The sequence below is a fragment of the Anomaloglossus baeobatrachus genome, chromosome 9 (genome assembly GCF_048569485.1).
Source record: "Anomaloglossus baeobatrachus isolate aAnoBae1 chromosome 9, aAnoBae1.hap1, whole genome shotgun sequence".
In the NCBI taxonomy this organism is placed as follows: Eukaryota; Metazoa; Chordata; class Amphibia; order Anura; family Aromobatidae; genus Anomaloglossus; species Anomaloglossus baeobatrachus.
The window spans coordinates 113,564,628-113,694,693 of NC_134361.1; the positions used below are offsets into that span (position 1 = coordinate 113,564,628).

A 130,066-nucleotide genomic window follows, 5' to 3' on the forward strand; every position below is an offset into this window, starting at 1 on the left:
ATCTGGATAAGATGTCAGAATGGGCAGATACTTGGCAAATGAGATTTAATGTTGATAAATGTAAAGTAATGCACCTAGGACGGAGTAATCCTATAGCTGCGTATACATTAAATGGAAGTAAACTCGGGACTACAGAACAGGAGAAGGACTTGGGTATTCTCATTACAAATAAGCTGAGCAGCAGCACTCAATGTCAGGCAGCAGCTGCTAAAGCAAACAAGATTTTAGGGTGTATAAAAAGAGAGATTAGATCCCGTGATCCCAACGTATTGTTACCCCTCTATAAATCACTTGTAAGGCCACATCTGGAATACGGGATCCAGTTTTGGGCTCCACATTTTAAAAAGGACATTCAGAAGTTAGAGTCAGTTCAAAGGCGGGCAACTAGACTATTACAAGGAATGGAAGGCCTCCCATATGATGACAGGTTGAAAAAGTTAGATATGTTTAGCTTAGAAAAAAGACGTCTCAGAGGAGATCTCATTTATATGTATAAATACATGTGTGGTCAATATAAAGGACTGGCACATGACTTATTTCTTCCAAAGACAGTACTAAGGACCAGGGGGCACTCACTGCGAGTGGAAGAAAAGCGATTCCGACACCTAAATAGGAAAGGGTTCTTTACAGTTAGAGCGGTCAGACTGTGGAATACACTACCACAAGAGGTAGTAATGGCAGATACTATAACAGCTTTTAAAAAAGGGCTGGATGATTTCCTCAGTACACAAAACATTGTTGGTTATAAATGACTTAGTGACTAAATGTAGAACTGGTGGAGGAAGGTTGAACTAGATGGACCTAGGTCTTTTTTCAACCTAAGTAACTATGTAACTATGTGGGGCGATATACAGAGGGGCAGTGTGTGGGTTATTTTTATATAGAATATATATAATGAGGGGCAGCTTGTGTGGGTGGATAGTATACAAAGGGTCTGCATACTTGAGGGATATTATACAGAGGGGCAGTGTGTGGGGGGATATTATACAGAAGGGCAGAGTGTGGGGGGATATTATACAGAGGGGCAGTGTGTATGTGTATGTGTGTGTGTGTGTGTGTGTGCGATATACAGATGAGCAGTGTGTGTGTCAGGATATTATACAGTCGAGCAGTGTGTGTGGAGGATATTATACAGAGGAGCAGTGTGTGGGAGGGATATTATACAGAGAAGCAGTGTGTGTGAGGTGATAATATACAGAGGAGCAGTGTGTGGTGGTGATATACAGAGGAGCAGTGTGTGTGTGTGTGTGAGGATATTATACAGAGGAGCAGTGTGTGAGGATATTATACAGAGGAGCAGTGTGTGTGTGTGTGTGTGTGTGTGTGTGTGTGTGTGAGGATATTATACAGAGGAGCAATGTGAATGGGGGGATATACATAGAGCAGTGTGTGGGAGAAATAATAAACACAGGAGCAGTGTGTGGGGTGGAGCCTCAAGGGGCCCAAAAATGTTCCAGTATGGTGCCCTGAAATTCCTAGAGGCAGCCCTGCCTGCTGCTCTTGCTCAGAAGCCAGCAGATATCTGTAGATGTGATGTCACTGGTCACCTAACACATGGGAGACTTGTGAAGGATTATCCCATTAAAATTTCAGCTCTCTTTGTACATTTTAATGCTTTAAATAAAGTTTCTCCTACACAAAGCATTATTTGGGCGAGGGGTGCCATTTTCTTATTAGTCACAGACACCTTTCAAAGTCTACTTTTCATTTCAGTTAAAACCAGAGTAAAAACATGATATTGCTGCTCTCCTCACAAAAAAAATAAAACTGCTTCTGGTCCACATAACAATCTAATATGTCCAGGAACTGTTCCCATTTCATGCCCTATAATTTATTCATCTTTAGCAGAATTCTGTCAGCACTATAGGTGCTGGATCTTCCGTTTCCTCACTTCTAAGCATGTATTATGCCTGCTATTGTTCAGTGGCTTGCCTGCCCCACACTGAAAGGATAACATGCGTGGACAACAAGTTAGCCAGAAGATAATCTTCAAAGCCAGAGATGTAATCAAAACATCATATTTTACTGTTTGTGTAAATTCCCTGAAAATATTCCAGATTGTGTCTAAATGGCTTTAAAGGGGTATTCCCATCTCCAAGATATCCCAATATGTAGTATATACAATAATAATAATAATTAATATTAGCAAATACCTGCAATTAGAAATGTAGTATAGTCCTCCTCATATATTCATGTCTCTTACCTCATGTGCAGGGCATTGTAGGACCTTAGGGATCCATGGATATAACCACGAGCAACTAATTAACTGTCACTATATGCATGGTCATAACTATGGATACCTAAGGTCCTGTAATGCCCTGCACATGAGGTAAGAGACATGGATATATCAGAACCATACTTCATTTCTAATTGGAGATATTTGCTATTATTCTGATTATTATTACACCTACTGCATATTGGGATAGGATCTTGGAGATTGCAGTGTGGTTTAAAGCTAATATAGATAATGAATATTTAATCTCTTCAGAATAGATAAGACATATTGAATATTGGCTGATTTAATATGTGATCTTCTAACCTGCCGTCAATATTTCAGGATTTCTTGTATTATTATTATTATTATTAATAATTATTATAGCGCCATTTATTCCATGAGGGTATACACGCTTATGTACCATAAGCTTTGATGCTTCAGAATAAGAAACTTTGCACATTTCTATGGTCTTGCCAGATGATGAAACACTGGATGTGCTCAGCTTCAATACAAATCTCCAGTGTCCATGCATGCAAACGGAGAAGACGTCATCTACTCAGGCATGTCAGACAGTCGTTAGCTCGCAGCCATGTCTGTATCCGGGAGACTCTCTCACATTCACAGTTCGAGTAGGTCATCAGAGGAGACAACCTTGACATTTATCCGGCCTGGCATCTCCTGCGCTGCTTGCCCATCCTTGTTGTGCAGCTGGAGACTCTGCTCTTCTACGGAGTCATTCGGCGATGCAGCCAGAAGCACTTGACCCAGGAACTGGTCACACATGAGCTTGTTCCCCCAGACCTAAGGGTCAAAGTAGAAGAATATAGCTTTATGTTGAATTAATTCAGCAAATACTGTCTTAATACATTAAACTGAGTTATTGCCTTTGGGATTCACATGTCATGCAGTGATACAGTAAACAATTCAAGGGCGCTGCAAACGATGTACACAGCAAATATAAAAAGTATACTAAAAAAAATAGCGGAAGGACGATCAGAATGATTTATCATTGGTGATGAGCAACAGTGCATGAGGAATGCAAAAAGCTGAATGGGTGCTTGCTACAGGAGATTAATGATTCATTGATAGTGGCCCAACCTCTGCTGTTCTGCATGACTTTTTCGGCTATTTGTTGTAGCATATCTCGGCTATGTAGTTGTTTATATATGCTTGGCTTTTGCATTAAGCACTCTTGTTTTATTGTGGATGTTCCTCTGAATATAGGTGATAAATTGGAGCAAGTCAAGAGAAGAGCAACCAAGATGGTAGAAGGTCTGCAAACCATGTCATAAAGAACAGCTAAAAGAACTAGGGATGTTTAGTTTGCAATAGATAAGGCTGAGAGGAGACTTAAAAGTGGTCTACAAATATCTGAAAGGAAGTCACAGAGCAGAGGGAACTATCCTATTCTCATTAGCACAAGGAAGTAAAAGAAGCAATGGGATGAAACTTAAAGGAAGGAGATTCAGATTAGACATTAGCAAAAACTTTCTGACAGTGAGGGCAGTCAGAGAGTGGAAAAAGCGACCACGGAAGGTATTATGCTCTCCATCAATGGAAATCTTCAAGCGGAAGCTGGATAAACATAGTTAGATTGATTTAGGAAAACCTGCACCCGATGGTTCTTGAGGTCCCTTCCAATTCTACCGTTCTATGATCTTGCCAGTTCAGGCCTGGGATATTTTATTGGGCTCCTACTCTTATGGCGACCTCCTTGTGGAGCGCTGATGGGGTGACAGAGGGCGCCTCCTCATCTTGTCTAACAATCTACATTTTTCTTCAATGGCGTGTAAATGTACAATACGGTTGGGGCGGCATCTATGTGCCATCCACAGAAGTATAATGCCTTTTTCCATCAGTGCACCACTTATAGGGCATGATGAAGGAGGGAAATAAGTAAAACAAACAAAATTCGAGCTTTCTTACTATTTCCTGCAGTTTTATAACAAAATGTGTGTTATTATATAATGCATTACCTGAATAGCGATTGGATCATTCATTCTCCTCCGGTAAAAAATCACTTTCATGTCAACAATTGCGCTCGTCGTATTCTTGTGAACTTCAGAGTGAACACTTTCATTTTCACATTTGATTAAAATGTATAAATCACCCCCTGAAATTGTGAGAGATTTAGCACATGTTACAATAGTTCACCAATAACAAAAAAGTGAACCTATCAGGTGCATAAACACTATTAACCTGCAGATATGGGATTATTCCGCAGGTTAATAGCATTTGAAACCTGCACATTGAACCTTGCAGCTGGAATGAAATGAAATTTAATCCTCCAGCAGTTTCGGGACTGTCACTGGGGCGGCGCCAGCGCACGTTTAGTCTCCAGTCTGCCGCTTAGCATAAGAGGAAGCTGTCAGTCAGTGCAGGGGGTGCGGTTACAGCCGCCACTCTTCATAACTAGAGTGGTGACTAAACCCGCGCCGGCGCTTGATGGAAACCTGAACTCTGTCGGAGGAATAAAGTTCATTTCTTCCCAGCAGCAAGATTTAACGTGCAGGCACTGGGCAGGTTGCAAATGCTATTAACCTGCTGATCAACCTCATATCTGTAAGTTAATAGAGTTTTTACACGTGACAGGTTCCAGTTAACAAAATGAATTTTACCTGAAGATTACATTTTTATTATAAAGAAAAGTATTGTCTCATGATTAATGAATGCTAATGCTAATGGAATATCCACAGGATGGGTCATAAATATTTAATAGATGAGGGTCCCATCTATGGGGCTGTCGCCTTTCTCCAGGACAGAGGTCTCCGATCCCCCATTCAAAATGGTGATCAGAGAGATGGCTGCGCATGCGCGGCTGTGGGTGTTCTGGACAAGGCCAGAAGACTTGGGATCTGTATCATTTACACATATCTACAGTATATGCCATAAATGCCTGCCTGTCATAAGTAGAGTTGAGTGCGGTTCGCGGATCGAGGTTCTCCAGTTCTAGGCTCGAGTGATTTTGGGGCCTGTTCTAGATCGAACTAGAACTCGAGCTTTTTGCAAAAGCTCGATAGTTCTAGAAACGTTCGAGAACGGTTCTAGCAGCAAAAAAACAGCTAATTCCTAGCTGGCTTTCCGCTGTAATAGTGTAAGTCACTCTGTAACTCACACTATTATGAAATGTCAGTGTATAGTGTGCGGGAACAGCGCCTTCAGATCACTGCTGTTTGTATAATGGCGATCGCCATTTTTTTTTTTTCCCCTTGTCTTCCTTCCCTAAGCGCGCGCGTCTAGTGGGGAGGGCCATTATGGCAGCCAATCCCAGACACACACACACACAGCTAAGTGGACTTTTAGCCAGAAAAGCAACGGCATGTGTGATAGGATGTCCATGTCACATGTCCCTGCATTATAAAAACGAGTATCTGCCCGTCCGGACGCCATTATCTCTTCTGCGTCCTTGGTGTCAGACATCACTGGCGCAGCTCCGTCCTTTGTCCTATCGCCGATACTGCTGTATGCGCTCCATACACAGCGCTGGACAGCTTAGGGATAGCACTTTCTATCAGTCCTTTTAAGGGCTCGTACCGGCAGGGTCAGAGCCATAGGTGACAGGTCCTGAAAACAGAGACAGCGTCTGTGTAGCTAAGGTCAGGGATTTCCTCGCTGCATTTCCCCATTAGGAGGGAATAGAAAGGCAGTCTTCCATTCCTCTACCCAGAGCCCCACAATCCTGGCACTGTACCCTCCTGTCCTCTGCACACTCCAACTCATTATAACTAAGCCATTATACTAGCAAACACTGAGTGTACCTAGTGGCATCCTAAACGTGGCTATTGGACTTTTGTATAGTCCCACTAGTGCAAAGATATTTGCAGCACGTCTGCCTGCATTGCACACTCCAACTCCTTATAACTAAGCCATTATACTAGCAAACCCTGAGTGTACCTAGTGGCATCCTAAACGTGGCTATTGGACTTCTGTATAGTCCCACTAGTGCAAAGATATTTGCAGCACCTCTGCCTGCATTGCACACTCAAACTGATATTTACTAATCCATTATACTAGCAATTTATGCTGCCAGTATAAGGGCCGTAGTTGCATTGTCAGGGATATTTATTCTTTATTATTCTGCTGTTAATAAAGCTAGACCACCGCTGCAATCTACACCACCTCTCAATTTTTACTACCACATTTTCAGTGCACAATCTTGTCGCAATCAACATGAGTGGCAAAATGACAGATGCTGGTGGAAAGGGGAAGAGGCGTGGTGGAAAAGGAAAAAAATGGTTTGTCCGAGGGGAAGGTGGCAAAGCTCCATTATCATCTGCTGAAGATAGACCATCTACCAGCAAAAGTAAGATGTCTACTACTTACCGTGGACAATCCGATGTGCTCCCTTTTTTACGGACACGAACAACAGGAACAAAGGTAGATGATGGCCAAAAAAGGAAAATGCTTGAATGGATCTCAAGTGGTCCAACAAGTGCCCTCTCAGCCACTTCAAGTACCGCATCCAAAAAACACCAGTCCTCTGAGTTGTCATCCCAATCAAACTTGCTTTCTCCCGGCTCTGAAGTCTCCATCAGCCCTGCACAGTATGGTGGAACTGAGATGGCTGAGTCTGCAGAGCTGTTCAGTCACACTATAGCCTGGGAATCAGAGGTCTGCTCCCAAGCTACAGTGAGTACAGAACATGAAATGGTCTGCAGTGATGCCCAGAACCTTTGTGACTCTGATTCAGGCCGTGAGGACCAAGTTTCTGAGCATAATGTTGACCCTTTGTCACAAACTGTAACACCTGTGGTTATAGACAATGAGGAACATACTGATGAAGATGAGACGCAGATACCCGATTGGGATGACAACTTAAATATTCGGTCAGGGCAAGAGGAGGCTCGGTCTGAGGGGGAGGGGAGTGCAAACACAACAATTGATGATAAAGTTGTAGATCCCACCTACTGTCAACCCACAGTCAGGCACTCGAGGAGGTCAACAGAGGTGGTGGAGGAGGATGCAACTGATGACGAAGTTACCTTGCGCCTTCCTGGACAGAGTCGGAGTACTGGTAGCACGTCTACAACTGCATCCTCAGCCACCACTCTGCCTCTGAGCACTAGTCGGGGTGGATCAACAGGTCGCATGCCCTCTAAGCCTTGCCTAGCCTGGTCCTTTTTTGACATAGCAAAAGATCGCCCAAATTATGTGATCTGTAAAATTTGTCATGGTTCTATTAGTAGAGGTCAAAACCTCAGCAGTTTGACAACTTCTTCCATGAATCGTCACATGAATAAATATCATATGTCCCAGTGGGAAGCTCACCGTGCTGCAATGCGGCCTAGCGGAGCAAACCATCCACCGCCTGCCCCTTCCAGTGCATCTGCGCGCTCTTCATCTTCTAGGACTGTGGGGACAGCTGTCACACCTGGTTTTCCACGCACAACTTCCATCACTGTAACCGCAACAGGCAGTTTGCTTGGTAGGTCGTCAGTTGGTTTGGAAGGGGAAACAAGTGAGTGTGTACAGCTCTCTCAGACATCGATAGCACCAACGTTGGATGAAGGCAACATCATGTCTCCGCCTGCACTTTCCTCACAAACCTGCATTTTTCCAGGGACACCCTACTCAACACCGTCTACACACAGCAGCCAGATCTCTGTCCCTCAGATGTGGTCAAATAAAAGGCCACTTCCTGCGACCCATGATAAAGCTAAGAGGTTGACTCTATCCCTCTGTAAGCTCTTGGCTACCGAAATGCTGCCTTTCCGCCTAGTGGACACACAGGATTTTAGAGACCTTATGTCTGTCGCTGTGCCCCAGTACCAGAGGCCTAGTCGCCACTACTTCTCTAAGAAAGGTGTGCCCGCGCTACACCAGCATGTCGCACACAACATCACAGCTTCCTTGAGAAACTCTGTGTGTGAACGGGTGCATTTCACCACCGATACTTGGACTAGTAAGCATGGGCAGGGACATTACATGTCGCTGACTGGGCACTGGGTAACTATGGTGATATATGGTGAAGGGTCTGCTGCACAAGTCTTGCCGTCCCCACGACTTGTGTGTCAATCCTCTGTCTGTCCAAGTTCCGCCACTGCTTCTGCCTCCTCCACCTCATCTGGGTCCTCCACCTCCGCCCCAAGCCTGCCTGGTCAGGCCACCAGCGTTCTCACTGCGCAGAAGGAATCACGCACCCCTCATTACTATGCTGGCAGCAGAGGGCAACGGCATCAGGCGGTCTTTAGCTTGACATGTCTTGGGAATAAGAGTCACACAGCTGAGGAGTTGTGGTCAGCTCTGCGGTCCGAGTTTAATAAATGGTTGTCTCCACTCAACCTGCAGCCTGGTAAGGCCGTGTGCGACAATGCTGCAAACCTGGGTGTGGCCCTTCGCCTGGGCAAGGTGACACACGTACCTTGTATGGCTCACGTGTTGAACCTTGTCGTCCAGCAATTTTTAACACACTATCCCGGCCTAGATGGCCTTCTGAACAGGGCACGAAAACTGTCTGCTCACTTCCGCCGTTCAAGCGCCGCAGCTGAGCGACTTGCATCGCTCCAGAAGTCTTTCGGCCTGCCGGTTCATCGCCTGAAATGCGATGTGGCGACACGCTGGAATTCAACTCTCCACATGTTACAGCGACTGTGGCAGCACCGCCGAGCCCTGGTGCAATACGTCATGACGTATAGCCTGGGCCAACGAGATGCAGAGGTGGGGCAGATCACCCTGATGGAGTGGTCTCAGATCAAGGACCTATGCACCCTTCTGCACAGTTTCGACATGGCGACGAATATGTTTAGCGCTGACAATGCCATTATCAGCATGACGATTCCAGTCATTTACATGCTGGAGCACACGCTAAACACTATTCGGAGTCAGGGGGTGGGACAACAGGAAGGGCAGGAACTACAGGAGGATTCATATGCGCAAGACACAACAACATCACCAAGGTCCAGACGTTCATCATCACCAACGCGGCAGGCATGGGACCATGGGGGACAGGGATCAACAAGGGCGCATGGTAGCAGGCGAAATGTTGAGGAAGGTGCAGGAGAACATGAAGAAATGGAGGACGAACTGTCCATGGACATGGAAGACTCAGCGGATGAGGGAGACCTTGGTCAAATTTCTGTTGAAAGAGGTTGGGGGGAGATGTCAGAGGAAGAAAGAACGGTTAGCACCTCTATGCCACAAACACAGCGTGGACTTGGTCCGCATGGCTGCGCAAGACACATGAGTGCCTTCTTGTTGCACTACCTCCAACATGACCCTCGTATTGTCAAAATTAGAAGTGATGATGACTACTGGATTGCCACACTATTAGATCCCTGGTACAAGTCCAAATTTTGTGACATAATTCCAGCCATAGAAAGAGACGCACGTATGCAGGAGTATCAGCAGAAGCGGTTACTCGATCTTAGCTCGGCTTTTCCACCAAACAACCGTGCAGGTGCAGGGAGTGATTCTCCCAGTTGTAACTTGACAAACATGGGACGGTCTCGTCGTCTTCAACAGTCTACCCGTACCAGTAGGACCGTATCTGGTGCTGGTAACAGCAATTTTATGGAATCTTTTCATAATTTTTTTAGACCCTCCTTTGCAAGGCCACCAGAGACAACAAGTCTGACACATAGTCAACGGCTGGAGAGGATGATACAGGAGTATCTCCATATGAACATCGATGCCATGACTTTGCAAATGGAGCCTTGCTCATTTTGGGCTTCAAATCTAGAAAAATGGCCAGAGCTCTCCAGTTACGCCTTGGAGATTTTGTCGTGTCCAGCTGCCAGCGTTGTCTCTGAACGTGTCTTCAGTGCTCCTGGGTGTGTGCTGACAAATAAGCGCACGCGTCTGTCCAGTGACAATGTGGACAGACTGACAATCATGAAAATGAACAAGTCATGGATCCAGAAGGAATTTACTACCCCTGTGTCATCCTGGGGAGAGTAAATGCTTGTGTATTTGGAATGTGCTTGATGCAAATCAAAACATCCTGTTTGCAACTAGGGCACAAGTGCTGCCACTGATAAGGTGTCTGTGTGGGGCCCAATTTTTGGAAAAAAGGGAGACTCCACTTGGAGTAACCCTTGCTTGCTGTGTTTTTTATAAATGATCCAAGATGAACAAGTCATGGTTCAGCAAAGACTTTGCTACCTACCCCGGAGTCATCCTGGGGACGGTTAATTATGGCGTATTTTTGAATGTGCTTCATGCAAATCTAGCTGTGAAGTGTATAACTGGGGCACAAGTGCTGCCACTGAATGGGTGGGTGTGTGTGGGGCTCAATTTTTGGAAAAAAGGCAGACTCCGCTTGGAGTAACCCTTGCTTACATTGTTTTTAAAAGAAGCCAAGATGAACAGAGCTGGGATCAGGAAAGAAAGACTTTGCTACCTACCCCGGTCTCATCCTGGGGACGGTTAATTATGGCGTATTTTTTAATGTGCTTGATGCAAATCTAGGTGTGAAGTGTACAACTGGGGCACAACTGCTGCCACTGAAGGGGTGGGTGTGTGTGGGGCCCAATTTTTGGGAAAAAGGGAGACTCCGCTTGGAGTAACCCTTGCTTGCTGTGTTTTTTAAAAGAAGCCAAGATGAACAAGTCATGGTTCAGCAAAGACTTTGCTACCTACCCCGGTGTCATCCTGGGGACGGTTAAGAATAGCGTATTTTTGAATGTGCTTGATGCAAATCTAGCTGTGAAGTGTACAACTGGGGCACAAGTGCTGCCACTGAAGGGGTGGGTGTGTGTGTGGGGCCCAATTTTTGGGAAAAAGGGAGACTCCGCTTGGAGTAACCCTTGCTTGCTGTGTTTTTCATAAATGATCCAAGATGAACAGAGCTGGGATCAGGAAAGACTTTGCTACCTACCCCGGAGTCATCCTGGGGACGGTTAATTATGGCGTATTTTTGAATGTGCTTGATGCAAATCTAGCTGTGAAGTGTATAACTGGGGCACAAGTGCTGCCACTGAATGGGTGGGTGTGTGTGGGGCCCAATTTTTGGAAAAAAGGGAGACTCCGCTTGGAGTAACCCTTGCTTGCTGTGTTTTTTAAAAGAAGCCAAGATGAACAAGTCATGGTTCAGCAAAGACTTTGCTACCTACCCCGGTGTCATCCTGGGGACGGTTAAGAATAGCGTATTTTTGAATGTGCTTGATGCAAATGTAGCTGTGAATTGTACAACTGGGGCACAAGTGCTGCCACTGAATGGGTAGGTGTGTGTGGGGCCCAATTTTTGGAAAAAAGGGAGACTCCGCTTGGAGTAACCCTTGCTTACATTGTTTTTAAAAGAAGCCAAGATGAACAGAGCTGGGATCAGGAAAGACTTTGCTACCTACCCCGGTGTCATCCTGGGGACGGTTAATTATGGCGTATTTTTGAATGTGCTTGATGCAAATCTAGCTGTGAAGTGTACAACTGGGGCACAAGTGCTGCCACTGAATGGGTAGGTGTGTGTGGGGCCCAATTTTTGGAAAAAAGGGAGACTCCGCTTGGAGTCACCTTGCGGTGTTTTACATGATTTTAGAAGGGCGTGCCATGCCTATATCTGTGTGCCCTCCACTTTTTTCTTGTCCTGCTCTTTTGTTTTCGCATGAGTATATGTCCTTGTCACTTTCCCATGTGTTTGTGTTGTGTTGTGAGTTGTTTGTCACCTTTTGGACACCTTTGAGGGTGTTTTCTAGGTGTTTTTATGTGTTTGTGAATGCCTGCCATTGTTTCCTATGCGGTTCGAGTTCGGTTCATGGAACGTTCGACGAACCGAACTCGAATGGGAGCTTCGTTCGGCGAACCGACCTCGAGCCGAACCGGGACCGGTTCGCTCATCTCTAGTCATAAGACCACCCTATTAATAATGTTGTTGCATTTTCCCCCAAACTAGAATAAAGTTCTATGTACATAAAAGCCCCTAAAGTCTGAATATTTTGTTCTTTAGAACTCGGGATATAGAATGTCTGGTATCGTAATGGTACAGTATACACAAAGGGAGTTGATGATTAGGACTGTAGCTCTAAGTTATGGGTTTAGCGGCTTGATTGGCATTTTCCTGGGCACCAAGTCACTCCGCCCTGGCAGATAGCAGCTATAGCAGCAGACTAGACCTTTGATCACCTGAAGAAAATTGTAGCTACAGCTTTCATGTAGCTGCAAGTCCTAGATCTATTACACATGAATACATGAAATCCGACAGAAATGGAATCACACGCCGTACAGCAGCCACTGACCTAATTGCTTAGTAAATTCATCTCCATTAGGTTTCAGACTGAGCAAAACATGCTGTAATTTACATGGCAGCTGGAAAATTCCAAGACGTTGCCAGTATTATTTACCGCTTACAATAAATGTGTTCTGTAAGTTAACCATGGATTTAGCTCCTAGAGGCTGAATATAGTGCCGTATATAACAGCAATTAGCGACCAGGCCAAGAAACCGTTCCAAAACCAGATGAGGAATAAGTGAAAGCGGTTATGAAGGTTACAAAATCAAAACCTTTTGATAGTAAATCTCTGGAAATGGCTTAAAATGTTCTTCAATTTTATAAAACCTTTTTTTTTAACTCTTTATCACTGGGGCTTGCGAGATGAGAGCCCTACAAATCACAAGACTGATGGCAGCCTTACAGCTTTTATCTTAGGGGTAAATGTGTATTTTCACTGCATGATTATCATGAGCAATCCGTACTAGGAATTCTAGTCTCATGATTGTGCAATGCCCAAAGAAACAATCAAACACACGTTTGTCAGGTGAAACTATATTTTGTGCTGTACGAAAGATCATTGATCTTGGCAACAACAAATCTTGTGTAAATAGAAGTGACGCTGCTGAGAATAATGGCAGCTTAAGCAAAATATTACCCCATGTAAACCTCCAATTAATGCAAATTGTATAAATGTTTCTTATCAGAAGCCCATTATTTTCTGAAATTTTAAATGCTATTTAAAGGCTGTAAACTTGGTGTATGTAAATTTGTGGTACCAATGGAATTTTGATATATGAAATGGTGTATTGTAAATATTTTTAGGAAAAAATTGTCGTCATGTACTTTGCATAAATATCCAAATCGACTTACATGAGTAACATTGATAATGCACAGTGCCCGCCGTTCCTTTTCTGTATTATGTTTACATCCGGCTACAGCTAGTTACAGTAGATCTGTGGGGGTATTTGGTGGGGGATCAAAACCTATCTGATAGGACATAGATACAATATGTTCTAGACAACCCCTTTAAACTTTGATTTGTTGACATAGAATCCGTGGAAGGGATAAATGTATTTTTTTCCCTTCCACTTAAAGGGAATCTGTCAGCAGATTTTTGCTATGTAACTGAGGGCAGCATGCTACAGGGGTTAAAAAACAAAAATCAACTATGCCTGTCCTGTCAGACTGCGTGCTGTTTACTTAAACTAAAGGCTTTATCACTTAGAGATTATCATTGCTGGACTACAATGTCATGCGCACTGCAGTCCGACACACCCCCTCCTGTGATTGACACCTCACTGTCAATGTACAATCTTTAGAGAGAGCCTGGTGTGGGTGGTGACAGCTCTCTCAGCTATGCTACATGGCTAAATCTAAAAGCTCTGATTTGAATCAGAATGGCTGCAGCCAGTAAGATAAGTGATACATCATTGGAATCAGAATCTCTTTGCCTACATTATGCTGCTCTCAGATAATGTAGCAAAAACCTGCTGACTGATTCCCATTTAGGTGTTTGTAAATTTGTGACTTCAACAAAATTTGTGATTATGATTAAAAATAATGTTGATTTCCCCATATTACCTTGTGCTTTCCCCTGAGGGTCTGCTTCTTCTATGCTCCGCACCAACACTTGAGTGACTCTTTTGGGATATCCAAATAAGAAGTTCCAACAGCTTACGCCGGGCTTATCCTGGAGCAGCTCCCTGCAGAGGTTATCCGATAACGTAAGTTGGAAACATCTGATGTTAACCGTTTTTATTTTTTGTGTCAAAACATCTATTCATAATAAATTATTATATAAAAAATACATTATAACAATATAACAATTCATTAATATGTTATTGTATCAAAGTAATAAAAGTAATTTAAAAAAACAAATGCGAAACTATGAATATATAGGGCTTTTTTTGCTATTTTATTTTTTTCTGATTTTGTTTGGCTATATGTGAACAGTACTGTGCAGTACTGTTGGTCACCACTAGGTGACACAGCATCCTTGGGCTAAATCTGTGGATACTGTAACTGTCACAACCGCAGAATATATCATGCATGAAAATGATGATGAATTTGCAAGGGCCAAACAATCCTACTTGATACAAAAAGAATATTTACAAGAATAAATGCAGATATAATACAAAGTCATTAACAAGAGCCAGAACCACTGTGGATGTGAAATCCAGTCCTGACTTTCTATTTGTAAAGGATACATACATATAGAAAATGACTTGAGGTTTAGCACCAAAACCAGGACTAATAATATAATTGAACTGTTATTACAAAAATACTTTACTCCACTAGAAGATGACAGATTATCAAATGTAATCTGTAAAAAGTGTGATTTTGGATCAAAAATGGCAACCTCTTTGGATAACATGTTATCACCGAGCCTGTACTGTGATAATAGTCTGGAGGTGACTTTGAAAAATGATGGATGTTATTGATCCGCTTCATGTGGTTACAAAGTGTTTCCCAAATTCCAGTCCTCACGAGCATCAAACAATATGTATTATTGTTCTCTACAATTGGATAATTACAGTTTTGATGTATGATCTATTGGGATAATTGATACCTGAATTGAAAGACATAGAATCCGAGGATTTGGATCCATGCAATACTAATGAAATCCAGAAAATATGATCTGGTGGGTTCAGTGTAGACTGGAGTTTGGGAAACATTGGGTTACATCAACAATCCATTGATTTTATGTTTTTTTCCGTTCAGGTATCAATTATTCTATTAGATCATACATCAATTGTAATTACATAGTTACATAGGTTGAAAAAAGACCTAGGTCCATCTAGCTCATCCTAATTCTTCAAGTGGAAAGAACAACAACGTGTTCATGCTCTGTACATAAACTCAAAATACACATAGGAGAGCCCTTGAGAACAGTGTCATTAATTGACCAGATTTTCTCGAATGACCCTAGCTGAACACAGCTTTATCGGCAGAAAAATGAAAATGTTATGAGAGCGAGTAGCTACAGGGTTCTCCCTAACTTCATTGTCTCCCTGCAGCTGCACTTTCACTTAAAGGGCCCATGCGCATGTACCTGCTGAATATTCTGCAGCGATTTGACAGCACATGTGCGAGTCAAATCGCTGCAGAAACACTGCATAAAGGATGCAGTTTGTCTGTAGAAAAAAAGCCGATTTCATGCGCTCTGGCTGCTGCCACCACCATAGACAGAGTATGAGCTGCATCCATAGCGCACGGAATAATTGACATGCTCATTTTATGAACGCACGGATTTGGGTCAAAATTTTAGCACTCAAATCGCTGCGTTCAAAAAAGTATTGTGTGCATGTGTTATACACAATCTACATAGATTGTGCAGGGAACGCAGGACGCAAGCATTTACACTGCAGTGCAATACGCAGCATAAATGCATACAATTACGCAATGTGCGCATGAGCCCAAACAGACAGAAAAACATATTTAAAGGCGGCATTTATTACCTGCAGGTAAATGCGATTTCTTTTTGCTGACAAGTTCCCTTTCACTTTTCAGTAGGACGGCTGCTGAACTCAAAGCACTCTTTAATTTTTAGCATGGTAATGGGAAAGTTTTGGGTTGTACACCTTATACCTTGTACCTGAAATTAGACGCCATATCACTAAAGATTCTGAGGTTGAATTCACAGGTAATTCCAGCCTGAAATGTTGTAGGGATGATGACGTATCTTCCTTTCTTCAATGCCTTCCTCAGGAAAATAGACCTGAGATTCATGTAAAGGGAAGATGCAGCTCTTTGCTGTCCTTGCAGCTTGTGGATTCTGTATAGTCTATTCTGTTCCACCTACGGAAAAACTGCAATAAATTATTTTTAAAAAACTGTACTATATTACATAGCGAAGACGATCCTATCCTTAAAAATAACTTAAGCAGCTGCAGGTAAATCAAATATGTATCTGTGCATAATATACACAAAATCCTTTACATTTCTGTGTTCTGTACACTACTTTTTGTTTCTTTATTAGGACAGTGATTTGTTCCTAATTTTGTCATTACTAAAGGTCCCATAATGCAGAACGCAAGATCCCACAAATAGGATGGCCATATATAAGAAAACGCCCAATGCGGTGACGGTCCAAACAGCAAGGCATAGTGTGTGCCCCCCTGATGGGAAAACATGCAGAACATCTTAATGTAGAGGATTGAGGTGTCTGTACAGGCATGATTGGTGAGATGTAACAGGTCAAGCTGGGATCACAGAATTTGCCTCAATTTGTATGATTACCAGGAAGATACTTTGCCCTGTCCTCTGATTTGTTCTTATCACAACTAGATTCAGAGTATATTTATTTAAAAGGATTTTGTCAGGCAGCAGGTTTTTGCTATGTAATTTGACAGCAGTATGATGTAGGGGCCGGAAGCTGGATTCCAGGGCTGTTTCACTTACTAGACTGCATGCTGTATTTTCATTGTAATCAGTATTTTATCATTGGGAGATTGTCACTGCAGGTGTAGGAGATTGTCACATGCAAAGAAGTCAAGATAAGCTGTGTAACCCCATCCCCACCACTGATTGGCAGATTGCTGAGAATGTACACAAGAAGCTGCCAATTGGTGGTGTGGGCGGGGTTATCACAGCTCAGCATTCAGTGAACTGGTACAGCTACAGCAGAGAAATCAGGGATTCTATCAAAACTGCTCCAAGACGTTCAGAAGGTCACACATCACTGGAATCAGGGTATCAGCCCCTAAATTATACTGCTCTCAGATTACATAGCAAAAACCTGCTGACAGATTCCCTTTAATGTACAAGGTAAATTGTCCAGCAGAATACAGGTTGCTTATTTACAGGACGAGTGATCATTTTTATTCAGTTTTTATTGGTTTTATTTTTTTCCTTTGAAACACATCCAGGGCAATATATTCATATTGTGTCACGTATATAAATACAGAAAGGGCTTTATATGTTTTCTACCTTGAGAATTTCAAAGCCAATAATGAAATTGTCTCCTTTTCCAGACTTCTTGTGTATGCGCTGATCCTCTTGTTGGAGAGAAACCAGCACCTCATCCTCTTCTTTCTTCACGTCAAAGATGTACTGAAAAGTAAAAAAAATAGAATACGAAGGTTTTAGTTAAACACCAAGGTATAGAGCTTCCTCCATAAAATAAAAATTTGTGTAGATTGTATTATCTATATAAAAGGGATATTTTCAGCCACATACTTTGCATTATTATCCAGTCCCACACAAGGTGTCTATGCTTTTGCCTGGTAAACCTATAAAGTGAAAGCTCCTAAAATGAATAAATTAGATTTAAAGGGTTATCCCATCTCCAAAATCCTCTCCCAATATGTAGTAGGTGTAATATTAATAATAATAATAATATTAGCAAATATCTCCAATTAGAAATGTATTATATTTCATTTGATTCCACTATGTCACTTACCTCATATGCAGGGCATTGCAGGACCTTAAGTATCCATGGTTACGACTACGCATACAATGACAGTTACCATATTTTTCGGATTAAAAGACGCACTTTTCCTCCCAAAAATTTGGGAGGAAAATGAGGGGTTCGTCTTATAATGCGAATGTATCTTACAGGGAGGTGGCGAATTGGCGGGGGCTGTCTGTGCGGCCGGCTGCCTCTCTGTGCAGGTAGGCGGGTGGCCTGCTGGCTGCCTCTCTGTGTGGGCGGCCGGCTGGCTGTGCGGACTGCGGTGGCTGTGCTGGCAGCTGAAGCTGCGTTGGCTGTGCGGTGGGTGTCCCGGATTCTCTGTCCGCAATATGGGCTTCAGATGATTGCACCCGGAGTCAGCGCGTGCGGAGATGGAGCTCTTGGATAAGAGCTCCATCTGCACAAGCGCCACTCCGGGTGCAATTTCTTTGAAGGCCGGACCGCCGACAGAGCATCTGAGCACTGGCCTGCTCCACAATACAACCACCGCTGCTTCCGCTGCCAGCACTGACCCGCCGCCACAGCTGCCAACACTGACCACCACAACCGCTGCCAACACTGACCGCTGCCGCCGCTGACAGCACTGACCTGCTGCCAGCACTGACCCACCGCAGCCACTGCCAGCACTAACCCACCATTGCCACCACTGCCAGAACAGTCTCTGTCTCCTGTGACCCCGCTCCACCACCACTGCCGCCCCTCTCCAGGAAGACAACACTGCAGTATAAGACAGACCCCATTATTTATTTTTAATTTTTTTTACCTTTTTTATCTCTAAATTTGGGATGCGTCTTATATTCCGGTCCGCCTTATAAAACGAAAAATACGGTAATTGCTTGTGGTCCTAACCATTGATGCCTAAGGTGCTGCAATGCCCTGCACATGAAGTAAAAGACATGGCTATATAAGAAGAGCTATACTACATTTCTAATTGGAGGTATTTGCTAATATTATTGTTATTACCCATACTACATAAATGTTTAAACTTTTAGGATTTTCATGACAGTTTTTCCCAGCTCTTCCAAAATGGGTATAACTTGGGCAGGATGGGGGCATGGCGAGGGTGTGCCACACCAGCTTGTCTAATCCAGGATAAGCTGCGGCATTCCCTGTGACTGAGATCTTACTTCATTCAAGCACTGGAGTAAAATTTTGATGGATGCATGGAGTCGTACCGCACTCGTCAGATATTACAGAGGCGTGCACTTCTTCATGAATCAGGAATGTCTGACTCAACCACGACCGCTCATCAAGACTGGCGAAAAAAGCCTCGGTCTTGATTATTTGGGGCCAAACACTTTCTTCCTGGAGAATTCCATGGAAGCAGAAATCCTTATCTATAATACTAACAGGATCATGTATGATTCTGAAAATGTAGCTGATTAATCTGATTAATTGAAGAATATATATAATGTTATTTTTTACATTTCCCTTTACCATTTTATAACCCACTTCTGATATGCCGCACTTGCAGTGTATACAGCTGCACAGGTCTATGTAACCAAAGGTGCATCCCGCTGTATCCCAAAATGTGTGAGATACAAGAATACCTACAATGATTCTTTTATTCTGTAAAAAGATCTATTTTTCCATTTAAGCCTCATGCAGATTACTAAAAAGACCCTTGATACTATATTATAACATAAGCTGTTTCTAACAAACAGGTTGGCAGTCACCTGCGGATTCTGAAAAAATGTACTTTTATTATTGAAGCATCCTCCGGCGCGGTTCAGCAGAGCCTCAGCATTGTCTGTCCATTTTCCATGAGCCTCGCCCCTCTCCCATGTCTTGTACTGGCTGAGGTATGAGGTGTTTATCATCCGGCAGACATCAGCATGGGTGAAGTTATTACACCAGTCCTCGAATGTCATCCTACAGGAAGGACACAGCACAAAATCACTGAACGATGTGCACACACAACCACATGCAGCATCAGCACAACTTTTGAATAATAATCTTTTTTAACTGCTCTATAAACTACATTACAGTCTATGATCTGAGCTATCTACAATATATGCGCATTAATTAGCTATGCAGTTATATTAAACAATATGGCCACCTTTGAAATCATTTTTTTACTTGCATGTATTTTGGGCTATACAGAATAATTTTTGAAGTTGTGTTTCATTAAAAATTTAGCATCATTTGGATTTAAAAGGATTTTTTTCCTTGCTTCTTGCAAACTGTTAAATGGGTTAAATGAGAATCTGAGTGAGCGCGCTTTAGCAGGAGAGAGTAGAACTCTTTTATCTGTCTTTTCTGAGCTACAGGCTGATTTATTGCTACAAAGTTCAGCTCACGTTTGTGATCATAAATGCAATTAGAATGAGCTCGCTTATGGATTCTTAGGGCTTGGGCGCACGGCAAGTAAAACGGCCCGAATGGAATACAATAAAAAAAAATCGCATTCCATTGAAACCCATGTTACTCTATGGGGCCATTCCCAGCATGCTGAGGGTGTAATCCGATCCGTATTCATTTGCACCCATACCAGTCTATGGAGTGAAACATCACGCTGCATTCGGATGACACAGGAGTGAAGTGCGATAATTGCATCAGCTGATAATGGAGGAGATGGGGAGATTAATCCCACCCTCTTCTCCGCAGCTGTGATCCAACCTCAGTATAATGACACTCTGCTCACAGCAGAGCAGGAGCTGAGGGTCATTAGCATATTGCATCCGATGCTCTCACATCACATGCCATACACTTGTGTGGCCCCAGCCTCAGCTAATTCAGCAGCCTGCAGTGCTCAGTGCAACACAGATTCTAAAGAAGGCAAAAGCTGCAACATTTTTAATGAAACCCAAATGCAAAAATAAATGCATGCATTTTGGAATAAAAATTACGTGAAATAAAAATGCCACCAAAGTGTCTATAGTCTTTAACTTTTAATCCTACATAATGCTGAGTGAACAATATTTTGAGCTTGAAGCTTGTGTGTCTATGGGCCAAAAAAATTACCATTGAAGTTATAATCTACCGGAGTTACAGTGACTACTGTAGATTCACAAATTCAGCTAGTAAAGCACCCCATACACACTTGAGAAAAGTCATCTGAACCAGCAAGACCTGCTAACTATAATGGGGAGGAAGGCAGACGATTTCTGGAGTTACTGTATAGCAGGGGTCTCAAACTCAGCTGGGTGCATGGGCCGCACATAGAAAAAAAAATTGAGAGGGGACGAATTATTTGCAGGACAAAGTGAACATTTTTAATGATTCCATGTTTTTTTCTATACATCTTTGGATCACTTTTTTAAACATTTTTTGCTTGTATATTATAACAAACGTGTACTTTTTTTGTTAAGTTTATATATAAAAAATTCATGCTTTATTATGATTTTTTTTTTTACATTTTATCACCTTCTTGTAATATTGTTTTACAATTAGCAGCATCATATGTAATCTTAGCCAACATCTTGTAGTAATGTGCCCATGTCCCCATCCGTGTGCCCTGTGCTCATCCTTGTGGTATTGTGTGACGCCCTGGACTAGCCAGGTAGTCACAGGTAGGCCCTTGGATAACACCCGTCCCCCTAAAAAGGTAACAGCAGCGAACCACACTAAAACCTAGTCACCTCCCTCAGAGCTTGATGGTCACACCAGGGGGCGGAGGCAGATGGTTGGCCACGCCCAGAGGGCCTGAGGCAGGAGAACAGTAGTCAGTTCAAGTTCAGTAGTCAGTTGTTGTCACTCAGATTAGTGACAGGAGTGGAGTAGAGTGCAGCAGGCCTGTGGTGACAGGTCTGCAGAGGAAACTGACAGGTGCCAGGGTCGTAGCCCTGGTACCTTGGCTAGGAGGCAGGAGGTGGCCTGACCTGCAGGAGCCGGGAAGACGGCCAGGTGGAACCGTAAGGGACCGGGACAGGGTAGTGGCCCGCCGGTACCGAACTGGGGAACTGACTGGAAACCGGAGCACAAGGAGGGTACTCAGACCCAGAACGAGGCCCAGAAGCCACTGGACCACGTCAAATTCACTGATTGAGGTCCTGGGTACAGGAAGAAGGCCAGGGCCACCAACCCGGGTGGGGGACAAGACGTAGCCGGCTGCGGGCACCGACCACCATCAACTTTGTTCATCAGAGATTTGAGTTTGTCAGTAATCGTGAGTACAACAGTGCCATCCGGCCGCTCACCGCCCTGCACCGCACAATTACCACTCTCCCCAAGCAGTCCCCAGGGCCACCATCCCTGCCCACGGAGGGGTTAACATCTTGCTGCACTACCATCTCCCCTGGGTGCCCCCGTAACTGCAGCGCTGGTGTCTACACCTTCACCACATCCCGTGGGTGGCGTCACGAACTCAAACACGGCTCCGGCCGTACACCAACCTAACCACCCCCATCGAGATCGCCAGCATCCCCTTGCAGAGCGACGTGACCCCTGGGTCCGGAGGCGCTCGAGCCACTCACCAAACGAGCCCGGACCCGAGCGGCTTGGCTGCAGCCGAGGGCGGGGCAGTACACATTGACTCTTCTGGCATCACAAACAGGATTCGATCCATTCACTTACCCAGTGAGGTGCACCTTGAAGTTGAAGTCAGCGGTGATCCGTTGCGAAATTTGGAGAATCCGCCATCTGTTGGCGCGAAGATTCCCGCCGGAGTCTTCTTCCCCGCAGAAAGGGCACGAAAGCGGAAGCCCGGCCCCCAGAGAACGCGGCCTAGCAGAGAAAGTGAGCGGTCGCGAAGGGAAGCTGTCCGGCTGAAAAAGGGAAGGCCGCGAAAAGACCAAGGGGGGGCGGGTGGAGATGCTGTGCCATGTGACCAAGCTGATAAAGGGCAGGGACTCCAGGACTCTGCCACCCGTTTGGTTCCTGGACACCGAGAGTGCACTATGTCTGCCCCGTCCAGCAAGCCCGAGATCCCGGAGCCCGCGCCTGGAACAGCGGAGTGGGTAGAAGCCCGGACCTCGCAGATGTTCTGTCGGCTGCAGGCCCAGGTGCGCTTCCTCATGGAGCAATGGGCAGCCGAGATGGGGGAGATATCCGCAGCCGTGCGGGTACGTGAGGTGGAGGCAATTTTGGAGGAGCGGGTACACGACCCACGCCCCTATGTCCCTGAGGGACCGGCCGCTGTGGCTGAGGGACCCGGTCTGCCCCTGACCTCCATGTTGCCCCCCGAGCCCTCCATGTTGCTGCAGCCGAACGCGGGGCGGTACAATTGTGCCACGTAGTATTCTGCCCATCCTTGTAGTATGTGCCCAGTAGTATAGTGCCCTGAAGTACTGTGCTCATCCTTGTGCCCTGTGGTATTTTGCCCAGTAATATTGTGCCCATCATTGTGCCTTGTAGTATTGTGCTCATCCTTGTAGTATTGTGCCCATTCCTGTAGTATTGTGCCCATCTTTGTAGTATTGTGGCCATCAGTATAGTATTGTGGCCATCCCTGTAGTATTGTGGCCATCCCTGTAGTATTGTGCTCTGTAATATTCAGCCCGTCCTTGTAGTATTGTGCTCTGTAGTATTGTGGCAATCCCTGTAGTATTGTTGCCATCCCTGTAGTATTGTTGCCATCCCTGTAGTATTGTGCCCATCCCTGTAGTACTGTGCCCATCCCTGTAGTATTGTGCCCTGTAATATTCTGCCCATCCTTGTAGTATTGTGCTCTGTAGTATTGTGGCCATCCCTGTAGTATTTTGCCCATCCTTTAGTAATACGCAAAAAAAAAAAATCTCCTTCCCTTTCCTCCATTCCCTGCGTGCCCACGATTAGTATTTGCAGATTTTTGGATGCAGCATGCTTCAGCTGCGTCCAAAACGCTGCTATGTACAGTAAAAGCATAGTGGATGGGATGTCTAAAAACCCCATGCCCACTGTGCATGTACGGCCCGCAGTGAAAACAGACCTGCAGTGCGGCTTCCAGAGGCCACAGAATCTGAATTTATGCTGCAGAGTCGGAAGAGTCCCCTCTAGGCAGAGCACAGCGAGGAGACCGCAACGCTCCAAACCCTGATCGCGGGCACGGGCAGCTGCGGTCTCCTAAGGAGGAGACTTGTGGCCCCGTCGATCAGGACCCGTTGCATCCAGTGGTTCCTGATTTTGAGCACTTACCTTACCTGCTTGTTGCGGCCCGTGACGATCGCGGCTCTATGCTGAGGGTCGGCGCCGGCAGGAATTTTACTAAATTTAAATCCATATGCGGTGCCGCGCAGAGAAGCTGTCTCTGGACCAATGGCTGCTGCCTGCCAATCGGATGCAAGGAAGTGACGTCGCTGTATGATGTCACCTCCTTGCATCTGATTGGCAGACAGCAGCAGCAACTGAAATAGAGCTGACAGCTCCTCTGCGCAGCACCGCAAATGGATTCAAATGCAGTAAAGTTCTGCTGGCACCAACCCTAAGCATAGAGCCGCGATTGTCACGGGGTCTGTGGGCCGCAATCGTCATGGGGTCTGCGGGCCGCAACAAGCAGCCTCAGGGGCCGCATGCAGCCCGCGGGCCGCGTGTTTGAGACCTCTGCTGTAGACTGTAGCAGGGCAGTAGTCATGGGTGAGGGATTGACTCGGGATGCCCCAGCACGCTACAGAAAATGCCTGGTCCTGGATGAGTGTGTAGACTTGGCCGTGTGGGCTGGGAACCACTGCAGGCTGGATACTGACGACTGGCCAGGACTGGGTGTTGATTGACATGCAAAAGGAGACCAACTGTTCACTTTAAACTACAACTCTACTGGACGGTTCATTGTCATTCACAACTTTACACTCCAGATAACGGGCACATATCTTCTATAAAGTTACATTTTCACTTTGCATTAACAGACACAGTTCAAATTCCCGCAGGGTTGCGTCCCATCTAACTGGGGCAGTGAGTCCCAAGGCAACCCAGTTCAGCATTACAGCACAATTGTGAAAGGCACCTTCCTTTCCTGCAGTCCCATGTCTGGGCTCCTCAGGGGCCCTATATTGATGGGAGTAAAGCTTTACACTCCCTGACATCTAGAGAGAATACACTAGGTTAGTTGACTACATCACAAGAGAACTTAACCCAATACCTTGACGACTAAGGGACCGGGATGTTAAGGTTCCATCCTCCTGCTCCTATACCGTGGAGCTTCTCTGTCCGAGGATCGGCCTCTAGTAACAACACTGTTCACACCCTGTGTTTCCGGCATCTGAGAGTCATGCTATCTTCCCTCCTGTCTCCTTTTCTTCATTGCCACAAATCACCGATGTATGTGATCTTCACGACCGAATATACATCAGTCTTGTTCATTCACTAGGCCTTCACTGACTCTTTCTAGTCCTTCTAGTATTAACCATCCTTTTCCTGTCAGCTGACACCTCAAAGGGTGGGCAAGTTCCAATATTTAACTGTTTCTCTCCCTGCAGTCTGTTTCTGGGCAGACTTAACCTTTCACCCGCTTTCCATACAAGCACTTTAATATCTTATCAACACTGCTATGCATCACATTACTTTACACCTTATATCACTACAAATTATACATTACATTACCAACACTGCTACATCTTATACATTACTATATGAACACTATACCTTAAACTATCATATGACACATTACCTATAACACTATGCATAATATATTACTCTTAATATTATACACTATACAGGAACACATTAAATTTCTCAAGTTACGTTACCATATATCGTTTTACGTTACATTGGTGTCTGGCAGTTTGTTGAAAGAAAGCATGTATGCTTACTTTCAACATGTATGCTTTCCTCACTGCCAAGAGGAGATGAACATCATTCCACTCGGTAGCCTTTGGCTTTCAGTCATAGGGATGGGCTAGAGTGGCTTCAGTCACCGCTCTGTATATAGTCAGCGTCGGCTGCAATCTATCCCCCCCAACCTTATGGACAGGTGCCTTTATTGCTGAGCAATGACTGAAAACGTGCTGGCGCAACAGGTTCTAAGTGTGGGCATTGGGCCCACACGTTGGGCCCCAATCTGCAGGTTAATAGCGTTTTTGTATGTTTTTTTTCTTTTGTTTTTTTTTGTTAACCTGAAAGGTTTTCTTTAAAGGACATCTATCACCAATTTTCACCAATTGCCAATCTGAACAATTCTTATTGGTAGAGCAATTCTTATTGGTAGAGGTATAACAAATAACCATAACAAAATTATTTTCCTGATTTCTTTTTCCATCATTTCTTCACCACCAACTAATATTGGAATGTGTCCTGGCATATGGACTAATTTTCTAAAATTGTGATAAATTTAAAATCTCACTTTTAAAAATAAAGAAAAAAAGTTGGAAAAAAAAAATAATCCTTCATTTTTTGTTTGGAATGTACAGCTAATCTAATCTCATTATATTGTTAGAGTTCCAATCTCACCAGAACTCGCCATCATTCCGCACGACCAGTCCGAGCTTCCCTTTCTCCGATTTGCTCACCTTTTTCCACTCTTCAGATCTTCAAGACAAAAAATGAGACATTTGTTAGATCTACTTTTTTTCCTAGTGAGAACTATAATTGTTTGTGTGCCACCCCCGTGCCAGCAGCCGGGATGCTTGGATCCGGATCCGCGGTGGCTCGAGGGGTCTCCGGACCCAGGGGTCATGCGGCCACTCGATGGAAGGGGGACTATGTACAGGGGGATGAGAAAGTTTGTGACGCCACCCATGGTGTGTGGTAATGTGAGGGATCACCGCTGCCGTTGGGGAGCCCGGTGACGATGGGGTGGCAGCCTGATGTTTAACCCCTCCGTGGGTAGGGGGTTTGTGTCCCATTGGGGGTAGGAACAGGGGTTTACAGTGTACTCACTCAGTCCAGGAATAACAACACCGACAGCTTGTAAACCAGAATTCTGAGCACCCCTGCAGCTTGTAGGGAGCACGCTTGGGTCCGTGCCCTTCGTGTTGCTGTTAGCCTGTGGCCCTGTCCTTGGCACCTTAGTCTCTGTTGGACCCTCTGGTATAAAACTCTTCGGGTCCCGCTCACCCGTATGGCTAACAGAGTGAACTTGCTCTCAGGGTTCACGCGTAGGATTTCTTTGGACTGTATTGGTAAAGTCCTATCCCATCGGTGTGCTAGTACCCCTATTTTGGAGCGGGTTGGGGATGACACTTGAAGTCTTCACCCCCGTTGGGTAAATTACTGGAACGCGTGAAGCTACTTTAAGGCCTGGGGTCCACGTACCCAGTCGTGCACTGGTCCCTGCCCGGTGATAGCTAAAGGGCGCCGGCTGCCATCCTCGGCAGTCCGTGCCCCTTGACACAATCACCTGCGACCGGGGCTCCAGCTCCTACCAGGCCCAAACCAACGTCTGCCACCTAGTAACTATAGGAGCCCTGCTCCAGGCCGGTGACCTCTCCCTCTCAGAGTCACCTCCTCACACTCCTCTCCTCAGCTCAACTTCAGCTCAACTTCAGCTCAACTGTCACTTCCTTCACTTTCCCCTCACCAACCCCCCCATGTGGGCGGCCCTATTCTCTTCAGGCCCCCCAATGGTGTGTCTGGTGGGTTTAGTGTAAAGTGTTCCTAGGATTTTGATTGGCTAAGCTGTTAGTAACACCAAAGGACCAGGACCAGTAACCAAGGAGGGTGGATATCGTGCAGAAGGGCAGATTGCACAATACCCTGTGACAACCTGATAGGCCAGGATATCACATTTGCAGTTGACCTCACCGTTAGACCTGCATGATGAGGAACACTAAATGCAGAGGATTGTGATATATTTTCTCTGCCAACTTCAAACACAAATGGCTTAGCAAGGTATAACATTTTCTGTTTCACTTGGCAGAACTTAAAGATTGGGACATCTGTTTTAAATAAAATGACATACCTCTATTTATCAATCTCCCATCCTAGCATTGTCAGTACTGTGTTCTACAACTGGCGGTCACTAGCAGTGGTTTATTATGGAGTATTGCATGCGGGGTTCTAGATTAGTAAATCATGCTTATTGCATCTCACATACTCATCATTCCATGCGCCTCTCCACTCTCTCTTTCCCCATGGATTCCTCATTCTGACCATGAAACGTTTGGAGGTCTTTCCAAAGCAAAGGGTTTTCTCTCCTAGAGTCACCTTCTTTATTTCAGTCACTGAATACGCATGTCCTTTGATGAGTCCCATTGGAGTCACTGCTTCCATATCTTTGGGGGAGGCAGCCTTAGAAGACAGAAGGAAAAATAGTTCAGAATATAACTAAAGACCTTACATATCATATCAGCTTTATATGTATAGTATAATACCATTTTGCACAAATATGAATGTTCTAGATTTTTCTTCCCTCTAAAATTTAATGCATATTAGTCAAGTTGTGCCCTCTTGTAAAATTAAGGAAAAACATTAAAAAGGTTGTCTGTTCATCTAATAAGCCTTTAGTCACTTCATGTGACTGTAGACTTCTTAAATCCTGACAGTGTGAGCTGCGTATACTGTCAGAATTCACCAGTATTGCTGATGACAGTAGGCGGTCATATGGTCACAAGTACAGTATATTATATACATTTAATTGTAGAGAGAAGTCAGGCACATCTAGTTGGAATGCGGAAGAATGCAAACACATACTTGCAGTCACTTCATCATCTGCTCTCATAGGCAATACCACTGAATTTTGACAGTGTGCGCAAGGCACACTGTCAGGATTCAATTGTGCAGTCACATAGAGTGACAACAGACTTTTTGTCAAAAGTACGGACAACTTCTTTTAAGTGTACACAACATCTTTTTCACAACATTGAACCCACCCAGTTTTTCTAGAAGAAAACACTTCAGAACATGTTGATGTTTCTTGTCCTGAAGGGTGTTTTGGGTAATTGACCCCTTTGTTTTTGTTTTTTAGCATTTTTTTTCCAGCATTTTTGGGTTGTTTTCTGTACCATTGTGAAGGTCCAGGCTATGAATCCATTGTCCATATAATAAGATCATCTATGTTTGTATGATTATTGCTATGTACATACCAGGATGTGCCTTTGCAATGTGAAACAAATTATGTTAGCTGAACAATGCAAGTATTCATAAACACACTGATTGTATTCATAACATGTTGGTTCTCACCAGCTGGGATGTGAAGCTGAGGCTTTATCTCTTACTAACCAAGATGAATAAGCTAAAATGTACAATGAACAAAGAAGTATTCAGTAGCTGGTTCAAACTGGTATTAGAAAGCCAGTAGAAGGCTGATGACGTGCTATATAGACTTTGTCGGTTATCTCCAACCAATCAAGGACAATGTTGAACTGAATAACTGTGTGTATTTTATAATATAGGGGTTAGAAGAGCATTGAGCTTCTCCCGGATAGAGACACGTCTCTGTGTGGTCATTTTTTCTCATAGGTACATCTGCGCAGATTTGATTTGGAATCCGGCTCTGTGACCCTGAAGACCCCTTAGCGGTCTCCCCAACAGTTGGCACCCAACATGGGCCCCCTAAAGGAAGCACCGCCATTCCTGGACACACCGATATTTTGGACGTCACGGACTGAGATCTCCCTCTGCTCCAACCAGGCTGATCACCTTCCGACCCCAGTAAGTGTTACATACTGTGTATTCACTGCTGATGTGGTTGTTCTTGAAGCGGAGGGGGTAACGGGCTGTGTGTCCTTATCGGTGTTAAAGGTACCTGATTGTGACTCAGGGGTGGTGCCCGCTGGGGCCCAGTAACACAATCCCAACCCTGAGGTGGTGATCAGTAGTGTTACACATGATCCAGAGGATGGATGTTAGGGAAAAAGGTGGTGGCCGGATATAGCTATTTAGACTGACCCAGTCTGTAATTAAACACGCGGGGAGGTACACCCGTGATTGAAGATAGGGATTAGGATAATATATTGGTACATTCCTGCTGTTGGGGTGATCAGTGACCTATTGAAAGGAAGATCTGTGACCTGTTAGGAAGATCAGTGACCTATTGAAAGGAAGATCTGTGACCTGTTGGGAAGATCAGTGACCTATTGAAAGGGAGATCTGTGACCTGAGATGGCATTTTTGTACGTTCTCCTCCACTCACGGGATACCTTTTTTTATATTTTGCTGAGGGAGCAGCTAGTATAGGGTGGAACGTTTCAGTGCCGGCCAGACTGTGACGTGCACCATATAGTCATAAATTAGTGTAATTCGATCACCACCAAGGTAGCAATGATGTTCAGAGGGAAAGAGAGCTGTGCGTCATGACCCAGAGATTTTCAGAGTATTAAGTTTACCAAGATGAGGACGGCTACAGCCGTTTCAGTGGGCAATAGCACTGAAAGCAAAAAAAAACAAGTTGAAAGACAGAAAATTGTTGGATGATGCGGAGTTGTTTGGCATAGTAGCGCAGACATTGCTATCCGAAGGATACGTGGAGTTAGAGGATGAAGACTCGGAGGGAGATGTTGTGTTTTACTATATGTTACCCAAGTCTGAGGACAGATCTGAGGGTCCCACGGCAGGTTGTTTCGTTGCTACCCCACAACCTGATCCCCATTCTATTCCTCCTGTCCCGGAGCTGATCATGGATGTTGCTGTCCCACTCACTGGCCAAGATCCTCTAGATCCTTCAGTACCGCTCACACTGGCCCCCCCTGATCCCTGTCCCTACGTTAGCAGCCCCCACACCACAGCTGGTAGAACTACTCCCCACTACCTATCCCCAACTGGTCCCAATTGAGCAGCCACCCCCATATGACCCAGCAAGTAGGATCTGTTACCAGGGTGGTTATCAAAACCCGGGCTGGAGAGATGTTTGTAATAACTGTGCAGTTCACCGCCCAGATCCGAGCCACAGCGATTAACCTGCCCCTATGTTCCCTGTCCTGAACACAGACGGAGGTCACTATGTACCTCCCATACAGAGAACAGTGGAGCAGATTCAGGAGCTGCCACCCCCACCTCTGCCCATGGCCCCTCCTGTACCTGTAATGCCGTCACTCTCCCCACCAGCCATTCCGACACCACGCACCCCGACTCTGGCTCCTGCCAATCCCCCACCTCCTGCTTCATTCAGGGCATATAGTGAGCCCTACTCCAAGCAGTCCCGGACCCGTCCAGAAATCTTTAATTCATGATATGCCCAGATACTCACTACGCCCTCGGGGGCTCAGGTTTTGTTCAGGATAGGCATAGGAGTTTTGTTCATGCAGGAAAATGAGAAACAGAGGGCAGATGCCCGCAGCGATGTGTAGGAGTGTGTGATCATTGTAACAGAGAAAAGCTGGAGCAGAGACTGCCCCCACATCTGGAAAGGTGGGGGCTAGGCAGCTCATGAGAAGTTGCAGGGGAAATAAAAAAAACTGACTGAGTAGAGAAAAAAAAAGTTCTAGCAGAGATGTGGATTGTGGAGGGTGGAATATGCAGGGCTGCTTGTGTCTCACTCTGTGCTGATGGGTGTGGTGTGGCCCCTCCCGGCTGGTGGGGCGGGTTTTGTTTAACCCTTAAGGCTGCTTTACAAGCTGCGACATCGCTAGCAATGTTGCTAGCGATCGCAGCCGCCCCCGTCAATTGTGCGTCATGGGCAAATAGCTGCCCATGGCAAACAATATCGCTAGGAAGCAACACACGTACTTACCTTCCTAGCGACGTTGCTGTGGGTGGCGAACAACCTATTTTTTAAGGGGGAGGTTTGTGCGCTATCACAGCGACGTCACACAGCGGTCCACCAATAGAAGCGGAGGGGCGGAGAGCAGCCGCATTAACAACACGCCCACCTCGTTGCCGGAGGACGCAGGAACGCTGTTGTTCGTCGTTCCCGGGGTGTCACATGTAGCGATATGTGCTGCCTCAGGAACGACGAACAACCTGCGTCCACAACGAGCAACGATCTTTTGAAAATGAACGACGTGTCAACGATCAACGATTAGGTGAGTATTTCTGATCGTTAACACTCACTCGTAGGTGTTACATGCAGCGATGTCGCTAACAAGGCCGGATATGCATCACAAATTCCATGACCCCAACGACATATCGTTAGTAGTGATGAGCGAGTACTAAAATGCTCGGGAGCTCGAGGCTCGGGCAGAGCATCTCAAAATACTCGTGTACTCGGCCCGAGCACCGAGCCCAATGTTATCCTATGGGAGACCCGAGTATTATTCTGAAATGACCCCCGGCAGCATGTAGAAACCATAAAACTGTAAATTAAAAAAAAAAACGTGCGTGTGTGTGTGTAAGCGTGCATATATATATATATATATATATATATATATATATATATATATATATATATATATATATATATATATATATATATATATATATATATATATATATATATATATATATATATACACACACACGCGGAGTGGAGTGCGGGAGGGGCCGTAGCCGAGCGGGGAAGTGTCGGGCTAAAGGCACGGTCACGCTGTGCGGGCTGGCCAATCACTGCAATTCCACAACAGGGCTGTGGCATTGCAGTGGTCTGCCAGCCAATCCCTGCATAAGGGATGGCTGTAAAAAGAGCGCCAACATGAAGACCCCGAGTACAGCACGAGTATCGCGAGATTACTCGGTCCCCGCCGAGTAGCCCGAGTACATTGATACTCGTGCGAGTACCGAGTAGTAACAAGCATACTCGCTCATCACTAATCGTTAGATACATCGTTGCGTGTAAAGCGGCCTTTAGAGTTCAGGATTTCACAAACCGTTATCAATAGTATCCTGCTCATACCTGAATGATTAAATTAACTTTGCAGGGAAAATTAGATTTCTTAAGATATGCAAATTAGTTTTTATGTTTTTTACATAGTTACATAGTTACTTAGGTTGAAAAAGACCTAGGTCCATCTAGTTCAACCTTCCTCCACCAGTTCTACATTTAGTCACTAAGTCATTTATAACCAACAATGTTTTGTGTACTGAGGAAATCATCCAGCCCTTTTTTAAAAGCTGTTATAGTATCTGCCATTACTACCTCTTGTGGTAGGGCATTCCACAGTCTGACTGCTCTAACTGTAAAGAACCCTTTCCTATTTAGGTGTCGGAATCGCTTTTCTTCCACTCGCAGTGAGTGCCCCCTGGTCCTTAGTACTGTCTTTGGAAGAAATAAGTCATGTGCCAGTCCTTTATATTGACCACACATGTATTTATACATATAAATGAGATCTCCTCTGAGACGTCTTTTTTCTAAGCTAAACATATCTAACTTTTTCAACCTGTCATCATATGGGAGGCCTCCATTCCTTGTAATAGTCTAGTTGCCCGCCTTTGAACTGACTCTAACTTCTGAATGTCCTTTTTAAAATGTGGAGCCCAAAACTGGATCCCGTATTCCAGATGTGGCCTTACAAGTGATTTATAGAGGGGTAACAATACGTTGGGATCACGGGATCTAATCTCTCTTTTTATACACCCTAAAATCTTGTTTGCTTTAGCAGCTGCTGCTTGACATTGAGTGCTGCTGCTCAGCTTATTTGTAATGAGAATACCCAAGTCCTTCTCCTGTTCTGTAGTCCCGAGTTTACTTCCATTTAATGTATACGCAGCTATAGGATTACTCCGTCCTAGGTGCATTACTTTACATTTATCAACATTAAATCTCATTTGCCAAGTATCTGCCCATTCTGACATCTTATCCAGATCTTTTTGTAATATTGTACTATCAAGGTCAGTTTTTAATATCCTACATAGTTTGGTGTCATCGGCAAAGACTGACACTGTACTATCAATCCCATCCACAAGGTCATTAATAAAGAGAGTAAAAAGAATCGGTCAAAGCACAGATCCCTGCGGCACCCCACTGCTGACTATAGCCCATTTAGAGAATGTACCATTTATGACTACTCTTTGTTTCCTATCTTTTAGCCAATTCCTTACCCAGTTGCATATTGTGTCCCCTAGTCCTTGCTTCTGGAGCTTTAGTATAAGGCTATTATGTGGTACAGTATCAAATGCCTTTGCAAAGTCCAAATAAATCACATCAGCTGCATTACCAATATCCAGGTTTGAACTTACCCCGTCATAGAACCCCAACAGGTTGGTTAGACACGACTTATCTTTCATGAATCCATGCTGTTTGTCAGTTATCATATTATTTTCTGCAATATATTTTTGCATGTCATCCCTTAAAATGCCCTCAAAAACTTTGCATACTACTGATGTCAGGCTTACTGGACGGTAGTTGCCTGGATCTACCCTCTTACCTTTCTTAAATATCGGTACCATATCAGCAATCCTCCAATCCTGAGGCACCAACCCTGTTACAAGTGAGTCTAAAAAGATGAGATACAGCGGTCTGTCGATTACGGAGCTCAATTCCCTCAATATTCGTGGATGAATGCCATCTGGCCCTGGGGATTTGTCAATGTTTAATTTACTCAGACGTAGGCGTACTTCATCTTGTGTTAAATTAATTATATCGGGTGGTGGACTTTGATTTTTCACTTGTTGAATGATCCCTGGTACAGTCAGTTCCTTGGTGAATACAGATGAGAAATGCCTATTTAATATCTCAGTCTTTTGTTTGTCCTCTATAACTAACTTGTTATTATATTTTAAGGGGCCGATACTATCCTTTGTTTTCCTTTTGGCATTAATGTATTTATAAAAGATTTTGGGATTTATTTTAATGTCATTGGCGATTTTTGTTTCAGTAGCTAATTTTGCTTGTTTGATTTCTTTTTTACATTTCCTATTGATATCTTTATACTCCTGCAATAATATTTCTGTATTCTCAGCCTTTAAGATTTTAAACGCCCTTTGTTTTTGTTTTATTATACTTTGTACAGTCTGATTTATCCATAGTGGTTTCTTTTTATTCCGGGACGTTTTATTACCAGAGGGTATACGTTTATTACAGGACTCTAGCAGTATATCCTTAAACTTACCCCATTTATGTTCGGTTTCCCCAGTTACCATGACTTTGTCCCAATCTACACATTTAAGCTCTTCCCTTAATTTGTTGAAATCAGCTTTCCTAAAATTCCAGGTTTTAGCATTTCCCCTTTGAAATGTTCTATTGAATATTATGTTGAAGCTTACCATATTATGATCGCTGGTGCCCAAGTGCTCCCGGACCTGTAGATCTGAAATTGTATCCGGTCTATTTGACAGGACCAGATCTAGCAAATTATCTCCCCTGGTCGGTTCACCTACCATCTGAGAGAGGAAATGGTCTTGAATGGTAGATAAGAACTTACAGCTTTTAGCAGAACCAGAAGATTCTATGTCCCACTGAATGTCTGGATAGTTGAAATCCCCCATAATAAGAACCCGATTATTATTATTAGCTGCCTTTTCAATTTGTTCCAGCATTTCACCCTCTATTTGTTCAGGTATGTTAGGAGGCTTATAGCAAACTCCAATTAGCATTTTTCCATTATTCCCCTCCCCATGTACATTTACCCATACTGACTCTACATTGTTGCTGTTCCCCTCAATGTCATCATACAACACAGGTTTTAGGTTAGATTTAATAAATATACACACCCCACCACCTTTTTGGCCTTTCCTGTCCTTCCTAAATGCACTATAACCCTGTATGTTTGTCACCCAGTCATGGCTTTCATCCAGCCAGGTTTCCGTAATGCCCACCACATCATAATCCATGGTTGACATAAGAGTCTCTTTTTATGGTGATATTTTTATTTTATGACTCTGCATACACACTGCCGGTATTTTATTAACATTTTATTTTGGTTTTCCTTTCTTTCATGGATATTAGTGTACAGTATACATGAACCGTGTTATTTATCGTAAGATCTTAAAATTCCCCAGTTGTGTATATTGTTGCATAGACATGGGTTATATAAAGTGTTTGTTTTGATTGAGCTTCATAGTAATTTATTGTCTAGACTAGTACACAAAACAAAAAAAGGGGGGAACAAGTCATCTATTATATTTCTCCAGCACTAGAGGGCGCAGCAGACATATTAGTCAGGCTCTGAAGCTGGCCCTTCCCCCACAACAGTCATATTTACTGGACTACTATAAAACATGTCTGTTATAAGAATGATCTAATGCATATTTTTAGTTTTTGTTTTCATAGATGGAACAAGATGCTGGTCGATTCTACACTGGATATGCTACGGTTTACACAACATGAGGTAATCAAAATTTGAACCACTCCCTCCCCTCCTATGAGTACAGGAGGCAGTAATGTATTGATGCCCTCTCTAGATGGGTAGAACAGAAGTAGGTAAGATGGTCAAATGTGTATGTAGGATGTAAATCTTTCCTGTTGTGAAATGAGCTAGGTATGTTGAAGATAAAGTCTAGATCTGAGCTGATGGAACCGGAGGAGATCCCTGCACAGGTGCAGCTGACAAAGAAGCAGTGAACGGGCCTAGAGTTGAAAGTCGTTTACCAATTCAGACCGGTACCACACCTCGGTGGCACCTGTCACGTCCGTGACTTTTGTCACTCCTTGTGTTCTTAAATCCCTACTGGAACAAGCGAATCAACAAGGAACGGAGTGTGAGATGCAGGGAGCCAGCTGACTGAGGAAGGTCTGTGGATAAAGTGAGGTAAGCTTCTTCTGCCATGATATCTCTTCTCATTGATGGCCCAAGTAACCTATGGACTAACATCTGTGAAAGACAGTTATCAGTGTGTGCTTTGGTGACACCAGGGTTCAGTACCCAGGTGGGCAGACTCACCCAGTCTTGTAAAACACGCCCTTAAAACAATGTGAGAAAAACTGTAAAGAGTCCGCAGAAACACACCCTGCACCTGCTCTACCCATTTCAGAGACTGCAGACTGATTATAGATGTATGTCATGAGCAGGTTTTATGCAAGTTTGTGCGTGTTGTGTAAATATCGTGCCAGGTTTGGTCAGAGGCATTCCAATGCAGAAAATGACATTATTGCTGAAAATCCACATGATGAAGGTGGTATGTAAAAAATGGGTTTACAGAGGTAAAAGAAGTGTATATTTTATGGAAAGGTGGAGACTGGCAAGTCGAGAACCAAATGCGTGTTTTGTTTCCCTTTAGTAATGAACAGGTCTGTTAATATTTTTCATGCAATTTCTGCATACTTTTTATTCTACTGCTTAATAAATACTGTACAGTAAAGAGCACATGGCCATCCCAAACTGTAAAAAAGAGCTTATACTATAGTAGAAGAACTATAATAGAACTTGTATATACACTATACTATAAGAACTATAGGACTAGTCTATAAAAAGTTATGATACTCTCATTACAAACATTGCAATACCTTAAGGTGACAGCAGATCAGTCCGCCTCTTTTATAAACTTTTAAAAGTTCTTCAAATAACTTTGTTTGTTCAGTTACACTAGCTTTGTATTTGCCATCTGATAAATCAATACTTTCTGCAACAGCCCCTGTAAAATCCACTATGGCATCTGCTGTGCTGCCACCATCAAGAGCTTCATATGATCCGGCCAACCTGTAGAGAAGCATACATCAGAGGTCAATAATTCACAGTTATCAACCAGCTGGTGAAAATATAGTGATGGGTTCATTTGCAAAAATTTGCTTCAATACGGCGCCACAGCGATAGGACCTGAACCAAATTCAGGAGCACAGTGATATACAACACATGTAGAAGAACTAAATATTGGATTTCATCTGCCAAAGCCAGAGTTGTTACAAAAAGAACTTAGCATTAGGAACCTTTTGGTTTTCAGAAGAACCCTGGATCTATCGTAGCATTCACATCTTGAGATATAGAAGGTTCTCACTTGGCATACGCCTTCTCCAGAAGTGCACTCCAGAATTCATTCTTCACATTAGAATGGCAGTAGATCAAATTCCCGTCTATGGTTGGCAACCGGTCATCAATGACAACATCAACCCAGTCTCCCAAGCACCAGAACTGGAAATGGAAAATTCCTGAATATCTGTGTGGTCTTTTTGGATACCATTCCTGTTTATTCCACTCTGGGATAACCTACAGGGCAATTACAAATGATCTATGTAACAGTGAAATAACAAAATTATGAAATAACAAAAGAATAATGACCTTGTATGAAAAGTAAATGTCATATTTCATTATGTGTCTTTTACGTCTAGACATTCGGATGTAAATATACTCTTGGTACCTTTCTCCAAAGAGTCTTTCTCAGAGCAAGACAGGAGCAAGCGGCCACAAACCAGCAGTTTCCCAGCTGGCCTTGATGCAAATCATGATGGCTGATCCCATCTACAAACAGGTGAGGGTCATCACAGAGTTCCTTTAAATAAAGAAAATATCATTGAGTATTTCTATGGATTCAACCATACATATGTGTTAGTTGTAGATATTCAAGCTGCCATAATTCTCTTAAAAGTATTTGTAATCCATATAAAGTATCCACCAAGAATTGGGCATTATATGTATTAACCACCTTAGGAACCGGCCATGTTTTTTTGCACTCTCTCTTCTACCTCCCCTTTTTCTTATTGTCATTGCTTTTATATTTTTCCAACCACATAACCGTACGAGGGCTTGAGTTTTGCAGGATGAGTTGTAGTTTTGAATAAAACTATTCAATTTACCATTTAATGTACACAAAATGGGCAATAAAATCTATGTGTGATAAAATAAATACAAATCCACCATTGTTTTCCAGTGACCTTGAAAATTGATTTTCCTTGTCAGTATGATTAAAGAGATGTCAAACATATAAGGGTTTTAACCATTAATAAATTGGTTAATAAAAAAATGTCTGACTTAAAAAAATTGTTTCACTATTTTCTGAGACGTACAACTTTTTATTTCTAATATAGTTACTTTTCAACATCCACTCCACCATGATAATAGTAATTTAATATCACAATTCATATAAATAACCTGGTGTGTGGTACATAGGGACCATGGAAAAATCGCCAAGGCAGAAAACCCAAAACCAAAAGAAGAAATGCGATCAGACTTCCTATGTGAGTAAAGATGTTTATTGATGCATAGGTGTAAGGTGCAAATTACAGACATACAAAAAGGGTGCACAATCCGGTGCGGACCACAGATGTACATGTACATGGAGAGAATGTATGGATCTAAAACATTCAGACGGAAAAATCATATGCAGTAACCATATCATTGATTAGAAGGTATAATCCTTATATACAGTTAGGTCCAGAAATATTTGGACAGTGACACAAGTTTTGTTATTTTAGCTGTTTACAAAAACATGTTCAGAAATACAATTATATATATAATACGGGCTGAAAGTGCACACTCCCAGCTGCAATATGAGAGTTTTCACATCCAAATCGGAGAAAGGGTTTAGGAATCATAGCCCTGTAATGCATAGCCTCCTCTTTTTCAAGGGGCCAAAAGTAATTGGACAAGGGACTCTAAGGGCTGAAATTAACTCTGAAGGCGTCTCCCTCGTTAACCTGTAATCAATGAAGTAGTTAAAAGGTCTGGGGTTGATTACAGGTGTGTGGTTTTGCATTTGGAAGCTGTTGCTGTGACCAGACAACATGCGGTCTAAGGAACTCTCAATTGAGGTGAAGCAGAACATTCTGAGGCTGAAAAAAAAGAAAAAAATCCATCAGAGAGATAGCAGACATGCTTGGAGTAGCAAAATCAACAGTCGGGTACATTCTGAGAAAAAAGGAATTGACTGGTGAGCTTGGGAACTCAAAAAGGCCTGGGCGTCCACGGATGACAACAGTGGTGGATGATCGCCGCATACTTTCTTTGGTGAAGAAGAACCCGTTCACAACATCAACTGAAGTCCAGAACACTCTCAGTGAAGTAGGTGTATCTGTCTCTAAGTCAACAGTAAAGAGAAGACTCCATGAAAGTAAATACAAAGGGTTCACATCTAGATGCAAACCATTCATCAATTCCAAAAATAGACAGGCCAGAGTTAAATTTGCTGAAAAACACCTCATGAAGCCAGCTCAGTTCTGGAAAAGTATTCAATGGACAGATGAGACAAAGATCAACCTGTACCAGAATGATGGGAAGAAAAAAGTTTGGAGAAGAAAGGGAACGGCACATGATCCAAGGCACACCACATCCTCTGTAAAACATGGTGAAGACAACGTGATGGCATGGGCATGCATGGCTTTCAATGGCACTGTGTCACTTGTGTTTATTGATGACATAACAGCAGACAAGAGTAGCCGGATGAATTCTGAAGTGTACCGGGATATACTTTCAGCCCAGATTCAGCCAAATGCCGCAAAGTTGATCGGACGGCGCTTCATAGTACAGATGGACAATGACCCCAAGCATACAGCCAAAGCTACCCAGGAGTTCATGAGTGCAAAAAAGTGGAACATTCTGCAATGGCCAAGTCAATCACCAGATCTTAACCCAATTGAGCATGCATTTCACTTGCTCAAATCCAGACTTAAGACGGAAAGACCCACAAACAAGCAAGACCTGAAGGCTGCGGCTGTAAAGGCCTGGCAAAGCATTAAGAAGGAGGAAACCCAGCGTTTGGTGATGTCCATGGGTTCCAGACTTAAGGCAGTGATTGCCTCCAAAGGATTCGCAACAAAATATTGAAAATAAAAATATTTTGTTTGGGTTTGGTTTATTTGTCCAATTACTTTTGACCTCCTAAAATGTGGAGTGTTTGTAAAGAAATGTGTACAATTCCTATAATTTCTATCAGATATTTTTGTTCAAACCTTTAAATTAAACGTTACAATCTGCACTTGAATTCTGTTGTAGAGGTTTCGTTTCAAATCCAATGTGGTGGCATGCAGAGCCCAACTTGCGAAAATTGTGTCACTGTCCAAATATTTCTGGACCTAACTGTATACTATTAGAAATCAATCTCATTAAGATCCATAGAAACCCTCCGCGAGAGACAAAAAGACAATCTAATAATACAGCATGAAGTGTACAATATTATACTGCTTACCGATTAAATGTCTCACCGCACACACCGGATGGCACCCCACCCGACGGACGTGCGTTTCGGTGGATGCCAGGTGGGGTGCCATCCGGTGTGTGCAGTGAGACATTTAATCGGTAAGCAGTATAATATTGTACACTTCATGCTGTATTATTAGATTGTCTTTTTGTCTCCCGTGGAGGGTTTCTATGGATCTCAATGAGATTGATTTCTAATAGTATATATAAGGATTATACCTTCTAATCAATGATATGGTTACTGCATATGATTTTTCCGTCTGAATGTTCTAGATCCATACATTCTCTCCATGTACATGTACATCTGTGGTCCGCACCGGATTGTGCACCCTTTTTGTATGTCTGTAATTTGCACCTTACACCTATGCATCAATAAACATCTTTACTCACATAGGAAGTCTGATCGCATTTCTTCTTTTGGTTTTAACTTTTTATTTCTGTCTATGAACCTGGGAAAGGCCCGCCTTCACATACCCGTGTATATAAAATGCTTCTTGGACATCCATGTGACATCTGAGTGACTGGTACCAGAAAAGAAGGATAATACTGAACTGCATGGGGTTTTTATCCATACAAAAGATGTACAAAGCCAGACAAATGCTAGATAGATAATAGAGATAGATAGAGAGAGATAACTTGTACAGTTATTTAGCAGAATTAATGAATCCTTTAAGAAAAAAAATGATGTAAGGTTCCCCCTAATTTTCATAACCAGCACAGGTGCAGCTGCAGACTGCAACCCTCAGCTGTCAGCAGTACTTTCATTGGTTTTGAAAAATAGAGGGGATTCCACGCTGATTTTTAAACTAATTGAACAAATTTTAAAAAATGAAGTGGGGTCCCCCCATTTTTTAAAAGCAAACCAAGAGACAGACAACTGGGGGCTAACATTTTTAGGCTGAGAAGGGCCATGGTTATTTGACCCTTCCCAGCCTAAAAATAGCAGCCCACAGCCACTGCAGAAGTGGTGCATCTAATTGATTCTGGTGCTGTATTTTGCTATTCCCATTGCCCAGCGGCAGTGGCAAATGGGGTAATATATGTAGTTGAGTCCAGCTTTGAATTACCAGCTGGACTCAAGCCTTGATATTAGTAATGGGTGGGCATCTATCAGACACCCCCATTACTAACCCAGTAGCTGAAAGTCTCAAAAGAAATTTTATTTGAACAAACAACCCTAGACTACAGCCTTTGTTCACCAATTTACTTTAAAAATGTATTAAAAATAACTCCGCAGTAATGCATAGCTAGCATCCATGACATTCCCCAAAAGCGAACTTGAGAGACACAAAGAGAAAACTATTAAAAACTATTAAATAAAGACATGAGACACCCTCATTCACTATTTTGTTTCCCTGAAAAAACCCTAAACCAGGTCCGCCGTAATCTAAAACAGGTTCCCCAATGTTCCAAGACTCACTGTCCCAGTCTATGAAAAAGAGATCATTCCTCATTGGCAGGGAGAACAGCTACTGCAGCTTCACTCACTGTTCTGTATGAGAACCACTGCAGTGAATTGAGATGACCTCATGAGGTCACCCCAGATCACACAGTAGTGTGTGAGCTGTAGTGGGCAGTAAAGAGCGATGACCTCATGAGTTCACTGGAGTTCAATGCCCTAAGCGGTTCTCATGTCAAGTATGGTGAGAGCCTGCGGCAATGAACTCTGCGGAGATCGCATGAGTTCCACTAAGCTCACTGCCCGCGGTTCTCACACAAACTATCGCAAGAGCCTTAGGGGACGTGATGGGCTCTCTTTAATCATTATATCTGATCAGTGCAGCCTTATACTTGACTTGTTTAGCGGTTAATACTATAGTTAACAAACTGGTTACTGGAGTTTGCCTATGGCAGAATAGTGTACATATAATTTAATTTTATCTTATTTAAGCAATGTCTTGAACTAGTTATGGTCGAAGGCTGGAGTTCCATTTTTCTAAAATAAATCTCGAACCCCAACTTCTTCAGGTACTGTGTAGGTAAATTGATAAAGTGATCTCTGCCTGCAAAACCTCCCTGATAAGGATTTAAACAGCTCCCATTTAGATTCAAAGTAAATTCTCATTCAGAGGCTTCATTCACATCTGTGTTACAAGCTTTGTTGCAGATTCCATCAACATGAGGGACATGACTCCATAGCCCGACAGGCTTCAACAGAACTCAAGAGGTTGGCGTTGATGGCATCTGATATATGTCCAATAAATCAAAACTTTGTGGCCTGCATGGTGAATAAAAGCCACAGCACAAGTGTGAACACAGCAGAACTTTCCAATCTATTTTCTCCAGATACCACTGAATCCATAGACCTCTCTGTATTCGTGTAGTTGATTTCTGTGCTTGAAAAAAAAAAAGTATGCTAACACATATTGCTTACAGATAAACTAGTATTATTATTATTTATTATTATAGCGCCATTTATTCCATGGCGCTTTACAGGTGAAAGGGCATACATAAAAACAAGTACAACAATCATGAACCTTACAAAAACAGACTGCTCCCGAAGGATAGAAAACCCTGCCCGCGAGGGCTCACAGTCTACAGGGGATAGGTGAGGGTACAATAGGTGAGGACAGAGCTGGTTGGACAGTGGTGTACTGGACTGAGGGGTTATGGTAGGTTGTAGGTTTGTCATAAGAGGTGGGTCTTCACTTTCTTTTTGAAGCTTTCCAATGTAGGTGAGAGTCTGATGTGTTGGGGTAGAGCGTTACAGGGTATGGGGGAGGTGTGGGAGAAATCTTGTATGCGATTGTGGGAAGAGGAGATGAGAGAAGAGTAGAGAAGAAGGTCTTGTGAGGATCGGAGGTTGTGTGCTGGTAGGTACTACAGGGCCGGCGTCAGCACCCGGCATACCCGGGCAAATGCCGGGGCCCTGTAGAGTCAGGGGGGCCCACTCGACCTCGTCAGTTCTGCTGCCCCCGGACCGGGCCCACTTGCCTTTAGTTCTGCTGCTCCTGGGCCGAGTTCCGGGGACCGCAGTCCTCGTCAGGAAACTGTGGCTACCGTCCCTTTAAGGCGCGCAGACCACAGCGTTTGCTGCATCCTCCTGGTTTGAACTTCATCTGTGGGCGGAGCTACCACACGGCGTCCTACTCAGTCCCACAGATGAAGGAGGTGCAGTGCCATCCAACGACCTGCCCCCCCAGCACAGGGCTTCTCTCCGGCACTTTGTGGGCCCCATCTCCTCCGTGACCGAGCGGTATGTGCTGCACCCCCCCCCACGATCTGTATGTGCCCTCCCTGCCCCCGATTTATGGGCCCCGGTGAGTTGTATGGGTTCCCCCCCCCGAGATGTATGCCCTGACACCCCCCCAGAGCCGCGTGTGTGGGTCCCGCAGAGCCGCGTGTGTGGGTCCCGAAGAGCCGCGTGTGTGGGCTCCGCAGAGCCGGGTCTGTGGGCCCCCAAGAGCCACGTGTGTGTGTCTGTATGTATACAGCAGTGTGTCTGTCTGTATGCAGCAGAGCAGTATGTGTCTGTATGTATGCAGCAGAGCAGTGTGTGTCTGTATGTATGTGTATCCAGCAGAGCAGTGTGTGTGTGTCTGTCTGTATGTATACAGCAGAGCTGTGTGTGTATGTATGTATGCATGCAGCAGAGCTGTGTGTGTATGTATGCATGCAGCAGAGCTGTGTCTGTATGCATGCAGCAGAGCTTTGTGTGTCTGCATGCATGCAGCAGAGCTGTGTGTGTCTGCATGCATGCAGCAGAGCTGTGTGTCTGTATGCATGCATGCAGCAGAGCTGTGTGTATCTGTATGTATGCAGCAGAGCTGTGTGTGTCTGTATGTATGCAGCAGAGCTGTGTGTCTGTATGTATGCAGCAGAGCTGTGTGTGTATGTATGCATGCAGCAGAGCTGTGTATGTATGTATGCATGCAGCAGTGCTGTGTGTGTATGTATGCATGCAGCAGAGCTGTGTGTTTGTATGTATGCAGAAGAGCTGTGTGTGTCTGTATGTATGTGTACAGCAGAGCAGTGTGTGTCTGTATGTATGTATACAGCACAGCAGAGCAGTGTGTGTATGTATGTATACAGCAGAGCTGTGTGTGTTTGTATGTATGCAGCAGAGCTGTGTGTGTATGTATGTATGCAGCAGAGCTATGTGTATGCCTGCAGCAGAGCTATGTATGTATGCATGCAGCAGAGCAGTGTGTGTCTGTATGCATGCAGCAGAGCTGTGTGTATGTTTGTATACATACAGCAGAGTTGTGTGTGTCTGTATGCATGCATGCAGCAGAGCTGTTTGTGTCTGTCTATATGTATCCAGCAAAGCTATGTGTCTGTATGCAGCAGAGCTGTGTGTCTATATGCAGCAGAGCTGTATGTGTCTGTATGTATGCAGCAGAGCAGTGTGTTTCTGTATGTATGCAGTAGAGCAGTGTGTCTGTATGTATGCAGCAGAGCTATGTGTGTCTGTATGTATGCAGCAGAGCTATGTGTGTATGTATGCAGCAGAGCTATGTGTGTCTGTATCTATGCAGCAGAGCTATGTGTGTATGTATGCAGCAGAGCTATGTGTGTCTGTATGTATGCAGTAGAGCAGTGTGTCTGTATGTATGCAGCAGAGCTATGTGTGTCTGTATGTATGCAGCAGAGCTATGTGTGTATGTATGCAGCAGAGCTATGTGTGTATGTATGCAGCAGAGCTATGTGTGTATGTATGCAGCAGAGCAGTGTGTCTATGTATGCAGTAGAGCAGTGTGTCTGTATGTATGCAGCAGAGCTATGTGTGTCTGTATGTATGCAGCAGAGCTATGTGTGTATGTATGCAGCAGAGCTATGTGTGTCTGTATCTATGCAGCAGAGCTATGTGTGTATGTATGCAGCAGAGCTGTGTGTCTGTATGTATGCAGTAGAGCAGTGTGTCTGTATGTATGCAGCAGAACTATGTGTGTCTGTATGTATGCAGCAGAGCTATGTGTGTATGTATGCAGCAGAGCTATGTGTGTATGTATGCAGCAGAGCTATGTGTGTATGTATGCAGCAGAGCTATGTGTGTCTGTATGTATGCAGTAGAGCAGTGTGTCTGTATGTATGCAGCAGAACTATGTGTGTCTGTATGTATGCAGCAGAGCTATGTGTGTATGTATGCAGCAGAGCTATGTGTGTATGTATGCAGCAGAGCTATGTGTGTATGTATGCAGCAGAGCTATGTGTGTCTGTATGTATGCAGTAGAACAGTGTGTCTGTATGTATGCAGCAGAGCTATGTGTGTATGTTTGCAGCAGAGCTGTGTGTGTCTGTATGTATGTAGCAGAGCTATGTGTGTCTGTATGTATGCAGCAGAGCAGTGTCTGTATGTATACAGCAGAGCAGTGTGTGTCTGAATGTATGCAGCAGAGCAGTGTGTGTCTGTATGTATGCAGCAGAGCAGTGTGTGTATGTATGCAGCAGAGCTATGTGTGTATGTATGCAGCAGAGCTATGTGTGTATGTATGCAGCAGAGCTATGTGTGTCTGTATGCAGCAGAGCTATGTGTGTATGTATGCAGCAGAGCTGTGTGTGTCTGTATGTATGCAGTAGAGCAGTGTGTCTGTATGTATGCAGCAGAACTATGTGTGTCTGTATGTATGCAGCAGAGCTATGTGTGTATGTTTGCAGCAGAGCTGTGTGTGTCTGTATGTATGTAGCAGAGCTATGTGTGTCTGTATGTATGCAGCAGAGCAGTGTCTGTATGTATACAGCAGAGCAGTGTGTGTCTGAATGTATGCAGCAGAGCAGTGTGTGTCTGTATGTATGCAGCAGAGCAGTGTGTGTATGTATGCAGCAGAGCTATGTGTGTATGTATGCAGCAGAGCTATGTGTGTCTGTATGTATGTAGCAGAGCTATGTGTGTCTGTATGTATGCAGCAGAGCAGTGTCTGTATGTATGCAGCAGAGCAGTGTGTGCCTGTATGTATGCAGCAGAGCAGTGTGTGTATGTATGTATGTATGTATGTATGTATGCAGCAGAGCTGTGTGTATGTTTGTATACATACAGCAGAGTTGTGTGTGTCTGTATGCATGCATGCAGCAGAGCTGTTTGTGTCTGTCTATATGTATCCAGCAAAGCTGTGTGTGTCTGTATGCAGCAGAGCTGTGTGTCTATATGCAGCAGAGCTGTATGTGTCTGTATGTATGCAGCAGAGCAGTGTGTTTCTGTATGTATGCAGTAGAGCAGTGTGTCTGTATGTATGCAGCAGAGCTATGTGTGTCTGTATGTATGCAGCAGAGCTATGTGTGTATGTATGCAGCAGAGCTATGTGTGTCTGTATCTATGCAGCAGAGCTATGTGTGTATGTATGCAGCAGAGCTATGTGTGTCTGTATGTATGCAGTAGAGCAGTGTGTCTGTATGTATGCAGCAGAACTATGTGTGTCTGTATGTATGCAGCAGAGCTATGTGTGTATGTATGCAGCAGAGCTATGTGTGTCTGTATGCAGCAGAGCTATGTGTGTCTGTATGCAGCAGAGCTATGTGTGTCTGTATGCAGCAGAGCTATGTGTGTCTGTATGTATGCAGTAGAGCAGTGTGTCTGTATGTATGCAGCAGAGCTATGTGTGTCTGTATGTATGCAGCAGAGCTATGTGTGTATGTTTGCAGCAGAGCTGTGTGTGTCTGTATGTATGTAGCAGAGCTATGTGTGTCTGTATGTATGCAGCAGAGCAGTGTCTGTATGTATACAGCAGAGCAGTGTGTGTCTGAATGTATGCAGCAGAGCAGTGTGTGTCTGTATGTATGCAGCAGAGCAGTGTGTGTATGTATGCAGCAGAGCTATGTGTGTATGTATGCAGCAGAGCTATGTGTGTCTGTATGTATGTAGCAGAGCTATGTGTGTCTGTATGTATGCAGCAGAGCAGTGTGTGCCTGTATGTATGCAGCAGAGCAGTGTGTGTCTGTATGTATGCAGCAGAGCAGTGTGTGTATGTATGTATGTATGCAGCAGAGCTATGTGTGTCTGTATGTATGCAGCAGAGCAGTGTGTGTCTGTATGTATGCAGCAGAGCAGTGTGTGTATGTATGCAGCAGAGCTATGTGTGTATGTATGCAGCAGAGCTATGTGTGTCTGTATGTATGTAGCAGAGCTATGTGTGTCTGTATGTATGCAGCAGAGCAGTGTGTGTCTGTATGTATGCAGCAGAGCAGTGTGTGTATGTATGTATGTATGCAGCAGAGCTATGTGTGTCTGTATGTATGCAGCAGAGCAGTGTGTGTCTGTATGTATGCAGCAGAGCAGTGTGTCTCTGTATGTATGCATGTATGATGTTTATCTATGTATGTCAGTGTATATGACTGTATAGATTTGACTGTTTATATGTATTTTTGTGAGTTTGTCTTTAAATATGTATATGTACGTGTATGTATCTGTGTATGTGTGTGTCTGCGTGTGGATGGGGCCCACTGGGACTCTTCTGCCCGGGGCCCACAAAAACCTGGAGCCGGCCCTGAGGTACTAGGATAAAAAAGTCACAGATGTAGGGAGGAGACAGGTTGTGGATGGCTTTGTATGTCATGGTTAGTGTTTTGAACTGTAGCCTTTGGGCAATGGGAAGCCAGTGAAGGGATTGGGAGAGTGGCAAGGCCAGGAAATAGCAAAGTTAGTGGTGGATTAATTGGGCTGCAGAATTTAGGATAGATTGGTGGGGTGGAAGAGTGTTGGAAGGGAGGCCACAGAGCAGGAGGTTGCAGTAGTCGAGGAGGGAGATGATGAGGGCATGCACTAGAGTTTTTACTGATTCTTGGTTAAGGCTTGGATGTGTGGCTTGAAGGATAGAGCAAAGTCGAGGGTTACTTCAAGGCAACAATCTTGCTAGACTCGGGAGACTGAGCAGCCATCAACCTTGATGGATAGGCTTGTAGGAGGGGTTGAGAGAGGAGGAGGAAGAAAGATAATGAATTCAGTTTTGTTTATGATAAGCTTTGGAAATCGCAGAGAGAAGAAGGATGAAATAGCAGACAGACATTGTGGGATTTTGGTCAGTAGGCATGTGATATCCGGTCCAGAGAGGTAGATCTGCGTATCATCGGCATAAATGCCCTATAGACACATTTGGGGAAATGAATGCCACAAACGGATCATCACACTCACTCCGCAATTTTTACTGATTCGGCAGCAGCTATAATTATGACGGATATAACGTACAGTGGAACCTTGGTTAACGAGAACAATCCGTTCAGGGACTGTGCTTGTTGACCAAGTTACTCGTTCAGCAAAGCAAGATTTCCCATAGGAAATCATTGCAATGCAGACAATTTGTTCCACAACTTGTTAAATGTCCCATTCAGGTCCCCTATTGTGTCATTCCACACATGCACAAACACGTACAAACACGCACAAACTCATACAAACACACACAAGCATGCACGCACACGCACATATTATACTTACCTTACCTTCCGTTCCATCGCCGGTCTCCTGGGACTTGTTGTTTTCCGGTACGGGCTGTGTGTGAGGGAGGAACTTCCGCTGCCAGGGCGCTGACGTCAAAGGCAGGAGCCGCTTGCCTCTGATTGGCCAGCACGCTGCCTTTGAGTAGTGGGTGACAGTGGAACTTCCTGCTTCGTCTCTATGGTTGCCGATGCACAGCCTGGAGTGGAGCGGTGAACTACAGGACCAGGAGGCTGGCGATGGAACAGAAGGTACACATATTATGCTCACCTTACCTTCTGATCCATCGCCGAACTCCTGGGTCTTGTAGTTCGCCACGAGGACGTCGCAATGACGTCGTAATGAGCCGGCGGACTACAAGAACCATGAGGCTGACGGTGGAATGGAAGGTAAGGTGGGCATAATACTGTATGTGTGTGCGTGCGTGTTTGTGTGTGCGTGCGTGTGTGTTTGTGCGTGCTTGTGTGTGTTTGTGTGGACTGCAAGTGCGGGTCAGAGCGTGGTGCATGTACGGAACCGGAAGTGTGTGCGGTGAGGATTTTGCTCGTACAGCAAAGCTTTCTTGTAAACCGGGTTACAAATTTACAGAAAGCTTTGCTTGTTAAGCGAAATTCTCGTTAAGTGGGCTACTCGTTAAGCGAGGTTCCAGTGTATCCATCTGTATCCAACATATAACAATTTAATCCCTAATTCTCCATACGTTTTCTTCTGGTAGAATCTGAATCTTTCTAGATGTAGCCTCCTGGTCATTTTGCGCTAATCATTAGATATAACATTGCAGCTTTACCTTGTGTCTGTGTAATAAGCGTACTGTTACTGTGGCACCCTGGACAAGCCAGGACGTCACAGGTACTACAACAACACACCCCACACCCCGGCTAGGCACACCGAAGTCAAACACAAATCCTTGTTGCCTCCCTCCAGGGGCTGATGTCCACACCAGGGGGTGGGCCAGGCGGTTGGCCCCGCCCACCGAGGAGTTCACAGTCCTGGAGACGGGAGAAGGAGTCAGATCAGTTAGGGAGTTGGAGAAGTGAAGTGGCAGAAGAGGAGACTGACTGTGTCTGGGTGTGTGGCCCGGGCACATACAGCAAGGTTGGCAGACTGTGGTGACCGTCTGCAGGAGAGGCTGATTTCAGTGAACCGTAAGGACCGGGGACGGGCGGTGGCCCGCCGGTACCGGATCGGGGAGTGAAGAGAAGCCAGCACCATCGGGCAGGGCCTACGGACCCCGACCAGGCTAGGAGTCACCGTAAAACTGGTCAAATCCATTAGCGAAGGGAACCTCCGGGGTTTCCCAGCAGTCAAGACCCGATTGAAGGCAACAGCTCACACCGTAAAGGGAAACACAGTCACCGCCAAGGCTACAGTTCCCAGGGCCAGAGCCTGCGGGCAAAAGGGGCTCCCTCAGCATCCATCCAAGCTGGGGAGCGGGTTACTGGTGGTAAGCCATTGGAACCGTAAACACAACACAGGTGCAGGGAAAGGCAGTCACCATCAACCTATCGGGAGGAGAAACACCGCAGCCGCCTGTAGGACCCGTCCATCCAGCCGTTTGTTTTACCGGAGACTCTGCATTATTCATTGGCTGAGTGAGTACCACTGTGCCGTGAGGCACCGCGCTTCCCCCGCGACCCTGCACCTCACCAGGCCCCGTAACCCGCCTGCCATCCCTAACCCTCACCGGGGCCCCGGGGCAACCAACCCCGCTACCCACGGAGGGGAGAAAACAACATCCAAGCTGCTCCCTGTCATCGCTCCCGGGATCCACGTCCAGAGCAGCGGGGGTGTCACAACCTCACCACAACCGTGGGTGTCGTCACGGACAATATCCCCAAACCACACCACCCCCCCTTTCACTCACGGGCGAGGAACGCCGCTCGAGTCCCCGGGGTCCGGCCCACCGCTCGAGCCACCACCGAGAAGCAGCAGTAGCAGCCGGACCCGAGCAGTGGGTGAGCGCAGCGTCCCCTCCTCCGCCCGCGACATTACTGTATATTAACACTATGTTTTCCTCTCTTTTCACTTCAGTGCTCATAAGATTTTTACTTATTGATGATCTCAATTTTCCACCGTTCACTTCCTTTCACAGCTTTACCTGTCAACCTTCCTTTTCTGCTCCATTTAATTTACTCAGCGTGCAAAGTGCAACAAACATCTCTGCTTCTCTCTTTCTTAGTGATGTTTCCTTCTGGGTGTCAATTAAATTTTGATAAATGAGTGATTGTCCTTCCGCCCTGAGTTGATCCACATGTTGCAGTTACTCTTTTCAGGTTATTGAACAGTCTCCAATACTCTTCCAATAATAAAATGTCATGTTTATTCTTGGTAACATACTACTAGGTAACATGTCTTTAAGATAGGTAATCAATATAATGAAAAGTTTTTAAAAATTCCAGATTTTCTGAAAACTTTATATGATTTGACAACGGGTACCCCCACTATCAAATATTTGTGGGTGTGCAGTGTGTTGGACCTCCATGATCCTAGACAGGTCATCAATATATTAGTTCCATACAACCCATTTATTCTCTAATTTATGTACAATCATGGGTCACATTGGAGAAATGCAAAGGATAGGCTATCAAGGTAAATGTAGTGGACAACCTCCAGATCAGACCGCCCCACTGCACGCTGATTGGAGCGATTGCGCATCATAACACGATCGCTCCAATCAGTGCTGCAGGGGTCGGGAGTGCCGTGTTTGATCTCCAGCTATGATCTACTTCAGCTGCTGCAGCACCTCATAGCAGGATCTCACAGGATCGCACTGTTAAGGCATTGTTTTAGCTGAACCCTGTGCGATCGATGTGGTTGGCAGTTCAGATTTGAACAGCCAATAACAACGATCGTCAATAGGGGGTGGCAATACCACCGTCCCTGTGGTCAAGCAAAGGTCCCCTGCTGTAAGAAACAGCAGGGGACACCATTTGAAAGCCATTGCTATGGCCACGGCAATCAAATGAACTTTAGGCAGTAAAGTTACGTCTCTGGTCGTTAAGTCACGTAAAAATAGGATGTAACTTTACCGCCCACGGTCGTGAAGGGGTTAAATCTTTTATTAAATGCTGACATAATACCGCCAATACCACTCCATTCATTCAAAATGACCACCATATTATTAACGTAATGTTACATTTTGGTTTTTACTGGGGATAAAATAGGTGTTATTTTGTATTACTCAGTTTTATTATTTCTTAATATGAAACAAACTTTATATTTTGGGAGTGGAGGAAGCAACAAAAGGCACAGATGCAGTAGAAAAAGTCAAGACATCCTAATCCTACTTATTCAGAGCTGCAAGAGACTGCAGGAGAGAAAATAAAAAGAAGGATAAAGAAAGGTGTTAGTGGTAAATTAGGATAATTTCTTTCTGACCCCCTTCAACACACCCCCCCTAAAAAACAAATGCAAAAAAGAAATAATTGGATAAAATTTTCCCTCATCAGGCAATGATAGAAGAAATGAAAAGGATTTTTAAAATTTAAATTTTTCAAGCTGGTTCTATGTATAATCTGCCATATATAATCAATAATACAAATAAAAATACGAGCAATTCAAGAAATTAACAATGAGACTTTCAATAGATGTTTTAATCTACCCAGATGACATGGAAGATAGATTTTGTAATGCTGAAAACAGATATTTTCCCCTGGCCATGACAGAAGCTATTTTACACATCTGTATACTTATAGATTATGCTTGTGAAAAGAAAGTTAAAATGCTATTAACCTTCAGATATACGGTTAATCTGCAGGTTAATAGTGTTTAGAACCTGCACATTGGACCCTGCTGCCAGGAGGAAATTAACTTTAATCCTCAAGGCAATGTTCGGGTTTCAGTCATGGGAATCCTGTGTATACAGTAAGTAAATCTGAAATATTGCACAATAGCTCAAAAATTGCGCTGTTTGTACTGTTTCTGTCTTTTACTGGCAGGATTCACTTTAATAATGATAGCCTAAATAAAGGGAATAGGGATGATCAAATACTTTGATTATTCAGCTTCGCAAATATTTTCCGAATACCTCGCCGCTATTCGCGAATATTCGATGCGCAATGCAAGTCTTTGGGAAACCCGAATAACAACTATTTGGTACTATTCGGGTTTCCTATAGACTTACATTGCGCATCGAATAGTCGAATAGCGGCAAGGTATTCGGAAAATATTCGCGAAGCCGAATATTTGAGGTATTCAATCATCCCTAAAAGGGAACCTTTTACCTTGAAAAACAATACTTACCTACAGATATAGGGTTAATCTGCAGATAAATAGCATTACAATGCTGGCTGACTGGTTTACTACCTGGGGCTATCAGGAGAAGATAAACTCATTTCCTCCCAGGAGCCACAGACTTTCAGTGATGGGACGTGTGCTGAGCCGCTAGTCACCACTCACAACATCACTCGCTATACTATCAGCAGTGGCTGTAAGTACGCCCCAGCACAATGATTGACAGCTCACTCTGCAGCACATCTGTGCAGAGCGAGTTGCCAATCAAAGTTTTGGGGAGTGATTACAGTCGCAAACAGTGCACGCTTTGCAAACTGTGAAGCATATAGTTCTATTTCTGTGTGTAGGAGTCCCAGGCAGTGGACACCATTGGAACGAGACTTACCTATGGGTTAACTCTACATCTGTAGGTTAATCGTGTTTTTCAAGGTGACAATTTCCCTTTAAAGTGGACCAACCACCAGGATTACCCTATATAAACTAAAGCCAGTGCTATACTGGCGCTATCATGTGGATTCTCAACATACCTTTAGTTGTGAGATCAGATGTATACTTCATGAAATACAGGCAAGTAAAGTTTGTGAAATTAACTGTTATTTGATTGATAGTAGCTACAGAATATCTAATAGGGGGGTTGTGTTTTGCTATTTATTCCCACCCCTGTCTGCCTGCCTGTCCTTCCCTCAACTGTCTCCATTATTACAGGGGGAGGAAGGAGGGAGAAAAGACAGGGGGAGGAAGGGCAGGCAGGCAGACGGGGTGGGAATAACTAGCAAAACCCGACCCACCTATTAGATATTCTATTGCACCTATCAATCAAATAACAGTGCATTTCATAAACTTTACTTGCCTATATTTCAGAAAGTATACATCCGATCTCACAACTAAAGGTATGTATAGAATCAGCATGATAGCGCCAGTATAGCACAGGGTTTAGTTTATATAGGAAAATCCTGGTGGTTTGTGAGCTTTAAGTCCACATTTACTTCTACTTTTAGCACTACTACTGCCCTTGTGTCCATAAACCTCCGCTATACAGCATCACAGATCACATTTTCTATTTTCACTGCCTTAGAACCTTATCAATCTCTTTGTTCTGTTTTTTTTTTTTCCTTCTGTTACTTGGTGTAAAAATAAAGTAACGTGAGTGACAACATACATTGTAACTATACATTTCCATCATTTTATGAACTAGTTAATATGCTTCATGCTGGCTTTCATTACAGCGGTTTCTTGGAACAGCAGTGTGGGAGTCTGACGTTACAGATTTTGCTTTTTTTCTTAAAATATTGCCAGCTGTTGCCTCCCACCATATGAACATCAGTGGGATGTCAGACATACATCATACTTTAGACGTTCTCTGGAGACATTATTTCACTTTTCTTTTGTTATTTACTTGTATGAGACTTTTCTTGGAAAAAACAAAAAACAAAAAACGTACGGATTCCACCCGCATGTGCCAGTAATAATCTAAAGGTATAGAGCTATAAGGTATGGTTCCAGTATACAGTTTGTGCTCCCGTTCCTTGAGGAATGGTCATAATTCAGTCTGTATCATTGATTGTTCTGTCTTGCTGCCAACTCTCCCACAGTCTAGTGATGAAATCCAGCTGTTAGGTGTTGTGCAGAGAGTAACAGGACAGGCTATATACAGAAAATACAAAGTATATATTTTCTATGGTAATTTTCTCAATGGTTGCGGGACGACTTTTTGTTTTTTTCACCATCCTTCAGAGATGTGGTCAAAAATGACCTTAGCTTGAGCGACAGATCATATGATAAAAGGGTTGTGTTGTTTTGATCACCAGTTTTCAAGTTCTCGACCAGAAAATTTAGAATAAACAGAGGGGTGTTCCTGATGCTCATTTGAGACCCCGAATGGAATGTCGACTTCTTACTGGCAGCCAGACTGGCTTGCAAAGTCTCCTTAAAGGAGAATAGTGTTCCCCTGTGGTCCCCACATAGCTTCTCATGAGCCAGATCAGACACCCCATACTTTGCACTGACGAGGGGCAAGCACCCCGAAACACCGTGTCTGCAAATTGGGATTCTGATCTGGCATAAATCCTAAGTCATATGCAAAGGATTGTTAAAAATCCACTTTTGACTTTTTGGATCGCTACTTCCAATAGATGGCGCTGCGCTAGAGTTTGTCTCCTTTCCTGGAGAGACAATTTGAATATTTCCCAGAGGGACATTGCAGCTAAAAGTCCCCTTACTGGCAGCCAGACTGGCTTACAAAGTCTCCTTAAGGAGAATAGTGTTCCCCCGTGGTCCCCACATAGCTTCTCATGAGCCAGATCAGACACCCCATACTTTGCACTGACAAGGGGCAAGCACCCTGAAACACCGTGTCTGCAAATTGGGAGTCTGATCTGGCATAAATCCTAAGTCATATGCAAAGGATTGTTAAAAATACACTTTTGACTTTTAGGATTGCTACTTCCAATAGGTGGCGCTGCGCTAGAGTTTGTCTCCTTTCCTGGAGAGACAATTTGGTGACTTCTTTAAGGCATTTTAGTAATGGGCTCATTGTAGTCACAAGCTAAAAAAGGGGATAGTAGTCTGCTGAAACAGTACCACTCCTCCGTACAGCTGCTGGCAACCCCAATGATCGGGTGGCCTCCTCTCCAGATAACTGCTGCAGCCAATCAGTGGCAGTTTTTTGGCTTCAACCTTAACATTCTGTCTGAATTGGAAGAAACATATCCGATACTCTGGTTTTTGACTTTTAAGACTTACAAAGTCTATGTCCTACTTTTAAGAAGTGTCACGGGTGACGTCATGTGGTTTCTGGCAATAAAAGTTCACAGCGTTTGAGTGTGCAAAATGCTTCCTGACTTTCTATTGTTCATGCTGTTAGTATTCATTATTCTAGGTTGCTTTCCTGCTGGGTTTTCATCTCTTCCCACTTAGGACCCAACGGAGCTCTCCTTCCATCCAGCTGCTGATTATCAGTATTCTCCATGTGCTTAAATACTCCCATCTTCTCTGGACTTGTGCTGGTGATATTATTCAGTTCATTCAAGCTCTGGTTGCAAGCAGATGGCTTGTATTCATCTGTGTTATCGTTGCTGTAACTTTGCTGAACTTCTACCAGTCATCTGTGGATAAGTAGTGCATGCATTTTCCCCCTGTGTGTCCTCCTTGTGTCTTCTCTAATGTTTTAGTGGGGTTGACAAAAAGCTCATCCCACCCATTCCCTATTTAGGGTCCAGCACTAGGGATAGCTAGGGTCATGTATCCAGCTCAGCGTATAGGTGCGAAATCTATCTAGGGTGGTGAGGGATCCCAGGAACCAGGAGTAAGTTTGGTCAGAGGTCGCCATCTTCCCTTTCCCTAGACACAGGGTTTCACTTCCCTTTTGCTGTTCGCTTGGTACTTCCCCCGTACCTAGCGTTACAGGAAGATGTGGATGGAAGTTATCTCCCACAATGATTAAACCTTATTGACAGCACTGACTAAGAGTAAACATTGGAGCCAAATTGAAGAGTGTATGTCCCTACTGAAAAAGACTTGCATTACTCCAGTATTTCATGGCCAAGTATTTCACTTAAAGGGGTTGTCTTTGGGAACAATTTTCTTTTCTTTATTTATAGGGGTGGTCCAAAGGTTTAATACATTTTCATCTAAATCCCTAAATATTGTCCTAATATAAATTAGTTTCTAATATGGCTACCTTAAAAATTCCATCTTTTTCTCACTATACTATCCAGCTTCTATTAATTTTTTCATTTACTTTTTTTCTGATGGCACTTCATTTGAGAATCCCAGTGCATGCTGGGATACCCAAACAAAGTGCCATCAGGGGGCAGAGGCTGCGGTCACTGTCAAAGCCTCTGCACCTTTTCTGAAAAGAAGCATCATCAGTGATGCTCATTTCAGGGGCTGTTTTGGTCCTTGTTGTGTCCCTGCAAACTGTCATTGTGAGATTTGCACAGTGACAGCGCACTCTGTCTTGACAGCTCAGATCAGTAGAGTTGGCAACAGAGCAGCACGCACTATCAATGTGATGCCAAAGTACCTGTTGGCATGCAGAGACCAGTGCCGCCCCCTCGAGCAATATCACACAACACACGATTACAGTGCAAATCGCACAATGACAGCGCGCAGTGACCAGACCAGCCTCTGAAACGAGTGTGACTAATTATGCTTCATTTCAGAGAAAGGGCAGAGGGTGTGACCCTGACTGCAGCCTCTGCCCCAGATGAGGCTTTATTTGGGAGCATACACTGAGATTCTCAAAAGAAGCGTCATCAGACGGGAACGAAGTTCAAAAAATCAATAGAAGCTAGATCGTGTAATGAAGGAACAATAAGACATTTTTAATGCAGCCACATTAGAAGTCAGTTTATATTAGGGCAATAAATAGATAGGGACTTATATAAAATCTATTCAGCCTTTGGACCACCCCTTCAAATACAAGCATTTGGGGATAAAAATCATTTTTACAATTGGCTTTCACTAAACATTTTGCACTGTTTGGCTTTTACCAGCCCTTTGTTTTTCTCCACATTCTACTGTGATGGATACTGTTTGTGGTCATAAAAAGAAATATGGAAGAGTTACAGACTCTCCTCTCAGACTGTCATAATGAGCTGAATGACAGATTCCCAGTTAACTCATTCTGCTGCCAGCAAAAAACAGCATAGCACAGAAGTTACAGAAGGAATACAGTACAACTTTATTTTATTGAAATCTAATTGCAAAGTTGACTTTTATTCCAAATTACATGCAAGTACAAAAAAGATGGTCCCAATAGATGGACAAACCCTCTGATCTTTTCATTGGTTATGTCCCCCAATCACATGAAATCGGTAATTTCTTAATAGGTTAAAACAAGAGTATAGATGAGTATATAATGCTTATTGTACTGTAATTCTATTTCTTGATGTGTGTATGACATAAAACTTGTTCCTATAAATCTCAACTCAGTAAGTAAACTGAAAGTTAAAAGAAACCTGTGAAGTCAGATAACGCTATAAACCTGAGGACATAGGGTTAATCTTCAGGTTAATAACATTATGAAGTTGTACAGCCACACTACTCAAAGTATGGCACCTGGAAGAAAATAAGCTTCATTCGTCCCAGGAGCCACCGGCTTTCAGTTGCTCAAAGTGTTAGGATGGCTTACAATCGCTGCTTTCAGTGCTGGGAGCGGTGGCTGTCATTCCTATGGGCATCGCTGAAAGCCGGTAGCTCCCAACAGGAATAAAATTCTTTTTTCCTGGTTGCCATACTTTCATTACAGCGGCCGGCCACTATTAACATGCGGATTAACCCCGTGTCTGCAGGTTAATAGCATTGTCTGACCTGACCGGTTTCCTTTTAAACTTCAGAACCCCTTCTATTGTTATGTAGCATTACTACTCAAATTATAAAAACTACTTTTGAGGATTCCTTACTAGATTTTAAACCACCATATAAAAGAATTACCGTAATCTTATATTACTAAATGTGCTTGTTACAACAGTGCCTCATAGAACAGCAGGGTCTGGTGCCTGTGATCCAGTTAGTCTATTATCTCAGTCTAGAAATAAATAGTTCAGTACATAACTTTCCTAAGTTCTAGAGATTCATGATGCCAATGAGAACATCTCACGGACAATCTCCACTATACTGAGCAGTGCCGACATTTTCTTGGAGGGGTGCACAGACACAGTGGATGCCCAGCCACCAAGTTAAATGAGTAAAAAGGTCAGTGACTGCTTTGTCATCTCGGTCACTGCCACCAGTACCTATGCAGAGCGCAGCAGGCGAGGTATGTTTGTCTTCGGCTGCTGCACTCTGCATGGGCAGTGACTGAGATGACAGAGCTCAGAATATAATGAAGTGAGCTTTATCATCTTGGTCACTGCCTTTGCAGAACACAGCAGTCGATGCCAAATTCATCTTGATTGCTGTGCTCTGTATACACAGTGATTTGATATGACAGAGGCTGAGCAGCTAATAAATGAAGACAGTATTAAATCATGTACAATACGCTCAAGCTGTACTGTGCTCTCTGCAGATCCTTGACTCCAATCTCGCTTGTAATTTTGTGTCCGACAGAGACCTGCTGGGAAAGTTGTCCTAAATTTAACCCCTTCATGACCATGTACGTCAAAGGTTGTGTCCCTATATTTCATGCAAGCTTGCTATTTTCACATGTGTTGGCAGGAGGGTGTGACATTTCAACCACCCATCCGCGTGCATGTGGCGCCAATGGGTTGCCATAATAGCTGGGGATCTGCTGATGACCCCCGCGCCTGTCAGTATGATACTCCTGCGAAAGCCAGAATTTATCTGGCGTTCATAAGAGATCGTGATTTTCACTATACATAGCAATGCTGATGCACTGCTGTGTATAGCAGAAGCGATCAGATGATGACAGATTCAAGTCTACTAAAGAGTGTAACAAATACAGTAAAAAGTAAAAAAAAAAAAAACTTTTAAAAAATAAACAAGTTCATATTTTCCTGTTGCCTCATTAAAAATAAAACAATTAAAAAAATACACATATTTGGTATCAATCTATCAAAATAGAAAATAAATTAATCCGATCAGTAAACAGCAAGTTGGGCTGCAGTGTGTACATCGCCCAGGCCAAAAGCTAGTCCTCTTTTTGTTGCTATTTTTATATTTAGTGTAGGGACCTACAAGCATGAGGTTCCGTGACGCAGGTTTTAGGCTTACGTTTTATGGCCATAAATACCAACAAAAACCTCATATTTTTTTGTTTGTACAGGATACAGCCAGGCCCCTTTCTGTTGGGCCTTGCATTGTAGAGTGCCTGTCCGTGCATGATACACAGTGGGGTACGGCTTGGCAGCCCGCCTGATCTAATAGTATGGGCGTCACCTAATAGGCTGCGGGTTTGTGACTGTTATCTGCATGTGTGAACAGCGCTCTATGCAAGCCACTAGTGTGCAGTTTTATCATCCAGCAATCATCGCCCCCTCCATTCCATGGAGGTGTGGGTATGATTTGCTCCTCCTGCACCTGTGATGCTTCCACTTTAGTGGGGGTTTATCTGTATCCTGTTAGAGCATTATTTTTTGGCCTGGGTGATGTACACACTGCAGCCCATCTTTGCTGTGAGTAATACTTAATTTTTTGGAGGATATTATCCTCTTTTTGTTGCTATTTTTACAATCAGTAAACAGTGTAATGAAAAAAACAATTGAAACTCCAGAATTAAATTTTGTAATTCAATGTAATAAGAGTTGATCTAAACATCCCATTCACCTCAAAATGGTATCAGTAAAAAGTCAGCTAAGGGTGCAAAAAACAAGCCCTCACAAGACCTGGCATCCTGAAAACTGAAACCGTTATGGGTCAAAAAAGCAAGTTTGTTTTCTTTTTGCACGTCTGTATTTTTTCCACCACTTAAATAAAAAAATAACTGCAAGTTTGGTAGCTACATACCGTAATTTATGTAGCTACCAAACTTGCAGTTATTTTTTTATTTAAGTGGTGGAAAAAATACAGACCAGGAGAATCATATTGCCCCGTCCGTTTTACAGTATAGTAAGCAAGGTAAATAGAAAAAAAAACAAAAATCTATTGTAAAATTGCACCTTTTTTGCAATTTCAATGCATTTAGAATTTATTTCCTTCTTTCTCTGCATCGCCTGAAAATAGTTTACGGTGTTGTTTAAAAGTGCAACTTGTCCTGCAAAACACAAGCCCTCATATAGCTTTGTAGATGTAAAAATAAAAAAAGTAATGGAGGAAAAAAAAAAAAAGGAAAATCGCCCGTTTGTGAGGGAGTTGAAACAAATGTCCCCTGTAAAAAAAAATAAAACAAAACAGAAAAAAACTCACTGTTATAATAAATCGTATGTTTTTCTACACTTTCCAACACTAAGAAGGGTTAAGGTTACTACTCAGGTTAGATATAGGGCTAAGATAATAAAATAGTCACATAAAAGTACAGAAAGCTAAATTTTCAGCCCAAAGGAAGGATAAATTAGCAGGTCAAAGGACAAACCATAATTATATCAGTATTTTCTTCAAATACAAACCATGTGTTTGGAGAAAAAGGGGCTCAAACTGGACTCAAGGGAAAGGACTGAAGAAGTGCTGACATCCCCATTTTTTGGGGTGTAAAATATAAACCTTGCCCCGGGCATCCCACATTATGTAACTACAATATTATACCACAACATAATATAAGGTTTTCTGCTTTAAGCGAAAGCTACACTTAAGCTTTTATTATTGCGCAAGGGCCAGCTTTATAGAGAAGACATCTGCTCCTGTTTAATGGTTCTCCCAAAGTGTCCTCGGAATCTGTCCCATCTGCACCACTTTCCATTTTACTAGTTAAAATAGCAATTCGGACGGAATGTTCATTTGGAAATCATTTGTCGTGTGCTGCCTACAAGAAGAAGGTATACTAATAGGATACAAGTAGAGAACAGAACGGGCTAGGTTCTCTTTCCACAGATTACTCTTGTTGGGTTTCTCGTCTAGTTGCAGTGAAGCAATACACTGCACCTCTAACAATTTGCTGTGAATTTTTCAATACAAACGGCTCTCATATTTTCACATTAGTATAACTAACTGGTAAATAAAAAAGATGCTGACCGTCGAATCAAGTTGAAGAAAATTAATTGACATCATATTGTGATTTGTCTCTGTTTCATGGTCGTCTCTCTGCTATATGAGTTTAGTGACAGGTTCTGGGTCGGAGTCTCACTTTATCTTGTGAGACTCTGCTATTTTAAATGTATTATCTTTCCTTTGGGGAAGAGAGGGTTATTGTTAGTATTCCCTGCCAGCAAGCAGTCTCATTACGATCTCAGGTGTTTCCGGTTTGGACCACTCCCAGTCCTTTATATTCCCTCTGCTACCAGCAGAGGGTGTCGGTTATTCTCATTCATTTGGATGCTTGGCCTGGACGTGACAGGAGCTGGTGTAACCCTCTCTTGAAGTTGCTGTGGTGGCTGCAGTCTTGGGTCTTATTGTTGTTTTCCCTCTGTCTGTCTTCCTTCCCTGGTGTGTTGTTTTAGTGCAGCGGTGGGGCTAGCGTCCCTTACCTCCCCACTCATTAGCCAGGGCTTACTGCAGGGTCTCTCAGGACTTCAGGTTCCTTCTAAGTGACAGAAGTGGAACCTGTAGAGGGACTGGCTAGAAGTGCAGGGTACAGTTGCAGGTAAGTAGATGAGATGTCCATCTTCCCTCTCACTAGTGTTAGGGACCACCGTTGTTACGGTCTCCCTGGTGTACCCCTTGTTTGTCGTGGTGTTACCCCTATTAAGCTATGTGTTTGGCTCACGCCGGACTTTCCCTAGTCTGTGTTGTGACACTCAGAGACAGGCGGAAGAGTTTAGGTATTTCTTAGAGCACAATAAGGCTCTCCTTCAACACTGAAAAGTACATTGAGACTAGTGCGTTTGCCATACATTAATGTACTATTTTTGTGAAAATAGCCCAGATTCACACTTTTTGTGACAATATCTGAGTATCTTGCCTACAGCTTTTGATTTTCACCCTGAAGCATTTCAGTTTCTTTCAAAGCTGGAGAAATGTCTACATACTGTAGTTCAGGGGTCTCAAACTCGGCTGGGTGTATGGGCCGCACAGAGGAAAAAAAATAATTTGGGGGGCCGCATTCTTTGCAGGACAAAGTGACATTTTTATTGCTATCATATATAATATATTTTATTGTTTTTTACACACTTGTGGATCACTGATTTTGAACATTTTCATTTGTTCATTATAGCAAACGTGCACATTCTTTGTTTAAATATAACAATTTTTTTTATATATATATATATATATATATATTTTATTCCTTTCTTGTAACTAATAGTCTTACAATTAGCACTATATAGAAATTTTGACCAACATCTTTTAGTAATGTTCCCCATATTGTTGTAACGTGCCCATCCTTGTCCCCTTGTAGTATTGTGCCCCATCCCAGAGTAATGTACCCATCCTTGTCCCCTTGTAGTATTGTGCCCCATCCCACAGTAATGTGCTCATCCTTGTCTCCATCCTAAAGTAATGTTCCCCATCCTTGTCCCCATTTTGTAGTAATGTGTTCATCCTTGTCCCCATGTTATAATAATGTGTTCATCCTTGTCCCCATCCTATAGTAATGTCCCCAATCTATAGTAATGTGGCCATCCTTGTCCCCTATCTTATAGTAATGTTCCCCATCCTTGTCCCCTTGTAGCAATGTCCCCATCCTATAGTACTGTCGCAGGCGGAGGAGGGGACGCCGCGCTCTCCCACTGCTCGGGTCCGGCTGCCGCTGCGGCTGCTGCGGCCTACTGCTGCCGCTGCTCGGTGGCTCGAGCGATGGGCCGGATCCCGGGGACTCGAGCGGCGCTCCTCGCCCGTGAGTGAAAGGGGATTGGGATTTGGGATAGTTTATTGTCCGTGACGCCACCCACGGTTGTGGTGATTAAGTGGACACCACCGCTGCTCTGTCTGGGGAGCCCGGGAGTGATGGTACGGAGCAGCCAGTTGTTGATTTGCCCCTCCGTGGGTAGGGGTTTTGGTGCTCCCGGGGCCCAGTGATAGGGTTGGGATGGTGGACAGGCGGGTATGGGGCCTGTGGAGGTGCAGGGGCGCAGGGACAGCGCTGTGCCGCACGGCACGGAGGTACTCACTCAGCCAGCAAACACGACACAGTTCTCGGTAAACAAACGGCTGGTTGGACGGGTCCCTCGGACGGTTCACGGTGCTGATGTTCCCTGCAGTTAGCGGTGACTGTCTCTTCCCTGCACCTATGAAAGTCTCTTTGGTAGCGATGGGTCCCCACCGGTAACCCGCTCCCCAGCTTGGATATGAGCCGGAGGAGCTCCACTCTTGCCCGCAGGCGCTGGCCCTGGGAAACTGGTGCCTTGGCGGTGACGGTGTCTCCCCTTAACGGTTGGACTGTTGCCTTCAACGGGACTTGGTTGTTGGGAGACAGTCGTCCCCTTTACTGACGGATTTGGCAAATTCGGCGACTCCAAGCCTTGCCGGGTGCTGACTAATCTTCGTATACCGCTCCGGTACCGCCGGGTCACCACCCGTCCACGGTCCTTTCGGCAACCTCCAATCAGTCTCGCCTGCAGACGGTCACCGCCGTCTGCCAACCTTGCTGTCTCAGTCCGGGGCACACCTGTGTGTACCTGCAGGGAATGTGGGGTGCGTGTGGTGTTGTGACCTGTGACCCCTGGCTTGCCCAGGGCGTCACATTCCCCCTTAGCAAAACGCAGACCGTCCTCGGGCTGCCCGTCCAACACCGGTTTTATTTTCCTTTTTGTTTTCTGTAAAGATAAGAAAAACGGTAACATATTTACAGTTTATGGCATCATCCCACATCGGGAGGTTCAGTACTTAAACGTTGCAAACATTAAAACGGTTAACGGTTACGGTCTCCGCTCTCTCCCACCCAAGTAACCTGGCCCTGATGCTGCCCCTAAAACCCAGGCAGCACCCCTTGACCCCAGTCCAGCACAAGTTACCCGAGCGGGATCTGTCCTTCCCCTCCAGAGGGTAGCCACCGGTTCCTGTGCTGGCTGGGCCCCAGCCTGCTCTGCTGTGGGCCCTCCCTCCAACCTGCCTCTTCGGAGGCGGTAAATGCGGAAACGGTAACGGTAACACAACGTATTTACAAGCCACTAGCGTCTGTGGTTGCCCTGCAAGTTCACGGGCTTGTCCATAAGGAGTCCCTTATGCAAACTTTTCAAACGGTCCCCACGGGGACAACGGTGCCGGCAACGGCCGGTTTCAAATCACGGTAAATCAGGTGACTGTTCGGTTATCATCTTATCATCATCTTTTTCAACTTGCAAACAAAACTCAGTGGTGGTCCCAACGGGGACTGTGCAACGGTGCTCCGCTGCCTTACTCAGATTCTTCTGCTGAGGCGGACCCATCCTCTGCCACCAGCATATCAAACATGCACTGACATGCCTGCTGTGACAGGGGTACCCGGTACCCATTTCCACCGGTACGCGGGGTATGGAAAACCACGGGGGTCTCCCACATAGCGGGAACGCTCACTCGCCTCTTCAAACTCAGCAGCGGACCCGGGGCTGGGGCCGGAGTCATTATCTCTTGTTCCTGCGCCAGGCAGGTTACCGCCAGCTGCCGCAGCCTCCTGGCCTCCAGCATCCAGCACATCAGAGCCCTCTGCAGCAGCACGGGGCAGCAGGTCAGGCGAGTTGACACTGAGGCGCCCCAGAAGTAACGGCAAGGATGATACATAGGTCGAGACTAGGCCAGGCCCCTCAGCCGCAGCGGCCGGTCCTGGTAGGACATAGGGACGTGGGTCACCAGTCGGTCCTGCTACATCTGTTCCCCCTCCGTACATCGGGGCAGTTGCAATCAGCATCTCCACCTCGTTGGTACACTGCTCCATCATCCTGAAGATCTGATCCTGCTGACGCTGGTGGAATTGAATCACCCGGGCTTTGATCCAGGCCACGGTCCCGGGCTCGGGGTCTGGCACAATCACTGCCGGGACTTCTGGCACCATGCTGTTAAGGGGCCGCGGTCCTAGCGGTTCCCCCTGGTGCACTTCAGGGACGTCCTGGACGTCTGCAGCCGGCTCGCCCGCCGAGGCGACTTGGCAGGGTATCGCTACCGGGTGGACAGGTAGCGGGCCTAATGGCAGGGCGGCAGCAGCTATCACGGGTAGCGGGGAGAGAGGCAGGGTGAGCGGAAGCCGGCCGGGCCCCTCAGCTCCAATGGCCGATCCCTCAGGAATACAGGGGCGTGGGTCGCTTACCCGCTCCTCCAAATCCTCTTCTACCTAGCGTCTTCACATAGCAGCCACCACGTCCGCCATGTCGGTCTCCCACTCCTCCAGGAGGAGTTGCATATGGGCCTGCAGATGATTACTCAGCGGGACGGTCCGGTCCCTCATCCACGTCGCCGTGCCGGGCGCGGGGGTCTCGCTGTTATTGATTGGAGCGGACATCTCGGCAGTCGTGCTTTCCAGGAACTAGCAACAAGATGTCCGTGACGCCACCCACGGTTGTGGTGATTAAGTGGACACCACTGCTGCTCTGTCTGGGGAGCCCGGGAGTGATGGTACAGAGCAGCCAGTTGTTGATTTGCCCCTCCGTGGGTAGGGGTTTTGGTGCTCCCGGGGCCCAGTGATAGGGTTGGGATGGTGGACAGGCGGGTATGGGGCCTGTGGAGGTGCAGGGGTGCAGGGACAGCGCTGTGCCGCACGGTACGGAGGTACTCACTCAGCCAGTAAACACGACACAGTTCTCGGTAAACAAACGGCTGGTTGGACGGGTCCCTCGGACGGTTCACGGTGCTGATGTTCCCTGCAGTTAGCGGTGACGGTCTCTTCCCTGCACCTATGAAAGTCTCTTTGGTAGCGATGGGTCCCCACCGGTAACCCGCTCCCCAGCTTGGATATGAGCCGGAGGAGCTCCACTCTTGCCCGCAGGCGCTGGCCCTGGGAAACTGGTGCCTTGGTGGTGGCGGTGTCTCCCCTTAACGGTTGGACTGTTGCCTTCAACGGGACTTGGTTGTTGGGAGACAGTCGTCCCCTTTACTGACGGATTTGGCAAATTCGGCGACTCCAAGCCTTGCCGGGATCCGAAAGGCCCCTGCCCTGGTGCTGACTAATCTTCGTATACCACTCCGGTACCGCCGGGTCACCACCCGTCCACGGTCCTTTCGGCAACCTCCAATCAGTCTTGCCTGCAGACGGTCACCGCCGTCTGCCAACCTTGCTGTCTCAGTCCGGGGCACACACCCGGACCAACTTCAGGCTTGCTTAACTGTTTCTTTTTACTTCTTTACTCCTCTTACAAGCTCCTCTCCTTTGCTCCACTACCACTTCACTTCCTTCTACCTCTTCCTCCTAAACTGCACTGCCTGGTTCTCCCGCCTCCAGGGCTGTGAACTCCTCGGTGGGCGGAGCCAACCGCCTGGCCCACCCCCTGGTGTGGACACCAGCCCCTGGAGGAAGGCAACAAGGATTTTAGTTTTGACCTTGTGTGTACCTGCAGGGAATGTGGGGTGCGTGTGGTGTTGTGACCTGTGACCCCTGGCTTGCCCAGGGCGTCACAGTACTGTCCCCATTCTATAGTAATGTGCCCATCCTTTAGTAATGTGCCAACCTTGTCCCCACCCTATAGTAATGTCCCCAGCATTATCCCTATTCTATAGTAATGTTTCCCATCCTTGTCCCCTTGTAGTAATGTCCCTATCCTACAGTAATGTGCCCACCTTGTCCCCATCCTATAGTAATGTGCCCATCCTAGAGTCATGTGCCCACCTTGTCCCCATCCTATAGTAATGTCCCAAGCCTTGTCCCCATTCTATAGTCATGTGCCCATCCTAGTCCCTATCCTATAGTAATGTGCCCATCCTAGTCCCTATCCTATAGTAATGTCCCCAGCCTTGTCCCCATTCTATAGTCATGTGCCCATCCTAGTCCCTGTCCTATAGTAATGTCCCCATCCAATAGTATTGTGCCCATCCTTGTAATGTCCCCATCCTATAGTAATGTCCCCAGCCTTATCCCCATCTCATAGTAATGTGCGCACTTTGTCCCCATCCTGTAGTAATGGGTCAGCAGCTCCCCTTACCTTCCACAGACGCCGGAGTGAAGCTGAGGGGAGTGGTCTGCGGCCCCAGATCCACAGTGATTGAAGAGATTGGTCACAAGGCCGGTCTCTCCAATCAGAGCTTGGGGCAGGTGAAACACAGGTCACCCAGCTCCAGCCAATGATCAGGGCTACAGCTGCCCTGATCTTGGCTGGATTTCAATGTTTCAGCGATTTTTAATGGCTGAAACATTAGTGGCTGTGATTGGCTGAGCGGCGTTCGTAGATCCGGAGAGGAGACACCACCCCTCCTGAGGTCCCCTCCTCCCCGAATCTAAGGTATTTGCAGCACCAGCGATCGTAGCCACCGGGGCTGCGATTTCGCCATGACATACTGGGTACGTCATGGGTCCTTAAGTACCAGGGAGCCATAACGTACCCAGTACGTCAGAGGTCGCTAACGGGTTAACGTCCAACACACACACACACACACACACACACACAAACACACACACACACACACACACACACACAAACACACAAACCATTCCTCTCACCTGTCCCGCGCTCCCTCCGCTGCCTCATCTCTGCTTCGTGCGGCCTCCAGGCCCGTGCCCCCGTTTACTATCGCGGCAGCTGCAGTGTCACTGTCAGTGATTTATGTGAGATGATTGTATTGCCGGAGCGAGAGCGCAGCACCAGCAACACATTCATCTGACATAAAGCGCAGACAGTGGCTGTGGCCCCTGCACCTGCCACGATAGTGAACAGGGGCACGGGCCTGGGGGCCGCACGAACCACCCTGAGGGGCCGCGTGTGTGAGACCCCTGTGTAGTTTATACTAATGATCATGAAAATCCCAAAAATGACTACATGCTGAGCATAATAAATTGTGTCTATGAGTTATGCATCTTGATTAATTACTACTACAAATCCACATTTTTTTTCTCATTTTTGCCTCTACACCATGCCCACTTGCCTTGGAAAACTTCGCAGTGCAGTTAGACTCTGAGCCTGTTTTCTGCTTCTTTTACTTATACATAGGACATTTTATTTATTGTTAGTTGTCTTGCTGAAAATGATCAATGAGCTTTTTTTTATTCTGTAGTACAATGTCCAAATTATATCTCTGAGATTTTATTTTAAAATATGGTTCCACCCAAAACTTTTACTTTTCAAGCCAAAAGACTTGCTTTAATTAGGGAGTATAAGATTGGTAATCAGAATGGGCCCTGATTAGTGATGTGCTAGGCCACTTAATGGAGTTTACAAAGATTTGATACTAGAGTCATAGCTGGGGATTCAGCACAGATTTGCCATTGACTGGGCAAACATGGAACCATGTTTACAACTATGGTGGTGCATCATAACTGTTGGTAAAGGGAAACCCCTGCAAATAACCATGCTGTAGCTGACAAAATAAAACATGGCAGATGAAGTTTAATCTTGATAAATGTAGAGTAATGCACAAAGGCTAGAGCAGGCCTGCACAACATGTAGGGCGTATGCAGCCCGCCAAATGTTCCCTTGCTGGGAGGCTCCGTTTGTCATTTTCTTATATCCATAGGTATTTGCATCTTTGAGATGTGAATACATTGGAATACATGAGTACCAGGACAGTGGCAGTGAGGAGCGCTCACCCTCCCCAAACGTGCAACAGTGTGATGAGGTCATCACACTGCTGACCTCATCACACTGCTGACCTCATCACACTGCTGCTGTCAATGCAGTGCTGAGTGCAGCGTAGAGGGGGCGATGACATCAGGACATAGAGAATGGTAAGCACTCCATGGAGGAGCCAAAGATTACATGTCTGTACATTTACTAAGGAGAAGAAGGAGATTATGGGGCAGGGTGTTACGCCGAGGGCACATTATAGGTTGGAAAATTGTGAAAGCGGGCACAATGTAACGAGGAGCAGTGCGTGTGTGTGGAGGGGTGCAGTATATTATGGAAAGAGGTAGTGTGCGCATCTGGGGATGGTATATTATGTAGAGGAGCAGTGTGTGTGTGGTATATTATGAAGAACGGCAGCGTGTATGTGTGTGGGGAGGGAGGGTAAGTACATTATGAGGAGAGGCACTGTGGGGGTTTATTATTGTTAGGGTCGGAGTGTGGGGAGGGAGATATTTTGTTCAGGAAGCACAGTTATTATTTATTCAGGATCGCAGCGTGGGAGATATTTATATTTAGGTTACATGCCCACGATACAGACATGCTGAGTCCTGGATGCAGTATGTCCTCTCCTGCGATTTTCTGTTTTTCGTTTTTTCCTTCCCTTCTTCCAGGAGCCATACCTTTTTTATGTTTCTGTCAATATAGTCATAAGAGGGCTTGTTTTTTGTGGGACGGGTTGCACTTTTGATTGACACCATTCATTCTGCTACATATATTGGGCAATGGGAAAAAAATTCCAAGTGCAGTGAAATTTCAAAGAGTGCAATTGCACAATTGCTTTTTTGGGTTATTAATTTACCATGTTCATTCTATGGTAAAACTGACCTGGCATTATGATTCCACAGGTCAATACGCCTTTGTAGATATCAAATATGTATAATTTTACTTTTATCTAAGTGTTGAAAAAAATTCAGAAATTTGTAAAAAAAAAAAAAAAAAAAAAAAAAAAAAAAAAAAAAAGGAATTGCGCTTTTGTCGCCATTTTCCAAGACCCATGGCTTTATCATTTTTCGAGATCCGGGGCTCAGTGATGGCTTATTTTTGACGTCTTGAGCTGGCATTTTTAAGTATACAATTTTTGGATAGATGCAATGATTTGATTGCCTGTTATTACATTTTAGTGCACTGTTGCAGCGATTAAAAAACCCTGTAATTTTGTCATTTTGATTTTTTTTCGCTACGCCATGTACTGATCAGATTCGTTGATTTTATATATTGATAGATCGGGCATTTCTGTACATGGCGATACCAAATATGTGTATTTTTTATTGTTTAATTTTCAATGAGTCAAAAGGGAGGTGATTTGAACTTTGTAGGATTTTTTTATTTTCATATTGTTAAAAACTTTTCTTTTTACTTTTTATTGAATTTACTAATCTCCTTAGGGGACTTGAAGCCTGCAGTGTCCGATTGTTTCTACTTTCCAGAGCAATGCTTCAGCATCCCTCCGAACAGCAGAAATTCTGATGGTCTGTGAATGTCGGCGCTCTACTAGCTTTCACAAGGACTTTGTCATCAGCTGACCCCCAGCTGTCATGAGAACCCATCGGCGCATGTTAGATAACACTATCTGAGTTTGACAGTGTGATCTAACGAGTTAACAGGCGAAGGTGGATCTCTGATCCACCCGTACCTGATAGCTGCACATGTCGGCAAGTCAGCATTAAATGGACAGACGACCTTGACATATAGGTACGTTCAAGGTCATAAAGGGGTTAATGATGCTGGTTCTGGTGATGTAATTGTAATTAAATTTTTTGGGGGCTATTGGGTTGTCTTTGTATGGCAATGTAGTTGTTAGACCGAAAAATGTTGTGGACCCCTGGGCTAGAGTAATCAAATTGCTGTATACAGTTGTGCTTAAAAGTTTACATACCCCAGCAGATTTTTTTGCTTTCTTGGCCTTTTTCAGAGAATATGAATGATTACACAAAAAAGTTTTCCACTCATGGTTAGTGGTTGGGTGAAACCATTTATTGTCAAACTACTGTGTTTTCTCTTTTTTAAATAATAATGACAACCAACAACATCCAAATGGCCCTGATCAAAAGTTTCCATACCCTGGTGATTTTGGCCTGATAACATGCACAGACGTTGACACAAATGGGTTTGAATGGCTAATAAAGGTAACATCCTCACCTGTGACCTGTTTGCTTGCAATCACTGTGTGAGCATAAAAGCTGAGTTTCTGGGATCCAGATAGACTCTTGCATCTCTCATCCAGCCACTGATGTTTCTGGATTTTGAGTCATGGGGAAAGCAAAAGAATTGTCAATGGATCTACGGGAAAAGATAGTTGAACTATATAAAACAGGAAAGGGATACAAAAAGATATCCAAGGCATTGATAATGCCAGTCAGCAGTGTTCAAACTGTGATTAACAAATGGAAAATCAGGCGCTCTGTAAAAACCAAACCACTATCAAGTAGACCAACAAAAATTTCGTCCACGACTGCCAGGAAACTTGTTTGGGATGCAAAGAAAAATCCACAATTAACATCAGCTGAAATACAGGACTCAATGAAAACTAGTGGTGTGGATGTTTCAAGATGCACAATAGGGAGCCACTTGAAGAAAAATGGGCTGCATGGTTCAGTTGCTAGAAGAAAGCCATTACTGAGGAAATGCCACAAAGTATCTCACCTACAATACACCAAACAGCACAGAGACAAGCCTCCAAACTTCTGGAACAAGGTATTTTGGAATGATGACCAAAATCGAACTTTTTGGTTACAACCATAAACGTTACATTTGGAGAGGTGTCAACAGGGCCTATGATGAAAGGAACACCATTCCTACTGTAAAGCATGGAGGTGGATCACTGATGTGGGGATGTGTGAGCCACAAAGGCACAGGAAACTTGGTCAAAATTGAAGGAAAGATGAATGCAGCACTTAATCAGCAAATACTGGAGGCAAATTTGCACTCATCAGCCTGGAAGCTGTGCATGGGACGTACTTGAAAGTTCCAACATGACAACGATCCAAAACACAAGGCCAAGTCAACCTGTCATTGGCTACAGCAGAACAAAGTGAAGGTTCTGGAGTGGCCATGTCAGTCTTCTGACCTCAATATCATTGACCACTTTGGAGAGAACTTAAGCGCGCAGTTCATGCAAGAAAGCCCAGGAATTTACAGGAACTGGAGTCATTTTACCAAGAAGAATGGGCAGCTTTGCCATCTGAGAAAATAAAGAGCCTCATCCACAACTACCACAAATGACTGCAAGCTGCCATTGATGTTAGAGGGGGTAATACACGGTATTAAGAACTGGGGTATGTGAACTTTTGAGCAAAACTGTATACATTAAATGGAAATATACTGAGGATTACAGAACAGGAAAAGGACTTGGTATTCTGGTGACAAGTAAGCTGAGCAGCAGCACTCAATATCAAGCAGCAACTGCAAAAGCAAACAAGATATTATTGTGTATAAAAAGAAATATAATCCTATGCTCCAAAAGTACTAGCAACGTTCTATAAATCACTCATAATTCCACATCTAGAATTTGGGATGCAGTTTTAAAAAAGATATTCTGAAGTATGAGTCAGTTCAAAGGCAGTAGATTACATGAGGTGGGAGAACTCTACTATGATGAGAGGTTGGAAAAGTTAGAAAAAAGACGAGATCTCATTTATATATATATATATATATATATATATATATATATATATATATATATATATATATATATATATATATATATATATATATGTATGTATGTATGTATGTATGTATGTATGTATGTATGTATGTAGATGTGTGGTTAATACAAAAGACTGGCATGTTACTTATTCCTTCCAAGAACCTTGCAAGGGACCCGGAGACATTCATTATGTGTGCATGAAGTTAAAGCCGTCAGACTGTGAAATTCCCGACCGCAAGAAGTACCAATTGTGCAAACAGCAAAGCCAAAGTATTTTTTTTCAAACAATATGAAGGACTAATCTAAATAGGTCATCAGCTGAGTAACTTTTCAAAAAGTGGTGGCAATTCCATTTGCTTCCCTTTGATCACCTTCAATGTATATATTGAGTGACTTGTAAGACATGTGAGACATGTAATGACTGCTCTCCTGATCTGACTACAGAGCTGTTTATGATCATAACTGATATATCTACAGGGTCCTCTCAGCTTCAGCCTCCGTCTCACAGGCATGAAAAGTGCAAGGGAGGGGCAGTCGTGGGCGAGGGTTGCGGTCCTCAACCTCAATTCACCATGGCACAGTACAGACACAGGGGGCAGAGTGGTGTATGGAGTGAAGCTTCTGCTTCTCAGTATACCATTTACTACAACCGGCATCGCATGCCGCAAAGTCAGTAACAAATCCACCATTGGTTAAAACTGTAACAACTTTACTGAACATTTTCTTGGCATACAGCTTCCATTTCTTAAAGGCAATTTTTACTTCCAGATATTTTACAGCCATTTCATTCACTGCAGAACCCAAATTACCTGCTACGCCACCATGAGGTGATTTATCCTCTCCTGCCTGACCCAGTCACTAAGCATGATGGCTGGTCTGACGGCTCGGCTTCCAATCATTGGATGGACTCCTGATGATGCCCCGCGGTGCTAGTTTTCCCACAGGTACTCACTGCTGCAGCCTAGCAAAGGGACGCCCTCCTCCTTTTCTCCTTTTTACTGGAATTACACCCAATAGCTGAGGAGCTCACTCTCCACTTCAGTCTCCTTGACTCTTTGCTTTTGTTTTATGGCTGTCTTCTCCACACACTACCCGACTCCACTCTGCTACAACCGACCCTGTAGATCCTTGCTCTTGTCACTACTCACTGGCTCATCATCTCCCATCTGACTCAAACAGGAAGCTACTTTCCTATATCCTCCTGTGCTGGGGACTCACCTCCCCCTTTTAACCCCTGCCATCCTGTCACTCTCTACACACTTCCCTACGCTGAGAGACCAGGGACCCGGTGACACCTGTTGGTGGCCAGCTATATTGCACAGGTGAAATACACATCACAATACATTACTATCACATTATACTCAAAACACATCAATCTATCATCAATACAGTACAGTGCAATAACCCAATTCACTATACATATCCTGGGGGTGTAGGGCACTGGACATCTTATTATAGGCAGACAGTGGTGCAATATTGTTGCAATACAGCAGAGCTGTGAGAGCTGCAGCAAATGTGTTTGTAAGAAGACACAGTTCAGTTCTACTGTTCTGTGTTCGTTACATGTCTCACACTGGTAATGCCTGCTCTCGTTTAGAATAATCTCACACAGGTTCTTATACAGATCAGAGTTTGGCCCATAGTCCTGAACAGCTCATTTACATATAAGAAAAACATAGATGTCTCTAGAATAAGATATCAGATTGTAGATTACGGTATCATTAAAGCTACCGGCTCATATACAGTCAGGGCCAGAAATATTTGGACAGTGACACAAGTTTTGTTATTTTAGTTGTTTACAAAAACATGTTCAGAAATATTATATATTATAATATGGGCTGAAAGTGCACACTCCCAGCTGCAATATGAGAGTTTTCACATCCAAATCGGAGAAAGGGTTTAGGAATCATAGCTTTGTAATGCATAGCCTCCTCTTTTTCAAGGGACCAAAAGTAATTGGACAAGGGACTCTAAGGGCTGCAATTAACTCTGAAGGCATCTCCCTCGTTAACCTGTAATCAATGAAGTAGTTAAAAGGTCTGGGGTTGATTACAGGTGTGTAGTTTTGCATTTGCAAGCTGTTGCTGTGACCAGACAACATGCGGTCTAAGGAACTCTCAATTGAGGTGAAGCAGAACATCCTGAGGCTGAAAAAAAAAAAAAATCCATCAGAGAGATAGCAGACATGCTTGGAGTAGCAAAATCAACAGTCGGGTACATTCTGAGAAAAAAAAGAATTGACTGGGGAGCTTGGGAACTCAAAAAGGCCTGGGCGTCCACGGATGACAACAGTGGTGGATGATCGCCGCATACTTTCTTTGGTGAAGAAGAACCTGTTCACAACATCAACTGAAGTCCAGAACACTCTCAGTGAAGTAGTTGTATCTGTCTCTAAGTCAACAGTAAAGAGAAGACTCCATGAAAGTAAATACAAAGGGTTCACATCTAGATGCAAACCATTCATCAATTCCAAAAATAGACAGGCCAGAGTTAAATTTTCTGAAAAACACCTCATGAAGCCAGCTCAGTTCTGGAAAAGTATTCTATGGACAGATGAGACAAAGATCAACCTGTACCAGAATGATGGGAAGAAAAAAAGTTTGGAGAAGAAAGGGAACGGCACATGATCCAAGGCACACCACATCCTCTGTAAAACATGGTGGAGGCAACGTGATGGCATTGGCATGCATGGCTTTCAATGGCACTGGGTCACTTGTGTTTATTGATGACATAACAGCAGACAAGAGTAGCCGGATGAATTCTGAAGTGTACCGGGATATACTTTCAGCCCAGATTCAGCCAAATGCCGCAAAGTTGATCGGACGGCGCTTCATAGTACAGATGGACAATGACCCCAAGCATACAGCCAAAGCTACCCAGGAGTTCATGAGTGCAAAAAAGTGGAACATTCTGCAATGGCCAAGTCAATCACCAGATCTTAACCCAATTGAGCATGCATTTCACTTGCTCAAATCCAGACTTAAGACGGAAAGACCCACAAACAAGCAAGACCTGAAGGCTGCGGCTGTAAAGGCCTGGCGAAGCATTAAGAAGGAGGAAACCCAGCGTTTGGTGATGTCCATGGGTTCCAGACTTAAGGCAGTGATTGCCTCCAAAGGATTCGCAACAAAATATTGAAAATAAAAATATTTTGTTTGGGTTTGGTTTATTTGTCCAATTACTTTTGACCTCCTAAAATGTGGAGTGTTTGTAAAGAAATGTGTACAATTCCTACAATTTCTATCAGATATTTTTGTTCAAACCTTCAAATTAAACGTTACAATCTGCACTTGAATTCTGTTGTAGAGGTTTCATTTCAAATCCAATGTGGTGGCATGCAGAGCCCAACTCGCGAAAATTGTGTCACTGTCCAAATATTTCTGGACCTTACTGTACATGGCTTAGGTGGGTTGATCCTATATACTATAATATAAGCTATTTTCATATCATATTCTATGTATTAATTCATGCACAGGAGCACTTTATTGAATTTTATTACTGTTGAACTTCACATTGCACTTTATAGAGGAATTTCCTTGATGGTGTTGCCTATATTTATGAGTTGTATTAATTATTATACACAAGTTATAATCCTATAAATAATTGCTGCAATTTTTGTGGTGCTCATTGTTATATATCCTTTACGGTCCTCTTATTTATGCTGTAACAATCTCATGTTTTATTTATTTTTCTACTTTTAATGTATATCAACAAAAATAATTGTTTTATATTGGAATTTTGCTCCTTTCCAACTAATTTGCATAAAACTGAAGATTTTGTAATGAAAGTTATATCAACCTTACTTTTATGGAGTGGATTCAAAAAATATTCTATGAAATTCAGTATTGTCAAAATCTTGGAAATTTTACTTCTGTTCAGTGAGATATTGATTACAATCTGACTTTTCAAAGGGGTGTATTAATTTATGCTGATCACTGTTTGAGTATATGTTTGTGATATGTTTGTGTTTGTGTATATATGGTATTATGTTCGTCACACATTTTCAGGAATTTGATCTCGGCTGCCTTTTTAAGAGAAACTTTCTGGATTTGGGAAGGTCGTAGCCTTGGACGAAACAACTAATCGATCTCCAATGTCATCTAAGGTCCAGTCTGGACTTCTAAAGGTCCAGTCACACTAAGCAACTTACCAGCGATCCCAACAACGATAGGGATCGCTGGTAAGTTGCTAGGAGGTTGCTGGTGAGATGTCACACTGCGACGCTCCAGCGATCCCACCAGCAACCTGACCTGGCAGGGATCGCTGGAGCGTGGCTACACGAGTTGCTGGTCAGCTCACCAGCAACCAGTGACCAGCCCCCAGTCTCCTAGTTACAGCACACATCAGGTTAATTAAGCCGATGTGTGCTGCAGCTAAATGTGCACAGAGCAGGGAGCAGCGCACACTGAGCGCTGGCTCCTTGCTCTCCTAGTTACAGCACACATCGGGTTAATTGCCTGATGTGTGCTGCAGCTATCTGTGCACAGAGCAGGAGCCGGCAGCACAGGCAGTGAGAGCGGAGGAGGCTGGTATCAAAGGTAAATATCGGGTAACCAAGGACAGGGCTTCTTGGTTACCCGATGTTTACATTAGTTACCAGCCTCAGCAGAAGCCGGCTCCTGCTGCCTGCACATTAGTTGTTGCTGTCTCGCTGTCACACACAGCGATCTGTGCTTCACAGCGGGACAGCAACAACTAAAAAATGGCCCAGGACATTCAGCAACAACCAACGACCTCACAGCAGGGGCCAGGTTGTTGCTGGATGTCACACACAGCAACATCGCTAGCAACGTCACAAAAGTTGTTCGTTACCAGCGATGTTGCTAGCGATGTTGCTTAGTGTGACGGGGCCTTAAGGATGGAAAATAAATCTGTTGTTTTGCATCAATTACTTGCTCTCATTCAGCATCTGTCACACTTTGTCGTGTTAGGAAAAAGATCTGAGAGATAAAATTTCTCCTTGTGTAGAGAGACAAGATGGTATAAGTAGACTTCTAAGCCATGCAATGCTCCTCTGGGAATTTAAGTATGCAAAGGTCCAAAATCTCCAATGTATGACCGATTTAAGAGGTTGATCTGTGTTTTATAACCTTTGGAATAAGTTTACGAGTACAAGTTAATCTCAATTGATTAGAACATTATAAAAAAGTTCATTTATTTCAGTTATAAAGGGAAGTGCATATATTATATAGAGTCATTACACACAGAGTGATCTATTTCAAGTGTTTATCTCTGTTAATGTTGATGATTATGGCTTAGGGGGGGCTTTTCACGTTGCTACATCGCTACCGATATATCGTCGGGGTCACGTCGTTAGTGACGCACATCGGGCTCTGGTAGAGGCATTGCAACGTGTAAATCCTAGGTGCGATGATGAACGAGCACAGAAGCGTAAAAGATCGTTGATCTGTATAACGTCGTTCATTTCCATAATGTCGGTTCAACCGCAGGTACGATGTTGTTTGTCGTTCCTGCAGCTCCACACATCGCTGTGTGTAAACCCGCTGGAGCGACAAACATCTCCTTACCTGCGTCCCGACGGCAATGCGGAAGGGAGAAGGTGGGCTGGATGTTATGTCCCACTCATCTCCGCCCCTCCGCTTCTATTGGCCAGCCGATTAGTGATGTCGCGGTGACACCGAACACACCTCCCCCTTGAAGGAGGGATTGTTCGGCCGTCACAGTGACGTCACCAAGCAGGAATGCGCGTGTGACGCTGCCGTAGCGATAATGTTCGCTACGGCAGCAAGCACCAGATATCACATGTACGACAGGGGCGGGTGCTATCGCGCTCGACATCGCTAGCAATTGCTAGCGATGTCACAACTTGTAAAGCCCGCCTTACTCTTGGGCCAAGGAGAAAAAGAACTGGATTGTTGCTCAGTGGTCCAAGGTGTTTTTTTCAGATGAAAGTAAATTTTGCATTTCATTTGGAAATCGCGGTGTCAGAGTCTGGAGGAAGAGTGGAGAGGCCACAATCCAAGCTGCTTGAGGTCTAGTGTGACGTTTCCACAATCAGTGATGGTTTGGGGGCCATGTCATCTGCTGGTGTAGCTCCACTGTGTTTTATCAAGACCAAAGTCAGCGTAGCCGTCTACCAGGAAATATTAGAGCACTTCATGCTTCCCTCTGCCGACAAGCTTTTTGGAGATGGAAATGTCATTTCCCAGCAGGACTTGGCACCTGTCCACACTGCCAAAAGTACCAATAACTGGTTTAATAACCACAGTATTGCTGGGCTTGATTGGCCAGCAAACTCGGCTGACCTAAATCCCATAGAGACTCTATAAGGTATTGTCAAGAGGAAGATGAGAGACACCAGACCCAACAATGCAGATGAGCTGAAAGCCGCTATCAAAGCAACCTGGGCTTCCATAACACCTCAGCAGTGCCACAGGCTGATCACCTCCATGCCACGCCGCATTGGTGCAGTAATTCACGCAAAATGAGCCGTGACAAAGTATTGAGGCATTTACTGCACAGACTTTTCAGTAGGCGCCAACATTTCTGAGTTTGAAATCATTTTTTCAGTTGATCTTATATAATAATCTAATTTTCTGGCATACTGACTTTTGGGTTTTCATTGGCTGTAAGCCATAATCATCAACATTAACAGAAATAAACACTAGAAATAGATCACTCTGTGTGTAATGACTCTACAGTATATAATATATAGAAATAGATCCCTCTCTGTGTAATGATTTTATATAATATATGTGTTTCCCTTTTGGCATTGAATTACTGAAATAAATTAACTTTTTGATGATATTCTAATTTATTGAGATGCACTTGTACTCGTAAAGTTAACTCCAAAGGTTATAAAACACAGGTCAACCTCTTAAATTGGTCATACATTGGAGATTTTTGAAGAATGTTGTGTACTCCCTTATATCTCACTAACAGTATGGTTTAATACTAACAGTGGATTTCGTAGGGAAAATGAGATGATCACCTGTGTGTATTTTGTACAATTTCATTTGAGAGTTACTTATATTGTATAGTTTAGTTCAGTCTTATACAACCACTTTAGTTCAGTAAATTCTCTACGACAGTTTAATCCTTTGGAGGCTCCAATGGGTTGTGAATTGTACTACACGCAGCGCAGTCTTGGCTCTGTATGCTGGAGGGCTTGACTTGTTACAGACTTTTGCTACAATATATTAACCAAGCCGTGTAGATTTATAGAGTCTGGCAGGAGCAGGACATACACTAGAGACTGGTCTCAAGACTAAACATGAACGGCTCAAGACACATGTTTTGTTTCAATAGATTGTACAAGTCCTCTGAAACCAGACGTAAGATCTGCGTGTTTTAATCATGACACATTGCGAAATAAACCCAACAAGTAGATTTAATTATGACAAATAACACTGACAAATTATTATTTCACCACCTCGTTGTTCTCCATACATGGTGTATAATAGCAATTGTTGCAATGCTTTTTGTTATGCAATATCAGATATTTCCAGCCAGTTATATCCATCTTCTTGTAATTTCATTGTTATTTTTTGCAGTACAGAATGAATCTGTTAATATGTCACGGGTTCAATGGCTTATGTGAATGTGTGAGGTCACCTTATGGCATTGTTATATGGCCTTCTGTGTAATGGAAGAGAGAATGCCTGTTCTAAGTATGATTTTGCTTAACTCTTAATGGAGTTGTTTAGGAGCAAAAAGAAGAAATGATACAATAAGAGGAAATTCCATGTAATTAATGAAAGATGCATTACTTAACTGTTAAAGCGCACCAATCACCAGGATTTTCGTATATAACCTAAAGCCAGTGCTATACTGGCACTATCAGGCTGATTCTATACATACCATTAGTGGTCAGCTCGGATATTTAAGCTTTCAAATCCAAGAAAGTAAAGTTTATAAAATGAGCTGCTTGTTGAGTGACAGCAGCAAAGGAGCAGATAATATATAATTCATAGTTATCCCCTCCCCCATTAGAATTTGCATAAGTATTATACAAACAATTCACTTTGTCTCTTGCATGATCTGTGTGAGGTCATACCAATGTGACCAGAAGGGGCGGGGCTTCAGCAAACAAAGCTGGATACCAGGTCACATGGGTATGACCTCACACAGGTCCTCCAAGAGGCAAAGTGAATCGTTTGTATAATACTTATGCTAATTCTAACAGGGGGAGGGGATAAGTATGAATTCCCCCTCCAGATATTATCTGATCCTCAACTGCTGTCACTCAGCAAGCAGCTAATTTTATAAACTTTACTTTCTTGGATTTCAAAACCTAAACATCTGAGTTAACCACTACAGGTATATATAGAATCACCCTGATAGTGCCAGTATAGCACTGGCATTAGGGTAACGTCTAATTCCCAGTGGCCAGAGGGACCTCTGCTGATGTCATGCCCATGTGAGCAAAAGGGGCGAGGCCTCCACCAACATAGCTGATATCAGGAAGATACATTATTCTTCTAAGTCCACATAGGCATGGAGTTGATTATAATAGAAGCAGGTGTCTGCGGGTAAGTCCCCCAGACGGGGGAGGTGCAGGGGGGGGGGGGGGCAAAGCCGCCCCTTGCATCTGTATAGTGGACGGGAGGAAACATAACGACGCCCACCAAACAAGCCGTCACACCCTCTAACCAAGCCGGCCTCGCCCACAGATCCGTCTACCCACTGGGATTTAGCCGATTTAGCCACAACCCTGGCTTTAGCTGATATACGCAAATCCTGGTGATTGCTTCCCTTTAACTTGCTGCCCCACTCTGGCGCACCCTGCTGGTCTTTGTTTACCAATGCATTGAATATGGACATCAACACACATTACTGCTGCAGGAAATCACTCGCCACACTGTTCTTTAATTTTTATATGGTACTAAACCTTTGAACTGTATTATTTGTGATTTCAGACACTATTTTTAAAGATGACCTGTAACTTGCTCACAGAATTTAGTTAATTACCTGGTAAAAATCCCCCATCTCTTCTGATTTGGTTGCTTTTTTCATTTTGCACTTCATTGCAGAGGAGATAGTGAAAACATGTCCAGTTGGACTGCAAAGCAGAGATTTCACATACTATGCTCTAGAAGGAACAAATGTGATTAACTCTGCACAGAACAGACAAATCCAACAAAACTGTGTGAGATCAGATTTTGTATTTTACAAGGAAGTGGGGCAGTGCAGGGATTCTCCTGTTAACATTACAGTATGACACAGTACATGGTTACATTTATGATTCCCTCAATGAATTGTAGCTCCCCACAGCTGGCAGCAGTCATGCAGTCCCAAACCATGACACTCCCACCACCATGCTTGACTGTATGCACACTTGTCTTTGTACTTCTCACCTGGTTGCTGCCACACACACTTGACACCATCTGAACCAAATAATGTTATCTTGGTCTCATGAGGACATGGTTACAATAATCCTTGTCTTTAGTCTTCTTGTCTTCAGCAAACTGTTTGAGGGCTTTCTTGTGCATCATCTTTAGTAATCTTGTTGTAACCTCTGCAACAATGCTGGCATCACTCATTCACCTATTTTGAAAATATAATCTCTGGCTATGATTCTGAGCATGTGCACTCAGCTTCATTGGTCAACCATGGTGGACCTGTTCTGAGTGGAACCTGTCTTGTTAAACCTCTGTATGGTCTTGGCCACCGTGCTGTAGCTCAGTTTATGGGTGTTGGCAATCTTCTTATAGCCTTGGCCATCTTTATGTAGAGCAACAATTCTTATTTTTCAGATCCTCAGAGAATTCTTTGCTATGAGATGCCATGCTGAACTTCCAGTGACCAGTATGAGAGAGAGTGTGAGTGATGACACCAAATGTAACAAACCTGCTCCCCATTCACACCTGAGGACTTGTAACACTAATGAGTCACATGACATCGGGGAGGGAAAATGGCAAATTGAGCACAGTTTGGCCGTTTTCACTTAGGGATGTACTCCATCTTGTTGTCAGTAGGTTAGAAATTAATGGCTGTGTTGAGTTGGCAGCAAATTTACACTGATATACAAGATGTACACTGACTACTTTTTATTGTATCCAGGAGTGGGATTCAGCCGATTCTGTCCGGTTATGGGGAACCGGTTGTTAAAATAGCAGCCGGTTCCCAGAACCGGCAAGAAACAGCTCTGCCGATCCGGTTTACTGTATTCATTTGTGTTAGTGTCTCTTTGAAACACTAGTACAAATGAACCCCCGTACCTCCGCACTTCTGGGTTTAGTGGAGCCTGTCTGCTCCCTGACCCAGCGTGCAGCCACGCGCTGACGCTGCAAAGGTGACGGCAGTGTGAGGAGGTAGCTCCTCCTCCTGCCGTCTGTCAGCATGCAGAGACGAGCTGCGGAGGAGGACGGAGGACAGAGAGGCCGCAGGTGCTTGCAACAGGTAAAGCGCTCAGTGAGCCGAAGATGCAGGAAGAGGAGCCGCAAAAGATGGGAACTATATGGGGAGGAGAGGAGGCTGCATAGATGGCAGCTATATGGGGAGAGGAGGCCACACCAGATGAGAACTATTTGGAGAGAGGAGGCCATACAAGATGGGAACTATATGGGAGAGGAGGACGCATAGAGGGGAGCTATATGGGGAGAGGAGGCTGCATAGATGGGAGCTATATGGGGAGAGGAGGCTGCATAGATGGGAGCTATTTGGGGAGAGGAGGCATGGGATAAAATCTGCAGGGAAAAGAAGCCATGATGGGATTTGTAGGGGGAAAGCAGCCACATGGGATGGGATCTGTACGGGAAAGGAGCCACATGAGATGAGATCTGTATGGGGAAGGTCGTCCGTTCCAATTTTAGCAGGGCTCCTTTAGTAATAATTTTTAAAAATTGTAGAAAACCCGTTTAATACAATATGACTGACAGTGACTGGAACAACTGGTGCTGGACAGGAGAGTGAAGGTATAGGAGGGGAAGAAGGGGAAAGAGATTTTACTTTAAATTACTTGTTTTTTTTTGTTTTTTTGGTTGAGGAAAGTGCGTGAAAATGGGTGTGGCTAACAAAATTGATGTGGTTACAGAATGGGTGTGGTTACAGAATGGGTGTGGTTTTAAAATGGGCAGGGTTTACAGAGAACCTGTTATTAAAAATTTGAATCCTACCCCTGATTGTATCAAACTGTCATAACTTCAGTGTTGTCCCATAAAACTGTTAAGATATGTACAAAAATGTGAAGGGTGTACTCACTTTTTCATATACTGTAAATTAAAACCAATAGGTCACCACAGACAAGTATATATTTAAGATTTTTAGGGGAGGATCCATCAGATTACTCATTGTATTTACAGAATAGCAGAGTGGAAAGGCTTTTGGCTGCTTTTATGGATAATTACGGTGGGAAGCTATCGAAATTTCAGTTGTAGTTATAGGTATTTTGGTTGTATTTACAGAGTATCAGAAGGAGAAGGTATTGATAGGCTGATAATATTTACACCACAGATACATATAACAGATTTTTTTCATGTAAAGCAGATAGCCACCCAGTAATCGGAGAAATAATAATTTATTAGTTTTCATGAGACAATGGGAAGTAATATGTTTTGTTTTGTTGACTTCACCAGGGGACACTTCAGCTCTCAGCATTTTAGTTAATACTCAAAGCTGTCAGCAGAGAAAGCTGCCAGACTGAAAGTCTTCAGTGGATTATATTTCTGGAGCTGGTACATATGGTTTTTTTCTTATCAGTTGGCTCTTTTGTTAGGTCAGGTCTCCCAATCATCATATCTTTTTGGAAAATCCAAGATGTCATTGTAGACACAACTTTGTAGGAACACGTTTGGTGTGGAAATTATAGGGCTTTTATGTTTTAGATATTAGTTGTAAATGTTACAAAGTGTTTTTTTCCCAGATGATTATTGCTTTAAAGTTGAAAGTAAAATGCTTTGGACTTATAAACTAAAGTGCCCTAGAGTATAGTCTTGCAAACGCAGATTCCAAAACATTAGTTGAGTAAGATGGGAAGAATCCATCAGTTGTCTTTTAATGAAGACCAGTATGAAGGATACTTTTTTTGGGTAATGTGACGACATGGACTCTGTCAGTGCCTAGCATGGGTTAAAATTCAGCCAGACATGAAGATAGTTTGTTTATAGACGGGGATAAGCCCCTCATTGTTTTTAAAAGACTCTTGCTACATGCTACCAATCTAGGACCTGCGGATCCGATTGTCAAGCCATAACTGAACCTGGATTATAATTCTATATGGACTTCAGCATCAAATGCAAGAATTCGGCTGAGATATCAAAGACTACCTAAGGAAGGAATCCAGCTTGGGACAATCCAGTCACCTGACTACAGGCTTTGCGGTCCTCAGACAGCTTCCTAACTCTAGCGTTATTCCATTCTTGGTGAGTGCCCGCCAAAAGCGGGGTGCTGCTGGTTTGGAGTAAGTAGCCCTGGAAGCTCTGAGACACGGACATTCTAATCCCTGGTGAGCCAGTGGAAGGGTGAGAAACTGTTGCCGGTTACATTTTGTGGTTTTTCTGGTTATGTGCTATGTGCCGTTAATTGTTTGGGATTCCAATAAAGTCTTAATATTGTGATTCCCTCATCCTGTGTTGTCTGAGTAGTGTTCCGCCCACGGTCAAAGAGGTCGGGCATTCAGTTGGGATGAGCCCTGGGCCATGCTGTCTTTATAAAGGTGGCACCCACTGACCCCCGTGTCTCCACAGGTAACACTGCAGAATAGCTACCAAATCAAGATACCGTGTTTTTCCAAAAATAAGACACTGTCTTATATTTTTTTTGCCTCCCAAAAAAGCACTAGGGCTTATTTTTGGAGGAGGTCTTATTCTTGGAGAAACACGGTTGGGGGTAAGTTTACCCCCCAAAAAAGCAGACCCCCCACTTCCCAGGAGACGAATACTCACCAGACCAGGACGTCTGCGTGGTTCCCAGGTCCTCCTGTGATCTCCGGTCGGTGCTGCACGCCGTCCTCCCCTGCTGCTAGCTGACACACACAGAAGATCCCAGACACACACAGCAGATCACACACACAGCAGATCTCACACACACACACAGCAGATCTCACACACACACACACACACACACACACACACACTCACACACAGCAGCTCACAGATATACACAGCAGATCACACACAGCAGATCGCAGGCACACACAGCCGATCACAGATACATACAGCCGATTACAGGCACACACACACACACACACACACACAGCAGATCGCAGATATACACAGCAGATCACACACAGCAGATCACAGTCACACACAGCCGATCACAGATACAGACATCCGATCGCAGGCACACACAGCCGATCAGATACACACATCCTATCACAGGCACACACAGCCGATCAGATACACACATCCTATCACAGGCACACACATGCGATCACAGATACACACAGCCGATCACAGATACACACATCCGAACACAGACACACACAGCCGATCGCAGAAAAACACAGCCGATCGCAGACACACATACAGCCGATTGCAGACACACACAGCAGATCACACACACACACACACACACACATCACATCACATCCAGCATTTACGGCAGCAGGGAATGAGAGCAAGTCACGTGTCCGGCCGCAGGTCCTGTTCGTTGCGCTCCTCTGCACTGCCTCTCAGGATTCTCCCGGCGAGAAGAGATCGGTGTCGCTGGATGAGGTGAGTGTGTATGCGATCCGATGTGTGTGCGATCCGATGTTTGTGTGTGTGTGTGATTTGATGTTTGCGAGTGATCCGATGTTTGTGTGTGCGATCTGATTATGTGTGCGATCTGACTGTGTGTGTGATGCGATGTTTGTGTGTGCGATCTGGTGTGAGTGTGTGAGATCTGATTTTGTGTGTGTGTGTGTGTGTGTGTGTGAGAGAGCTGATGCGTGCGGGTGTGTGATCACTGCAGGTCCTGCTGCTTGGCGTCTGGCGTCTGGTGAGTGTGATTGCCGAGTGTCGCTGTCAATAATGAAGTGCCCTGCAGTATCTGTAACTTTTTTAGCTGCACGGACACTTCATTATTGATCCGGGACTAGGGCTTACTTTCGGGGGAGGGCTTATATTTAAGCCGTTCTCCGAAAATGCTGAAAATCCCTGCTAGGGCTTATCTTTGGGGGAGGTCTTATTTTTGGAAAGACACGATATATATATATATATATATATATAATGTGTGTGTATATTATATATATATATATATATTATATATATATACACAGTATGTGTTACGGAGGGGACGATTGGATATAAAATAGTATGATATCAATTGTCACCCGAAGTCCGCTGGGCAGGAATTAAAGCCACTATGGGACAGGAGAACGAAATACAGCAACTCAGGAGAGCCCAAAGGAAGGGGATGTTTAAGGGCACACCCCAACGTGTAGCGTGACCCTATTAACCTCACAGGTACATGGGTAATGGTTACGTGTGTAAGGACACGTCAAAACCAAAAGGAATCGCAAAAGGTTTCGGTCACGTGTGTAGGAACCCGTCAGACCGAGAGGTAACCCAGTTAACGTCACTGGGAAACCTAGGACGTTACCACTGAACTGGTCACATGTGTAGAGGGGCATGTCAGTATGTGTACAGGTACAAAGGAATCAGTCACGCGCGTAGAGGGCACGTCAGACCGAGTAGGCTACCCAGTTAGCACTACTGGGTACCCAGAGCTGGCACATATACACAAGTCGGCAACTGGCACTGCAGACTACTGATCACATGCGAAAGGGGCACGTCAGACCACGTGGGTCACCTGGTTAGCATTACCGGGTAACCGAGGAATGATAGAACAATGGTTGACCCTCATTGTATCAAGGTACAGGTGTGCACGGATACGAATACCTGGCACCGACGCCTAACCCTGAAGTAGTCACTGTCCTTATCCATACACACACCTGCCACAAGCACTGCAGGAAAATGGCGCTGGAACTCAATCACTCTAACAGCCAGGATAGCCGCCTTAGTTGTCAGCATGCAGTATGACACTCGCGCGCCGATGGGCGGAGCTACAGACCTTTTATAGCCGCCTCTCTGGCCCAGGCCACGTGGCATGTGGTAATGGCATCAGCTGCAGCCATACAGAGGCTGCCACGTCATTGCTAATGTCGTCATGACCAATCAGCGGCTGCCAAGTCATCGCTGATGTCACTGAAGATCAAACCTTGCATTGATGACATCACGCACATGCTCAGTATGGCTGCATTAGCACTTAGGCTTAGGATGGTACAAAACTCTAGCCACCTGATGCCTCAAGCGATGGCCAAGTGGCGCTGCGGAGCTCACCGACCTCAATGTGGAGTCAATGACAGGACTGGACCGGTTCGAGGCACAACAGAACCCCGAACCATAACAGTATGTATGTATATATATAATATAAATAAAATCAAATCTTAATTTAGATTAATTACATATTATACAGTATAATCTACTGTAGCGTAGCCAGGGAACACTTTTTTAATTCCCAGGTCTGCAGGGCTTGATTAGATGCACCCACCTAGCTTTTTACTATGGTAGACCCAAGAAATGGGTTCACTGGGAGTTCAGTGTACTAGGGGAACAGAGCAAACTGTGGATTATGCTGGGAGTAGCTGACTGGGCTAGGGTAAGAACCTGGATTGCTGTAGGGGTAAGAGACTGTGGTCTGGCTGTGAGCAAGAGGTGAAAAGACCTATTGGGGCTGGTCTCTCTTACAGGACCTGGGAGACTAAGGCAAGCCAAGATCTCATCTGTGCAAGCGCCACCTCCGGGCACCATTTTCCTTAAGTCCAATGCTGGGAGATTATTGGGCGAGAGGCGGCGCATGCGCAGATGAAATCTTGAACTGAGAGCTCCATCTGTGCATGCACCAACTCTAGGTGCCATTAGTTAAAGTCCTCACAGCCCGTCCCGCAACGCCAGCCTAGCCGGTTCAGCCACAGCCACTTTAGACCCTGCACCAGCTGCCACAGACCACTGCACAGCCACTGCAGAGCCCACACAACTGCTGCAGCAACAGCCCAGCCACTGCAGCCCATGCACAGCCGCCGCAGAATTCCCCCAGCCTCCTGCGACCCCTCTCCACCACCCCTGGTAAGCTACATTCAGATTATAAGATGCACCCCTCACTTTCCTCCCACATTTTTGGGAGGAAAAGTGCATTTTATTAAGCCGAAAAATACGGTACTTGTACAGTTTTAAAACCTTAGTTAACACACGGACGCCTGCAGGAGCTCCTTGGATGAAAGGGAAAGGAAACTAGTTAAAACAAATTATTACAGCAGCCTATTTACTAATATTGATATGTATTGTCTCAGTCTCAAAAGGTTGTGAGAAACCCAATGCTTACAAAAATCAGGAGCCTCTCAAGCTGTCAAGGGGATTTCAGGAATTACATTAGTATCCTCTATTCATGATCATGTTACCAGATGGCAGAAAATTCCCTTCCAGAAATATTTCCTTGCCTTGTCAGTATGTTAAAATTATCAAATTGTCTACATATTTTTTTTCTTTAGAAAACATCTTGAAGTATGTTAGAAAATATATTTCTCCATCAAAAACATGAACATTCTAATTTCTATTTCTTGCTGCTTATATAGTTCTAACATATTAATTACTTTTTCTTTCTGTATGGAAAAATAATATCTACTTTTGGGAGAAGAATGAAGACCATAAATAAAACTTTCTCAAAAACAGTTAAAAACCCTTCTTTATCTCCTTTATTAAGGCCATGGCCTTTTCTTTTTAAGAGTGGGAGACCAGGATATGCAAAACTCAGGCTCTTCATTGCGTTGGTATTTTGACAGCAGAGTGAGACTTCATGTTTCTGAGCTAGGAAATACCACTGTGTGTTGTGTGTGTGTGTGTGTGTCCTAGCGAAACCAAGAAGATGAAGTAGGATGTGCTGTTAGGCATTGAGAAATATTACTTTAAAATATTAAGTTATGTATGTAACGGTATAGGTCACTCACCCCGGGGCGTTTCCACTCTATTCTATGTGGAGGTGCTTTGCTGTAAAATAAGGATTCATCTGCTGCCGGAAACTCTGGATCTTCAAACAAACTTCCAGCTTTTTTGCATTCATTCTTCAGCTGCCAGTAATCCTGATTTTTCAGATGTCTGATGGGCGATGTCATGTCCTATCCACGGAAATTTAAAATTTGTGAAAATTAGTTTATGGTGTTTGCACACGAACATTCCTATTTGCTTTTCCAGCAGTATTTAAAAGGGGTTGTCCGGTCTAAAATTACAAATATGCAGTTACTTTGCGTGACTGTAGACTTGTGAATCCTCATATGGCATGTGCTATAAGGATTCTCCAGTGTCAGAGCTGGCAATGGCGGTCATGCAATATGCATACCCTTGGCCAGAATCCAATTAGGTGGCCACGGCCTTGCGCACTTGCATTGAGCGCGGCCGTGCCCATGTAAATACATGTGATGGTAGTGTGGCGCCCCTGACCTGGTCAGGCACCACTGAGTACTGCACCCATGCTGGGGACAGTACAATACAGGTAATCCAGAAGGCTGACCGAGGTGTGACTACACAGGCGCATAGTGATCAGGTCTCACACATGTACCTTTGAGAGGACCCCTGGGGATCCCAGGAGGGGGAAAAGCCTTCACCTCCACTGGAATAGTGGAGGGGGCCAAAAGCCTCCATCTCCTCTCAAGGGGTGTGGTAAGAGAGCCTGGTTGCTAGGTGGCGTAGGCAAGAACAGGAGAGGAGGAGCAGTGAGCCGGTTCAGTGCAGAGTCCAGGGAGCTCAGAGAGGAGCAGATCCCGTGGGCTGCTGTAGTCTGACAGCGTCCGCGCAGTGGCTACCGACGGGGGAGAACGGTCACCTAGGAGGGCTACCCGAAACCCATCTCCAGCTAGAGAGAGAGCACAGAGTGGGAAGTAAGGAGACTGCTAGGGAGAACCAGGCCCAAACGGGCGGCAGATCCCGGAGCGGGGATAGATCCAACTTTCCCTGCTAAACCTGCCGGTGTGGGGCCCTCAAAGCCCACACCACAACACCTAAAAGCCGCAGCCACGTAGCCACAGTTAGGGCCCACAGTTCACAGGAGGCAAGCAGCTGGAGTGATCTGGCCCAGGCAACAAGCAAACGGCAAACGAAGGGGAGAGAGGCTTCAGCAACTTCCCTGGGTGACCCCCATAGGGACTAAAAGTCGGGGTTACCCCAAACCACCAAGGGCTAAGGAAGGCGAGTTGGTAGTCACCATCAGAAGTCAGCCTGAAGGATACCTGGTTCCAGCCTGGTTCATCCCAGCTACGCCCGGGTTACTCACCCTGCCATCTGAAGTGAGTAAAACCCCTGAAAGACATTCTGCGTGTGTGGAGTTATTCTGCGCCTTGTGGTTCCACGCACCTACACAGGGTCCTGGGGCTTGCCTCACTCTCAGGAGGCTATTCCAACTAACTGCACTCACCATCAGCCCCAGGCGTCCCTCAACCTGCAGTGGCGGTCCCCACTGGCCGCAATACTGAGAGTGGCGTCACGACAAATAGAAGATTCCCTACCTGTGACGAGATCCAGCCGAGTGGAGTCCCTGAAGGTAATGCACCGACACAACACCTGTGGGGCTTCACATCTGGCGTCACGAACAGGATAAGGACTAGACCTGTTCAGACAGGTGACCATGTGCCTGGGCGGTCCGCTTGGAAAATTGGAAGCGCCGCCATATTGCCACCATGAAAAGCGCGCTGAAAAACAACAGCAGCCCGCGCTGGGAGAAGTTACCGCCCACGAAGAGGTGTGGCTACCCAGAGATCCCCTGCAGAGTTCTGACCTCGCTTGTGAAGAGAGCAGAAGCGTCCAGAGACGGCGGAACGGAAAAGAAGCCAGCAACTTGCTATTAGAGAAAATGGCGTCTGAGTGCAGAGACCCAGAGCCAGGCTCCGCTGCCTGGTGGTGTCGGGAGCTCGCCGAGTTCTGCGATCAACTGGAGGCCAGGGTCGGAAGGCTGATCAGAGAGGGACGGACGGAGTTTCTGTGGATGACCACGGCGGTTCAGGCCTATGAGGGGAGAGCCGCGCGCCGAGTGCCAGACCGGGCGGTGACGACTCAGACCCCGATGATGCTACCGATGGGCGAGTCCAGTGATGCCCCTGCCAGCGCGAGTGCCCCGACCCCTGCTGCCACGTCCGCGGTCCCTGAAGAGGCGTCCGGCGCGGCGACGCTGAAGCAGGCCGCAGCCACGCCCGGTGCAGCCTGCCAAGCTCAGGCCGCCGCAGCGATGCCCTGCTCGGCCCACCAAGACCCGGTCCCTGCAGCGATGCCCTGCCCGGCCCGCAAAGAACCGGCTGCCACCGCGACCCTCATCCGCGCTGCGGGTGTGACGCTGACCCAGGCCGCCGCCATGCTAGGCCCGGCCCGCCGAGACCCCACCGCAGCAGCAACGCTCGTCCGCGCCGCAAGTGAGGTGCTGAACCAGGCCGCAGCCACGTCCGGTGCGGCCCGCCAAGCTCCGATCGCTGCAGCGACGCCCAGCCCAGCCTGCACAGATCCCATCGCAGCTGCGACGCCGATCCAGGCCGCTGCCATACAGGGCGCGGCCCGCCAAGACCAGGCCGCCGCCATACAGGGCGCGGCCCGCCAAGACCAGGTCGCCGCCATACAGGGCGCGGCCCGCCAAGACCAGGCCGCCGCCATGTCGGGCGCGGCCCGCCAAGATAAGATTGCCTCGCCATTTACCCCGGCCTGCAAGGCCAGAGCAGACACCGCTCCCCAGTCCAAGGAGGTCCCGGCTAGGAAGCCCACGCTGGGGGAGGACCCCGCGTACTGGCAGCTGAAGGCTGACATGGAGGCCAAGTTTCCACAGGAGATGGTGGATCAGTACATGCTCCCTCCGCACACCCCCAAGAGGATTCCGACAACTCCTGCAGAAACCACGTCAAAGAGGTCCCCGTCTGGGTCTGCTGAAGAAAGCCCATCCCCAGCACTGCCACCGAAGGGGTGCTCAGAAGAACTAAGGGGGAGAGGAGGCCAGGAAGCTGAGGCGCTGACCCCGGAGATACCAGCAGTGGATCCATGCCCAGAGCCGGAGATGTTGCCATATTCCCGCTGGGATGAAGAAGACCTGACACCGTCTGCTGAGGAAGATCTGCCCCAAAGCCTCACCTGGGAGCTTGTAAGCTGCACCTCGCAGAATCCAACCCGCAAGACACGGCGCCGCAGCAGAACCCAGTTTTCCCCTGCACCGCCATCCCCAGAGCAGAGAGAAGTCACGGCCAGAGACCTAGAAGAAAAACGGTTCCTGAGAAGAGCCAAAGCACAGGTCAGAGGACCCCTTTGTAGAGGAGTTGTGGAGGACTTTAGCCTGAAGTCAGGATACGGATTCATCGTTGCACCTGGTATAAAGGAAGGTATCTTCGTCAATAGAAGAGATGTGAGAGCTCATTTGCCCAGAGGACACCCTGGCAGAAACTTAAAGATGGGAGACTCCGTACAATTTACCATGCATCAAGGAGAAAGAGGGTGGTACGCGCTAGATGTAGCACCATGTCCTAAAGAAGAAGAAAGGAGAGACAGCGATAAAGAAAGAAAAGACAAAGGACCTACTGATGAGACAACCACAGATGAAGAAAAAGGTCAAGGAAGCAACAGGTGCCGCAGCCCTACAGGCCCAAGCCCTGGTGAGGAGGAATCCATGTAAATAACATAAGAAATACAGCAAGTTACCAGTTTTGAAGTTTTGCAACGTTTTCAAGTTTAAGTAATGTGCCCACATAAACTAATGTGAGAAATGAACCTTAAGGCTATGAACTGGCTATAGCCACAAACTCTCGCAGTGTAAATAGTTACACCAGAGGGCACCACCACCACCAGAGTCAGCCTGTTTAGGGGCTTGGCTCGTCTGCAACCAGGGAGCACGTCCGTATATAGGGCCTTGGCTCACCTGCGACCAGAGAGCATGCCTGTTTATGGGGCCTGGCTCTCCACCACAAAGAGGGTACCTGGTCAGCACCAACTGTGGAGGCCGCCTCTGCATCCTGCCAGAAGAGGCTGAAGGCGCGGATCCACCAGGCCAGGTATACCCTGAGACCACCAGACCATGAAAGCCGCCTCTACATCCTGCCAGAAGTGGCTGAAGGCGCGGCCAACGTGAGAGGGTTTTGGGTGGGTTAACGGACTTGTGGGTGGAGGGTGGTGATGTATGGTATCTGGTGCTTTTAAAAATGTTTTACATGTTTTAATGTTTTATGCATTTTAAAATGTTGTCTTGCAGCCCGAGGACGTGCTGGTGATAACTAAGGGGGAATGTGGCGCCCCTGACCTGGTCAGGCACCACTGAGTACTGCACCCATGCTGGGGACAGTACAATACAGGTAATCCAGAAGGCTGACCGAGGTGTGACTACACAGGCGCATAGTGATCAGGTCTCACACATGTACCTTTGAGAGGACCCCTGGGGATCCCAGGAGGGGGAAAAGCCTTCACCTCCACTGGAATAGTGGAGGGGGCCAAAAGCCTCCATCTCCTCTCAAGGGGTGTGGTAAGAGAGCCTGGTTGCTAGGTGGCGTAGGCAAGAACAGGAGAGGAGGAGCAGTGAGCCGGTTCAGTGCAGAGTCCAGGGAGCTCAGAGAGGAGCAGATCCCGTGGGCTGCTGTAGTCTGACAGCGTCCGCGCAGTGGCTACCGACGGGGGAGAACGGTCACCTAGGAGGGCTACCCGAAACCCATCTCCAGCTAGAGAGAGAGCACAGAGTGGGAAGTAAGGAGACTGCTAGGGAGAACCAGGCCCAAACGGACGGCAGATCCCGGAGCGGGGATAGATCCAACTTTCCCTGCTAAACCTGCCGGTGTGGGGCCCTCAAAGCCCACACCACAACACCTAAAAGCCGCAGCCACGTAGCCACAGTTAGGGCCCACAGTTCACAGGAGGCAAGCAGCTGGAGTGATCTGGCCCAGGCAACAAGCAAACGGCAAACGAAGGGGAGAGAGGCTTCAGCAACTTCCCTGGGTGACCCCCATAGGGACTAAAAGTCGGGGTTACCCCAAACCACCAAGGGCTAAGGAAGGCGAGTTGGTAGTCACCATCAGAAGTCAGCCTGAAGGATACCTGGTTCCAGCCTGGTTCATCCCAGCTACGCCCGGGTTACTCACCCTGCCATCTGAAGTGAGTAAAACCCCTGAAAGACATTCTGCGTGTGTGGAGTTATTCTGCGCCTTGTGGTTCCACGCACCTACACAGGGTCCTGGGGCTTGCCTCACTCTCAGGAGGCTATTCCAACTAACTGCACTCACCATCAGCCCCAGGCGTCCCTCAACCTGCAGTGGCGGTCCCCACTGGCCGCAATACTGAGAGTGGCGTCACGACAAATAGAAGATTCCCTACCTGTGACGAGATCCAGCCGAGTGGAGTCCCTGAAGGTAATGCACCGACACAACACCTGTGGGGCTTCACAGTAGGATTTAGAATTTTATACCGGACAAGCCCTTTAATTAGGTTCTCTGTAAAAGGTATCAAGGCTCTGAGGAACATGCTTTACTTTATCCATGAAGCACACCCACCTTGTGAGTGCATTGCTTATAAAAGCACTAGATGAGTATTCACAGATTCTAATCTAATACCCACCCATAGGTCCATCAGTCAAACCCTAAGGTTGTGTGCATACGTTTTTTTTATCGCGTTTGATACATTTTTGAGTGCAGATTTGTTGTAAAACCTGAAGGAAATCCAGATGCCACCAAAGTCAACGAGAATTATGTAGCACATGAGACTTATTTGTGACTTGCAGATTTGGTGCAGAAAATCTGCAGCATGTCAATTCTTTCAGCCTTTTTGCAGCGTTTTTTTTCACCCACTAACTTCAATAAAGTAAGTAAAAAAAACACAGGTATAAACATCATTCTGGATTTGCTGCATCTTTGTAACGCTTTTGCTTGCTTTTTTTGCAGGCAGTTTTAGACAGCAGTGAATGCTATAGAGATAGACAACAACAACCTACATTCATATGGTAACTATTCTCTTGCATTGGTTTACAGGTGTATTAAACATAATATATTGGTTGTGTGTGGTTGTAATTTGATTTTGCACCTAGGTCTTCTCATATGTTTACATTGGCTTAGTTCTCCCTTTGTGAGACTCCCATATTTTCACACCTTGGAGCCATTATTCACACACCATGTTTACTTTCTTTTGTCTTTATACATATATGTCTACCAGTTTACCCTGGTGCTAGTGTGAGAATACAATATACTTTTCTATGAGCTGTTACTGTGAGAATACAATATATATTTATCTCTGTACTTTTTCTATAGCTAGGCTTTCTTTTCTATATGAGTAACAAGAGACTAAGCATGTGTATATCAAGGTCAGCAGCTGATTTTGTGAAACAAGGGAACAGAATGAAAATATTGATAACAATGGCTGACCGTATCTGCGCAAGTCCAAGTTTATGACTGTGCGCCCCTGCTCGAATTCTAACCTTCTGTGGGACCGTAACAACACCATGAATGAGGGATATTGTTCTGCCCTCCAAAGCAGTTGGAGACCCTTCGCCTACAATCAAATGGATGAAGGAAAGTAACAGGACACCCACTCTAGTAACGAATGATGGGCGAAGGAGTCTCTACAGCAATGGAAGCTTTATCATTTGAATGGTGAAAGCAGAAGACTCTGGGTATTACAGCTGCTCTACCTCAAAATGCATGGGAGTCCTAGCAGATTGTCCTAAATCTGCAGGTTCAAGTGCCTCCTGACCAGCCCTGGCTGACCGTCTCCAAAAGCACATCCTCTTCTATAACCCTTTCCCGGATACCAGGAGACAATGGAAGGAGCTCTATCTGAGGTTACATACTTCAGTATTCAGAGGATAATAGTGAACAATGGGGCAGTTCTCCCATCAGTCCCAGCGAACGTTCCTATCGTTTGGAAAATTTGAAATGCGGCACTTAGTATTAATTTATTCTGACAGCCCAAAATGGAGTGGGGCCGGGATGCATCAGTGAGATCATAGAGGCAAAAACCATTGGGAAAGAGCCTCCGTTTTCAATAGAACAAGACCTGTTTGCCAGTATAAACACCACAAGGGTGAGACTCAGTCTGACTGGTTGGAATGATGGCGGATGTCCGATCACATTGTTTAACCTCGAGTACCGACCATTTGGCACCACAGTGTGGATCGTGGCGCAGAGAACTTCCCTGTCTAAGTCCTATATACTGTATGACCTGTAGGAAGAAATGTGGTATGAACTGCAGATGAGAGAGAGCAACAGTGCAGGTTGCACCGAAAAGCAGGCCAATTTTACAACACTGAACTATGATGGCAGTATGATCCCCCCCAAGACTCATATGTGATAACAACTAGGGAATAACAAAATACATGCATAGACTGTCCCTATAAAACTTAAATACTTTATTAAATCCCTTAAAACCACACCGTGATTACTAAAAGTGCACAGGATAGATTGCTAGCCCTCAATAGATGCACCTATCTGTGCACTGCCTAACAGCGGGGGTTGGCACCCTAAAAATGCAATATGGCGCCCCCACTCCACGACGACTTTCCCTGCTGCCCCTGAAGTCCCTGCCGGAAAAAAGGTGCCGTGCCTAAGATAAGTGCAACAAACAAATTGGTGTGGCAGGTGGACAGTAGGGAGGAAAAAAATCAAAAACATATCTCATTGATGTGAACGGAATGGTAATTTCAAGCCTCAATGCATTTCTCTCAGAGGTGGGTTCCTCAGGAGGCCAATAGTAAACTTCAATGGTGGTTCAGGAAAACCCTCTGTAGCCTAATGGCTGATTCAAAGAGGGGATCCTGTTGATAAATAGCACACTGCAGACCCAAATAGTGCTGGGGCCCAAGGGGAACACCCTATTCAATGAGATCACCAAATGAGTGATCCCCACACTCATGAAGTCCATAAAGTCCAGTGAAGAAGGACTATCAACAAGGGAATCAAAATTCTGGTGACCATCTTCTGCATCCTGATTGGCGTCCTGCTCCTGTTTGCTTTACTGCTGATTGTCAGACGTAGAAGACAAGAACAGATACTGAAGAGGCTGAGAGATTCAAAAAGTTTGGCTGAAATGCTCATGAGTAAGAATACAAGGACGTCGGACACACTAAACAAGCAGCATACCTTGAGAATGCACATTGATATTCCCCAAGCACAGCTTCTTATAGAAGAGAAAGACACCATGGAAACTATCGATGACCGATCTATGGTGCTATTGACTGATGCAGATTTCAGAGAGTCATCAAAACAGAAGTTGTTAAATCTCACTCACACTGTGCATTACCAGTCCGTCTCACAGGCTACAGGGCCCCTGGTCCATGTTTCAGACGTCCAACCTGGGACAAATCAAACCACTAGGAAAAACGCAAAAGCTAGTCCGGCTGCCTGAAATAAATACGCAACTCAGGGGACACTTAACAGACCGCACCCCACCATATCTGCACACACGCTAACAACAGACTGGAGGCTGCCGACACCAAGAGCTACCGCATCAGTAGACAAGGAAAGTGACGGCTACAGTGTGAGCCCATCACAGGAGACAGACCGAACACGGAGCAGCATGGTCTCTACAGAAAGTGCCTCGTCCACTTACGAAGAGCTGGCAAGAGCCTACGAGCATGCCAAGATGGAGGAGCAGCTGAGACACGCCAAATTCACCATCACAGAATGCTTCATATCAGACACTTCGTCAGAGCAGCTGACTGCAGGAACTAATGAATACACAGACAGTCTGAGCTCTAGCACTCCATCAGAGTACGGGATAAGCAGTTTTACTGGATCACCCCCCCAAACCTCTGGTGGAAAAGTGCAAAATATGGCAGCTCCAAAGGCACATCGGCCAGGTTAAACAAGCCAAATGTGCAATTGCTCTTACTGAGAAAGGAATTTATACCAGCTATATTATGAGGTCTGAATTTCTCCGCCAGCTCTCAGCGACCTTCAATCTAAGATTGCAGCAGACATTCACTAAGAAGGAGATTTCCCAAAACTATGAAATTTCTCCTTAACATTAGTAATGGAAAGACGTCTATCAGACAACCCCGTTACTAACCCATGTTGTTACCCTTAATGCAAGTGTGGCACCCTTGGGCTTCATGCGCCACAGGGTATTACACCACTTTTGTGGGGTAATATCTATCCTGGGTTAGGAGGGGGGTTAACCTGTCGGTGCCTTCACAAAACACACACAAACAACAGCAGGTGCTTACTCACTGAGGTGGTGAACTAGGGCAGACAGGGGAGCCAGCCATCATGAAGCATGGGACTTCCCAGTCGCTAGGACAATCACAGGGGGCAGGCACCACATGCGGTAGAAGTAGGTGCAACCATCACACTTTAGACAGAACATTCCTGGACACAGCTTGGGACAACACCTAGCACTGACAACTGGAGTTAGTGTTTCCTCTCTCCTCTTGGACCCGTGGCTTGGAGCAGGAGGCTTGGCCCGAGTTCCGAATATCTACAGAAGGACACTTCACTAAACTTTCACAGGCAACGGCGGTGACCGCTGACGGATCCAGGATCGGCTGGAGCCCATCGTGGCAGAGAACGGCACCTCAGACAGTGCTTAAAAGGACTTGTGAGTAAACACGCTTGGAACCGCAGCCTCTGCCTCTCCTTTAACTGGCACCGACGCCCAGTGCTGCAGCGCCAACGGGGACTACCACCAAACCCCCGCCATCCTCCTGGGGTAATCCCGCTCTGCCTGTGGGGAGCGATACCATCTCGGCTGCATTTAACATCTGCCCCGGTGAGAGACCCTGCAGAGGTGGCCCCCATCCCTTGGCCGAGTACCACAGGTGGCGTCACGATCCTCATAGACTTTTCTAAACCCCCGACTACTACCTCCATCCTCCCTGCCACCCTCCAATCCTCCTTCCTGTACGCCTCAGGGCAACGGAACCGGGCCAGGCCACCCCGTGACGACGCAGAAGAATCTGTACCCCGGCCCGGCGATGAGTAGGTTAAAACACCTGCCCCCTGGGGCGCTACACAAGCGGCTCGCACTGAGCTGAGCACTGAGCATGCACGAGCACAGTAATGCTTGCGAGAGTGGTTTGCATACGAAAGCACCCTAACTCCAAACCTGAACTCTTGTTTTTTTTGTAATGTCTGAGTTTGGTGCGAATACCGAACCTCAAGCTCACTACTCTCTAATTACTACTAAATACAATGCGGTTGGTCTCTTCAGGGCAGGATCACACTGGCACAGTCCACCCACTTTTCATATAGCAAATTCTTTACAGTGATTCTTTTATTGAGTGTTATTTTATACATATATTTTACTGTCCATTTTGGGTTTCTTCTGTACAGTCTCCTCTATAGTATTGTAAGTGCTTCCAGAAACACCGCAGACATTGTGCCTGGATGGGAATATATTCATTGGCTCAGCATGGCTGCCTCGCTGATGACTGAAAGCAGTGAACTCCTTGATCGGCACTTCCCTGACGTACTCATATGAATATTGATTTATTACTTGAAATATAAAGAACATATTTTAGAATCTTTAATAAAAACAAGGCTAAATTCATGATGATAATATCCAATATGTAGAAAGGAGGACCCCAGATATATGTACTGAAAAGAAACTTAATAGTTTTCACAGCCATGCTGTTATCAGAAATGATGTCTGCACACCATTTCCAACATTACATATCAGGGACTCAGGGAGGATTATATTTATTGCCCATAGCAGCCAATCACATTGAACATGTCATTTCTCATAGTGTTCCCCAAAAAATGAAAGCTGTGGGGTGGGTGGGGGGGGGGGGGTAGGTTACTATGGGAACAGATAATTCTTCTTTTAGGCATTGTCTTATTTCTGCACAGCTGCCTTGGTTCAGAATCTATTTTCCACCATTTGTTAAAGAACTTAAAGGGGTATTCCCATCTCCAAGATCCTATCCTAATATGTAGTAGGTGTAATAATAATACGAATATTAGCAAATACCTCCAATTAGTAATGTAGTATAGTTCTCCTGATTAGCTATGTCACTTATCTCATCATGTTGAGGGAGTTGCAGGACCTTAGGCATCCATAGTTACGACCAATCATATAGTCACAGCCAGTTAGTTGCTAGTGGTCATAACCATGGATACCTAAGGCCCTGCAATGCCCTGCACATTAGGTAAGTGACAGTGAATCAGAAGAACTATACTACATTTCTCATTGGAGGTATTTAATAATATTACTATGCTTACTACATATTTAAAAATGCTCTTAGAGATGGGAATACCCCTTTAACCCCTTCACCCCCGGGCGATTTTCTGTTTTTACGTCTTTTTTCTTTGCTCTCCTTCTTCTGAGAGCCGTTTTTTATTTTTCCATCAATCTTTCCATATGAGGCTTATTTTTTACAGGATAAGTTGTACTTTTAAATGAAACCATGAGGTTTACCATATAGCGTACTCGAAAATGGGAAAACAATTCTAAGTGCGGAAAAATTGCAAAAAAAAGTGCAATTGTATGATAGTTTTGGGGGTATTTTATTCACCGTGTTCACTATATGGTAAAACTGATGTGTTGGTGTGATGTCTCAGGTCGGTACGAGTTCATAGATACCAAACATGGATAGGTTTATTTTTATCTAAGGAGTTAAAAAAAAACAAAATCAGAAGTTTGTCCAATAAAAGTGGCACACTTTTTGCACCATTTTCCGAAACCCTTAGTGCTTTCATTTTTCGGGATATGCGGCTCAGTGACAGCTTAGTTTTTGTGTCTTGAGCTGACATTTTTAATGGTACTATTTTTGTGCAGATCCTAGAATTTGATCGCCTGTTATTACATTTTGCACAAAATTTGCGGTAACCAAAAAACATAATTTTGGCATTTGGAATTTTGTTGCTGCTACGTTGCTTGCAATCAGATTAATTGATTTATATTTTCATAGATCGGGCATTTCTGAACGCAGCAATATCAAATGTATATATACTTTTTTTTTTAATCCTTTAATTTTCAATGGGGTAAATGGAGGATAATATGAACTTTTAGGTATTTTTAAATTTTTTAAAACTTTTTTTTAAAAATTTTACCAGTCCCCTTAGGGGGCTATAAGGATCCGCAGTCTGATTTCTTGTTCATTTCTCCTGATCATAGCTGCATAGCTCAGACCAGGAGAAATGCTGCTCTCCTCTTAAGGCTGCTTTACATGGTATGACCGATTGTGCGATTTCACAATCGATCGTACCCGCCCCCGTCCTTTTTGCGTCACGGGCAAATCGCTGCTCGTGTCGCACAAAGTCAGCAACCCCCGTCACATGTACTTACCTCTCGTGCGACCTCGCTGTGGGCGGCGAACGTCCATTTACTGGAGTGGGAGGGACGTTCGGCGTCACAGTGACGTCACTCGGCCGCCGGCCAATGGAAGCGGAGATGAGTGGGACTTAAACATCCCGCCCACCTCCTTCCTTCACATAGCCGGCGGCGGCCGCGTGACGCAGGTGAGCTGCTGTTCATCGTTCCCAGGGTGTCACACGGAGCGACGTGTGCTACCCCAGAAACGATGAACAACTAAATTAAACGATATTATGGAACCTAGCGAGCAGTACACGACTCACGATTTGTGAGCGATACTGCGTCGCTAGGAGGTGTCACACAGGCCGGCATCGCCAGCGATGTCAGATGTGCGTCACAAAAACCGTGACCCCCGACGATCTATCGCACGATAGATAGTCTGGTGTAAAGCAGCCTTTAGGCTAGGGCCCCACTTTGCGTTCTCCTACTTGCAGTTTAGAACGCACGTTTTTGCCTTAATTGATTTAGCCAAAGTTGCCTTTTTCTGAAATTTAGCGCTGAAAACGCATGCGCATTTTCCGCGTTTTAGCTGCGTTTTCAGCGCTTTTTACATGCTTTTCCACTTGCATTTTGAAAGATGCGTTTTGAACATCAAGCACACTGCTAAATAAAGTTTAAGCAGTCAAACAATGAAAAAAAGGAAAAAAGTTAAACAAATCTATAATTTAAAGTAAAATAATGGAAATATATTTAGATCATTCAATTTTTGCGTCAATTCGATATTTAACGAAAAATTAGCAATAAATTAATATTTTTTTAATTTTACTGGTCGGACTATGTGTGTGTGTGTAAAGGGACATATGAAATCATTATTTTGATGTCCAAAAAGCATGCGTTTTTGAAGTGCAAAACGCAGGAATTTGGAGGATTCTTGGTTTTTGCCATTTCTCATTGACTTCAATGTTAGCAAAACTGACCTAAAATGGCAAAAACAATTGACATGTTGCTTCTTTGAACGCATGGTTTTTGCCACAAAATATGCAAATTCGAAGATGCGTTTACAAACGCAAAGTGGGGTCGGAAAAATCACATTTGAGATTGATTTTAATGGGAAATGGAAACGCAAGCATTTTGTCAGGAAAAAGGTGCTTCTCACAGCGGACCAAAAAAGCACCTGAAACGCAGGTGGAAACGCAAAGTGGGGCCCTAGCCTTACGGCCAACTCTCTGCCGGCAGTAAGAGGAAGTGAGTCATGTGAGCTACAGGAGTCATCACATGATCCTTTGCTACCATGGCAACCACTGGCTCCCCGTGATCACGTCACGGGGCCTCCAATGGTGGCGGGGTAACGCACGTTCCTCGCCGCTGCCATTTACATCGTGCTGTCACCTTTTCACAGCGCGATCTAAGGGGATAACAGGCACTAGCGGATCGTGGATCTATCCTCACCTGATAGCCGCACATGTCATCTGTTCAAATTGGCTGACATGTGCGCGACTCACCGCCGGCTCACTGCAGCAGCCGGCGGTGATTATAGCGACTTCAACCTTGACATACCCAGTACGTCATATGTCGTAAAGAGGTTAAGCAATATATATTGCTAATGGTAGTTTTAGCATTATCCTAGACAAATCTGATCATTAAATTTAGATCTGAATGGATTATGAAATTATACCTTTTTGTACAAGGTTTGAAAATACACTACTCACCATTGACATTGCAAAACCAAGCTGGAATATTAATGGAGCTATGAAAATCACAGGATCGATAAACATATTAATGATATGCAAATGATGAAAAAATGGAAAGAAAAATTTCAAATCACCTCACAAAAATATAACGAAGAAAAAAAATATTATTCAGCTCACCCGTATATGTATCCGCTCAGTTCAGGTGGGATGCAGGATGTCCACCGGACAGGCAGGTCTGTAGAGGCAATAGCAAGGAGACAGGATGGGACTCAGCACCAATTCCAGGATAGCAAAAATATAAATCCAACGAAAAATATATAAAAATGTAGAAACTTTATTCAATGATTAAAAATCCAAGAAAAACATCATCAGTTCCATGAAAAAAATCATGGCTTGACGCGTTTCGGACAGTTGGAATATAGATAAGTCCTTAATCATAAGCATAAAAATACACAGTGGAACCAAACATATAAAGCTTACCATGGAGAATGAAGGGCTGACAAAAGGTGGGTGTAGTCCCAGGAAAATGCAAATGAGAACATGATGGGATTTAACCCTTGCATAGAAGGTAAATACCTGTTTGGATGTGGAAGAAAAAAAAAAAAATTGGAAAAGTAAAGAAAAAGTGAGAATAAAAATATGTAAATAAGAATGTGTGAATAAGAAGTATTTATGTACATGAGGTATGTTCGCATGGGACCCATATGGGAGGCTGTGCAGAAAAGCACTAGAAACAAAAAAAGCAGCAAGAATCAAAAAGTAAGGTGAGAACAAGCACCTAAGCAGTAAAATGAAAAAGTAAATAAAATAAATTAAATAAGAAATGTATATATAGAAACATGAGGAAAAGGAGTGATAATAAGTCACTAAGCTGCCTGTTGTTATATCATCCCAAAATAAAGGGAAAATATGAATTTTATGTTTTGATTTTTTATTGTTTTTTTATATATATTTTTTTATTATTTATTCATTATCATTATTTCTTAAATGTAGTTGTATATAAACTAATATTATTTGTTATTGATTCATAAAAAGGACGTATTATATGAGCGTCCAAAAATATACATTTATTTATTTGTGTAATTGACGAATAAGGATAATGATTCCATAATATATCAAAATGTATTTTATATTAGATTCTAGTGTATCATGAAAACTGAAAAAAAAAATAAAAAAATTTGAATTCTATGGGAAGGTAGTAGACTGTTCATATAGGTGCGTTATATTCGGGATTAGGGGAAACATTTCTGAGCAATCCCATGCATGAACAGATCACAGTGTGTGGCAAGGAATACTCCTAGAATCTAATTGCAATATGCGGTAAGAACGATCAGGGAAAAGACAGGATCTTATAGGAGATCAACCGTTTTTCTATGAAATGAGTTGCATCTGAAAGTGGGCTAAGGATTGGGACAAAGATTAAATGATCCCATGTGCACAAGGGTGTATGTTAAAATATATAGGTAATAAGATCATGGTTTATATAGGAGAAAAAAAAAAGGGGGGGGGACAATGAAATGTTATCAAAGGTCAGCTTCCTATTCAGAAGGTGCGTTATATATGGAAGCATAGGAGCATAGGAGATATATATCTATGTAAGAGAAGACATGCACATGATTATATTATATATGCAGACAAATATCAAATAGTGAGAATGAAAGAAAAAAAAAAAAAAAAAAAGGGAGGGAGGGGCGGGGGGGGGGGAAGCAATGAACTAATAAATACAGAGCACTGCTATATGTATGGAATGATATGTGAGGAAAATATTAAATATTTTTATCTTTTTGGTTGAAATATTTATTTAATATTTATAGATTTGTATTTTATGTGATTTTAATTTGATTTATTATCACTCCATAATCAGAGATAAGACATATGTGATGAATGAAATATGCATTATTTGTTATATGTAATGTTGGTAGTTAATTCTGAAAATACCTATATGGAGAAAATTCCAACAAAAAATAAAAATAAAAATATATTTGCAATGCGGTATGTAGACAACTCAGTGGAACACGTGTGATACAAAAATATATTTTCATTGTTGATTTTTTCATGTTCGTTCTATAATACATAACGAAGGTCAGAACGATAATTTAGTCCCACTGGGAATCTACTGTCCATCTTAAGGATCCATTTTGCTTCGGTTTGGAGCAAAAGTCGAAACCAATCTCCACCACGTATAGGTTTACATACATATTCAATTCCTGTAATGCTTAGAGTAGAAAAATCCCCTTGATGCATGTCCAAAAAATGTTTTGTTAAACCAGAAACGGAGCGTTTGTTTTTATTTTTACCAGTAGTGGGATCAAGATATGATGCTACATTAGGTACATACCTCATGCACATAAATACTTCTTATTCACACATTCTTATTTACATATTTTTATTCTCACTTTTTCTTTACTTTTCCAATTTTTTTTTTTTTTTTTCTTCCACATCCAAACAGGTATTTACCTTCTATGCAAGGGTTAAATCCCATCATGTTCTCATTTGCATTTTCCTGGGACTACACCTACCTTTTGTCAGCCCTTCATTCTCCATGGTAAGCTTTATATGTTTGGTTCCACTGTGTATTTTTATGCTTATGATTAAGGACTTATCTATATTCCAACTGTCCGAAACGCGTCAAGCCATGATTTTTTCATGGAACCGATGATGTTTTTCTTGGATTTTTAATCATTGAATAAAGTTTCTACATTTTTATATATTTTTCGTTGGATTTATATTTTTGCTATCCTGGAATTGGTGCTGAGTCCCATCCTGTCTCCTTGCTATTGCCTCACAAAAATATACCCTGACTATCTGATAATCACCATACATAGGCTACACTTTATTACATATGTCTGCAATGTTTTCCATTTAATGTTTTCTGTAGTTATATACTGTTTGGTTTTCATTTTTAAATCTTGAACCCTATTTTATATGCATTCAAGCTACATATTTGTTGGAAGGATTTGGGAACAGAGATTATGATCCTGATTCATCAACACAATTTTTTTGCCAGCCTTGATTTGGAGGTGTGGTGGAGTCAGACGCACCTGATTCCTGAAGAAGTATACATCTCTTCATTAATCTGAAGGGTCTGATGAGTGGTGAATACCACTTGAGAAGTCTTATTCCAGTCATTGACTGGAGTGAGATATCTGGAGTAGAGAACCCCACAGCTTTTCATTAATTGGATGAGCTGTGACGTCACATCCCCGTCTCACACCACTTCCACCCATTTTGGCAGAACTGGTATGAAATGACACAACTTCCAAAATGTTTAAATTTTAAATGTTGCGACTTTTCAAAGTCATTTAACCCCAGAATACTGATACAATGCTGAGTCAGCTGTCAGTCAGTGCTGAGGCGTGGTTACAGAGACCACTCACTTATTTACCTTTGACTGAAGCAATGTTTCTATGACTGAAAGTTGGAGGCTGCTGGGTGGAATGAATTTTATATCCTCCCAGTAGCTGACTTTCAGAGTGGGCGCTGGGCAGCTTTGGAAAGCTATGAACCTTCGGAGCAATCCCATATCTGCAGATTATGAGCATTTGGGGATATGATAGGTTCCATTTTAGTGTGAATATACCTAAATTGTATCACACTTTTTCTTTTAGTAAACCTAATTCTTCAAATCAAATATCCATCATCTGTTCCCACAGGAAGATAGTGATTACAATAAAGCTATTTATGTCTATTGTTCATCATATGAGAATTACAACTTGAATTAAAATGTAATCACAATGGATGCATAATTATCAAGCTTTAACACTTCATATTCATTACAAATAAAACACAATTCATTCACAAAGCAACATCACCCGGAGGATTTCTTTACCCTCATCCTGCAGAAAAAAATCCAACTCTAATAACCAGAATTGCTCTGTAACTAATCCACATCATAAGGATCATAATACGCATGAAATTGGACAGAGTACCTAACTAGTTGGATTAAAGGTGATGATTTATTTCCCTCCGCAGCTTGATTATTATTTCCTCTTTTTCCTTTTTTTATTTATAAACATAAAAGCTCAAATTGATAGGATGGATGAAAATACATGCAATGATGTATTGTAAAGAAAAAATATGTAAAAAAACAGATTATAAAAAAGGCAGCATGTAGAAATGAGCATGAGATGTAGGACGTACTACACTACAAGTTTTCCTTAAAGGCTATGTACATCTTTGCACATACCGTATATTTTGGTTATAAGACACCCCCAAAAGTAGAGGAATAAAAAGGGGGTCTGTCTTATAATCCAGTGGTGTCTTATCGGGGGGAGGGGGCGTTAGCGGTGGTGGAGCAAGGTCACAGGAGGCAGGGACAGTGGTGGAGTAGGGCGGCGTGGCGAGTGTCCCAGATGCTCGCTGCAGGCACAGTAAGGCAGGCAAAAGTCGGCACATGCGCAGATTAAGGTATCGGCTAAATAACAAGCCGAGATCTCACCTGTGCATACGCCACCTCCAGGTGCCATTTTCCTTACGTCCACTGTTGTGAAATCAATGGTCTGGAGGTAGCGTGTGCACTGATGAGAACTTGAACCGAGAGCTCCATCTGCACATGCTCCGACTCCAGCCACCATTATTTGAAGCCCGCACCGCCGACATTTTCAGGATGGCCCCTGCCTCACTGCCTGCAGGCCGCAGCACAGGGCCGCAGCCCCAGCATTGCCCCTTCCTCTTGTGACCCCTCTCCACCACCTCCCGGTAAGCTACATTCGGATTATAAGATGCACCCCTCATTTTCCTCCCAAAATTTTGGGCGATAAAGTGCGTCTAATAATCCGAAAAATACGGTATCTCTTTTATGGTTATTTGCTTCTTAAGATGCAAAGTTAGTAACATTCTAAATAGTCTTCATTAAAGTTTTTATCATTTTGTTGCTGCATAGTGTTTTTAGAAGTCTTTAATCTAAATGAATGATTTGCAACAATGTTCTATCAAATAAAGCAAATCCGTTAGAGCTCCTTCTCCCACGTCTGATGGATTTCTCTGTGCTCCCTCCTCTTAGGCCTATTAGGGTTTCAGTACGTGTCATATTCATTTTTTTCATGGATACCATATGTACCCATTATAAACTATGCTGACCTCTACATGTCCATGCAAAACAGACAGAAACGCCTGTTTTTTTTCCAGGATCCAGGAAAACAAAGGCCAATATAATCTATTGATAAATATGTACATCACATGGATGGCATCAGTGTACTCAGTGGCGTAACGATCGCGGTCGCAGGAATCACAACTGTGAAAGGGGCCGGGGGGTAGAGGGGGGCCGCCAACCCCAGTGCCTGTGTCAGCTTGAAGTGTGTCCGAGGGTGTGCACTGTGCATCCAGCTGAAATACATTGCAGCATAGAGACCCGTTGGGTCGCAGCACTCCAACTTTCTGGCCGCCAGTTAAGGATATGAACATTCACTGCTCCCCACATTCATAATCCTGCCCACCTTTTTTTTTGCACTGAAGCCAGATCCGAGAGGTAGGCAGGATTATGGGTGTGGGGGCAGTGAAAATTCATATTGGTTAATAGCAGAACACATGAACGCCCAGCAGCCATTATCCTGTAGAGGCAGGGTGGTCACGTGTGCTGCTATTAAAGAGTTTGGATATTCACTGCTCCCCACGAACATAATCATGGGCGTGTGGAGCAGCGAATATGCTGTCAGCTGATGGCGGTGTAAGGCCGGCGTCACATGGGCCGATATATCGTGCGATCGCATGAGCAATCACACCCGCCCCCGTCGTTTGTGCGTCATGGGCAATTAGTTGCCGTGGCGCACAAAGTTGTTAACCCCCCGTCACACGTACTTACCTCCCGAATGACGTCGCTGTGGGCGGCGAACATCCTCTTCCTGAAGGGGGAGGGACATTCGGCGTCACAGCGACGTCACACAGCGGCCGCCCGATAGAAGCGGAGGGGTGGAAATGAGCGGGACGTAACATCCCGCCCACCTCCTTCCTTCCGCATTGCCGGGGGGCCACAGGTAAGCTGTGTTTGTCGTTCCCGGGGTGTCACATGTAGTGATATGTGCTGCCTCGGGAACGACGAACAATCGGCGCACAGAAGGAGGAACGACTTTATGAAAATGAACGACGTTTCAAGCAGTCGTTCGTAACTGTCACACGCTATGATATCTCTAATGATATATAACCTACATATAGCCTCCGCCTGAATGGCAATAATGTCCCTGTGAAAATATCACCAACCTATATAGAAAATTTCAGGTCCACAAATATATTATTTACCAATTGTAAAGATTTTATTAAATGCTGTACATATTACAAACATATTAAAATACTTTGTACATAGACTACTGTGAGAAAGTGTGTGTGGGGGAGGAATCGCACTGCTAAGAGTGGCCTGTTAAGACCGCAAACGACCAGTGCACATCTATATGTATATATCACTAAAGCAATACTTCTGTATGATGTAGAATACATATATTGGATATATACCACATGCCAGCAGGTAAATAAAAATATTGGTAATAAATTGCTGAACTATAATAGCCACCACACCACGGCTCTCAGATTAACTAAACCGTGCTGCCGTCTTGCACATAAATGTCAATAGATTGTTAATAAATGAACATAATATGCAGAGCAGCAGCAGTGTAGTGTTGTGTCACTGCATAACCTGTGCGTAAGCAAGCCAAACACTGGTGCTCCCCTGCATATAAATAGTCATAAACCGTTTAGTAAAAGTGAACGGTATGCAGAGCAGCAACCATATATTGTTGTGTTAATCCGATCCCACAAACAAGCTAGACAGCCAGAGATCAGCAAAAAGACTATCACAAGCATTTACCTGCAGCCATAGTGGCATCAGTCGTACAGTCCAAACAGGCCACTCCCACCTCGACGCGCGTTTCAACAATTCTGGTTTCGTCAGGAGGCATCACTCCTGATCATCACAATGATGATGCCTCCTGACGAAACTGGAATCGGTGAAACGCGCATCGAGGTGGGAGTGGCCTGTTTGGACTGTACGACTGATGCCACTATGGCTGCAGGTAAATGCTTGTGATAGTCTTTTTGCTGATCTCTGGCTGTCTAGCTTGTTTGTGGGATCGGATTAACACAACAATATATGGTTGCTGCTCTGCATACCGTTCACTTTTACTAAACGGTTTATGACTATTTATATGCAGGGGAGCACCAATGTTTGGCTCGCTTACGCACAGGTTATGCAGTGACACAACACTACACTGCTGCTGCTCTGCATATTATGTTCATTTATTAACAATCTATTGACATGTATGTGCAGGACGGCAGCAGGGTTTATTTAATCTGAGAGCCGTGGTGTGGTGGCTATTATAGTTCAGCAATTTATTACCAATATTTTTATTTACCTGCTGGCATGTGGTATATATCCAATATATGTATTCTTTAGTGATTAGATTTAGAAGTATTGCTTTAGTGATATATACATATAGATGTGCAATGGTCGTTTGCGGTCCTAGCAGGCCACTCTTAGCAGTGCGATCCCCCCCCACACACACTTTCTCACAGTAGTCTATGTACAAAGTATTTTAATATGTTTGTAATATGTACAGCATTTAATAAAATCTTTACAATTGATATCTTTAATGATGCTGAATGTGCGTCACGGAATCCGTGACCCCGACGACATATCGCCCGATATATTGTAGCGTGTGACGCCGGCTTAAGTGTGCACGCTTGACAGTGACGTCATGCGCTGTGCCACTTACATGCTGAGGTCAAGTGCCAACATGACCGCCTTGGAGAAGGACACCGGGGAAGTGGAGGGAAGGTGAGTATAACCTTTTTTTTTTTTACTGTGTGCAGCATGATTGGAAATCATATGTACCAGGATGCGGCCAGAATGGGGACATATGCCAAGATAAGGTGATGATCTGGACATATACCAGGATGGAGACATATACTAGGGTGGGGTTATGATGGTGACATAGATACCATGCTGGGGCCATGATGGGGACATACAGTATATACCAGGATGGTGTTACGTTATGGACATATATTCCAGAATATAACCATGATGGGGGTCATACACCATAATGGGGCCATGATAGGGACATATATACCAGTATGGGGCCATAATGCGGACATGTATACCAGGATGGGTCAATATATATAAACAGGCTATAACCATGATGGGGTTATACACTAGGATGGAGCCATGATGGGGACATATACCAGGATGGTATATGTCATTTTGAATGCTTCAAAGAGGTTATTAAAGGGAATCTGTCACCATGTTTTTGCTAATCACACTCTGATCAGAATCTGCTTAAAGTTTGATCAGACTGTGATCATATTTTCTTGGATGTGGAGAAGATAGAAAAAATTTCTTTATCTTCTCCATTCTATCAGGTAATGAAAAGCTGACCAGACTCGGATATTATCGATCTGAGTACAGTCCAATTAATTCCATAGACCCATTGACTTTCATGTCCGTGTGATCTGATTTATGGAGGCAACTCGGATATGCTACATATTTTCCTCAGACAGACTCAGTTCAAGGAAAACAAATCGGACTTGTGCACTGCCCAATACAATAACATTGAGTTAGATCCGATGTTATGCTGGATGGCACTTGGATTGAAACTACAGTGGTGTGAGCGAGCCCTCATATTTCCTTTTAGAATACTTGTCTATAATAATACTGTACAAAGTGCCACTTGGATGTTATTGGCTGACCATGATTATCTGCTATTTATACAGAAGCAATAGATTTTTGGCGCAGATTCAGTGTAAAACATAGTAACAGCTCTCATAACATGTACAATGTAGTCATTATCAATAAACAGCGATGAGCTTGACCTGAAATGCTCTGATTCAATTTGCTGGAGTAAGAAATGAAGAAATGTGTCTGTTCTACGAACAGTCAATATTTTTCTTTTTCACATTGAGTTACTTTCTAGTGTAAACAAAAAATATATCATATTATTACAACCTAATGGTTTCCAGCAGTGTCATCAAATATAGAAAAGAATATTACACTTCCTGCAGATTTGTGGATGTAAATCAATATTTCACATTCATTTATAAGTGCCAAAAATGTGATGGGTGACGACGACTACTAGAAATTGTAAGAGCCGGAATCACTGTAGAATTGTCATTCTGTTTTCCTCACCTTGAATAAAATGTAACAACTTGATACTTGTGATAACGATAGTGATATTGTATTTATAATTAAAATATGTTTTGAAGAATATTTATAAATACATCAGAGTGTTTACAAATATAGCACAACTAAATGTGACTTGTAAGTAATGCTTTGCCTATGCAGTGACCCTACAAGTAAAGTATCAGAAAACTCATTTAATCGAGATCATAACAAGTTGTGTAATCTGACTTCAGCTGCGTCTGACAAACTGAGCCCAGATACAGCAGAATATTGTTTTCTTACAATAAGGTATAATCATGTCGCTGATGGGTCTTACCTCTGCTGCGCAACTTCCTAAACGATCAACGTGATAAAAAGCGATCCAAATTAGAATACAATTTCTGCATTCCAGATGACAAACTGTCATTAAAGTGGCAAATGTTAGAGGGAGTCTTGCTGCTGTGGAAAGTTTTCAAACAATATTCTTGCCTTATTTATATGGCAGTGAGTGTCAGTGGAGGGCTGGATTTCTGATGTTACAGAGGACCTGGATTGTGTGTGGGGGTGGCTATTTTAAAGCTATGCTCTGGATCTATTATGGGAAGGAGGAGAGTGGTGATTACCATAGGAGAAAAATGAGTTTCATTTGACCTTCACTGATTAACTGCAGCCGAGTTCACGTGTAACGCAACACCATAATATCTATATTGATTTACTTGCCTGTATGGTGTCAAAAGATTTGTACGGTCACTTTATAACTGACCTGTGCGCACTTGAAAATGGAATTTTCTTAAGAAAATTCCAGACCCTCTGAAAAACCGCATACAGTTTTACCGCGGTTTGCCGCATTTATTTCCGCGGGTTGCTCTCTGCGGTTTTTGACCATAATCTAGGGCAAAAACCGCAGGTATCTTCCGGAAAAAAGTGACATGCAATTCTTTTTGCTGCAGAAATCATGCAGCAAAACCTGTTGGTGAAAAAAACCACAGTGTGCGCAAGGCATTTTTTTTTTTACCATAGGTTCTGCTGGGAACATTTTCTGCAGCAAAACATGCAGCAAAACCGCGGCAAATCCGCAGTAAAAACCCCAGCGTGCGCACAGGGCCCGGGTGGATTTAAATATGGAATACGGTATTTTTACACTGCAGCAAATCCACCATGAAATTTAAAGGGAATCTCTCAGGTGCAATATGCATGTAGAACCACAACCAGTTCTGGGTGCATATTGCTAATCCCTGCCCAAGTGTCCCAGCCTATAGTTGCATAGACAAAGAGATTTTTAGGAAAAAGTATTTCTAAAGATCCTTTGTAATATGCTAATGAGCGCAGGGACTAGTCACAAGGGCGTTAGTTCCTGCACTCATTCCTCCCTCTTAGCATGTTAGCTCCCCTACAGGGGCGTGCTAGCATGCTATTCAATGCCCAGCATCATCAGTGGTGACGTGCGTATCTGTGTCCATTGTCACTGCCTCGGATGTCAGGTTTAGGCTTAGTACGTATGCTCAGAAGCCCTGGCACTTCTCATCATGCGCACTGAGCCTAAACCCGGCATCTGAAGCGGTGACAACGGACACAGGTACGCACGTCACCACTGATGATGCTGAGCAATGGGCATTGAATAGCATGTTAGCACGCCCCTGTTGGAATGCTAAGAGGACAGACTAGTCAGGAAACTAATGCCCTTATGACTACTCCCTGCACTCATTACTCATTAGCATATCATAAAGGATCTTTAGAAGTACTTTTTTCTAAAGATCTCTTTATCTATGCTACTATAGGCTGGGACTGTAAAGGGGGCTTTACACGCTACGGTATCGTTAATGTTTTGTCGTCGGGGTGAAGTTGTTAGTGACGCACATCCGGCGTCATTAACGATATCACAGCGTGTGACACTGACCAGCGACCTTAAGCGACCTCAAAAATGGTGACAATCGTTCACCATGGAGAGGTCGTCCCAAACTCAAAAATCGGTAAGGGTTGTTTATCCAGGTGGTTCATAGCTCATGCGGCAGCACACATCGCTATGTGTGACACCGCAGGAGCGAGGAACGTCTCCTTACCTGCCACCGGCCACAATGCGGAAGGAAGGAGGTGGGCGGGATGTTACATCATGCTCATCTCCGCCCCTCCGCTTTGATTGGCCGGCCGTTTAGTGACGTTGCGGTGACGTCGCTGTGATGCCGAACGTCCCTCCCCCTTGAAGGAGGGATTGTTCGGCAGTCACAGCAACGCCGCCGACCAGGTAAGTATGTGTGACGCTGCCGTAGCGATAATGTTCGCTACGGCAGCGATTACAAACAATCGCATGCGCGACGGGGGCGGGTACTTACACGCTCGCTATCGCTACAAATTGCTAGCGATATCGCTACCGTGTAAAGCCCCCTTTAGGCAGGGATTAGCAATATGCACCCAGAAATGCTTGTGGTCCTGGGTTCATATTGCAGCTGACAGGTTCCCTTTAAGGCTGTGTGCAGACAATCAGTGTTCACAGCATTTTGGATGTAGCAAGCTTCAGCTGCATCCAAAACACTGTGTTCTGCAGTGCAAGCATAGTGTATGAGATTTCTAGAAATCTTGTGCCCACTGTGCTTGTTTTTCCGCAGCAAACACGGTCCTGCGGTGCGTCTTACCAAGCTGCAGCATGTCAATCATTTGCTGCGGAGTCGCAAGGGTCTTTTGTAGAGAGAACACAAGTGAAATACCGCAGCACACTGAACCCTGATCGTGGGTACTAGTGTGCCGCCCCTGCAGTGGTCGAACAGCTTGGATCCGGGGGTCTGCTTTGGCTCGAGGGTCTCCGGACCCGGGGGCTTGAGACCACTCAAATGTAAAGGGGTATTTACAAGGGATAAGAGTTTGTGATGCCACCCATGGTTCACGGTAAGGGGAGTACCGCCGCTGCTGATGGGAGCACCCGGGGAGATGGAGTGTGGCAGCCAGATGACATTCCCTCCACGAGTAGGGGAGGCCCCGCGACTCTGGATGGGGGGTAAGCTGGTTGTAGGGGAGCGCAGGGCTAGTGGAAAGCAAGGGAGGACCATGTACTCACTAAGGCAGCATCGGTGATGAAAAGCAGACTCTGACAACAAGGGAAACCAAGTCTCTGGGTGCCGCTGCCCTCTTGGGGGAGCCCGTCCAGGTATCCGTCCCCTATACTACGGCCGGGTGGTCCGGAGCCTGCCTCCGTGCACAAATTAGAAATGTTCTGGTGGCCCGTTGGCATAAAGCTGTCCGGGCCCTGCTCCCTACTGTTGGTAGTGGAGCTGTGCTCTCAAGGGCTCATGCTTGGGATTTCTGTGGGCTGCGTGTGTTGGAAAGCCCTATCCCCCTCATTGCGGTAGTGCCCCTGATCTCTGAGCTTCTTGGGGACAGTCCATAAAGTCACTATCCTCTGCAAGTTAATTGCCGGGTTGCCTAAAGCTACTCCCTGACCTAGGGTCCAGTACCCCGCCGTCCTTTCGGTCCCGGACCGGTGATTAGACTCGAGCTGCTGACCGTCCTCCAAGACCAGGTCTAGGCACCCAGCCTCAATCCCCTGCGACTGGGTCTCCGACTTTTCCGGTCCCAGACCACCGTCTGCGACCCAACCTGTAACTCCCCGGGAGCCACACGCTCCCCCAGCTCCTCACTACTCGAGGGCTACCTCAACTCTCCTTCCTCTCCCTTTGCTCCCCTGGAGCCAACTACTCTCCTCTACTCCCTCCCATCATTCTGCCTGACCCCTAGGTGGGCAGCCCTATTCCAGCTCAGCAGCCCACTGGTGTGTCTGGCAGGGTGTGGTGTGAGGTGTGGTTGGGATTTGGATGCTGATGGAGGCAGTACTATAGGTTGGGAACCCAGAACAATGGGGGGTTGAATCCTGCACTAAGAGATAAAGAGCGTGCAGTACCCTGTGACGCCCTGACTAGTCCAGGGCCGTCACACAAGCAGCTGTGGTCTTCTGCGTTCTCCTGCAGAGGAGACTCGCGGCCCCACAGGTCAGGACCCACTGAGTCCAGGACGTAGTGGTTCCCGATTGTGTGCACATATCCTTAGACTGTGTGCACAGGCTGAGTTTTTTGTTGCAGATTTGGTGAGTTTATCATGCAGACTGTTGCCCAGTTCTGCATGTCGTCAATGAGAATTCTGAAGTGCTGGGCACGCTTCTTTTTTCCTTGCAGGTTTAGGTGCAGAAAAAAATCTGCAGCAAGTCAACTGTTGGTCTGCTTTTTTCTTCGTTTTTTTAGCCCTTCCAGGCATTGATTTAACAAAAAAAGTACTAAAAAAGCAGCAAAAACGCAACAAAAAAGGCATGCGTTCTTTGGTGCGTTTTTCTGCTGCAAGGTGTGTTTTTTGGTCTGCAGTATGTGCAAATACCCTAAATGCAAACTATCTTAAAACTTGCTAGGTATTTCATTCTTTTGTAAAGAGAAAGATCCTCAGGTAACTCACAAGAAAATGTTCATGCATTTTGTATGAAAAAAGACAACCTCTGTCCATATGCCTTAATTATAGCTCCCCGTACTGTGACGCTCGCTCCCCAGTTCTGGACCATCAGTATATTACATGTTCCACCATATATTTCAAAGAGCAACATTTAATACTTCAGCGGCCAGACTGTGCTTCTCCCTGCAATAACTGCTGATTATATTCAGACGTTGATATTTTTGTAATGGGAAGCGAAGACATCCACTTCTTACTTCAGAGCTATTGTAGATAGTTGAACCTAGTCAATCATTAATATATTTAACCCTTCCCAGCCTTTTAAAAAAATCCTTGCTCCAATCATTGGTCTGCTAATATAACTGCAGCAAAGAGATTGTATCTCACATTAATGAATTTCAGAGCGTTTCGGCTATAATCTCTCTTGGTAAATACTGAAAATCTGTCACTTTGCAAGCCGCATAGTGAGCTGTGGCTGGAATGCTTTAAATTCTTTCCTAGCAGATTAATTTATCGTACGCTTACATAATCGCAAAGCTTTTGCAATAGGTGAAGGCTCAGTACTTTCACTACATTCCTTTGTACTTATTCTGTTTGTTCTAACACTTTGTATATATATATATATATATATACTAGAAGGTGGCCCGATTCTACGCATCGGGTATTCTAGAATTTACGTATTGTGTAGTTAATGTATGATTTTTGTTATATATATGTAGATGTTGTTGTCTGTAGTTACCAAGTGTTTGTGTAGGGGCTGTACATGTTCTGGGTGTTGTCTGGGTGTGGCGGGGGGTGAGAGCGGTGTTGTTTGTGTGTTGCGTTGTTTGTAGAGCGCTGTGTGTCTGTATCATTGTGTGTGTGTGTTGCGCGGTTTGTGTGGGGTGTGTGTGTGTTTTGGGGGGAGGTATGTTTTGTGCAATGTGTGTGTTGCGCGGTATGTGCGTATATTTGTGTGTGCCGCGGTGTTTGTGTGTTGGGTGTTGTGTGTGTGCGGCGTTGTGTGTGTGGGTGTCTGTGTAGGGCAGTGTTTGTGGTTCCCAGTGTGTGTGTGGTGTGTTGTGCAGTGCGTGTGTGGCAGTGTGTGTGTGTGTGTTTTGGGGGGAGATGTGCACCCCCCATCATGCTCCATCCCCCATGCTGCGCACTCCCCATCGTGCTCCATCCCCACTCCCCATTGTGCTCCATCCCCCATACTGCGCATTCCCCATCGTGCTCCATCCCCCATGCTGTGCATTCCCCATCGTTCTCCATCCCCCATGCTGTGCATTCCCCATCGTGCTCCATCCCCCATGCTGCGCATTCCCCATTGTGCTCCATCCCCCATGCTGCGCACCCCCCATCGTGCTCTATACCCCATGCTGCGCACTCCCCATCGTGCTCCATCCCCATGCTGCGCACTCCCCATCGTGCTCCATCCCCCATGCTGCGCACCCCCCATCGTGCTCTATCCCCCATGCTGCGCACTCCCCATCGTGCTCCATCCCCTATGCTGCGCACTCCCCATCATGCTCCATCCCCCATGCTGCGCACCCCCCATCGTGCTCCATCCCCCATGCTGCGCACTCCCCATCGTGCTCCATCCCCCATGCTGCGCACTCCCCATTGTGCTCCATCCCCCATGCTGCGCACCCCCCATCGTGCTCCATCCCCCATGCTGCGCACTCCCCATCGTAATCCATCCCCTATGCTGCGCACTCCCAAACGTGCTCCATCTCCCATGCTGCGCACTCCCCATCGTGCTCCATCCCCCATGCTGCGCACCCCCCATCGTGCTCCATCCCCCATGCTGTGCACCCCCCATCGTGCTCCATCCCCCATGCTGCGCACCCCCCATCATGCTCCATCCCCCATGCTGCGCACTCCCAAACGTGCTCCATCTCCCATGCTGCGCACTCCCCATCGTGCTCCATCCCCTATGCTGCGCACTCCCCATCGTGCTCCATCCCCCATGCTGCGCTCTCCCCATCGTGCTCCACAGTCACACATCAGACATTAAACACGCACACATCTGATCGCATACACTCACACACACACCCCACTTCTCCCTGTGCCCACCGGTGGCCGGTCCCAGCAGCTGTGCTGCACGCCGTGCTCCTCTGCCGACACTGACAGATCCGATCGCCTACACTCACACATACACACACACTCACACACATCCGATCGCATATACTCCCACACACACTCACACACATCCGATCGCATACACTCACACACACACACTCACACACATCCGATCGCATACACTCACACACATCCGATCGCATACACTCACACACATCCGATCGCATACACTCACACACATCCGATCGCATACACTCACACACATCCGATCGCATACACGCGCTGACACAATCACAACATCCGGAGATACCACATGCTTCCGGCCATGTGATCCTCCGGCAGGTCCTGGAAGATCACTGCACAGTATCGCCGCCGAGAAGCAAGCGATATCACAGGATGTTGTGAGTATGTGGATGCGATCTGGTGTGTGTGTGTGTGTGTGTGGATGCGATCTGATGTGTGTGTGTGTGTGTGTGTGGATGCGATCTGATGTGTGTGTGTGTGTGTGTGTTCGTTCCGCCGCTGCAGGACCTTGATGCGCTCACCTCGTGTGGGGGGCGGAGCCTGGGCGATCGGCCAATCCGTGCGGGGGGGCGGAGCCTGGGCGAGGAGAGCGGCCAATCCGTGCGGGGGGAGGAGCCGAGGCGAGCGGCCAATCCATGCGGGGGGACGGGGCCATGGCGAATCCGTGAAGCCGAGCGGCCAATCCGTGCGGGGGGCGGGGCCATGGCGAGCCCAGCGGCCAATCCACTGTTTGTCATCGTAAGGACATGGCCAATTCGTGCGAGGGGGGGCGGACCCGAGGCAAGACGAGCGGCCAATCCGTGCAGGGGGGCGGGGCCATGGCGAGGCCAGCAGCCAATCCGCTGTTTGTCACCGTAAGGACATGTCCCGGGACACAATTTTGGAGCAAGACAGACAGACAGACAGAATAAGGCAATTATATATATAGATATATATATATATAAAAGTAAATGCTTAACTGTAGCCAATGGAGTATGGGGGTTATAATTAGTTTTGTGTTACTTTATTCAATTATTTGTTTTACTTTATTCTTTTCCTAGGAAAAATGACATTTATTTTTTTCTCTATTACATTAGAACTCTGTATCATAACAATCTATTTCTCCATCAGGGATTCATGTGAATTCCATATTTAGGGGGATTCAAGCAGAACCCAGAAGTTACTGCAGAAGAGCAGTGTGGACAGGTTCTAACAGTCCATGAACTATAGACATGGTACTTTATTTTGTAGGTCTCCACCAAGTGTCCAGTGTGCATGAATACAGTACAACAATGCACCTGAAAAAATTTGTAGGGCATGCTGCAGTTTTCTGTCATGCACCATACTATATCAATAGTGAAAATAACACAAATACAGTATATGGTGTGAGCTTGTAATACGTGATCAGCCGTATGAAGGGGATCAGCCACCTCTTCACTGCAGTAATTAACACAGCAGGGCTCATGTCTATACAACTGTGCTTCTTACTGAAATTTAGTCCCATTTAAGTGAATGTGGGTGAGCAGCACAACAGCATGGACAAGAATGGTGTTGTGATGTAGAGATGAGTGAATCAATCCCATGGAAATCAAATTTGTGTAGAACGTTTAAATTGTCTCTTCACGGAGGAAGGAGACGAACTCTGGTGCCACCTATTGGAAGTAGCAATCCTAAAAGTCAAAATTGACCCGTTAATGAGCCTTGTCATATAACCTAGGATTTATCATAGTGTAAGGGGTGGGCAGACCCCTTACAAAGAAGCACAGTTTGACCGGAACGTTGGTATTAATAAAAATGTTTTTATTGTTATTATATTGTGTTAGTGGGTCCCCCTAGTGGCCGGGTGGGACGGCTGTCTCACAGAAACAGGTGGTAGGAGGAGCCGGCAGCAGAAAGGGGAGGGAGGAGTAGTGTTGGGAAGGAAAGTGTGAGATCTAGAAGGCAGTTGTGTCCGGGACAGGAGAGAAGAAGCAGAGCAGGGGCAGAGTGTGGGAGCTGGATAAAAGGGAAGCCGGAGAGAAAAGGAGCGGGCGGAACCTCAAAGTGCGAAGCAGTGCCGGTGTGGGTCCGGTCTGTGGGTAGCCGTAGTGGGAGCCGGGTGAAGAAGAGTAGCCGGGCATATCCCCACTGGAGGGGACGTCAGGACAGGCTTTCCCCAGCCATAGAAGTGTAAAGTCATCTTTTACTGCCGAGTGTGAGAAGAAGTTGTGAGCAATAAAATGCCTTCTGATTTCACTGAAACACGTCTGAAGAATGTTTGTACGTCGGACGACACCTGCACCACCACACTCTGCCCCACCAAGACATCACCTGTCCCGATAGTGACGGCGGAGCCAGGGGTAAGCCTGAGAGAAAAAGGGGCCATGACTACAACCCCCGAGGCACCCCTGGCACCCCGTTACAATAGTATCATAGTTTTTAAGGTTGAAGGGAGACTCTAAGTCCATCTAGTTCAACCTGTAGCCTAACATGTTGATCCAGAGGAAGGCAAAAAAACCTCAATGTGGCAAACAAGTTCCAATGGGGAAAAAATTTCCTTCCTGACTCCACATACGGCAATCAGACTAGTTCCCTGGATCAATACCCTGTCATAAAATCTAATATACATAACTGGTAATATTAAATTTTTCAAGAAAGGCATCCAGGCTCTGCTTAAATGTTAATAGTGAATCACTCATTACAACACCATGCGGCAGAGAGTTCCATAGTCTCACTGCTCGTACAGTAAAGAATCCTCGTCTGTGATTATGATTAAACCTTCTTTCCTCAAGACGTAGCGGATGCCCCCGTGTTCCAGTCGCAGGCCTAGGTGTAAAAAGATCTTTGGAAAGGTCTCTGTACTGTCCCCTCATATGTTTATACATTGTGATTAGATCCCCCCTAAGCCTTCGTTTTTCCAAACTAAATAACCCCAAGTTTAATAACCTGTCTTGGTATTGCAGCCCACCCATTCCTCTAATAATCTTGGTCGCTCTTCTCGGCACCCTCTCCAGTTCAGCTATGTCCTTCTTATATATTGGTGACCAGAATTGTACACAGTATTCTAAGTGCGGTCACACTAGTGACTTGTACAGAGGTAGAACTATATTTTTTTCATGAACACTTATACCTCTTTTAATACATCCCATTATTTTATTAGCCCTGGCAGCAGTTGCCTGACACTGTCCACTAAAGTGAAGTTTACCATCCACCCATACACCCAAGTCTTTTTCTGTGTCTGTTTTACCCAGTGTTCTACAATTAAGTACATAATCATAAATGTTATTTCCTCTACCCAAGTGAGAGGATTTATGCCAGTTCAGAACCTCAATTTGCAGACACGGTGTTTCAGGATGATTGCCCCTTGTCAGTGCAAAATATGAGATCTGATCTGTCTGTATGAGAGGCTAAGATGTGGTCTTAAGGGTAAGCTTTTCTCCTTGCAGAAACGGACACACCAATCTGGCATGAGTCTCCGCAAGGAAATATTCAAATTGTCTCTCCAGGGAGGAAGGAGACGAACTCTAGCGCCAACAGCAATGATAAACCTGGCTCACTATCTGGTTGGGTGCTCTGGAGAAAAATAGCCACTAAAAATAGCCACTAAAAATAGAAATATAGCTCTGGCACACCTTGACGAAAATAAGGCAGAAAGTCTTGGGTGGTGCTGAGTGAGTTTTTATTGAACACAAAAAGTAAAGTCTGTCCCCACGTTTCAGTCCAAATAGGACCTTTCTCAAGGGTTCTATCAGACTAAAACATTAGGAATCAGTAATCAAATTGCACCAAAGGCGAAACCGCATGGGGTCATCATAGACATGAAGAGGCTAGTTTAGGTATTGTAACCATGTGACAAAGTTTCCACATAGGTAATTCTATGATATCAAGGTAAATGCCTTCAGTTGGATCAGAAGAGGAATCCTCTGGCCCGGTTTACTTCACGTCAGTGCCAGCTACATGTGTTTCAGGACAGATCCTGAGGGGTATCACTAAGAGGAGATGAGGATGTCAGGTGACATATGGGGAGCGCTGGACAGTGCCTGTGTCCAGGTAGGAGCGTCCTGGCTGGCTGCTGCCACACACACAGGGACTGTCCAGCGCTCCCCATATGTCACCTGACATCCTCATCTCCTCTTAGTGATACCCCTCAGGATCTGTCCTGAAACACATGTAGCTGGCACTGACGTGAAGTAAACCGGGCCAGAGGATTCCTCTTCTGATCCAACTGAAGGCATTTACCTTGCTACACTACTACGTTATGCTCCTCCTCACCTTTTATAACAGACTACACTTTAGTCTCCCACTTCCTTAAGACATCCTAGTACAGCTCCTCCCGATATCATAGAATCACCAATGTGGAAACTTTGTCACATAGTTACAGTACCTAAACTAGCCTCTTCATGTCTATGATGAGCCCATGCGGTTTCGCCTTTGGTGCAATTTGATTACTGATTCCTAATGTTTTAGTCTGATAGAACCCTTGAGAAAGGTCCTATTTGGACCGAAACGTGGGGACAGACTTTACTTTTTGTGTTCAATAAAAACTCACTCAGCACCACCCAAGACTTTCTGCCTTATTTTCTTCAAGGTGTGCCGGAACTCTAGCGCCACTGATTTGAATTAGCAATCCTAAAAGTGAAAAGTGGCCCTTTAGCGAGCCTTTTCACATAACATTATGATTGCAGCTATGTGATGGTGTGATATTGTGGGTCATGTACCATTTTGTGTGGGTTCATGTTTTGGGCATGGTGGTCTGTCTATTCGATGTATTGTTTATCCTGTCTGGAATCCACCTTATCTGGGCCTGGAATCCACCTAAACTCTATGCTTACCTGAGGGATTAGTGATTCAGTCTGGCTGAGCATGAGAAGAGAGAAGGAAATATTCAAATTGTCTCTCCAGTAAAGGAGACAAACTCTAGCACAGCGCCACCTATTGGAAGTAGCGATCCTAAAAGTCACAAGTGGATTTTCAACAATCCTTTGCAATATGACTCAGGATATATAAGCCAGATCAGAATCCCAATTTGCAGACACGGTGTTTCGGGGTGCTTGCCCCTCGTCAGTGCAAAGTATGGGGGTGTCTGATCTGGCTCATGAGAAAGCTATGTGGGGACCACGGGGGAACACTATTCTCCTTAAGGAGACTTTGCAAGCCAGTCTGGCTGCCAGGTAAGGGGACTTATAGCTGCAATGCCCCTCTGGGAAATATTCAAATTGTCTCTCCAGTAAAGGAGACAAACTCTAGCACAGCGCCACCTATTGGAAGTAGCGATCCTAAAAGTCACAAGTGGATTTTCAACAATCCTTTGCAATATGACTCAGGATATATAAGCCAGATCAGAATCCCAATTTGCAGACACGGTGTTTCGGGGTGCTTGCCCCTCGTCAGTGCAAAGTATGGGGGTGTCTGATCTGGCTCATGAGAAAGCTATGTGGGGACCACGGGGGAACACTATTCTCCTTAAGGAGACTTTGCAAGCGAGAGAGAAGGAGTAAGATTGATCCTCTGAAGAGGGGCTGACACCCCAGAGGACTGAGACACCACGATTTCCCTGGAAAAGGACTGCTGGAAGATTTTGATTAACCTCCTGGGACATTCATCGCTTACTGGACTATATTCGTGTTTTTGGATTAGTTTTACCCTCTGTGTACTGGATTATTTGATGGACATTCTGGATTGAATGGAATAAATATTCTTTGGATGGTTCATCCATCTCTCGCTCTATTGATTGTGTGATATTGGAGAAGGACCCCGTGACAACTGGTGGCAGCAGTGAGATCAATAGAGCACAGCCTAATGGAGATCCACCCACAGAGTGAGTACAGAGACTGGACCTCATCCTGTCTACATGAGAGAGCCAGAGATCTGTGCCTGAACCACTATGGACTGAGTAAAGAGGCCTTAATTTATCTACTGGTGGGTGCAAGCCAGACCACCTCCTCCCAGATGTCTGACGGACAAGCACTGGAGACAGGGATCCCTGCCTAAAAAGCCAGTGGTTGGTGTCGTTCGAAGAAGAGATGGTGGTTCTGGGCCCAGGTGTATCTCAGGAGTATAAGGAGGAGGCTGCTCGCCAAGCACCCTTGAGACCAGAAGCAATGGAGTCCGGCATAGGGAGTAATATGAGTTGGAGTGTAAACCCAGCGATCCAGGAGCCTTTATGGATTACCCGAGCAGACTTCAAGTCATTTGATGAGGCTTCCGGAGATGTGGAAGGGTTTTTCAAGGACTTTGAGCAGCAGTGTGCCATGATGGAGGTGCCATACTCTGGCTGGATGTGTTTGTTAGTGGGACTCCTGAACGGAAGCCTGGCGGAGGCTTATTGTACCATTCACTCACAGCAGAACCGGGATTACAACCATGCCATCACCCCTGACTCACATAGAGCACAATACCAAGACCTCCCATGCACCACAGGGGGATCATTTAGGATGTATGCCCATAAGATGTCCCAGGCATGTCGGAGATGGCTGGAAGTGGAAGATGCTTTCACTGTCGAAGATGTTATACAGGTATTTCTTATAGAACAATTTCTTTCCAAGTGTCCCTCAGCAATACGGGAATGGGTCAGAGAGCGCACGCCGTGTACCTTGGATCGAGCTGCAGCCCTGGCTGATGAGGCTCTTACTATCCAACTGCAATGGAGTGGGCTTCTGGACCATAAGCCACAGCCTGCTCCTGTTCCCCGGCCCTCTCCAGTCATATCTGCCCCTCCACCCAGCTGCAGGCCAATGATAACCATCGCTGACAATTCTGGGCCCCAACAGTTCCGACCACGCCCTGTGGGAATTACTGAGAGGAGATATTATGGGTGCGAGTAACCTGGTCACCTGCAATCCAGTTGTCCTGCAAGGACTCGGAGGGAACCCCATGCACCCCCATCTCGTCTGGTGCATCTTGTGCAGTTCATCCCACCTGAGGAACAAATACAACCACCTCCACCAGAGTGTACCGCTGACCCCTGCACCATAGATGCCCCTGTTGGAGTTTATAACCTCCGGCCTTTGTCACCAGGTTCTCCTACTGCCTTCTCCAGAATGCACACTGAAAGAAGTAAGACGCAGAGGAAATGTTATCGATGTTGGCAGCCTGGGCATTTGCAAAACACTTGCTCTGCTGGTCAATTGAGAAATGACCTTGCACCAAATCAACCTGTTCATTCTCTACAGCCAAATACAAGGGAGAAGAGTTCTTGACTCGCCCACCCCAGGGCTATGGGACACCCGGTGCCGGGCCGGACTAGTCCGGGGGTCGTCAATGGTGGCGGGGCCCGGCTCCGTGGCCCTGGTGGGTGTCAGTTTAAATATGGCTGATGACTTGGTGATGAATAAAGTTTGTGTTCGTGACGCCACCTGTGGTATGCGGCTATTAAGCCGCCGCTGCTGTGTAAGGCCTCCGGGGTGATGATATGGCAGCAATGATGGTACTGCTCCCCACAGGTGGAGCAATGCCCCGGGGCACACTGTTGGTGCTCGTGAGAGTCTATGGTGTAATGGAAGGCTAAGCAGATAAAATAACAGAGACCACTCCAAGGGTGCAGTTTCAAGTTTTTTACTCACACGTCCTGGTATGCGCACACTGGTGCAGTCAGACAACTGGAACCCACTGTCAGGGACCTCCGCCGTTTCTGGGTGATTCTTGGAGTAAAAACCGGTACCCTTCTCTCTAAGGTGTCTCTATCTTCAGCTGTCTTCCTAAGCCTAGCTCTTTTAGGATAAACCTGCTCGGCCTCCACTACAGCCTCCAGGCTGGGGGGTCACCTGTCGGATGATTATCCCCTTTCTAGAGGTTCTGCTGTGGGCTGTGGCCCGGGGAGTTTACAACTTTCCCTGGGCCTCGGTTTTTACTGTTTGGAGATAATTTTGCACTCCTCCGGTTTCTAGGGACCGTCCCCTGTTGCATCTTGATCCCTCCACCGATGTTCCTGTGGAACAGGCCACCACAGCTCTACAGCTATCCGTGGCCCTGGAATCACTTCTTCTCTCTGCTTGGTTTCACCTGGACCCTCTGAGTCCCAGGATCTTCACCAGGAAGCGTCTCTTTCTTCTTCTCAGCTCCTGACTGACTTGGAGCTCTCTTTCCTTCTCTCCTCCTTGCCTGACTCCTGCAGATCTCCTCCTCCTTCCCCACTCTCTCTCTTTCTTCTGTTGCTTTCTCTGTGCGGACATTCTGAGCTCACAGAGCTCCTTTCTCTTTCACAGCTACATGCTGTCTCCTCACTCTCTCACTCTCTGAAGTAAACTGAAACTAACTTGACCTTCCTTTCTCTGACTGCTCTCTGGTGGCTCCTCCCACCTCCCCAGTTGCTAAGCTGTACCCTATAGGAGCAGGGATGGGTCTTACGGCCCCTCCCAGCATGCAGCATGGGAGGGTAACTGCCACTGTCCCTGGTCCCAGTATGTACCTAACAATGGGTGTTGTGTAGATTTACCAGGGGACCGGTGTTCACTCCTTTCCTCACCCAGAATGGGGCATCACACCGCTGGATGGGGTGCAATGTCCTGTGACGACGGAAGCCTCAGGGGCGCCACACTCCCCCACAGCGAATCCCAGCACGTCCTCGGGCTAAAAAACAACAGAAAATGTGGAAAGAAACGTCAAAAACATTTTTACATGCATGTAACAAAAACAATAAAACTTTTCTTCCCTTTATGGGAGGCACAGATACTTGAACGTTGCAAAACTTTCTTACAAAGAAACTCTATATGTGCACTTCCAGTCCATTGCACGGTTTGGGCACGTCCCCCATAATTCTGGTAGGGGGCACAACAGGTGCAACTATATACATCTTGGCTACAACAAGTCCAGTAGCCTGGCAGTTCGTTCAGCTTTCTCAAGCTACAAAGGAAAAAACAAAACCAGCCACTAAGTCCAGTGGCCTGGTTACACAGGACACATTACACATTCACATTCACCGGGGACCACATTCCAGTTCCATGGCCCGGTACACATAAACATGGGGGGTGACATCTTCAAAAAGTACAAGGGGCAGTAAGGCTGGAAAGGTGTCATCTTCAAAAAGCACATTAGGGCAGCACAAAAGGGACATCTTCACAAAGAATGAGGGGCAGACAGGGGCTATGTACAGTTCAGCATCTTCTTTTCCTTTTCTTAATTGCAGAGGTCATGCTGCGGCAGGGCCCTGGACAGCATGCAGGCCGTGCTCAGACTGGTCTGAGTCCCTTGGCCCTGTTCTGCAGCCGTTGCGGGGCTGCTGCGGGGTGATGGTATCAGAGCTGCGTCCCTGTCTTTGCGGGCCGCGCCTGGCATGGCGGCGGCCTGGATTGGAGTCGCTGCTGTGACCGGTTCTTGACGGGCCGCACCTGGCGTGGCTGCAGCCTGGGCTTGGCGGGCCGCACCTGCGGCGTGGATTAATGTTGCCGCTGCGGCGGGATTTGTTTGGCCGAGCGGGGTATCACTGCTGGGGCCCTGAGCTGGACGGGCCGGGCTTGGCGTCGCTGCTGCGGCGTGGATGGGTGGGTCGCTCCGGCGGCGAAATCTTGGCGGGCCGCACCTGGCGTGGCTGCGGCCCTGGATCGGGTGTCGCCGTGGCCGGGCGTCTCTCCAGGGACCGCGGGCATGGCAGCGGGGGTTGGGGCACTCGTGCCGGGCGTCTCTCCAGGGACCGCGGGCATGGCAGCGGGGGGTCTGTGGGGCACTCGCGCTGGCAGGGGCAGCATGGGACTCACCCATGATCTAGGCCGGAGATGCTCTGCAGCAGGATCGGCGTCGCTGGTGTGGGACTCTGGATGGACTTGGGGGGCATCACCCCCACGCAGGCCTCGCTGCACAGACCTTCTGCAGACTCACTCATGGCCAGCACCATCTCCTTCCCCACACGCTGTATCCCATCTGCTCTGCTTCTTCATCCCGTCAGCCATCCTTCTGACCTCAGCCTCCAGCTCAGCGGCGGTCACAGGCCTGATCCAGGTGAGCTCCCCCTGGCCTCCACTTTACAGGAGCCATTTTCCTCTCTTCCTCCAGACAGCAGCATTAACTGCCTGTCAGTTTTTTAGCGCGCCATTTTTTCTCTCCTCCGCTCTCCATAGCGGGCACTTCTTCGCGCTCTTTCTCTAGACAAGGGGGCGGAGCTTCTTTTTCACGCTCTTTCTACAGGCAACGCCCCCCTTCTTCCCGCGCTCAGCAGCGCTAATGGCGGCGATTTTCACAGTAAAACACACAGGTTTTGTCACACGGTTCTTCAGGCGCACAGTAACCCGGTGGGACCGGGCACGAAATCCTGTTCGTGACGCCAAAATTGACCTCGCCCACCCCAGGGCTATGGGGACACCCGTGCGGGCCGGACTAGTCCGGGGTCGTCAGTGGTGAGGCGGGGCCCGGCTCCTGTGGCCCTGGTGGGTGTCAGTTAAATATGGCTGATGACTTGGTGATAAATAAAGTTTGGTGTTCGTGACGCCACCTGTGGTATGCGGCTATTAAGCCGCCGCTGCTGTGTAAGGCTCCCGGGGTGATGATATGGCAGCAATGATGGTACTGCTCCCCACAGGTGGAGCAATGCCCCGGGGCACACTGTTGGTGCTCGTGAGAGTCTATGGTGTAATGGAAGGCTAAGCAGATAAACTACAGAGACCACTCCAAGGGTGCAGTTTCAAGTTTTATTACTCACACATCCTGGTATGCGCACACTGGTGCCCCTCAGATGACTGGAACCCACTGTCAGGGACCTCCGCCGTTTCTGGGTGAATTCTTGGAGTAAAAACCCGGTACCCTTCTCTCTAAGGTGTCTCTACCTTCAGCTGTCTTCCTAAGCCTAGCTCTTTTAGGATGAACCTGCTCGGCCTCCACTACAGCCTCCAGGCTGGGGGGGTCACCCTTGTCGGATGATTATC

General features: G+C 45.2%; 1 protein-coding gene and 1 pseudogene across 1 annotated transcript; one reads left to right on the forward strand and one right to left on the reverse strand.

Annotated features, from left to right (window-relative positions):
• Positions 1–2,410: 2,410 nt before the first annotated feature.
• On the reverse strand, positions 2,411–89,908 carry CAPN6 (calpain 6). The gene is made up of 12 exons (XM_075322711.1): positions 89,744–89,908; positions 37,666–37,797; positions 37,306–37,514; positions 36,818–37,010; positions 27,659–27,852; positions 26,074–26,151; positions 19,449–19,644; positions 17,289–17,411; positions 15,955–16,157; positions 13,941–14,062; positions 4,192–4,328; positions 2,411–3,016 (listed from the first exon to the last, which is right to left on the reverse strand). The coding sequence occupies exons 1-12, from the start codon at positions 89,906–89,908 to the stop codon at positions 2,834–2,836; spliced, it is 1,935 nt and encodes a 644-aa protein (XP_075178826.1). The 3' UTR covers positions 2,411–2,833.
• A 6,324-nt stretch (positions 89,909–96,232) lies between these two features.
• Positions 96,233–98,588, forward strand: LOC142251837 (cell adhesion molecule DSCAM pseudogene; annotated as a pseudogene).
• Positions 98,589–130,066: the final 31,478 nt, after the last annotated feature.

Coding starts and splice junctions, on each gene's coding strand:
- CAPN6 (XM_075322711.1), bottom strand. CDS start 89,908: ATGACATCGCCCATCAGACATCTGAAAAATCAGGATTACTGGCAGCTG. Junction 37,515..37,665: donor GAAAGACTCTTTGGAGAAAG/GTACCAAGAGTA, acceptor ATTGCCCTGTAG/GTTATCCCAGAGTGGAATAA. Junction 37,011..37,305: donor CTGGAGAAGGCGTATGCCAA/GTGAGAACCTTC, acceptor GCTTCTCTACAG/GTTGGCCGGATCATATGAAG.